The 134,242-nt window shown below is 46.2% G+C and overlaps 2 protein-coding genes across 5 annotated transcripts in view; both read left to right on the forward strand.

The window, feature by feature from the left end:
• Positions 1 to 15,987: 15,987 nt before the first annotated feature.
• On the forward strand, positions 15,988 to 83,744 carry KIAA0513 (KIAA0513 ortholog). 3 transcript variants are annotated; one of them, XM_088448019.1, is made up of 13 exons: positions 15,988 to 16,160; positions 49,251 to 49,797; positions 54,000 to 54,099; positions 54,527 to 54,600; positions 54,689 to 54,759; positions 55,693 to 55,906; positions 56,215 to 56,252; positions 56,358 to 56,433; positions 56,944 to 57,021; positions 59,013 to 59,042; positions 64,140 to 64,220; positions 77,282 to 77,376; positions 80,329 to 83,744. In XM_088448019.1, the coding sequence occupies exons 2-13, from the start codon at positions 49,451 to 49,453 to the stop codon at positions 80,376 to 80,378; spliced, it is 1,254 nt and encodes a 417-aa protein (XP_088304145.1). In that variant the 5' UTR covers positions 15,988 to 16,160; positions 49,251 to 49,450; the 3' UTR covers positions 80,379 to 83,744. The 3 variants fall into 3 exon arrangements, with proteins under 3 accessions (XP_088304145.1, XP_088304147.1, XP_088304146.1); XM_088448020.1 differs by lacking the exon at positions 15,988 to 16,160 and adding an exon at positions 26,774 to 26,801; XM_088448021.1 differs by lacking the exon at positions 59,013 to 59,042.
• Positions 83,745 to 102,525: 18,781 nt separating this feature from the next.
• LOC148505605 (meckelin-like) overlaps positions 102,526 to 134,242 on the forward strand; it is a 38,417-nt gene continuing 6,700 nt past the window's right edge. The window contains exons 1-22 of one of the 2 annotated variants that reach the window (XM_088447985.1): positions 102,526 to 102,758; positions 115,520 to 115,602; positions 116,302 to 116,383; positions 116,569 to 116,644; positions 117,075 to 117,132; positions 117,220 to 117,252; positions 119,843 to 119,905; positions 120,307 to 120,498; positions 120,942 to 121,019; positions 121,283 to 121,348; positions 122,584 to 122,725; positions 123,701 to 123,818; positions 123,914 to 124,010; positions 124,382 to 124,438; positions 125,810 to 125,908; positions 126,436 to 126,534; positions 126,875 to 126,970; positions 127,233 to 127,332; positions 131,978 to 132,096; positions 132,452 to 132,592; positions 132,670 to 132,750; positions 133,736 to 133,852. In XM_088447985.1, coding sequence (XP_088304111.1) covers positions 102,578 to 102,758; positions 115,520 to 115,602; positions 116,302 to 116,383; positions 116,569 to 116,644; positions 117,075 to 117,132; positions 117,220 to 117,252; positions 119,843 to 119,905; positions 120,307 to 120,498; positions 120,942 to 121,019; positions 121,283 to 121,348; positions 122,584 to 122,725; positions 123,701 to 123,818; positions 123,914 to 124,010; positions 124,382 to 124,438; positions 125,810 to 125,908; positions 126,436 to 126,534; positions 126,875 to 126,970; positions 127,233 to 127,332; positions 131,978 to 132,096; positions 132,452 to 132,592; positions 132,670 to 132,750; positions 133,736 to 133,852 — 2,178 coding nt within the window. In that variant the 5' untranslated portion in view covers positions 102,526 to 102,577. The remainder of the gene's footprint in view (positions 102,759 to 115,519; positions 115,603 to 116,301; positions 116,384 to 116,568; positions 116,645 to 117,074; positions 117,133 to 117,219; positions 117,253 to 119,842; positions 119,906 to 120,306; positions 120,499 to 120,941; positions 121,020 to 121,282; positions 121,349 to 122,583; positions 122,726 to 123,700; positions 123,819 to 123,913; positions 124,011 to 124,381; positions 124,439 to 125,809; positions 125,909 to 126,435; positions 126,535 to 126,874; positions 126,971 to 127,232; positions 127,333 to 131,977; positions 132,097 to 132,451; positions 132,593 to 132,669; positions 132,751 to 133,735; positions 133,853 to 134,242) is intronic. The other variant, XM_088447986.1, reaches the window with a different exon arrangement.

Here is a 134,242-nt window from a genome sequence, read left to right on the forward strand (position 1 = left end):
GACAATGGAAGTACTGCAACCATTCACTAGGAGCCAGTGACATCACTGAGAATGCAGCCTATCCATTCACTAGGAGCCAGTGACATCACTGAGAATGCAGCCTATCCAGTCACTAGGAGCCAGTGATATCACTGAGAATGCAGCCTATCCAGTCACTAGGAACCAGTGACATCACTGAGAATGCAGCCTATCCATTCACTAGGAGCCAGTGACATCACTGAGAATGCAGCCTATCCAGTCACTAGGAACCAGTGACATCACTGAGAATGCAGCCTATCCATTCACTAGGAGCCAGTGACATCACTGAGAATGCAGCCTATCCATTCACTAGGAGCCAGTGACATCACTGAGAATGCAGCCTATCCAGTCACTAGGAACCAGTGACATCACTGAGAATGCAGCCTATCCATTCACTAGGAGCCAGTGACATCACTGAGAATGCAGCCTATCCAGTCACTAGGAGCCAGTGATATCACTGAGAATGCAGCCTATCCAGTCACTAGGAACCAGTGACATCACTGAGAATGCAGCCTATCCATTCACTAGGAGCCAGTGACATCACTGAGAATGCAGCCTATCCATTCACTAGGAGCCAGTGACATCACTGAGAGTGCAGCCTATCCATTCACTAGGAGCCAGTGACATCACTGAGAATGCAGCCTATCCAGTCACTAGGAACCAGTGACATCACTGAGAATGCAGCCTATCCATTCACTAGGAGCCAGTGACATCACTGAGAATGCAGCCTATCCAGTCACTAGGAGCCAGTGACATCACTGAGAATGCAGCCTATCCAGTCACTAGGAACCAGTGACATCACTGAGAATGCAGCCTATCCATTCACTAGGAGCCAGTGACATCACTGAGAATGCAGCCTATCCAGTCACTAGGAACCAGTGACATCACTGAGAATGCAGCCTATCCATTCACTAGGAGCCAGTGACATCACTGAGAATGCAGCCTATCCAGTCACTAGGAGCCAGTGACATCACTGAGAATGCAGCCTATCCATTCACTAGGAGCCAGTGACATCACTGAGAGTGCAGCCTATCCATTCACTAGGAGCCAGTGACATCACTGAGAGTGCAGCCTATCCAGTCACTAGGAACCAGTGACATCACTGAGAATGCAGCCTATCCAGTCACTAGGAGCCAGTGACATCACTGAGAATGCAGCCTATCCATTCACTAGGAGCCAGTGACATCACTGAGAGTGCAGCCTATCCAGTCACTAGGAACCAGTGACATCACTGAGAATGCAGCCTATCCAGTCACTAGGAACCAGTGACATCACTGAGAATGCAGCCTATCCATTCACTAGGAGCCAGTGACATCACTGAGAATGCAGCCTATCCATTCACTAGGAGCCAGTGACATCACTGAGAGTGCAGCCTATCCAGTCACTAGGAACCAGTGACATCACTGAGAATGCAGCCTATCCATTCACTAGGAGCCAGTGACATCACTGAGAATGCAGCCTATCCAGTCACTAGGAGCCAGTGATATCACTGAGAATGCAGCCTATCCAGTCACTAGGAACCAGTGACATCACTGAGAATGCAGCCTATCCATTCACTAGGAGCCAGTGACATCACTGAGAATGCAGCCTATCCATTCACTAGGAGCCAGTGACATCACTGAGAGTGCAGCCTATCCATTCACTAGGAGCCAGTGACATCACTGAGAATGCAGCCTATCCAGTCACTAGGAACCAGTGACATCACTGAGAATGCAGCCTATCCATTCACTAGGAGCCAGTGACATCACTGAGAATGCAGCCTATCCATTCACTAGGAGCCAGTGACATCACTGAGAGTGCAGCCTATCCAGTCACTAGGAACCAGTGACATCACTGAGAATGCAGCCTATCCATTCACTAGGAGCCAGTGACATCACTGAGAGTGCAGCCTATCCATTCACTAGGAGCCAGTGACATCACTGAGAATGCAGCCTATCCAGTCACTAGGAACCAGTGACATCACTGAGAATGCAGCCTATCCATTCACTAGGAGCCAGTGACATCACTGAGAATGCAGCCTATCCATTCACTAGGAGCCAGTGACATCACTGAGAGTGCAGCCTATCCAGTCACTAGGAACCAGTGACATCACTGAGAATGCAGCCTATCCATTCACTAGGAGCCAGTGACATCACTGAGAATGCAGCCTATCCAGTCACTAGGAGCCAGTGACATCACTGAGAATGCAGCCTATCCATTCACTAGGAGCCAGTGACATCACTGAGAATGCAGCCTATCCATTCACTAGGAGCCAGTGACATCACTGAGAATGCAGCCTATCCAGTCACTAGGAACCAGTGACATCACTGAGAATGCAGCCTATCCATTCACTAGGAGCCAGTGACATCACTGAGAATGCAGCCTATCCATTCACTAGGAGCCAGTGACATCACTGAGAGTGCAGCCTATCCAGTCACTAGGAACCAGTGACATCACTGAGAATGCAGCCTATCCATTCACTAGGAGCCAGTGACATCACTGAGAATGCAGCCTATCCAGTCACTAGGAGCCAGTGACATCACTGAGAATGCAGCCTATCCAGTCACTAGGAACCAGTGACATCACTGAGAATGCAGCCTATCCATTCACTAGGAGCCAGTGACATCACTGAGAATGCATCCTATCCATTCACTAGGATCCAGTGACATCACTGAGAGTGCAGCCTATCCATTCACTAGGAGCCAGTGACATCACTGAGAATGCAGCCTATCCAGTCACTAGGAGCCAGTGACATCACTGAGAATGCAGCCTATCCAGTCACTAGGAGCCAGTGACATCACTAAGAATGCAGCCTATCCAGTCACTAGGAACCAGTGACATCACTGAGAATGCAGCCTATCCATTCCCTACGAACCAGTGACATCACTGAGAGTTCAGCCTATCCATTCCCTAGGAACCAGTGACATCACTGATAATGCAGCCTATCCATTCACTAGGAGCCAGTGACATCACTGAGAATGCAGCCTATCCAGTCACTAGGAGCCAGTGACATCACTGAGAATGCAGCCTATCCAGTCACTAGGAACCAGTGACATCACTGAGAATGCAGCCTATCCATTCACTAGGAGCCAGTGACATCACTGAGAATGCAGCCTATCCATTCACTAGGAGCCAGTGACATCACTGAGAGTGCAGCCTATCCATTCACTAGGAGCCAGTGACATCACTGAGAATGCAGCCTATCCAGTCACTAGGAGCCAGTGACATCACTGAGAATGCAGCCTATCCAGTCACTAGGAGCCAGTGACATCACTGAGAATGCAGCCTATCCAGTCACTAGGAACCAGTGACATCACTGAGAATGCAGCCTATCCATTCCCTAGGAACCAGTGACATCACTGAGAGTTCAGCCTATCCATTCCCTAGGAACCAGTGACATCACTGATAATGCAGCCTATCCATTCCCTACGAACCAGTGACTTCACTGAGAATGCAGCCTGTCCATTCACTAGGAGCCAGTGACATCACTGAGAATGCAGCCTATCCAGTCACTAGGAGCCAGTGACATCACTGAGAATGCAGCCTATCCAGTCACTAGGAGCCAGTGACATCACTGAGAATGCAGCCTATCCAGTCACTAGGAACCAGTGACATCACTGAGAATGCAGCCTATCCATTCCCTACGAACCAGTGACATCACTGAGAATGCAGCCTATCCATTCCCTAGGAACCAGTGACATCACTGAGAATGCAGCCTATCCAATCCCTACGAACCAGTGACTTCACTGAGAATGCAGCCTGTCCATTCACTAGGAGCCAGTGACATCACTGTGAATGCAGCCTATCCAGTCACTAGGAGCCAGTGACATCACTGAGAATGCAGCCTATCCAGTCACTAGGAGCCAGTGACATCACTGAGAATGCAGCCTATCCAGTCACTAGGAACCAGTGACATCACTGAGAATGCAGCCTATCCATTCCCTACGAACCAGTGACATCACTGAGAATGCAGCCTATCCATTCCCTAGGAACCAGTGACATCACTGATAATGCAGCCTATCCATTCCCTACGAACCAGTGACTTCACTGAGAATGCAGCCTGTCCATTCACTAGGAACCAGTGACGTCCCTGAGAATGTAGCCTGTCCATTCACTAGGAACCAGTGACATCACTGAGAATGCAGCCTATCCATTCCCTAGGAACCAGTGACATCACTGAGAATGCAGCCTATCCAGTCACTAGGAACCAGTGACATCACTGAGAATGCAGCCTATCCATTCCCTACGAACCAGTGACATCACTGAGAATGCAGCCTATCCATTCCCTAGGAACCAGTGACATCACTGATAATGCAGCCTATCCATTCCCTACGAACCAGTGACTTCACTGAGAATGCAGCCTGTCCATTCACTAGGAACCAGTGACGTCCCTGAGAATGCAGCCTGTCCATTCACTAGGAACCAGTGACATCACTGAGAATGCAGCCTATCCAGTCACTAGGAGCCAGTGACATCACTGAGAATGCAGCCTATCCAGTCACTAGGAACCAGTGACATTACTGAGTATGAAGCCTATCCATACACTAGGAACCAGTGACATCACTGAGAATGCAGCCTATCCATACAATAGGGACCAGTGACATCACTGAGAATGCAGCCTATCCATTCCCTAGGAACCAGTGACATCACCGAGAATGCAGCCTATCCAGTCACTAGGAACCAGTGACATCACTGAGAATGCAGCCTATCCATTCCCTACGAACCAGTGACATCACTGAGAATGCAGCCTATCCATTCCCTAGGAACCAGTGACATCACTGAGAATGCAGCCTATCCAGTCACTAGGAACCAGTGACATCACTGAGAATGCAGCCTATCCATTCCCTAGGAACCAGTGACATCACTGAGAATGCAGCCTATCCAGTCACTAGGAACCAGTGACATCACTGAGAATGCAGCCTATCCATTCCCTACGAACCAGTGACATCACTGAGAATGCAGCCTATCCATTCCCTAGGAACCAGTGACATCACTGATAATGCAGCCTATCCATTCCCTACGAACCAGTGACTTCACTGAGAATGCAGCCTGTCCATTCACTAGGAACCAGTGACATCACTGAGAATGCAGCCTATCCATTCCCTAGGAACCAGTGACATCACTGAGAATGCAGCCTATCCATTCACTAGGAACCAGTGACATCACTGAGAATGCAGGCTATCCATTCCCTACGAACCAGTGACATCACTGAGAATGCAGCCTATCCATTCCCTAGGAACCAGTGACATCACTGATAATGCAGCCTATCCATTCCCTACGAACCAGTGACTTCACTGAGAATGCAGCCTGTCCATTCACTAGGAACCAGTGACGTCCCTGAGAATGTAGCCTGTCCATTCACTAGGAACCAGTGACATCACTGAGAATGCAGCCTATCCAGTCACTAGGAGCCAGTGACATCACTGAGAATGCAGCCTATCCAGTCACTAGGAACCAGTGACATTACTGAGAATGAAGCCTATCCATACACTAGGAACCAGTGACATCACTGAGAATGCAGCCTATCCATACAATAGGGACCAGTGACATCACTGAGAATGCAGCCTATCCAGTCACTAGGAACCAGTGACATCACTGAGAATGCAGCCTATCCAGTCACTAGGAACCAGTGACATCACTGAGAATGCAGCCTATCCAGTCACTAGGAACCAGTGACATTACTGAGAATGAAGCCTATCCAGTCACCAGGAGCCAGTGACCAGGGCCGTAGCTAGGGTAGTGTGGCCGGTGCCATCACAGATGGCACCACAGGTCAGCAGGGGGCGCTGATTGGGTCTGTCAAATTTATGTTTATTATCATTCTCACTTGTAGCTTCCTCTTATTTCATCCCCAACATCTCCTGTCTCCCCCGATCTCTTCCCAGGCCCTTCCCCATGAGGCCATTCCCCTTTATTGGGTGCCTTATGTCACTTCAAAAAATGAGCGGGGTGCCAATGCTCTTTCTGGCACAGGGCACCAAAAAGTCTAGCTACGGCTCTGCCAGTGACATTACTGATAATGCAGCCTATCCACTAGGAGCCAGTGACATCACTGAGAATGCTTTGTATCCATACATTAGGAATCCGTGACATTCCTGAGAATGCAGCCTAACGAGTCACTAGGACCCAGTGACATCACTGAATGTTACAGCCTATCCATACACTAGGAGCCAGTGACATCACTGAAACTGCAGCCTATCCATACACTGGGAACCAGTGACATACCTGAGAATGCAGCCTATCCATACAATAGGGACCAGTGACATCACTGAGAATGCAGCCTACCCAGTCACTAGGAACCTGTGACATCACTGAGAATGCAGCCTATTCAGTCACTAGGAACCAGTGACATCACTGAGACTGCAGCCTATCCATACACTAGGACCCATTACAGCCTATCCATATACTAGGAGCCAGTGACATCACTGAAAATGCAGCCTATCCATACACTGGGAACCAGTGACATCACTGAGAATGCAGCCTATCCATACAATGGGGACCAGTGACATCACTGAGAATGCAGCCTAACCAGTCACTAGGAACCAGTGACATCACTGAGAATACAGCCTAACCAGTCACTAGGAACCAGTGACATCACTGAGAATACAGCCTATCCAGTCACTAGGAACCAGTGACATTACTGAGAATGCAGCCTATCCATACACTGGGAGCCAGTGACATCACAGAGAATGCAGCTTATCTAGCCACTAGGAGCCAGTGACATCACAGAGAATGCAGCCTATCCATTCACTAGGAACCCGTGACATCACTGAGAATGCAGCCTATCTATTCACTAGGAGCCAGTGACATCACTGAGAATGCAGCCTATCCATTCCCTACGAACCAGTGACATCACTGAGAATGCAGCCTATCCATTCCCTAGGAACCAGTGACATCACTGATAATGCAGCCTATCCATTCCCTACGAACCAGTGACTTCACTGAGAATGCAGCCTGTCCATTCACTAGGAACCAGTGACGTCCCTGAGAATGTAGCCTGTCCATTCACTAGGAACCAGTGACATCACTGAGAATGCAGCCTATCCAGTCACTAGGAGCCAGTGACATCACTGAGAATGCAGCCTATCCAGTCACTAGGAACCAGTGACATTACTGAGAATGAAGCCTATCCATACACTAGGAACCAGTGACATCACTGAGAATGCAGCCTATCCATACAATAGGGACCAGTGACATCACTGAGAATGCAGCCTATCCAGTCACTAGGAACCAGTGACATCACTGAGAATGCAGCCTATCCAGTCACTAGGAACCAGTGACATCACTGAGAATGCAGCCTATCCAGTCACTAGGAACCAGTGACATCACTGAGAATGAAGCCTATCCAGTCACCAGGAGCCAGTGACCAGGGCCGTAGCTAGGGTAGTGCGGCCGGTGCTGTCGCAGAGGGCACCACAGGTCAGCAGGTGGCGCTGATTGGGTCTGTCAAATTTATGTTTATTATCATTCTCACTTGTAGCTTCCTCTTATTTCATCCCCAGCATCTCCTGGCTCCCCCGATCTCTTCCCAGGCCCTTCCCCATGAGGCCATTCCCCTTTATTGGGTGCCTTATGTCACTTCAAAAAATGAGCGGGGTGCCAATGCTCTTTCTGGCACAGGGCACCAAAAAGTCTAGCTACGGCTCTGCCAGTGACATTACTGATAATGCAGCCTATCCACTAGGAGCCAGTGACATCACTGAGAATGCTTTGTATCCATACATTAGGAATCCGTGACATTCCTGAGAATGCAGCCTAACGAGTCACTAGGACCCAGTGACATCACTGAATGTTACAGCCTATCCATACACTAGGAGCCAGTGACATCACTGAAACTGCAGCCTATCCATACACTGGGAACCAGTGACATACCTGAGAATGCAGCCTATCCATACAATAGGGACCAGTGACATCACTGAGAATGCAGCCTACCCAGTCACTAGGAACCTGTGACATCACTGAGAATGCAGCCTATTCAGTCACTAGGAGCCAGTGACATCACTGAGAATGCAGCCTATCCAGTCACTAGGAACCAGTGACATCACTGAGAATGCAGCCTATCCATACACTAGGACCCATTACAGCCTATCCATATACTAGGAGCCAGTGACATCACTGAAAATGCAGCCTATCCATACACTGGGAACCAGTGACATCACTGAGAATGCAGCCTATCCATACAATGGGGACCAGTGACATCACTGAGAATGCAGCCTAACCAGTCACTAGGAACCAGTGACATCACTGAGAATACAGCCTAACCAGTCACTAGGAACCAGTGACATCACTGAGAATACAGCCTATCCAGTCACTAGGAACCAGTGACATCACTGAGAATACAGCCTATCCAGTCACTAGGAACCAGTGACATTACTGAGAATGCAGCCTATCCATACACTGGGAGCCAGTGACATCACAGAGAATGCAGCTTATCTAGCCACTAGGAGCCAGTGACATCACAGAGAATGCAGCCTATCCATTCACTAGGAACCCGTGACATCACTGAGAATGCAGACTATCTATTCACTAGGAGCCAGTGACACCACAGAGAATGCAGCCTATCCATTCACTAGGAACCCGTGACATCACAGAGAATGCAGCCTATCCATTCACTAGGAACCCTGTGACATCACTGAGAATGCAGCCTATCTATTCACTAGGAGCCCGTGACATCACAGAATGCAGCCTATCCATTCACTAGGAACCCGTGACATCACTGAGAATACAGCCTATCCATACACTGGGACCCAGTGACATTACAGAGAATGCAGCCTTTACTGGGCCTGATTCTCTAAGGATCGCTACTCTGGTTACACGCACGCAGAGCAGGTGCTAATATCAGCAGTGATATGTAAATGTGTGCATTCGCATTCCGGTCACAGCCAGACATAAGGACGCCCACTTCCCCTTACACACATACGTTTACTTTGTCAACATAGCAAAACAATCAGTAACATGGTGTAACATCGGACCCATACGCACAGTTAGGGCAAGTCAGACCTCCCTCCGGAATTGCTTACATCAGCGCACGCTATGAGGCCTCAGGCTGCGTATGGTATTGCAGTGGCTAATTTATAAACGCCCATGCAACGCCGTCCCAACGCACTAACACGCCTGCGTTTCCCCGACCACCCCTCCATCACCACCCACAAACGGCACTTCCCGTCAATCACTCTGCCATGGGTCTGCGTAGCCTCTGATCGCAGTCTCGATCGCAGTGGCTAGTTTGCGCAGGCGCACCGCGATGCATGCACAGAACGTAACAATCGGCCGATTGTGTGCGTATAAGCAACTACGATCCTTGGTGAATCAGGCCCATGGTCACTAGGAGCCAGTGTGTGCGTATAAACAACTACGATCCTTGCTGAATCAGGCCCATGGTCACTAGGAGCCAGTGTGTGCGTATAAACAACTACGATCCTTGGTGAATGAGGCCCACGGTCACTAGGAGCCAGTGTGTGCGTATAGACAACTACGATCCTTGCTGAATCAGGCCCATGGTCACTAGGAGCCAGTGTGTGCGTATAAACAACTAAGATCCTTGCTGAATCAGGCCCATGGTCACTAGGAGCCAGTGTGTGCGTATAAACAACTACAATCCTTGCTGAATCAGGCCCATGGTCACTAGGAGCCAGTGTGTGCGTATAAACAACTACGATCCTTGGTGAATCAGGCCCATGGTCACTAGGAGCCAGTGTGTGCGTATAAACAACTACGATCCTTGCTGAATCAGGCCCATGGTCACTAGGAGCCAGTGTGTGCGTATAAACAACTACGATCCTTGCTGAATCAGGCCCATGGTCACTAGGTGCCAGTGTGTGCGTATAAACAACTACGATCCTTGGTGAATCAGGCCCATGGTCACTAGGAGCCAGTGTGTGCGTATAAGCAACTACGATCCTTGCTGAATCAGGCCCATGGTCACTAGGAGCCAGTGTGTGCGTATAAACAACTACGATCCTTGCTGAATCAGGCCCATGGTCACTAGGAGCCAGTGTGTGCGTATAAACAACTACGATCCTTGGTGAATGAGGCCCACGGTCACTAGGAGCCAGTGTGTGCGTATAGACAACTACGATCCTTGCTGAATCAGGCCCATGGTCACTAGGAGCCAGTGTGTGCGTATAAACAACTAAGATCCTTGCTGAATCAGGCCCATGGTCACTAGGAGCCAGTGTGTGCGTATAAACAACTACGATCCTTGCTGAATCAGGCCCATGGTCACTAGGAGCCAGTGTGTGCGTATAAACAACTACGATCCTTGCTGAATCAGGCCCATGGTCACTAGGTGCCAGTGTGTGCGTATAAACAACTACGATCCTTGGTGAATCAGGCCCATGGTCACTAGGAGCCAGTGTGTGCGTATAAGCAACTACGATCCTTGCTGAATCAGGCCCATGGTCACTAGGAGCCAGTGTGTGCGTATAAACAACTACGATCCTTGCTGAATCAGGCCCATGGTCACTAGGAGCCAGTGTGTGCGTATAAACAACTACGATCCTTGCTGAATCAGGCCCATGGTCACTAGGAGCCAGTGTGTGCGTATAAACAACTACGATCTTTGCTGAATCAGGCCCATGGTCACTAGGAGCCAGTGTGTGCGTATAAACAACTACGATCCTTGCTGAATCAGGCCCATGGTCACTAGGAGCCAGTGTGTGCGTATAAATAACTACGATCCTTGCTGAATCAGGCCCATGGTCACTAGGAGCCAGTGTGTGCGTATAAACAACTACGATCCTTGGTGAATCAGGACCATGGTCACTAGGAGCCAGTGTGTGCGTATAAACAACTACGATCCTTGCTGAATCAGGCCCATGGTCACTAGGAGCCAGTGTGTGCGTATAAGCAACTACGATCCTTGCTGAATCAGGCCCATGGTCACTAGGAGCCAGTGTGTGCGTATAAACAACTACGATCCTTGCTGAATCAGGCCCATGGTCACTAGGAGCCAGTGTGTGCGTATAAACAACTACGATCCTTGCTGAATCAGGCCCATGGTCACTAGGAGCCAGTGTGTGCGTATAAACAACTACGATCCTTGGTGAATCAGGCCCATGGTCACTAGGAGCCAGTGTGTGCGTATAAACAACTACGATCCTTGGTGAATCAGGCCCATGGTCACTAGGAGCCAGTGTGTGCGTATAAACAACTAAGATCCTTGCTGAATCAGGCCCATGGTCACTAGGAGCCAGTGTGTGCGTATAAATAACTACGATCCTTGCTGAATCAGGCCCATGGTCACTAGGAGCCAGTGTGTGCGTATAAACAACTACGATCCTTGGTGAATCAGGCCCATGGTCACTAGGAGCCAGTGTGTGCGTATAAACAACTACGATCCTTGCTGAATCAGGCCCATGGTCACTAGGAGCCAGTGTGTGCGTATAAGCAACTACGATCCTTGCTGAATCAGGCCCATGGTCACTAGGAGCCAGTATGTGCGTATAAACAACTACGATCCTTGCTGAATCAGGCCCATGGTCACTAGGAGCCAGTGTGTGCGTATAAACAACTACGATCCTTGCTGAATCAGGCCCATGGTCACTAGGAGCCAGTGTGTGCGTATAAACAACTACGATCCTTGCTGAATCAGGCCCATGGTCACTAGGAGCCAGTGTGTGCGTATAAACAACTACGATCCTTGGTGAATCAGGCCCATGGTCACTAGGAGCCAGTGTGTGCGTATAAACAACTACGATCCTTGCTGAATCAGGCCCATGGTCACTAGGAGCCAGTAACTGAGGAATGAAGCGGCTCCGTGCAGTGTTATTGTCAGGGATTACTCTGAGAAATGTCCTTTCCTCGCTTGTTTGCGTTGTAATAAAGATAAGGATCCTGCTCTCGTACACAACTAACCTGGGGGGAAATTCTGCAGATATGATAATAGTCATTGTGATAAATGTCCCATTAATAACATTATTTGTGCTTTGTTTTTTGTAAGGATATTTATAGCACGTAGGTAATGAGGCTCAATGCGCTACGCTAGATGAGGAGTAAGAGGTCTGTGATATTCTCGCTCCTTATTAATGCTATGAGGATAAAACACCCAGTGACAATGATTGTTTTCGCTTTTGTACATAAGCGGTGTAGGCGAGACGCCGGTGGTGGGCGTCTCTATGCACAAGACGGCAGCTAAGTCATTACCGCCCTTGGACCACGGTGACGCAATTTGCGGGACCACACCCCCATCACCTCCCACCTAATTGTGTGTTACACAGTCTCTTCCCCTCTATCCAGCAATGTCAGTATGATGTGCGGAGGACATGAAGGCACCAAGGATCGCAGCCGCCGTATCTGCTCAGCTGTCCTATCGCACTCACAGCTGAGCAGGAAGACAGCTTCAGCCCATGATCCCCCCCCATAGGCCGCAACCAGTAACCGGATTTATTCAGCGACTACTTCTATACCAGCAACAGCTCCCTCTGGTGGTGGGGCGCAGGATACCTTTTCCAAGAGCAGATGGGTGATAGCAAATCCAGATAGGAGGCCGGAGGGGATGGGGATCTCCCCTTATAAGCAACATATTTTTTATTTATAGTGTTATATTGAACGGTGTGTATTATACCTAGTAATGTACTGTCAGAATGAAGGCATAATTGAGTGCCGGGATGCGTTCGGCATCCGATGGTCAGGATGCTGATGCTTACATTGTCGGCGCCGGAATACCGACGCCGGTCATAATCTCGGCGCAAGGATCCCGACCGCCGGGATGCCGAAGGTAAGTAGCGGGGTTGGGGGATGGGCTAGGTTTAGGGGTTAGGCACTAGGGGGAGGTTTAGGGTGCGGGGAGGTTAGGTTCAGGCACTAGGGGGGAGGTTAGGGTTAGGTACCAAAGTTGGTATGTTGACCCTGTCGGGATCTTGGCGTCGGGATTCTGACTGAAAGGATCTCGACTGTCGGGATTTCATACCGATCCCCCATGCTGCCTGCCTATTACTGTTAGACTGCAGCTGTCTGTTTTTCTATGTGTTACTTTGTGTTGTCTGTACATTGGGCCCAATTCTGAGACGGACGCTAATGCTAGCCCACCGGCGTCTTGGCAAATCCAATCGACTACGTACAGAGACGCAGCATCGGTTGTAGATCAGTCCATAGTCGTCCTTCTGGGTAACCCTATTAACGCGCAGAATAGCCGCAGAAGCTGAGATGCCGGAGTCATTTTTACTGCGTATGGAATCGCAGTCGCAGGCAGAGACACTCCCTGGAAGCGGTCGCCACACGCCTTCATTTGAGTCGCCACCTCCTTCCCGTTGCCGCCCATAACTGGTCCCTGTCTGCCAATCACTTTGCGAATAAATCCTCTCTGCGAGTGACAATGAATATTAAACTTGACGCGTGCGCAGTGCGACTCAGATGAATGCCCAAATCACCGATAATCGCTTAACATCGGCATCGCGCCTATCTCTGAAACAGGCTTAGCGTACCGGAGGCAAACGCAGGGCTTCTTGAGGGGTGTGTCAAAATCTTTGCGGAGGGCAGTCTGCCCTATCGGTATCACATGGGGCCAATGCAGGCAACTCCGTTGTAAAACCTCGTAGGACCCTGTGACGGGCACAGTTTAAAGTAGGAAGTTTCTGGATGTCACTTTTAATACTGATATTTAAACTAGTTTACAACTGAGAAAGAAGGGTCAGCATTAAATGGGCTCTTGCAGCAGATTTCTGGGGTCAGCTCAGAGTGCAGACTGTGCCCAATGTCTACAATGTGATTAACTAGATCTATTTATTTTATGGAAGATCACAGGATAAATATTGATTGTCACTAGTGTCAGATAAGGGGCTGGTGATAAGCGGCCAGGCTATACCTTGGAGTGTGTACCCAGCATAAGACCAGTGTTCACTGAGTACATCTGGCTCAGGGTCGTATTTATTCTGCAGGACTGAATCTGAGGTCTGGCTGGGTGTACTCTTATAACAGGCACTGACAATTGTAGATCGTACAAGGCCAATCATGGAACTGGTCAGGTAACAGTGGGCCTGATTCAGAGCAGGACGCTATTTGCGCTCGCTCGTTCAGAAAAAGGGGCCGGCTATTTAAATTGAGCGCTCGCTCTTTGCTGTCTGTTGACGCCTCTATGTCTGAGCGAGCGAGCGAACGAAACATGCGCTCGCTATTTTGTAAAGACGCCCCCTGGCCGCTCGCATCCTACGTCATATCCGCTATTTTCTTGATTAATCGAGTACATCGAAAGGCGTCTGAACTGCTCGCAGTGCTTGTGGTAGGATTTTCCTACCGCAATCATGCGAACAGTTCAGGCTAAGAAACAACCAAGTGACGTGGTCGATGACGCTGCTTTGTTAATTATGCACACCCTTAAAACGCCCGTTTTGACCGTTTGGCACGCCTGAGTTCGGATCACCACTCCCCGTTTTCAAGCACCTTCCCCTGTTACCACCCACAAACGCCTCATCCTGTCACTCAAATTAGCAGGCACTCGCTATTTTGCGAGCGCTCGATTTCCGACCGCAATGACTGGTTGGCACATGCGCATTACGACCCAAATGCATGCGCAGATGTGCGTACATCGCTCGGAGCGAACGAGCGGCCGCTTACGAGGGGTTCGGAATCAGGCCCAGTATGCGGGTATAAGTATTTATCTTGTATATGACTGTCACAGATTAAAGCTTTATCTTTAACCAAAGGCATAACTAGGTATTTAAAGGCCCCATAGAAAAGTTTGTAAGGGCCTTTATGTACCACCCATTGGTAAAAATATTTATATAACACATGAAACTTTGACAAGGAAGATGAGCCCCCCTCAGCTCTGAGCCCCATAGCAGCTGTACCACTTGCACCTATGGTTATTACGGCCACGTCTTTAACTATGGTGATTGGCGAGTGCTCACTGTGACCCATCATATAGCCAGTCTGCGTTATCTTTCTTCTGCAGTTCTCCGGGCCACTCGCAAGGTGTTGCATTAGTCGCTGTAATGTTCAGGCTGTAGGGCCTATTTATCAAGCCACTTTCTATTACAGTCATATGGAGACTGCAGTTATCGGTGCTATAACAATAGCCTAACACCGGCGATGTCACAGCTAATTAGTGCTGCAGTCTCTGTTATGCTGAATGGAGAATGCTGTCTGGCTCCTGTTTGCCGAGCTGTGGTAATCGGAGCTTGGCCCGTTAGCCAATGCCATTTTCAGATGTCAGTAGCCGCCTTGTGCCTAGTATGGAGGCATCCTCGCAGGAGAGGGATTTTGTGCTTGAACGGTGGAAACAAATATTTAACTGTGAGAGTCCCATACCAGCGGTGGGAGGCACCTACCAAGGGCATAATACGAGCGACGCCAAACATGGCTGCAGGTTGTGCATATGCCTCAGTTTTACACCAAGATTGCACCTTTATGTTGCAGAAACACCTTAGAGCCATGTGTAAAGATAATAAGCATCCAACGCATTTCATTGACACACAATTATTTGTATTATTATTATTATTGTAAACTCTATTAATGACTGGGAGCAGTGAAAGATGTTTGCACTCTGCGTTTACAAATATAATTGGAGGGTGACATATTGAGCCATGTGCCGCCATATTGGGCCATGTGCCGCCATTTTCCTTTACACTGCTGACCAATAAGAATTGTGCAGAGAAATAAGGGAGTTTTAGAAGGATAACACTGTGACCTGTATTGAAAAACACAAAATAATATAAAAACCCTATATTTAGAGTATATATTCCCCCAGAAGCATTGCACAGGTATTTATCTGTATATTCTGAGTATACAGATAAATACCTTTGCAATGCTTCTGAGGAAGCCAGAATAATTCTGGTTGCTAATTAATCATTATCACGTTTATTGCGTTTTCTTTACATCTTTCCACCAAATGAACAACAGCACAGGCGCATTAAAAACGCAGGAGACAAGAAAACTCCCTCAGCAGCAGCAATGGCAGGAGTGCAATGCCTAAAGACTACATTTCCCGGCAGCCTTTGCGTCAGATAACAAACGCAGACGTGGGTGAAGAAAGATGGCGCCCGTCGGCTTCAGTCTCCGTCTCAGTTCGCGCATGCGCCGCTGCTGTGTAAGCGTGTGAGAGTGGCCAGGGAGGCAGAGCACAGACTGTCAGTGGTGGCAGAGAGCCTGGGCTGCTGGAGTTGGGTGACTGTGTGCAGGGGCTCCTGGCATGGGCAGAGGGGTGTGCCAGAGACAGCCAGGAACAGGTAAGGTGACCCTCTCTCTATGGGGTGGCTCTATTTTCCTTGGGAGTCTCTGTCTTGCATTAGGGGGACCTAACAGGTGTTTCTGCTGTCTGTGCATAGGTAGATGCCAAGCAGGCATGACTGGGCACCAGGGGCTGGCACCTTACTCCTGGTATATGTTTCCATAGGGTGGAGCATTTATGCCTGTGTGCCTACTTGCAGAAACATATGTTTGTGTGTGTGTGTGTGTATATATATATATATATGTGTGTGTATATATATGTGTGTGTGTGTGTGTATAACTATATGTGTATATGTATGTAAGTATATATTATACTGTAACTATGCCTACACTTGTAATTATGTGAAAATGTTAGTTCTCTCACTTTGTTCATCTTTTGCTATGTGTGTAAAATGCTGATAGAGATATATATATATATATATATATATATATATATATATATATATATTTTTTTTTCACACACCTACATACTGTGGGGTTGCAGGCTGCAGCAATTGTCGTCTTACCACACATATAGCTTCTGCATTATCAGGAAGTGTCACATTGCTATACACTAAGTTCCTGCATGCACTGTACATACATAGCGTGTACATCAGTGGATCCTGCACTCATTCACCTGTAGGCTGGCTTCCTGGCTGGTACATTCTGTGCTGCTGACCCTCGCCAGTGCCTGCTAATGCCCCTCGCCAGTGCATGGTAATGCCCCTCGCCAGTGCCTGCTAATGCCCCATAGTTTAACTTTTTGCTGATTTTCCTAGAGGTAAACAGCTCTATTCAGCAATAGGGAAAGTGTAGAGAATATCCAGGGGACTCTGTCACTGCCAGGGGGGCAGCTGTGGCTCCCAGCACTTTCGGGTTATTAGCGGAAGATGCCATATGTCCCACTACAACTTGCACTCTATGACACATGTATGATAGGTGTTATGTAGCAACTTGGAGCTTATTGGATATGACACTGTGTCAAAGTGACCTTTTAGTATTCAGGTGGGTGTGTGTGTGTTCCAGCAGCTGATCGTATTATAAGTAATGTGTATAATAATTAGTAATATGTATCCAGGTTATAAGCTCTAATAACCGCATGGGTGTCATGCTTATTACATATGTGCTCTAACAGTGCCCCGGGACTGGGTTACTTGTATTGTGCGTTGTATAGGTTGGAGATTGTGTGACCCTCAGGCAGTGTAGCCACAATTTTTGATTTAAAGTCTGACTTTTATCTGTGTGTTTGCTGAATTTCAGGCTGGTGTCAGCACATATAGAGCGTACCCACAGTCATCTGTGCGCCCCCTAATTATTATTATTATTCACAGACCTGCAGGACGCAGTGAGGGTTATGCTCTGTATCATTGCAGGTTACTGAGATGTACCATTGCTGGGCTGCAGTTCTTACTTAATGGCTGATCTTTAATGATGGCCTGGACAGTGGCACCTTATTAAGCTGCCTTCGGTCTCGCATGGATTATTTAGCATTTATATAACCTGCCAGAGTTCTATGCGGGGAGTCTTTTGGGTGAGTTTGGAATTTGTCTTTTTTTTTTTAATTTTTTATTATTCTTTTTTGTTTTGTTGTTATTTTCAGTGGTGTCATTTCCGCAGCTTAATGAGCCCTTTTGCGTGTTTACTATACATTTCTCGTTAACCCCTTGCTGAAAGGGTTACATCCATGTGCCCGCTGTGGCGTGAGCTAACTTGACCTATTTGTGCTGCATTACATTTCCTTACAGACCAGATAATGTTATGTTCCCTCTGTCAGGGGGAGATTGCTGGGATTACAACCAATCGCCGAGCAGCCGGGGCGGCGGGGGTTTATGTACTAATGTCCTTTTGAGAATGCAAAACGTTAATCCCCCATTTTAATGTCTTTTAATCCGAATTGTCTGAGTATTTTGTAGCCATTCTCGGAGCAGGGGGAGAGCTTCCCCTGACTGCTTTAGAGGGGAGTGAAGTTTGAATTAAGCAACGCTGGAATGTGACCCAGGATTGTATACTAGAAAATCCAGTTAGAACAACAGGCTTCTAAATGACCCCTTCAGCTCCAAATGAGAAGAGAACACCTGTGTACATATGAAGAGACACATTCTGACAATTCTGGACAACATATCTGAATTATACCCATAACACATGACTGTTTTTTTATTTTATGCGTGTGCAGTTATTTAATTATGGCAAATCCACCACTGTAATAAATTCGCATATAGAACAGCGGGCGACCGGTTTAGTGCAGAGGATAAAAGGTTTTCCTGATATCTGTTTATCTGTCTGATTCAAGGGAGTTCCGTGCGCTATCTGCTGACTTATCCATTTTGTATGTAGAGAGGGGTGGACTGATTTCAGCCGTTTTGAAAAAAATTAAATAAAAATAAAATTTAGTTCAAATTTTTGAATGTAAAAACCAAAAACACTTTAAATCTATCTTTGATTACGGACAGTGATATTGGTGTAATTAGATGCACTCGTGACACGTGAAGACCCGCAGCCACAGTCTCTGCAAAGCAATACATTGGCACCGTTATATATGCAGGGCGGGTACCATGACTGTACCTGTATTAAGGCTCATTTTACATGAATGGGCAGCGTGAACACAATGGAAATAAAATGCTTGTCTGTTGCAGCACATGCGTTTTACCTATGGCGAGGTCACATCACAGATGGTAAAACGCGCATATTAGGTGGCTGCAGGGTTTGTGCATTTAAACCTAAAGAAATAGTAAGCGTTACAGGTATGATGTCACAGATCAGGGGCTAGCTTTGCATTGGCAATTGCTACAGTAGCGTGTATAACCGGGATATGGGCTGAAAAGCAGGATGTATTGTAAGTATTTGGTGTACAGTACACGGAGTTACTCCAGATAACAATAGCCTGCAAGGCCACATTATCCCTCTGGCTGAATTACATTGGCTGTTGTTCAACTCATGACTGTACATTTTACATGAAGATAAATCTACGGCTTAGACAGGTCTCTGCCTACTTGTCCGGAAGACTCGCTGGAGCAGGTCTGAAGCCTGCACTTGGGGAAAGGACGGATAGTTAACTATTTAACGCTCCAGCAAAAACTCACTGGGAAAATGGCGGCGGCCCGTATTATGAATTCCTATTAATCTTTATACCCGAATGTCACTATTTAGCGTTGCGTACGCACAAGAAATAATTGCTTTCCAGACTTTGATTGTGGTTCCAAAGCATAAAAAGATATTATTCACATAAAAGCAGATAGTTACACGCCTTGATCTATAACACAATTAGCGCAAAGGTTATACAAAATGCAAGGTACAGTCGATACATACGCATGCGCTCTGGATCCAGATTTCCCGGCATCAACTATGAAACCTCCGCCAACAGAAAGAAAGATGACTAACTACCAGATCTAGAGTGCTTGCATATGTACCCTTGCAGAGATAGGCAATCCATAACTTGCAAACGCATGTTGCGATTTCCTTGCCGATGGAACCGGAAGTCTGCAAATAAACAGTGGTTTAGAATAGCACCAAACATGGTCTGCTTATCATGTACTAAACTTTAGATACCAAATCTATGTATTTCACAATAGACTTGATAACGTATCAAACCTCTAATATTAACCTTAATGCTTAGGGAACCTTTTGGTATGTGTAAGGATATTGCGTATAGTCGCTAATATGCGTGGTGCGTTTTATGTGCAGTGTGTTTTAATAAACAGCGCAACTGTGCGCTGTGCGTCTTGTATATTATATGTATGCTTTAATGTGCGTATGGGGTATGGTAGGACCTTTAACAATATGCGGTAGCAATGCAGTCGCACAATGCTAATAATAGCATATTAGCATTTCACACAATGGTTTCATGCTGACGACGCAAGATGGCGTCGTCAGGGGCAACATAAAATGGCGTCGCCCGATATTAACTTGAGATCTGGTCTCAGCCAATCATCCGGCTTCGACAGTATAGACCCTTCTTCAGGTGCGCCCAATGACCCATGTAGTAGGGCATGTGTGACCATGCCAGCCGAGTAACCTGTATTCCCCTGTGCATGATTGAGGAAATCCGCAAAACATGGCCTGTTGGGGGGCATGCCATGAGGGAGTTTGAGAGTCAATTAAACCCAACTCTTTATCCAAGAAGTTCTATGATTGATCCCCAAATTATCGAGAATAATGGCAATTATTATATACATATAAAAACATCTCATGGGGTAATCCCACCTTGGCTCAATCCTCCTCACTTACCCCCCCCCCCTGGCTATTGCACCCACCCGGAGCTGCCCCTGTTACCTACATGTCCCGAGGGCCTCGGTTGCAGCACTGCAGACGGGTAGCCATCCCACACCAGGTGCTTTTATGATGTCTCTGTACTGATTGGGGGTCCCAGGGTCATAATCCCTACCAATGTACTAGTCTGTAGGGAGCAAAACGCCACCCAAAAGGTGGGAAATTCAAGCAATCAATGACCTTAACTATTCGTATTAATAGCCTGGAATGGAGTATAATGTATTTTGATGTATATAAGTCACTACATTGAGGGCGCTGTGCATGGTTAAACAGCTAGCAAGGCTGATAATCTATAGATAAGTTACTGAACCGCAGGCGTTAATGATTGTAACTTTTTTTTTTTATTTGTCGATTTCATCTCCGATGTTTGTTGCTGAAATAATTGTCCTGATAGTCAGGTTGGTGTCATAATTATGTGGATTTTCTCCGTCCGTCTCACTAAGCTATAGGCAGCCGCATATCCCCGATTAGCTGATAGTGTTGCGTTTAGGTCAGACAGGCAGTAATTGGTCCCCTCAGGGATTAGAGTGGGGGGATGTCGCCAAGTAGTAGCTGACACAGTGTAGTGATACAGGCCTCATTGATATTCCCTAAGTTACTTACGAGTTTGTTCTGCTATGATATTTACCATTACCGCTCGCCGCGGCTTCTGATTTATTCTTTACTTGAATTTATCAATGATGTGCTCGCCGGCGAGCGGTAGTGAAAATCAACCCATCAGCGCTTGTTTCGATTTTTTAGCTGCGCTGACGAATGAAGCGGTCTTTTTTTTTTTTCCCCGAGTTTGGCGCATGCGCCGTGTATCTTGCTGGACACCGAGGATTACGATATTACAGCCTCAAACAACGGGTTTCTTTCTGCCTTGAGGCTGTTGCCAGGATACAGCGGCACAGGTGACCTCCCCGAGGCAGGGACCCCTACAACCACCCTGTAATTATACAGGGGGCGCAGGCTGCGGAGTGCTATGTGCGGCACCGGCCGCACACTGGGTCCGAGCGGAGATAATGGCACATGGCGGCCATGGGCTGCCGGTGCCGCGGGACTGAGCCGCAATGGGTATAGACCCGTATGCCAGGGCTGCCGGATCGGGACCGCAGCGCTTGTGAGCGCTGTTTTACACATGCTGGACCCTGGAGAATTGAAAATAAGACGATGAGCGTTAAGTTACAAATACCGCTGGTTGTAAAGTAACAACTCTGTAATTTCTAATATACATATGAAAACTAAATAGCGCTGCATTACAACAGCGCTATCAATAATGATAAATAGGGCTGGACAGCGCCTCAGAGGGTACAGCCCCTCCTGCAGAGGAGTGAAATGGGTGGGGCTTAGTGGCTGGAGAGTGCCTCAGAGGGTACAGCCCCTCCTGCAGTGAAGTGAAATGGGTGGGGCTTAGTGGCTGGACAGCGCCTCAGAGGGTACAGCCCCTCCTGCAGTGGAGTGAAATGGGTGGGGCTTAGTGGCTGGAGAGCACCTCAGAGGGTACAGCCCCTCCTGCAGTGGAGTGAAATGGGTGGGGGCTTAGTGGCTGGACAGCGCCTCAGAGGGTATAGCCCCTCCTGCAGTGGAGTGAAATGGGTGGGGCTTAGTGGCTGGAGAGCACCTCAGAGGGTATAGCCCCTCCTGCAGTGGAGTGAAATGGGTGGGGCTTAGTGGCTGGAGAGCGCCTCAGAGGGTGTGGGGGCGGGCCAGACAGAGCGGATCTCAGTCCAATTACAAAATTCCCCCCCCTAGGTTATTCTACCCAAACCCCCCCCGATATATTCTAATCTACCTAATTACCCCACCCCCATTGTATTCTACCCAATTACCCCGCTCTGTTCTGTTGTACCTGATTACCATCCCTCCCCCAATATTATTTCACCCATTTACTCCCACTATTCTAATCTACTTGATTACCACCCTCTGATATATTTACCCAATTTACCTCCCCTCTCTTCATTTCTACCAGATTACCACACCTATATTCTGTTCTGCCTTATTACTCCCCCTCTATTCTCTTCTACCCAATTACTCCCCCATCGCCTGGGCCGACATCAGGGAGGGGCAGCCGAGCCTGTAGTCCCGGGCCCGGAGAGAGCAGGGGCCCGGGTGGCAGCGGAGAAACAACGCAGCCAACGGCACTTAAAATATGACACCGGTCATGAGCCCATCACAGCTCACGGACTGGCAGCCAATCAGGAGTGGCCGCTCCTGATTGGCTGCCTGTCCGCGAGCTGTGATTGGCTTGCGGCTGGTGCCATATTTGAAGTACCGCCGGCACTGCTTTTAGCTGACTGCCAGTGCATATCTCTGCCCCCGCTCTCTCCGGACCAGACGAAGAAACCAGGTAGCCTGGTCCCTGGCCTGTTCCCTCCACCAAGTCCAGCCTTCCCTGCCCTGTGACTCCCCCCTACACCAGTCTTCCCTGCACTGACCCAGAAACTGTGGAGTAGGAGCCCAGTTTTTTAAAGTGAGGGGTCCCAGGGACCCACATTTGTTTTCACTTAGTGCGATCACTGGCGGGGATAGCAAAGGTTTGACCGCAGGGAATGAGGAGACCCCTTTCACACAGGATTTCTTTAAAATTCCAGCTTTTATCCGGCATTTGAGTGTCTGGACTTTCTGCCGGTTCTAGCCTGACCTCCCTTTCACACAGAAAACAGAAAAAGGGTCAACCCGGGTCAAAATTGCTGGGTCTCTGACCCTGGTAAAAAGCAGGGCCGGAGACCGGGAATTATGACCCGGGTTGACGCTATCACACAGAAAAATGACCCGTGTTGACCAGCAAATTACCAGTTAAAAATGCTTTACCCGGTAATTTTGTTTTCTGTGTGAAAGGGGTATTAGTGGTGCAGGGTTGGACTGGCCCACAGGGGTACAGGGGAAATCCCCGGTGGACCCCATTACCTGAGCTCCCACCCCCTCCTCTAGGGGGCCAGGTTCCAGACTGTGCTCTTGAATTATACATTGTTACTTTATTATAGGGACGGTTACCTGATTGAGCAGGCCACTGATAAACATGGATGCTTGGTGCACTTCTATAGAAACTACACCAAGATTCACCTAATGGTTTGCCAAGCATCTGTGGTGGCTAGCCACACCCCTTCTGGTGGCTGACCACACCCCTTCTGGTGGCTGACCACACCCCTTAAGCATGAGCCCATACCACTGCATCCCCCCCAGTGGGCCCTTCTTGCCCCAGTCCGACATTGTAGTGATAGGTTATGCTGAGATAGATCTCACAGTGCTAATTTCAGCCATGGAATATAATCACAGCCTCCTATGTGGATCATTTGTTGTTCTTGTTATTTTTCTGTATACTTTTATCAGAATATAGATCCAAGCTAACAGCTAACACCCCCACCCCTCCCCACCACCCTTCCCCGCTATATATATATATATATATATATATATATATATTCGGGTAAAATTAAGTTTTGAGCACATCAACATTTTTCTCATTAAATATATGTTTAATGGGGCTATTATAATAAAAGTTTCACCAAATGTCAGCAACAACCCATGCAATCCACCCATGCAAGGTAATCAAACCATAGATGTCCATAAATTAAGTTATGTGTAATAGGGAAAAGTATTGAACACATGAAGAAAGGGAGGTATAAAAAGGCATGGAAAGCCAAGACACCAGCTTAAATCTATCAGTAATTAGAAAGCAATCCTGCCCCTTGTCAGTGCAAATTAATATAAGCTGGTTCAGTCCCAAATGATGACCTATAAAAAGCAGTCTCATTACCAAGGTGTCCCATAAGAAACATCCCATCTCATGATGGGTAAAAGCAAAGAGCTCTCTAAAGACCTTCACAACCTTATAGTTGTAAAACCTACTGATGGCATTGGTTACAGAAAGATTTCTAAACTTCTGAATGTTCCAGTGAGCACTGTTGGGGCCATAATCCGGAAGTGGAAAGAACATCATTTCACCATAAACCGGCCACGACCAGGTGCTTCTCACAAGATTTCTGACAGAGGAGTGAAAAGAATTATCAGAAAAGTTGTCCAAGAGCCAAGGACCACTTGTGGAGAGCTTCAGAAAGACCTGGAATTAGCAGGTACAATTGTTTAAAAGATAACAATAAGTAATGCACTCAACCGGCATGGTCTGTATGCACGCTCACCACGCAAGATTCCATTGCTGAAGAAAAAGCATGTTGAAGATCGTTTGAAGTTTGCTGCACAACATTTGGACAAGCCTGTGAAATACTGGGAGAATATAGGCCCTCATTCAGAGGCGCTCGCAAGAAGCGAGCGCTCGTTCTGAATGAGGGCGGCCGCTTGTATTTTTAAGTGCGGCCTCCTGGTCGCTAGCTAAGCTGTGGGATACCACCCGCAGCTTTAGTGACCGACCAGGTTGAAGGTCGCGATAGTTAAGACCATCGCGACCATCGGGGCTTGCGACGAGACCCTAAGGTTGGGTCTCGGCAACCGCAAGCCCGAGGGAGCTTCCTGCTGTGATCGTGCAGGAAGCTCCCCACTGACATCACTGCTGATGTCAGTGCGGCCGCCCACAAAACGGCACGCGTTCCTTAAGGAACGCCTCAGTTTGTGAAACCACCCCCCCCCCGCCACACCTACAAAACTGGCCGCGTTGTCGATCAACATCGACAGCCGGCCCTTTTCTAGTGAGCTCTGGAGCAAGAGAGTTTCTCTCTCGCTCCGGGGCTTGCGCACGCGCAGTGCGGCCGCTGCGCGTGCGCAGGACCTAAACATCGACCCGGTTGCGAGCGCTCAGCGCTTGCGACCGGGTCTGAATGAGGACCATAGTCTGGTCAGATGAGACCAAAATGTAACTCTTTGGATGCCATAATACACACCATATTTGAAGGAGAAATGGCACTGCACATCACCTCAAAAAACCATACCAACAGTGAAGTTTGGAGGTGGGGACATTGATGTGGGGCTGTTTTTCAGCATACGGTACTGGCATACTTCATATGATTGAAGGAAGGATGAATAGAAAAATGTACAGAGACATTCTTGATAAAAATCTGCTGCCATCTCCCAGGATACTGAAGATAAAACGAGGGCGCACATTACAGACAATGATCCCAGACACACAGACAAGGACACTCTCAATTGGTTTCAGAGAAAGAAAATAAAGCTGCTAGAATGGCCCAGCCAATCACCTGACTTGTATCCAATTGAAAATCTTTGGAAAGAACTAAAGATCAGAAGGTCTGGTTCAGACCCGTTAGCTATGACGCGAACGCTCGCAGCTGTCCGATAGTCGCTATCTGCGTATGCATAACATTGCGCGCGCGCAAACCAATGCGAGAGATCTGCATAGACTGCCCAGCAGAGTAAGTGACAGGAGGGGCCGTTTGTGGGTAGTGATAGGGGTTGACCACTGGAAACGGGAGAGTGGAGGTGCGAACGCAGGCGTGCCTGAGTGTCTCTACGCCGTTTCAGAGGCGTGCATAATTAAAAGGCAGGGTCATAATACACGTCACCTGGTGGGATTTCACTCTGAAGTGATGGCAGTTCTTGCGGCAGGTTACAGGCAACCTTAAGCGCTGCGTTCACTGATGATGGTACCCGATGTGCCGATGTTTGCATACACTTCCTGGCGATGACGTGCGCTAGTGGGCGTCTTAAGACAGGCTGGTGGGCGTCTACATGCACAAAGCGATCGCACGCCAAGACATAGTGGGCGTGCTTATGCCTTGCGATTGCCTGCCATGCCGTCACTTAGCCGAATTTGCATACGCTGGGAGCGAGCGGGTCTGAATGAGCTCCCGAGTTCATAGAAGAGGCCACGGAAACTTCAAGATTTGAAGACTGTTTGCGTGGAAGAATGGGCCAAACTCACACCTGAGCAATGCGTGCGTCTAGTTTCTCCATACAGGAGGCGTCTTGTAGCTGTCATTACCAACAAAGGCTTTTGTACGAAGTATTAAATAAATGACAGTAAGCGCGTTCATTACCTTTTCCCTGTGTCATTTCACATTATTACACGTAACTTAATTTACGGACATCTATGGCTTGAGTGGATTGCATGGGATGTTGCTGACATTTCATCCTTACCATGTAAACATGGACGGCTGATTCATATTCCGTCACCACATCTCAAGTCTTTATTCATTAATGCACCCCGAGGTGAGGTGGCCGACTCCTCTATACAATTACATTAAAGAACACTTTATATTTAGATTTCTTTTATGCCATTTTAGCTGCAATCTCCCAGCAAATAGTGCTGTTCTTTTATGATTATTATTATCCTCCCTCTGTCTTGTCACACTGATTACCAGCCTAATCTTCCCATCAGATGGCTCTCGTCGCACCCCCTCCTCGCCCCGCAGCCTTGGCTCTGTGCGAGGTGACTCATCTATTCATCCTGTGCTATATTGTTTGCAGGTTTCCAGCATCCTAGCACCAGACAGCTCCGTCTTCAACAGGTAACAATGGCGCATTAGGGACACGGATAACGCCGGGATTAAGATGAGGTTGTCAGATGGTGGCACGTTTTACGTTTTGCTCAGTTGGTAGAGTCTGGGAACCGGGCAGGTGCCTGGGGCAGACCTGTTTATGGGGGCAGCTTAGAAATGGTTCCATATTAATTCTGTAGACCTATGGATACCAGTATGATAAATGACTAAGATGACCATTCTGGATGCGTGTGTGTATTCTTGTATTATGACCGTACTGCCGGCCTCAATGCCACCGATTTCTTGGCTCTTGGGTTAACGCTGGGTACACCACACTGGACGTTATAACAATCAAACGTACAATATATTGCGAGCGTGTCGGCGGGTCTGTATCACACCTATAAGTCTGTGAACTATGCCATTCACAGACTTATCGCGTGGGCTCTGCAGTGCATTTGGACACGGAGAGTGTGGTATTTAGTGGGCGTTACTAGATGGTAACAGGGTGGCAAGGCAGACATGGGTGTATTGCTGGTAGCGTCTGCGTCGACAGATGCACCACTGCTCACGCAGTACGCCACACTCAGACGAAGAGACTGCCCCTGCCATAGGGCTGGTGCAAGTTTCGGTGGTTGGCCTAAAGACGCACCGAGACATGCGCTGCGGCAAAAGAGGCAGCCGTCTGCGTGCGACTCAGAATGAGCCCCACAGTGGGCACTGACCTGTTGAGATGGAACCGCCAGGTGCGTGCGTTACCTGGGCATCGGCAAATGAGATTACGGCTCTGGCTGAGAAACCCGGTCCTGAGGATACAGTGACTGGCAATGAATGAAAGGAACTTTCACTCTACTGCCCAGAGTCTGTAAGTGCGGCGCTGGCCACGCACCGCTCAGTGCGCTGCCAGACGGAGCAGAGGGGGCTCGTGTCGTGTAGACTGAACACAGGGGCCCCCTCCTCTCTAGAAACGCCCCTGAGTATACCATAGTAACATCTGACAAAAAGGTCTAAAAACACTGAAGCAGCAAACTTTGTGAAAACCAACACTTGTAGTAAAAACAGTGTAGTGTGTTTTATTCCTGAGGAGGCCAATGTAGTGTGTTTTATTCCTGAGGAGGCCAATGTAGTGTGTTTTATTCCTGTGGAGGCCAATGTAGTGTGTTTTATTCCTGAGGAGGCCAATGTAGTGTGTTTTATTCCTGAGGAGGCCAATGTAGTGTGTTTTATTCCTGTGGAGGCCAATGTAGTGTGTTTTATTCCTGTGGAGGCCAATGTAGTGTGTTTTATTCCTGTGGAGGCCAATGTAGTGTGTTTTATTCCTGAGGAGGCCAATGTAGTGTGTTTTATTCCTGTGGAGGCCAATGTAGTGTGTTTTATTCCTGTGGAGGCCAATGTAGTGTGTTTTATTCCTGTGGAGGCCAATGTAGTGTGTTTTATTCCTGTGGAGGCCAATGTAGTGTGTTTTATTCCTGTGGAGGCCAATGTAGTGTGTTTTATTCCTGAGGAGGCCAATGTAGTGTGTTTTATTCCTGTGGAGGCCAATGTAGTGTGTTTTATTCCTGTGGAGGCCAATGTAGTGTGTTTTATTCCTGAGGAGGCCAATGTAGTGTGTTTTATTCCTGAGGAGGCCAATGTAGTGTGTTTTATTCCTGAGGAGGCCAATGTAGTGTGTTTTATTCCTGAGGAGGCCAATGTAGTGTGTTTTATTCCTGAGGAGGCCAATGTAGTGTGTTTTATTCCTGAGGAGGCCAATGTAGTGTGTTTTATTCCTGAGGAGGCCAATGTAGTGTGTTTTATTCCTGAGGAGGCCAATGTAGTGTGTTTTATTCCTGTGGAGGCCAATGTAGTGTGTTTTATTCCTGAGGAGGCCAATGTAGTGTGTTTTATTCCTGAGGAGGCCAATGTAGTGTGTTTTATTCCTGTGGAGGCCAATGGTAGTGTGTTTTATTCCTGAGGAGGCCAATGTAGTGTGTTTTATTCCTGAGGAGGCCAATGTAGTGTGTTTTATTCCTGAGGAGGCCAATGTAGTGTGTTTTATTCCTGTGGAGGCCAATGTAGTGTGTTTTATTCCTGAGGAGGCCAATGTAGTGTGTTTTATTCCTGTGGAGGCCAATGTAGTGTGTTTTATTCCTGTGGAGGCCAATGTAGTGTGTTTTATTCCTGTGGAGGCCAATGTAGTGTGTTTTATTCCTGTGGAGGCCAATGTAGTGTGTTTTATGGAGGCCAATGTAGTGTGTTTTATGGAGGCCAGTGTAGTGTGTTTTATTCCCGTGGAGGCCAGTGTAGTGTGTTTTATTCCCGTGGAGGCCAGTGTAGTGTGTTTTATTCCCGTGGAGGCCAGTGTAGTGTGTTTTATTCTCGTGGAGGCCAGTGTAGGGTGTTTTATTCCCGTGGAGGCCAGTGTAGGGTGTTTTATTCCCGCGGAGGCCAGTGTAGGGTGTTTTATTCCCGTGGAGGCCAATGTAGTGCGTTTTATTCAAGTGGAGGCCAATGTAGTGTGTATATTTTTTTCTTAGAGCCATTGTTTGTTTTTTCATAGGTGGTGTACGACGCATAGTGTGCCTTGGCAATTTAAAAATCTTGTGTAGTCTGCCTCGAGTTGAAAACCACTGTGTTAGAGGGTGAAAGTGATAATTACAGTATACATTTTCAGGAAAAGGCTGTGAGCTGCTCAACCGGAAAAACAGAGCGGACAGGGAAATGTTTGGTGAATGTTTTCTGCAGAAGTTTCCCGTACAGTAGCTTATTCCTGTTGTGCAGATGTAGAGGTTTGTCCGGAATTGGTAACTGGCTGCAAATAAGTGATCTCATGGGGCTCCATAAGAGGGGTCAGCCTATGACCATACACTCCATAGGGCGGGGTCAGCCTGTGACCATACACTCCATAGGTGGGCTCAGCCTGTGACCATACACTCCATAGGTGGGCTCAGCCTGTGACCATACACTCCTTAGGTGGGCTCAGCCTGTGACCATACACTCCATAGGTGGGCTCTATAGGTGGGCTCAGCCTGTGACCATACACTCTATAGGTGGGCTCAGCCTGTGACCATACACTCTATAGGTGGGCTCAGCCTGTGACCATACACTCTATAGGTGGGCTCAGCCTGTGACCATACACTCCATAGGTGGGCTCAGCCTGTGACCATACACTCCATAGGTGGGCTCAGCCTGTGACCATACACTCCATAGGTGGGCTCAGCCTGTGACCATACACTCCATAGGTGGGCTCAGCCTGTGACCATACACTCCATAGGTGGGCTCAGCCTGTGACCATACACTCCATAGGTGGGCTCAGCCTGTGACCATACACTCCATAGGTGGGCTCAGCCTGTGACCATACACTCCATAGGTGGGCTCAGCCTGTGACCATACACTCCATAGGTGGGCTCAGCCTGTGACCATACACTCCATAGGTGGGCTCAGCCTGTGACCATACACTCCATAGGTGGGCTCAGCCTGTGACCATACACTCCATAGGTGGAGTCAGGAATGGGATCTTCTCGCCATTTGCACTTGAAGTTCTAGTTCCGTGGATTTTAAAACTAGTTAATTAATTGTTGTCAACCATATTTGAAAGATTGCCAATTAGCAATCTCACCAATTTGAGTGGGTTTAATGGTCATAATGGCCCCACAAGGCGAGAAAGAAATCTTCAAAATCCAGAATCGCTCTATGGGGCCAATTAAGTTTTCTCAAAACTATTTTTTTAACTATCCAGTTCTCTTTGTGTTCTATATTATCTATATTCCATTTTGTGGCCTGAATTATTGGCTGAATGTGCTCGCACTTTAGCTGGGTAACAAATTTAGTAACACTAAGAAAGTTTTATAAAAAAAAAACAACTAGTTTTATTATTTTATTTTATTTTTTTTAAGTTTTTATTGATTAAAAAATGTAAATGTGGGCGCATTGGCTTGTTGCAAATGACTGATGCCATTATTGCTGATTGGGGTAAGTACGGCTGGTTGCCATATACAGATGACATTAGTAGGAGACACCACCCACAAATGTACAGAATAAATTGTGTTATTTCAGTCGCCATTGGTATCGCGTTTGCGGGGCAAAACAAAATCAGAAGTGTAATCTGCATGTGTGCTTCTGCGTCTGATATGTGTCTCACATGTAGTATAGCTATGGCAGATATACGCCATAAATGCATTTGCATGGGCTTGTAATTGCTTCCAAATTCATACAGCATAGAGATTTTCTTATTCATTTCAATGTGTTTGTCTATCTCTTACATGTAGATCTTTTATACCAATGTCTAGATAGACCCCACACGGTAGACAGTCAAAACAGGGACAAAAGGTCGACACACTTCTTTTTGCCTAACCCTAATCTTCACCCTAATCCACACTCTCACTCCCGGTCCCTAACCCTAACCGTCCCTCCTAGTGCCTAACCCTAACCATCGGGGTAAGTGCCTAACCGTCCCTCCTAGTGCCTAACCCAACCATCGGGGTAAGTGCCTAACCGTCCCTCCTAGTGCCTAACCCTAACCATCGGGGTAAGAGCCTAACCGTCCCTCCTAGTGCCTAACCATCGGGGTAAGTGCCTAACCCTAACCATCGGGGTAAGAGCCTAACCGTCCCTCCTAGTGCCTAACCCTAACCATCGGGGTAAGTGCCTACCGTCCCTCCTAGTGCCTAACCCAACCATCGGGGTAAGTGCCTAACCATCCCTCCTAGTGCCTAACCCTAACCATCGGGGTAAGTGCCTAACCGTCCCTCCTAGTGCCTAACCCTAACCATCGGGGTAAGAGCCTAACCGTCCCTCCTAGTGCCTAACCATCGGGGTAAGTGCCTAACCCTAACCATCGGGGTAAGAGCCTAACCGTCCCTCCTAGTGCCTAACCCTAACCATCGGGGTAAGTGCCTACCGTCCCTCCTAGTGCCTAACCCTAACCATCGGGGTAAGAGCCTAACCGTCCCTCCTAGTGCCTAACCCAACCATCGGGGTAAGTGCCTAACCGTCCCTCCTAGTGCCTAACCCTAACCATCGGGGTAAGTGCCTACCGTCCCTCCTAGTGCCTAACCCTAACCATCAGGGTAAGAGCCTAACCGTCCCTCCTAGTGCCTAGCCCTAACCATCGGAGTAAGAGCCTAACCGTCCCTCCTAGTGCCTAACCCTAACCATCGGGGTAAGAGCCTAACCCTCCCTCCAAGTGCCTAACCCTAACCATCGGGGTAAGAGCCTAACCCTCCCTCCAAGTGCCTAACCCTAACCATCGGGGTAAGAGCCTAACCCTCCCTCTTAGTGCCTAACCCTAACCATCCCTCCTAAGGCCTAAACCTAACCCTCTGGTAAGTGTCTAGCCCTAAACCTAACCCCCCCAAAAAAACAATTAAGTGTTGACCAGCCTACTGACTGACAATGTCTAGATAAACACCATATAATAAACAACCTTTTTAATGTAGACTGGATCCCATTTTCAATAACCCATTAATGTCAGAGGGATTTCCAGTGCTCCACTAGAACTGACCTAGAAATCAATAAACAGCGCTAGACAGAAAGGTTCCCACTGAAACAGGAAACCTTAAGTGGAAACCAGTACCAGGCTGGTAACAGTGAGTGTGGGAATTGGCACATCAGCGGGCTAGAGTGTCCATGGGGGGAGCAGACAAGCCGCCAGGAGGCTGCACTACCCCATATCGCATACACCGCTCCCCATACCCTCGCTCACCCCTCCATTATAACATAAAATCCTCTATCTTATTCCTCACCCATTGTAACCCAATTCCATCAATGTGCCCTCAGAAAACGTAGCTTGCGTGCACACCGCCCATGTGCCACCCCGTTAACACCCATTCATCCGCAAGTGATGTACCTGAAACGCGTAGGGTTCTGATTTGCCCGTGGATGTGTAAAGTTATGCTCGCAGTGCGAAAACTCGCAAGTTCCATCTGCAAAATAATTTTGCGCGCAAAAGGGAGATGTGCGCTCAGTGGTCCAGAATAAGGTGACGCTGACATGACGCACGTCCAGCGACTCTGCGCTCACTGCAGAAATGGTCAGTTATTTGCATGTAATGATCAGTGGCAGCTGCCTGCGAGGTGTAAATGTACCTGCGATGTTTGTGTGGTGAGAGAGTCCTCCTACAGTACGTCAGATGGCCAATCCAACCAGATCCAACCCTGGTTTGTACATACAAGGCTTTCTACACATTCTGTGACCATGCCGACTACAAGCAAATTGTTCTGCCAACATTTGTTTTTATTTGAGGTGCTCTAGTTGTATAGCTTTGCATAGGGGCCCTGTCACATGAGTGGCCCACGTGACCAGTAGCGCTATACAGACTGGTGGCAGCAGTGCCTTCACCCAACACTCACACCTATGTCACGGTGTGCCCTGGGCACAGACTGCTATGTAGCCTATCCTATTCATGTGACCGCGGACACAAAGCCCCTCTCCCCCACCCCTTACCGGCCGCACACATGGTGCCACACCTATCTCACCAATGTCACTGTGTGTCCTGTGCACAGACTGTTATGTAACCTATCCTATTCATGTGACCGTGGGCTCTAAACACCTCTCCCCCCACCCCTTACCAGCCGCACACATGGTCACTATCTCACCAATGTCACTGTGTGCCCTGTGCACAGACTGCTATGTAGCCTATCCTATTCATGTGACCGCAGGCCCAAAGCACCTCTCCCCCCACCTCTTACCAGCCACACACATGGTGCCACACCTATCCCTAACATGTATGAGATTCCTAATTCAGGGGTTGTGCAGTGCCACCCGAGGTCCTGAGTATAATGGTATATAGTATATAATACAGTGTAATAGTCAGTGTTTGCATTGTGATATAAAGGCAGGGAAGTATTCGGGACATCTGCGCTGAACGTGCGTCTGTTCACGCTCGCATAGTGTGACTCTTCATGCGTGTTGGCAGGCACGGGCACTGTGTACGCTCCCGCCCCCGTATGTTGTGCATATGGGCATCTGTTCCGTGCCACACAAAAGCTCCCCGATAGCTGCTGCTCTATTTCATGTTATTATCTGGTTACTTCCGTCCTGAGCTACATGTTACACCGTGACTCATTCTCCTAATCTTACAGGAGACAGATGCCGGCTGGGAGCGCCAGCGACGTCTGTGCAGGATCAGGGGCCGCATCCCTCATACTGGGATAGAGCTGCCATGATCCCTTTATCTGCAGGGACAGTCCCAGTCCCTGTTTTATGGCAACTGGATGCAATTCTCAGTATCTCTTCTTATTATATATGTACAAACACCTGCACAGTACCATCTATCCTGTTCTGTACACGGAAAGTAATTCTCAGTATCTGTTCTCATGACCTGTGTATAAATACCCTGCGCTACCCTTGTCCTGTATACCGGATGCAATTCTCAGTATCTGTTCTCATGACCTGTGTATAAATAACCTGCGCTACCCTTGTCCTGTATACTGGATGTAATTCTCAGTATCTGTACTTATTATGTGTGTATGAACAGCGGCACAGTACCACCACCTTTGTCTTATACACTGGATGCAATTCTCAGTAGCTGTTCTCATGACCTGTGTATAAATACCTGCGCTATCCTTGTCCTGTATACCGGATGCAATTCTCAGTATCTGTACTTATTATGTGTGTATGAACAGCGGCACAGTACCACCACCTTTGTCTTATATACCGGATGCAATTCTCAGTAGCTGTTCTCATGACCTGTGTATAAATAACCTGTGCTACCCTTGTCCTGTATACTGGATGTAATTCTCAGTATCTGTACTTATTATGTGTGTACGAACAGCGGCACAGTACCACCACCTTTGTCTTATATACCGGATGCAATTCTCAGTATCTGTTCTCATGACCTGTGTATAAATAACCTGCGCTACCCTTGTCCTGTATACTGGATGTAATTCTCAGTATCTGTACTTATGTGTGTATGAACAGCGGCACAGTACCACTACCTTTGTCTTATACACTGGATGCAATTCTCAGTATCTGTTCTTATTCTCTGTATTTTAACTGCTGCCCAGGACCATTACCCTTGCCCTCTATGCTGGATTTCATTCTCATTACCTGTTCTTATGTGTACCAGCAGTTGCACTGTGCCATTTCCATTGTTCTGCATACTTGAGGGAATTCTCAGTATCTGTTCTTGGTATCTGTGTACAAACACCTGCATAGCAGCACTGCCCTTGCCCTCTTTTTGCGTCATGCGTCCTTTAGGTTGGCCGCCCACTGGTGTTAGTAAAACCGTGTACGTACAGCGCACACGTCTTGGTCACACTGTAGTGACTCCCACCTTGCAGCTGTGCAGTGGGGGGAGTATGCTGTCATATGGGTGAGGGGTTCCTTTCTTGTACCATGCTTTTACTAGATACTGGAAATATAATTTCTTATGCCAGTGAGTAACCGGGCAAAGGCTGGAGGAGAAGCCGTAGGAATCGGTAGGACTCTTCCCGGCACCTAAAAGTACTCCTCAGGCAGATGTCAGAAAGTAGTATTGTTGCATTAATTGTTACGTTGCCATAGTGTCAGGATCAGCGCACGGTCCTTTGTCTCTTTCCACATGGTGAAAACCTGCTAGGACACAGGCTTAATGATTTACGCGTCCACCGCTGAGGCCCAAATTGCCCACCTGCCCTTGGAGCAGGCCGTGGCTTGTTACCTGTTGCAGGACTAAAGGTTCCAGCGTTCCCTGGTGGCGAGCGCGGATTATACCCCGGCACAATACAGCAGGACAGAATGTAGCTGCTCTGAGCGCTTTGAAACTGGAAGAATGGATTTTTGCCAACAGAATAGTTTTGATCTCGCCTGTGAGATGAAGCGACATAGAAATCGCCTTTCTGGAGTTGTCGTTTGTGCTCTCACGCAGCGACTCGGAGGAGCCTCTGAGGGCGCAGAGAGGGACGGTAATTAGGCGGCTGGTTATACCCCAATTAAACACAGCTGGTCAGTTTCAGGAGCTGAAAGGTGGCGATAGCGCTTTGCAGCCGTACATTACACTAATGCTATTTTCAGCCTTACCTCACCGCTTAGGAACGATTGTTCTGTCCTCCCGCAAGGCGGGAAGCGGCTGTCTGTGATGGTAAATAAATCACTTACGTACAGACAGACACAGTATACACAGCATGTTAGCGGGAGAATTTATATCCTATACTGAGGTATGTTTTATATTTCCTGCTACATAACGTGAACACGCACACATATACAGTACACATGTGTCATACCTGCTGTCCTTTGTCATGTTTCACTGAAAATAATCTGAAATCGCTTCCTAAGACCGTTGGGAAACTGCGGAATCCGATAAAAAATGAATCTTCGGCTGTCTAGGGGCCTTAACCTCGTTTTTCTCGCCAGTATGAGAATATATAGTAAACCGGGGAATGGTCTGGCCAAATTACAGTGTCCTAATGTCCTCTGTAATAATAATAAGCGTAATGCCTGCAACAATAAATTCTGCTCTACAGTAGGCCCGGTGGGGGGTGCTAAGAAAATGAAGTCGATGCCCAGTGGAGATGAGGTTTGCTTAAAGCATTCTGTAATGGAGAATTAACGTTCCCTCAAGCAATGAGAGCGTTTTATTTGGTCAGTCGTGGCGAGGTGAGAAAGGCTTGTGCCGGGATTCCCAGACGGTCGGGCTGCAGACTGACGCTAGAGGGACTCAGACGCCAGCGTTATATGGCCGCCAGTGGGATCATTGAGTTTGGATTGCAGTTCTGATTGATACGTCTGTGTAGAAAGATTGCTATTCCTTAACTTTGTGTAGTCGGCCTTCTAAATAAAATAAAAATAAACCTGGGGTAATGTTTGGAAATGTGTTTTGGAGAGGAAGCTGGGGTTGGTCTGTGCAGGCCGTCGGTTTTGTGGGAAAGATCATTGAAAATCACCCGGCATTTGCAAAGCGTATTGTGACAGAGAATTCACACTTACCCCCATCATCACGCCCCTTATCACCCCCTCCATGGTGCTTTTATTCACACTGGTTTCTGTATGTGACCGACAAGAGAAAATGGGGTCTAAGGGCCTGATTCAGAGCCGGTCGCTATTTGCGGTCGTTCGTTCCAAAAAAAGGGGTGGCTATTCAAATGAACCGTTCGCTCTTTGCGGTCTGTTCACGCCTCTATGTCTGAACGAGCGAACAAGACTTGCGGTCGTTTTTTGGAAAACTACTCCCCCTGGCCGCTCGCATCCTACGTCATGTCCGCTATTTATTAGATTAATCGAGTACATCGACCAGCGTATGAACTGCTCGCTATTCTTGTGGTTGGTTTTTCCTACCACAAATTTGCGAGCAGTTCTGACTATAAAATAACCCAGTGACGTGGTCAGTGACGCTGCTGTATTAATTATGCACACCCATAAAACGCCCGTTTTGACCTTTAAGCACGCCTGCGTTCTGATCTCCACTCCCCGTTTTCAAGCACCTTCCCCTGTTACCACCCACATACGCCTCCTCCTGTCACTCATATTAGCAGGCATTCGCTATTTAGCGAACAAACGATTTTCGGCCGCAATGACTGGTTCGCGCATGCGTATTACGATCCGTACGCATGCGCAGTTGGGCAAACATCGCTCGGGACGAACGAGCGGCCGCTTACGAGCGGCTCTGAATCAGGCCCTAAGTGAAGACCTGTTACAAAGGTAATGGTGCCCATATACAAGATGGCTACCGGAAGATCACCTTCTGGTAATGCTCCAGGGTTATTGGCACAATGCATAATAAAGGCAGCCAGGGATAATCCAGCCCTGAAAAGTAGATTTATTTTTCACCTTCTATCATTTATTTTTCAGTATAATGTGCTTTGGAGGGAGAAATTTAAATCTCAATGGAAAGGGTGTTTTTTTTTGTGGGGGTAAGAGTTGGGGGCATCGGAAGGGGTGGTCATACCCCTTGATGCCACTACCCTCTTCTTTGCGGTGGCGCACGCATGTTGCCCTGGTTCCCCATTGATATGTTAGAGGTACGCCTTGGTGGGGAACTACAATCATTTGGATCAGCACTGTAGGTTTTGTACAGCTAGGCCTACAAGGTACCTAGGAGATGGTACTCACTAGATAGAGAAGCACCGCTGTCTTAATAATCAATGGGTTAGTTCTCTGACAGTAGAAGAACTATTTTAAAAAATACTGTTTTTAAAGTTATGTGATTTATTATTATTTTAGTCTAAAGCGGGCCATACACAGTGCGATATGCACCGTGCGACGCAACGGGGGATCGGACATCCGACATATCGGGCAGTCCCCACTCACGGTGCGATCGGTTGTCCGAACGCCCGATATGCTGGCTCCCCCACCCGCATAGTGCTGCATGGGATTGCACATCGCATCCCCAGATCGCTTTAACCTACATAAGATCTAGAGGTGCGATGTATGACCCCACGAGTGTGCGCTCTGTCGGATATCATGCCCTTACGCGGTACGATAGAGCAGCCAGATCGTACCAATCCATGGGATCGGCCGCCTTATCGCACCTTGTATGGGCACCTTTATTCTCCGATATATATTTATGAATGTTTCAGCCCCTTTTCTAGGCTATCACCGTCCTGCGCATCAGTCAGCATAGAAATAAGGCTCATTATTGATGCATATGATTTCTCCAGCATTTAGAGACAATCAAAGTGAAAATGAATCTTATTGAGGAAGGGGAAGTGCGTTCCCCGGCCGGCGCCCTGCGCACTCACAGCACGGGGTGTTCTGGCATCAGAGCTGAGCGAAGGCTGCGTATCCCGATCTCTGTATCACGCCTGAGGGACTTGCTGACCTGTTTAGTCTATACAGATGGTCACCCCCTGTGCCAGTTACGTCTGAGGAAGCTGAGGGGGCATAGAGCAGCCAGATACATGAGGAGAATGCTGTGCAGTGAGGGGGTTTCTGCATCACTTTAGGCCACACCTGTACATTGTAACCTGAATTACTGAGTAATAAGAATACAACGGCCTGACACCTCATTCCTGTGTGTTAGTGGGAGATTCCAAATCCCCATCAGCATTATTGTGACTAAAATGCACTTATTGCCTTTACACAGACCGTAAGCGGCTTTTTGTGTGCCGAGACCGTATTCAGCCCATTGAGAGGCTAGGAGCCAGTGACATCACTGAAGCATGTGGCTCACGCCTGTGATGTCATCAATTCCTAGTGGGTGGATTGACTGCTTTCCGCAGTAAGAAAGGCAGCTCCTGCTATCTGTAGGTGACAGGAGTACTTTAATTCCATGTTATTGCTTTTGACGTGACAAAATGGCAGCACCCCCTTACCTGGCAGTACCGGCATTTCACAGCGCTCAGGCGCGATTCACGGTTTCTTCTTTTTAGTTTGCTCTCTATGGGCGGAATTCAACTGTTTTCGCGGCCCCCATCTCCTGCCTAAAGTGACAGGAGTTCGCGGGCCGCTATGCAATTGTTCCAGATTTTCGTGCTGATCGCGCCCAACGTGGTCGGGTTTAGCTGCGTAAAGCAGCTAAACCCGACCAAAGTGCTGGGCACGATCGCGAAAAGTGACTTTTGGGCGCCCAAACATGTCACTTTTCGCACATTTCAGCTCTCGCCCCCCTGGGGCTGAGAGCTGAAATGTAGCGCTGGCAGCTGATCGTGCCCGACAGGAGCAAGAATTGAATAGCTCCGTCGGGCGCGATGAGGGCAGGAAACAATTTAATTCCGCCCTATTTGCTCATTACCCACTTAGTTGTTTTGTGATCTGTACATTCCATTTAAAATGTGGCTCAGCGGTTAAGATCACTGACAGAAAGACCAGGACAAGACCTTTGGTTTTCTAGTGTCACAAAAACTGAAGAATAGACTGTCAGCTCTACTGACAAGACCACTGAAAAATTCAGACGCAAGATGTTACTTGCAGAAAGAAAGGCTGATGGGTGCATTTCAAATTAAACTTTACATCTCAGCCCCGTCTGGTATAGTGGTGCTGTGTTTTATTTTCCGGTACTGGCTCCAGATTTTTCAGCTTGGTTCCACTGTGTAATTGCATGTATCACGTCCTCCGGCTCAGCTTACATCAGCGAATAGCCGAGAGAGCCAAAGGGGGGAATTATACAGATAATAGGGCGCGGGAACTGTTCAGGCTGTTGCTTCTCTCCACGCTCTGTCACAAAAACTCAACGCGTTTCATATCCGAGCAATCCATCTGTCCCTGTGATCTTATGGCTATGCAGCATCCAAGTACAGGGACTGTAGTATGTAACGTTGTGAAGCTTTCCTGTCATTATACGTTTCTATCGGGGCATATCTGCCAAGGTGAGTGCCTCCCGTCATGGGGCGAGGATGTAGGGGGGCTGCAGGATTCAGATTTGCATACAGCAGCGTTGCTAAAATATGCCCCCTGTGTCGGCCGACCCACCTGTGAGTTTACCCGTCCACGGCACCCGCATAATAAGAGTACACTCAGGGTAACACGTGCTGAGATTTCAGAATTTTTTTCACGCATGCGCAGCTGTAAGTAATTGCTCAACTACTTGAACATCGTCAATGTGTACGGATTGCGTTCCCTGTGTTTTGACGGGTGGTGGTGAGTTACATCACTTTAGCGCTCAATGAGACTGTAATCGGCGTAGAGGCGGGCACTCAGTCAGTCACTGATAGGGGCTTGGATACCAGAGAGGAGGAGCACTGGAAGCAAGGATTGTGCTAGGGATGAACATGAGGACGAAGGGCCCTGCCTGTGAGGGCTTACATGGTAAGAGGAGGGGTGAACTGAGGAGAATAGAGGTCAGGGGAGGAGAGAAAAACGTAGATTTAGAAGGAGGGGCGGTAAACTCTGATGAACAGGTGGGTTTTGAGTGCACATTTGAAGCTGCTGAGATTGTTAGAAAGTCTAAAGCTGGGTACACACAGATATATCGCCCGCTCCATTGGACGGGTGTGTACAGCGCGGATATGTCTGTGAACGATGTCATTCACAGACATATCTCTGCAGCATCTGCTGGTGTGTACGGGCGACCCCCCCCCCCCCCCCCGATCGCCCGTACACATGCTGTGGGGACCTGATGGAGATTGCCAGCTCAACTGGGCGGGTAGATTTATTAGCCCACCCAGTTGAGCTGTCAAGCCCGACACATCGGGCAGACGACTGGTAAGTGTGTACAGGTCGGCGGGTTGGCCTTACGGCTGACCCATCGACCTAGTGTGTGACCCAGCTTAAATTGGCGGCGGTGTGAGTTCCAGCGGAGGGTTAGGAGAGGGAGAAATCGTGGAGTGAGAGGAGGTAACCAGGGTGGAGTAGATGACACGTTTTAATAGGCGGATCTTTGAATCCCATAGGCCTGGCGCTAGTTTCCATCTTGATAATGGTGTGCGCATTATCACAACATATCTATGTGTTAGATGTAAATGTCTCTGGTGATTAGGACAACGCAGAATTCTTCAGTGCGTGGAAATATTTTACATGTATGCAAAAGTCTCATTTACACGTAACCCAGACATCTTTGTGGGCCGTGACATAAACCATAAATCTTCATCTTTAAGAGGCTGGTAGTTCCGGCACAATAAGGTTCAAACTCCAGTGATTAAATCGCTATTCTGGCACGGAGAGGGCAAATGAATGACTAGATTTATCGGAGCAATATGAAAAACCATATATTAGAGGCTGTGATTCTGAGGACAGAGAAATCGCCTGTCATTACCAGTGATCAACCATGGTAGGAATGATGGAGACTTAGGGCCTGATTCAGAGTCAGACGCTATTTGCGCTCGCTCGTTCAGAAAAAGGGGCCGGCTATTTAAATTGAGCGCTCGCTCTTTGCGGTCTGTTGACGCCTCTATGTCTGAGCGAGCGAACGAAACATGTGCTCGCTATTTTGGCCGCTCGCATCCTACGTCATCTCCGCTATCTATTTGATTAATCAAGTACATCGAATGGCGTCTGAACTGCTCGCAGTGCTTGTGATAGGATTTTCCTACCGCAATCATGCGAACAGTTCAGGCTAAGAGACAACCAAGTGACGTGGTCGATGACGCTGCTTTGTTAATTATGCACACCCTTAAAACACCCATTTTGACCGTTTGGCACGCCTGCGTTCGGATCTACACTCCCCGTTTTCAAGCACCTTTCCCTGTTACCACCCGCAAACGCCTCATCCTGTCACTCAAAGTAGCAGGCATTCGCTATTTTGCGAGTGCTCGATTTCCGATCGCACTGGCTGGTTGGCGCATGCGCATTACGACCCATGCGCAGATGTGCGAACATCGCTCGGAGCGAACGAGCGCCCGCTTACGAGGGGTTCTGAATCAGGCCCTTAGCTCAGATAGCGCTCTAATAGGTGGATTGGCCAAAGGGCGAGAACCCTATATGTTTATTATCGCTTTGCGACATGCAGGAAATGGTAACCACAAGCGGCAAGATTTGCCTTTGCAATTATTTACAAAATATAGCAGAGGTCCATTGAACAGAACTCTTGTTCAGTGTGGAAAGTGTTTTCATTATATATATATATATATATATATATATATATATATATATATATAATCTCCTTTCTCGGGGGCCAGGTCACGGAATTTAATTGCACTGGATGTTCCCCAATAAATTGCTCAATTACCCTGCTGTTATTATTCTCACTCTCTTTATTTAATGTGGCCATTAAATGTCCCCTCCACTTTCCCCTTCATAGGACATATACTTTCACCCCATAATTATAGCAAGCTATGCACCAAATTACATATACTGTACCACCAGGTTTGATTGAATTCACCTAATAAAAATGGGTGGTATGTTGCATTAGATTACTAGTATTCAGATGCCCAAATATTACCCACCATCCACTTATTCAGCTACACCCTCCCTGTGGAATTCCCTCTTTTATTAGGCGGAACATTTTCATTTAGGATCACCTTGTCCCACGTGTTGGGAATGATCTGTAGTACTCAAAGAACAGATCTTTTTTTTTTTCTGTAATATGCCAATAATAACAAAGACAAATGTATCCCCTCACATAAAAAAAAAAAAATCAAATAAAAAATGAATAATTAATGTAACAAGCAGCACAGTGCTCGCTGACAATCCATACCACCATCTCTTGGTCTCTCAGTCTTTTTGTTCTAAACCAATTCTTCTCTTTTGAAGCAAAGTCATCCGTAGGAGTAAAATCCTCTTACACAAAGCAATCTTCCAATGTGAAATTATTTATCTGCATTGTGCCGCTCACTACTATGCGTGGGAGGATCAGTCGTGTTCAGCCTCTATCTTTTTGTTTTTAAAGTGCACATCAATGGTGGAGACAGACATTCGTATTCCTGAATGCATCCTATCCGCTCACTAGTAAATAGTGACATCACTGAGAATGCAGCCTATCCATTCACATGGAACCAGTGACATCACTGAGAATGCAGCCTATCCATTCACATGGAACCAGTGACCTCACTGAGAATGCAGCCTATCCATTCACATGGAACCAGTGACATCACTGAGAATGCAGCCTATCCATTCACATGGCACCAGTGACATCACTGAGAATGCAGCCTATTCAGTCACTAGGAGCCAGTGACATCACTGAGAATGCAGCCTATCCACTCACTAGGAAATAGTGACATCACTGAGCGTGCAGCCTATCCAATTACGAGGAGCCAGTGACAGCACTGAGAATGCAGCCTATCCATTCACTAGGAGCCAGTGACATAACTGAGAATTCAGCCTATCCAGTCATTAGGAGCCAGTGACATCACTGAGAGTGCAGCCTATCCAGTCACTAGGTGCCAATGACATCACTGAGAGTTTAGCCTATCCAGTCACTAGGTGCCAGTGGCTTCACTGAGAATCCACTCATTAGGAACTGGTGACATCATTGTGTGGACGTGTGCGGTATGTGGCATTTCTCTAGGAGGTTTATGTAATAGTCTGCGAGACGTCTGCTCTGGTGAGATTCCGGCGAGTCTGCTTGTATTTTTAAAGCAGCAATAATTTAAAAGGCAACCAAGCTTGTTTTGCCTTTAAATGATTGTCGCTTTGAAAATATGTACAGACTCGCCGAAATCTTGCCAGAGCCTCGGGGGCTATTACATAAACCCCCAGGAGTCAATTTCCAAAGATCCTACCACTGAGCGGCTGCAGAGGCACCTGTGTGGTTTGAAATGTTTTTACCAGTTTTGTACAGAAATGTTCAAATTTGGCAGAATTTCTCAAATTTGAAATATCTTTTATAATTTAAAAATAATATATACATAGTGTTGAAAAAATATAAATATATAAGTAAATTAATTATGAAACTATTGACAAACGCATGCAGAAAACGTAAATATGAGACCCTTGCCTATTGTACTACGAACATGTTCTTGTCTGAATCTGGGGAAATTTGAATCAACCTTTGAATCGATTTGAACATGTTTTGGGCGTCTCTAGTCGCTGTGTAAACCGTTCCAATCTGCCTGAAATATAACACCAATTGCATTTACCTTAAGATTATGCCTTGGGTCCAATCTATAGGGGCATATCCAGTTAGGCGCGGGGTTTACCCATGTTGCTAATTGACAGCCTGGATATTTACAATTGGGTCCTCGATCCCCGTGCGTAACGCTGATTTTTCCGCGCAGCCTCAGGAGCTGTGAGAAAATCGCCATTACATGCAGTCTCTGGGGTTCCAGCATCTTATTCAGAATCTATGGTTTACCGTGTGTTACCCCTGGGTTTAACCCCGCGCCTAATTGAATCTGCCCCTATGAATTCATCCATCCATCTAGTTATCGTGACTCACAAATATGTCCTGACGCACTGCTAAGGATAATTGTGTATTTGTGTAATGAGATTTTTGTTGCAGTGCAGTTGGTGAAAGTTCTGCGTGCATAGAACATACTTTGGTACATAGTGCAGAACATCTGGCTTATGCTCCTATTTGGCCGTACTGTGCAGACATTACATGGATGTTGTGTATGTATAGCATGCAGGTGCACAACTCTCCCATTACAAATATAGGATGAAGACTTCAGACCGAGCTGGTGTAAACACTAAGGGGTAGATGTACTAAAGCCTTGGAGGGAGATAAAGTGCCAACCAATCAGCTCATAACTCACTTTACAGGCTGTGTTTGAAAAATGACAGTTAGGAGTTGATTGGCTGGTACTTTATCTCTCTCCAAGCTTAGTACATCTGGCCCGAAGTCCTTTTGCAGAATGGAAATGGCCTCTTTTAACAGCAAGGAACACTCCTCGCAACCCAGTTATCTCATTACCTCAAAACCATACATGCCTGATCCCCGGAAGTGGCGGGAGGCTCACGATTTTTCGGGTAAAACCCCGGTACACCTGGTAGAGTAGGCACTTCTCCCGCAATCCTCCTCGTGAAGTGGGCAGATTGGGGAGAATTTCCACGGTGATCGGGGGGTCTCTGAGTAGGTGGCGTGGGTTTAATGATGCGATTGCACAAGAATTGCGTCATTTGGCCCTGCCCTTATTTAAATATGCGCTAATCACAGGGTTAGTTGTACTTACCTAAATCACCTGTCGGGATCTTCACTCCTGCCGGTCTTCCATGCGGCCGACGGTCATTCATACTGATTCCACTTCTCCGGCACTATAGATGTATAATTGATGCGCGTTATAGGTCCAAAGCTGGATTAGTACTGTGCGCCAGACACTGTGGGCTTCTTAAATTACTTCCATTCAGCGGACGCCATCATCTTCCTTTACTATAATCCCCTTATCGCCACTTAAAGCCCTTCTGTCAGTCTTATTCATGTATGATAATCCGCCGCCCAGCACAGTGACCGGAGGGGGGGGGGGGAGACTGACATGACATTCGGGTGTGACAAGATATCTTGCTGTGACAGGTTTGAGACTATGGTACACATTAGACGATGTGTGTCCCCAGCGACGTCAGCTGTGGCAGCACGATAATTTGGGCAGTCCGTATACACTGCACGATATGGTGTACGACTTCTCGTTCCTCCACCACATTCAGAAGCATGGTGTCGGCCACCGAATCTTCAGATTGGCCTGCACGGGAGCGCGCAATAGTGCGTACACACTGGGGCCATGTGGACGATTTGTCGTTCTGATTCGCCTCTAAACGACAGATCATCTAATTTATCGTCGACTGTGTACCCAGCTTAATAAATAACATTGGATAGGGAGGCAGTGAGAGCTGTCCCTGCTTATAGCCTGTACAGAGCTATAGCCTAAAGCTGTGCACTCCCATTCTCCTGTACTAGATACGATCCAGCAAGCATTGTTTTATTAGGTTACTACGGCCGGTTACTGTTTTATTAGGTTACAAGTCGCCCGGAATTACACCGGCTTTGCATACGGCTCTATGGACTTGGTTCTGTCATCATTATCAGCGCAGACTTGCCGCAGCCCTATACATGTTACATAAGATCCACCTGAAAACACAGATCTCTGCGAACGCACAAGGCTGCATAGGCCACGGTTCCGTCTACACGCCCTCTCTAAACTTTGCCTGGGTGGAAACGGCCCCGTTGTCACCCAGTTACACTCTGCATCAGCCACAGAGTGTCTATAGAATACGCCCCAGGAGACTCTCTCTTATGCTTCAGTTTACCTCAAGTGAGGATTCAAAATGGCCGCTTCCTCCCCTGTTAATGTAAGCAAGAACGAATTAGGCCCACATGTTGCACTGAATCTCTCTAGAACGTGTAGAGTGTGGGCAGAGTACTGTGTTGTGTGCGTTGGCTCGTTGAATCCCATCTGGCAGAACAGGGGTCAGCGCACGCCCCTATTTGGAGGCGTCCTATACAGTGACATGTCTCGCTGGGAGATGGATATTGATGTACTGGAGCCAGTGTTAGCCTAATGAAGCAAGTCAGCTGCGTTCCCCTCCGCAGCATTCCCCCGTCCTATCCACTAACCAATTTCTTCAGACATCTCTCTGTGCTGATCGGAGGCTGTCAGACGTGGCACGAGGGAGGGGGCGCAGACTCCTGCGTGCGCTCTCTGCTTCCGGGGCTCGTTTGCACAATAGACAGTAATTGGGAAAGGCAGATTTGAGCATGTGAAGCGCAAAGACTCATCCTGAGCCTGACAACGGGATTGAACAACTCTGGAGATACAGGGGCTGTTTGGAGTGGGAGGGGGGCGGGAGAGATATACACACCGTAGCGTTTGCTCATTTTCTTCAACTAGCTCGCCTATAATTTATAACCAGCATCACGCTGCAGCCAGACTTTTCATTTACTAGTATATATATATATATGTATATATATATATGTATATATATATATATATATGTATATATATGTATATATATGTATGTGTGTGTGTCCGGGAGCATTTTAAAAATTTAATTTAACATTTTTAGGTCCCCCCATCCCTTAGTTTTGTATCTTTCATTTTTATAGCGCCAATCTTATTGCGCACTGCTGTACAAAAAAAATAATCAAACCAGTCCTTGACCCAAAGGAGCTTTCAATCTGAATTCCCTACCGCGCACACACACAGGTCCATTTTGTCAGAAGCCGGTAAGCCTATCAGTATGTTTTTTTGAGCATGGGTAGAAACTGCAGCGTCCAGCAGAAACCCAGATGAGCACGAGGAGAACATACAAACTCCACACAGATTGGGCCATGGCCAGAACCGAACCCATGACCCCAGTGGATCGTCAAAGCCCTGAAAATAGACTGCAGCAGAGCAAATTGACTGTTCCCATAAGTAGTGAAACCATTGGAGAGAGGGGATAAAGACAGTGGATCGGTTCCTTGCGGGTGGTGGTTAGGTTCAGGACGGATAATGGCAGCACCCTGCGTCTCTGCCAGCGTGTGCTAGTAATGAGACCAGCCCTGTACTCTGCAGCTCATCAGTTCTGCTAACGGGGAGCCAGGCAGACGGCGAGGGCTCTGATGTGCGCACAGTAACAGCGATTTAATCTGTCTGCGTGGGCGGAGGTTCTGGGAAGGATTCCGGTGTTTTGTATTGCTGTGTCTTCACATTAAGCAAATGAGTTCAGGAGGAATACAATGCCAATGAATACACAACATTACAAAGAGCGCGACACAAAGTGCCTTATGCTCCACTTATGGCAGAGGAAGCCACGGAGAAACCTATCCACTCAGTAGGAACTAGTGACATCACTCAGACCTCAATGATATCACTAGTTTCTAATGAATGAATAAACTGCATTACTGTGCATGCTGGATAAACCCACGAAATGGCTGTCACAATGGGCCTGATTCAGAGCCGGACGCTATTTGCGCTCGCTCGTCCAGAAGAAGGGGCTAGCTATTTAAATTAGCCGTTCGCTCTTTGCGGTCTGTTCACGCCTCTATGTCTGAACGAGCGAACAAAACATGCGAACGTAATTTTGAAAAAAACTCCCCCTGGCCGCTCGCATCATACGTCATGTCCGCTATTTATTAGATTAATCGAGTACATCGGACGGCGTATGAACTGCTCGCTATTCTTGTGGTTGGTTTTTCCTACCACAATCATGCGAGCAGTTCTGACTATAAAACAACCAAGTGACGTGGTCGATGACGCTGCTTTAGTAATTATGCACACCCTTAAAACGCCCGTTTTGATCGTTTGGCACGCCTGCGTTCGGATCTCCACTCCCCGTTTTAATGCACCTTCCCCTGTTACCACCCACATACGCCTCCTCCTGTCACTCAAAATAGCAGGCATTCGCTATTTAGCGAACACACGATTTTCGGCCGCACTGACTGGTTCGCGCATGCGTATTAAAATCCGTACGCATGCGCAGTTGTGCGAACATCGGTCGGAACGAACGAGCGGCCGCTTACGAGCGGCTCTGAATCAGGCCCAATGTGCTACAGTCAGAGTGTGGCCAGACATATGTGGGTTCCATTGCAATTTTTTTTTAATTGACCTCATGTACATGAAGCAGACAACTGCTCACCTCCGCCATCTTACTGAAGCTCCCCCCGCCATCTTACTGAAGCTCCCTTCGTCGATTGATCTTGGTAGTTGTCAGCTCCACCTTCTTTGTTTACTGTATTGCGATTGGCTGCCCCAGATGACAGTCATGAAGGCAGCCAGTCACTAAATACCAATGAAGGGGAGGTGCTAGGCACTGCACAGTGGTCGTCAGGGGACATCTTGGCTATAAAGTTGTAGAAATCTCCAGCAGGGTGAATACTGGCCTGTAATATAGGGATCTATTTACTAAGCAGTGTTAGGAGACAGAGTGAAAAGTGGTGATAAGGTGCCAGCCAATCAGCTAGCAAATGTCATTTTTCAAACACAGCCTGTGAGATGGCAGCTGATTGGCTGGCACCTTATCACTTTCTTATCACTTTTCACTCTGTCTCCTAACACTGCTTAGTAAATAGACCCCATAGTCCTAAAACCTTATGTGATAAATTGTGGGATTGCTGGTGTGCAACGATTTCTGCATCAGTTGTCTTCCAACATTGCAAACTCATATTATATTCCTGTTTATTATACAAGGTAGAGTTATGGTGCTAAAGAATAGAGCAAATGAGCCATTATATATAGTGTAAGTGAAATGGATATACAACTAACTGTTTTATGTGACTATTGTATCCTCTGTATTATATTCCTATATATTACGCCTCAGGTGCCTGTAATTACTTACACTTTACACCTCTCTGTCTTCCAGTTTCCGCAGTTGCTTGAGATGTGTCTGCAGTCGGCACTAAGAAGGGACCGTCTGTAATCGTGATTGTCAGCTCTCCGCGGAGATTGTCCCGGAACTCCCTTTTCCCTCTAGTATATATCGTGCAGCGAGCAACCTGGACGCAGTCCTTCCTCTTGTCACCCAGTGCTGCACAGATAGGGGAGTCGCTGGGTGGATCCACTATGGAGATTCCCGATGTACCAGTGGGGAACCTGATAGATCTGGATACTGAACCTCTGGTGGTGGTACCCGAATGTCCCACCCAGCAAGACACTGACGGGCTCCTGCTGCTGGAAGGACCCCCCCCGGAGAATGGGCAGAGGGAGGAGGAGATTGAGAGCGATGCCACAGAATCCGCAGACAGTGAGAATGAGACGGCGTCGCCCAACCGCCACCGCTGGAACCTGTCGCAGAGGTCGTCCTCTGAGTCCTTCTCCTCCAATCAGAGCACAGAGTCTGCCCGGGACGAGCAAATGTCAGAACAGAAAGAGTTTATCAGACAATACGTTGAGAAGATCTTCACTGGGGGGTAAGCAGATGAAATCGGCCGAGGAGGGGGGGGAGAGGGGGTGTTTGGGTGCAGGAGAGTAGACACATTATAAGTTGGGCCCATCTCTGTCAATTAATATTTTCTGTTGAATTGGTTCATTCTTTAAATTTTCTACTATTCTGGCAGCTCCTCTGTAGAGCCAGGGACGAGGAGAGAGATTCAGCAGACCAGCTAAAAGCCTAAAAAGGTGGCTCTTCATCATCACCATCATAATTATTTATCTATAAGGCACTTAGCGCCATATGAAATAAATATATATATATATAAAACAGATAATACCAGAGACAGGAATATAATAACGCACAATAGATGTTTGTAAGCGGACAATCACAGCTAGCACGGATACAGGTATGCACCATGCGTGTGAGTAGCATGACAACAGGGTCATACAAGACAGACAGACATGAGACGTGTGGTGGAGAGGAATTGATGTAAGACTCCTTGGGGTCTATGTACTAAGCCTTGGATAGAGATAAAGTACCAACCTATCAGCTCCTAACTGTCACTTTACAGGCTGTGTTTGAAATATTAGTTAGGAGCTGATTGGTTGGTACTTAACCTCCATTCACTTTTTCTCTGCCCAAGGCTTAGTACATAGACCCCCTTGTCTGTGTTTTTGTGGTGGGGATACAGGTCAGCAAGTGTTTTAAATGAAATAATGGTATAGATCGCTGTGACCTAGGGACGTGCGTTCCTGCTTAGTGCAGTAATGTGCCCGGATGATTAAACGGTCGGATCCTAAACAGCAGCAGAGTGATTCCCCAGAGGGGGGGCGCATCACATTATAAAGCAGGATCCTACGTTCTCCTGAGCCGGCATTCTTCCTGCCTCCAGGGACGTAATATGCGCATCCCTGCCAGCGTGGGGGTAACTACTCTGGGTGCCCAATCTGCCAGCCAATTCACCCGTTCACTGCCAGGGAGTGGCAGCAAATTGTGTGGCAGCTTTCTAATTCTCTATAGCAGACAGTCCGGGCTCTGCAATATTTATTACGTATACAAGTCCCCCTACACTACTTACCTCACTGAGCACTCTCATATGACAGGATTTATATGTGCAGTAACTATTATAAATATTCTTTTCATCTAAAAATGACATCTTTCTAGTTTTCCCAACAGGTCATGTTTTCAGGATTTCTGTCTGATAATAACTGCCCAGGCAAAAGACATGAACTCACCTGTGCACTATTAAAGAAATCCAGAAAACATGACATGTTAGTGGTAGTTGAGGACTGGAGAACCCCTGATTTAGGACCTCATTCTGCCGTCTGCTGATAATAGCGGGATGCGTCCGCTTTTGCGCTCTTCTCCTATGTGGTGTTTTTTTTCACCAACTTACATGGAACAGTCACCATTAAGCTCGGACGGAGCTAGTGCCAGTTTGGCGGTAAATGCAATGATCCGGTTGGTGCTATGATGCACAGTATTTGCATCGTCACCACTGTTTGGTAATAAGCCCCTTAGTTTACTTAATATATGTTAATGAACTGAGCTGGGGTAATAATTGTGCCTGTCGCCCTCATAAGGGAGAGGTAGAAATAATATTTTTATCCATGGTGAGATAATACGTCTTCCCTGGCTACAGAGGCTCCGTTGTCTGCGCTGTTTAACATATTAAAACACAGTTGAGCTCATAAAATGAGCAGCAGCAGCACCTGTAGAAGATATGGATATTTATTACATGGGTGAATGCTTTTATTTGATGGGATTGTTAATTGTGTGTAATAAACCAGCGTTCACTTGACATTTCCCCGAGCAGGGAAGCCGGTGCGATGTCCTTTAATATAACACAGCCTTGTAATTGTTACACATGAATCTATGTATATTTTTATCTGCAGCGGTGGGAATAGCAGACCGGCGCTGTACCGGGTCGTCATTGGGCGCACGGGGCATTTCGTGTTTTTATAACTCAGAACTGTATCTGCTCATCCACAACTAATAACTTCAAACGAAGCAGAAGAAGCTCCAGGGGGGGAAGAGAGATCCTCAGCCAGACACATAATCCTCCGTATTGCAGGCGTAGAGGCCAGAAACCGCCATAGACACAAATAGGAGGACATTCTGTAACATCCTGAATTATTGATCAACCAGGGGGGTCCGGGAATTGTGACAGCGATGCACACGCTGTGTATCTGCCTGTAATGCTGTCTGTGGTGTCCCTGCCAGGTCATTCATTATGCAGCCTACCTAGGCTCCTGCCTAGGGCCCTGTGGCCACTGGGGGCATTCGGATGGCTCTGTCCCATCTTTATGTGGGTGTCTGATTTGCAAAGGGAGAGGAAAAGGAGGACTATGGATATAAGCCGGCTAGATTGGGCTTCACCTGACATTTCTTTGTTTTCCAACAGGATCAGACAAATCTTATAGAGACCGCATTCTATCTGGATAAATACAGAAGCTTTGGGTGTATTTCATTCTGCACAGCCCCTTGTTCTGGCACTAATTTGTCTTTATAACTAAAGGTGCCCACACACTGAATGACTCACTAACGATGCAATGTCGTTAATGATTTCCCTTGAGCTCGACGGCAGCTCCCTGGCAGTCCTGGACAAACGATATCGCGCGTAAAGTGTTCATTTTGATCTACTAACGACCTATTGTGCGTCTTTAACGATTTCCAGTGCATCGTTAAAGAGATTGCTAGATCTTAGCCTGCAGTAGGTAAGATCTGAAAGTACGATTTAACGACCCACGGGACCGCGCATCGGATCGTTATCACTCAGTGGACACTCACGATTTGCACATATTTTGCCCGATTTGACGTCCAGAGGCCTCGAAATCGGCAAATCATGCAAAATATCTGACGGTGTGTGGGCATCCTTAAGAGTAGGTTTGGCCAAAGTAAAATGAAACCAGAGTTCTAGACCCGAGTGGAAGAGGAAATGCGCCCCCTAGTGGTCAGTTACAATGGCAGTGGGAGAGTTATAGACCCCAGTGGAGGAGGAATGCGCCCCCTAGTGGTCAGTTACAATGGCAGTGAGATACAATGTAACTTTATTACTAATATATTTCTTTAAAAACAAAACATTTTCTAGACAAAACAATGGGCCTGAATCAGAGATGTGCGCTATAGCATGCAGGCTGTGCTGAAATATACACAAAAGCCGCAGGATGCCTTTTAAGTAGAAAGATGCACACTGGGTATGCAGTCCGGAAATGCCGACCGCCGGCTTCCCGACTGTGCAATCCCGACGGGACTAATGATAGGATTCGAAATCCCAATGCCTATCATTATCCCTACGCCGGGAGCCCGACGTCCGGCATACCGAACAGGGGGGGGTTGGGGGGGGGTTAGCTTAGGGGCTCCCGGGAGGGACTAAGGATTAGGCACCCCCCCGGGAGAGTTAAGGTTAGGCTACGGGAAGGGGGGTTAGGGTTAGGCACCCCCAGGGGGAGGTTAGGGTTAGGCACTAGGGGGGGAGGTTAGGGTTAGGCACCCCTAAGGGAGGGTTAGGGTTTTGGGGGGGGGAGAGGGTTTACTTACCTGTCGGGATCTTCACTGCTGCCGGTTTTCTGGCGTCGGGATTTGAACCGCCGGACATAGGTCCGGTGGTCATTCATACCGATCCTGCACACGGCCGGCTTCGGTGATCTGCTGTTGCGTCCAAAGCCATCGGATTAACTGCCCGATCATCTGACATCTGAGTAACCCCCGGATGGCTGAGCCAGGGAAGCGCCACTGGCTTTGGCACAACTCCCAGAAAACGGGGCTGACATCCCCTGTTTTCTGGAAGCCTGGCCATCGCTGCCCCCCAAACACCAGCAGCACGTCAATTATAATGCGGCTTTTGGGGCACTGCGACATGACAGAGACGCATGCGCGCTGCGTGAGACTTGTACATGTGCAGATCTGCACGCATCGCAGATGTATTACCTGAATTACGCCCATTATTATTATTACATATGTATTACCTGAACAAACCAAGGCTGGCCTCACAAGCAGGAAAATACTAATTATAAAGGTGAATTCCACAGCGAAGCCCTTTTTATTTATAAATGAAAATAATTGTTGGAACCCGGGACTGCGCAGAATGAAATACGCCCATTGGTAATATCTGTAAATATGCATCAGCCTAATTCTGCCCCTATGGATATAGATGTCACTTGCTAGAGTTTATACGTATATTAGAACCACCTGTGTATTAATGTACGAACTTAATGGTTTGTGTGGTTCCTTATACAGGGAGGAAATGGACCAGGAGGCAAAGGCCAGGTTTGGTGAGCTCTGCAGTATGGAGAACGGGAAAGGACGGGAATGGTTTGCGCGGTTTGTCAGCGCTCAGGTAAGTGCGCATATCTGAAGTCTCAGTGCAAGTCTGCGCCCTGCGCTGTGGGGCTCGGCCTAGGAAATGCGAAACACGTTTCTTATCTTCCAAACAATGTTTAGTCACATAAGAGACGCTGTAGTATTGTTGTTGCACCTTTTTATATTCGTGTTCCTTTATCGTGGTTGTCCCCTAATGTGTTTGGCTTATTATGCAAATTAGAGTAAGACGACATTATATGCAAATTAGGGGAAGGATTCCGGTGTAAAGACAGACGGCCTCTGACACTGTTGCTGTGTGGATAAGTTATTATGTAGAAGTGTTTCTAGAACTGTGTGTATTTGGTATATTAGAGAGAACAGTATAATATAGTATCTATAAGGATAAATAGCTACGTGATTGGGTGGGCACTGAATTCTCTAACCTATTTTATTTTCCTCCACAGCGCTGCAACTCCAAATGTGTCTCTGAGCAGACGTTCTATCGGCTGGTGCAGTCCTTCGCCGTGGTGCTGTTTGAGTACGTCCCCTCATCCTGCGCTGGTTATGGGCAATGTCTGTGGAAAACTCCAGCGCCCTTCACTTAATCTCCGTTCTGCTTTCTTTAGGTGTTACCAGATGGATGATTTTGGCCCTGCCAAGAACCTGATGACCATGTGCTTCACCTATTATTACATCGGTGAGAGGCCAGGGGGTGTTGCTGTGATATTCCTCATGTACTAAAACCACGGCTGCGTCTCTTTGTAACCTGGGGAAGGCTGGCAACATGCCCGCTCCTGACCCCACCTGTACTCGCCCTGCCAGTCAGCCCGCTCAGGGCGAATGATCTTCACGCCTGTTCCCAGACCATTATAAATGTCACAGGCTGGTAACAGGCGAGCCACGCCACGGTCTCGCAAAGCCAACGCTGTATTCATCTCCATAACTTTCTCACCTTATGATAATCTTTCTATTAATGCAGAAAGTTTCCACTTTCTTTATAACATCTGAAACCCAAAGCACAATCCGTTCCAGCGTTTATTGGGAAAGCTGACGGTAAGCGAGTTATCGGCATCGGCTTGTGTATGGACACGTACAGCTGCGCATCGGTCTGTTGGCGATATAGGGCCCGTATTGCTAGCCATGTGATTCACTCCCACCCACCATTAAATCCCAGTGCTCTATAGTGGGGGAGTGGCCTTCTGTAGAAAGGGGTGGGGCAAGCACCAAAGGGGGCGAGGTTACTGCATATAATGTTACTGACGCCGGCTCTCCATACTGGGGCTGATGCTGGCTTGAACCCAAGTTGGTTTTGCGGGCGAGTCTTGCGTGTTTCTGTTTGTGCATGCTCCGGAGCCGAACGTGTACCTTTATGGGTGATCCTGGGCCATATGCAGCGCAGTTGGTAATAGGGCGTTTGCCTATCGGCTAAGTTTAATGGGGCCGTAGCAAGTGCGCTCCGATAATGGCGACGGCTATGAACCAAGCGCACGGATCAGGGCAGAGTTGCCGTATACGGATTCAGTTCCATACGTTCTATGCCAGTGCAATTATCACCGGCCTCGTCTCTGCATCGCCCCCGCAGTGTATAAATAGTGCCCTGGTGCCCGCCCTCATGTAACTCTCCTTCCAGGAAAGCCGCACGTCTCCCCCACTGACTCCCGGGAGAAGCCGGTGAGCACCGGCAGCATTGACGCCTACCTGAAATCTGCCAACACCTGGCTGTCGGAGAAGAAGGACAACGTGGAGCGGCTGCTAAGGACCTCCTCGGTCACCACAGAGAACATGAAGGGATTCTTTGGGGGGCTGGAGAGCAAGCTGAAGGGGCCCCTATCAAAGAGAAATGAGTGAGTAGCTAAAGCGTTTCACATTTAAAATGTATTACATAAAACCCACAGCCCTCCAGCTGCTGAGGAACTGCAAGTCCCAGCATGCCCTGTCAGCCTCTAGCCTCACTAATTGCCTGTGGTTGGCTGGGGCTGGAGGCCTTCCTCTAACTTACATTAATATGCATGTTCCCAACTTCTCATTGCTGCACCCATCTGTGGCGCTATATATATATATATATATATATATATATATATATATGTATATGTATGTTCCCTCTCCACAGTCTTCCATCAGCAGCTAATAACATTCCTCCTATTCTCCACAGGCAAAGCGACGACGCGTCAAGAGAGCCGTCAAATGACAGTAAGTGGGTCTCATTGTCCCTATTTTTATACCTTCTGTCAGGATCGTCTTTATATATTACAGTTTATGCTGATTTATTCCTTCCCGTCTCCTATCCTTGTGCAGTCCCCCTGCAGAGCCCGGACGAGAAGAAGGGAGAGAAGAGCTATCTGTACACACACCTAAAGCAGCAGCCTATATGGTGAGAGGGAGGGGGAACCCCTAAGGCGCACACGACGGGGCTATTTACTAACGGAGGGGGCAAACGTGCCCAGGAGATCAACTCCTGACCCCTGATGTGCAGTTACCTTTTATCAGTCTGGTATAAAATAAACTAATAATCAATAAAAAATCAAGTGACTGGTTTCTATAGGTGACTGCACTGAGAATGTCTGACCCAATGTACATGGCCGACTGTATAAGTTCCTGCAAATACAGGTTTTATTTATTTTGGTGATTTGTAAGTATTTTCCCACCAAATGTATCATAAATTACCAAATTATAAGATGCTGATATGTGGGTTTGTCATTCAGTTGTACAAACAAAGGCTGTAATATATTATATTATTATTATTACAAAGTAATTCAGCGCAGGTTATTGCAATCTAAAACTAATTGTGCTGGAACAGTTGGCAGCAGTAGATTAATGTTTAGTTAAGTGTGTAACGCAATCCCGCCTCGCTGTCGTACACTTACCCTCCGTCCCTTTGCAGGCACACGCTGCGGTTCTGGAATGCCGCGTTTTTCGATGCCGTACACTGCGAGAGGAGGAAGAGGTCGCCCACAACCAGGTGAGAACACCCTGTAAAATGTGGAGGCACAGGACTAAAACTGGCAAGAGACTCATGTAAGCTCAGAGGTGCTTAAATGTAATAAATCCCACATCACCTTATAGAAAGATACATATTTAATAACAGTCAGTCTTACAGCTGGTTTCAGAGGAAATTACCTGCACTGCAACTGTGAATTTATTTGCTAAACCAGCACCCGATGAGCTGCAGTACATACTCGGGTCCAGCAGGTGGTGCTGAAACCTATAGAAAGAGTAATTTGGTCGCTGTCTACATGGTATATACACACGGTAGATGTCCCTGGTCCCTTGTGCGATATTTACTAAAAACGAGCAAAGCATATTATAGATCGATTTGTTAATAAGTAAAAAAGTTATCTTACTAAACGTGGAATAGATTTAGATCTGCGGTAGATGGGAAAACCGTAGAAGCCCCATTAGAATTTTCTGTCGTCTCATCACCAGCCCGACCTTTCCCGCAGCCAGAACATTTATAATGAGACTTTAATGACGGCAATAAAATCGGCTTCTGTAAAGTTGTTGACATTCTTTTTCTAATTAGCCTTTTGCCATCCTTAGAGAACACGTCTGTTCCAGTGCATCTTAGCAGGTGTCTAACTGCCGGCTTAATTGTTACAGAGAAGTGTCACGGAGGCGTTAGCCGGGCAGATGAATAGTCCCTGGACCTCACACCTCCGCACTATGGTGACGGCAGCCATTATTAATCGCCGGCATTTAGCCTATCAATAGAAACAAGTCTCTGGTGAATCGATAGGCTGAGTTTTGGTTGTGAGCCCACAAACTGGCTGCATCCAGGATATCTCAGATATAGATAGATAGATATATATATAATCTTTATCTATGTTTTCGGACCCCTGCCCTAAAGCGAAAATCTCTGAAAAGCGGAATTGTAAACGCAGCCATAGACATACATTGCTCACTAACTGATATCATTTATAACTTGGCTCCAAAAGTAATGTAGATATATATAATTGGCGACGGTCATGTTAGCGGAACGCCACTGTATAAGACAATACGATATATGGAAAGGTGTCGGGAGATTATTTATAATGAGGGGACCGTACTCCTCCTCTGTAAGGCTCTTATGCATTCTGCCTGATAACAGAGGATAATACCACGCACTCAGCTATATAGTAATAGAGCAGACAAATTCCCCTGCTGGATTCCAGGGCCAGCAGCTCCCCACACACATCTTGGCAATGATCCTTCTTCTGATGTCTTTAGTCCTGAAATTTTCCTGAATATTAGCGTAGATATCGGTCTTGGTTGCGGCAGGTCTGTCTGCACCTGGTATGTTGGGATATTGGAGATTTGCTGCTGCCTAATGGTGCTTTTCTGGAGTTCCGGTCCTTGGCTCGAGTTGCTTTGCGGGTGGCGTGTTGCGTCCGAGGTTGGGGCTCCTGTTGGAGGGTGTGCTGGGGTTCTCCCAACCGCCCTACATCCAACAGGACCCCCACCCTGACTGCGCCACACTACCACAAAGCATAGCTACCTCTGTCACTGTTAGCTCTTTCACGTAAAGCAATGCACATATTTTATATTTTGAGGTTATTTAAATAAAGTGACCGACCGCGATGGTCTCGAGTGGAGGGGTACTAGGTCTTTAACATGGGGAAAGGATGTATCTGTAGCGCTTCCAGCCTACGTATATTACCTCTTGGAAGCTGATCCCTTTCTGAAACAAATAAAGTAGTCTGACTTTTCTATGTACCCTTTAAACAGACTCTACCCCTTTGTGATATGAGTCATTATGAACATGTTCCAGGGTTACAGTTTATAACAGTGACTAAAGGTAACACGCGCACACCCCTAGGTATGAAGCTCACCCATACTGGTTTTTATACTTCATCCACTAGTGATGTCAGAGCTTACATCCTCTCCTGCCAGTGATGTCATTCTTTATTTCTGCTCACCAATGGCATGACCTCTAACCTTTAACCTTTGCTGACCCTGTTTCTGCTGCCGGTCCAGAGGGAATGCTGGGGAGGAAGAGGAGGAGAGGTTGGTTGTCCTATGTTTATCAGCCGTGCTACCCTCAGTGATCTGTGCAACACGTGTTTCCATATTACACTGGCTTGGTTTAAAATACACTCAGTACTTGCACATTGGAAGCTGCCATCTTATGGGCTGAACAAAGCTTTATAAGAATCCAGCCTATCCATTCACTGGGAACTAGTGACCTCACACAGGCAAAAAGTGTTTCCGTTATGTCACTGGATTGGCTGCATTCTCAGTGATGTCACTGGCTCCTGGTGAATGGATAGACTGCATTCTTAGTGATGTCACTGGTTCCTTGTGAATGGATAGGCTGCATTCTCAGTGATGTCACTGGTTCTTAGTGACTGGATAGGCTGCATTCTCAGTGATGTCACTGGTTCTTAGTGACTGGATAGGCTGCATTCTCAGTGATGTCACTGGTTCCTAGTGACTGGATAGGCTGCATTCTCAGTGATGTTAGGCTGCATTCTCTGTGATGTCCCTGGTTCCTAGTGAATGGATAGGCTGCATTCTCAGTGATGTCACTGGTTCCTAGTGTATGGATAGGCTGCATTCTCAGTGATGTCACTGGTTCCTAGTGAATGGATAGGCTGCATTCTCAGTGATGTCACTGGTTCCTAGAGAACGGATAGGCTGCATTCTCAGTGATGTCACTGGCTCCTCTATAGGCTGCATTCTCAGTGATGTCACTGACTCCTAGTGAATGGATAGGTAACATTCTCAATGATGTCACTGGCTCCTCTATAGGCTGCATTCTCAGTGATGTCACTGACTCCTAGTGAATGGATAGGTTACATTCTAACTGATATCACTGGTTCCTAGTGAATGGATAGGCTGCATTCTCAGTGATGTCACTGGTTCCTAGTGACTGGATAGGCTGCATTCTCAGTGATGTCACTGGCTCCTAGTGACTGGATAGGCTGCATTCTCACTGATATCACTGGTTCCTAGTGAATGGATAGGCTGCATTCTCAGTGATGTCACTGGTTCCTAGTGACTGGATAGGCTGCATTCTCAGTGATGTCACTGGTTCCTAGTGACTGGATAGGCTGCATTCTCAGTGATGTTAGGCTGCATTCTCTGTGATGTCCCTGGTTCCTAGTGAATGGATAGGCTGCATTCTCAGTGATGTCACTGGTTCCTAGTGTATGGATAGGCTGCATTCTCAGTGATGTCACTGGTTCCTAGTGAATGGATAGGCTGCATTCTCAGTGATGTCACTGGTTCCTAGAGAACGGATAGGCTGCATTCTCAGTGATGTCACTGGCTCCTCTATAGGCTGCATTCTCAGTGATGTCACTGACTCCTAGTGAATGGATAGGTAACATTCTCAATGATGTCACTGGCTCCTCTATAGGCTGCATTCTCAGTGATGTCACTGACTCCTAGTGAATGGATAGGTTACATTCTAACTGATATCACTGGTTCCTAGTGAATGGATAGGCTGCATTCTCAGTGATGTCACTGGCTCCTAGTGACTGGATAGGCTGCATTCTCACTGATATCACTGGTTCCTAGTGAATGGATAGGCTGCATTCTCAGTGATGTCACTGGTTCCTAGTGACTGGATAGGCTGCATTCTCAGTGATGTCACTGGCTCCTAGTGTATGGATAAGCTGCATTCTCAGTGATGTCACTGGTTCCTAGTGACTGGATAGGCTGCATTCTCAGTGATGTCACTGGTTCCTAGTGACTGGATAGGCTGCATTCTCAGTGATGTCACTGGCTCCTAGTGACTGGATAGGCTGCATTCTCACTAATATCACTGGTTTCTAGTGAATGGATAGGCTGCATTCTCAGTGATGTCACTGGTTCCTAGTGAATGGATAGGCTGCATTCTCAGTGATGTCACTGGTTCCTAGTGTATGGATAAGCTGCATTCTCAGTGATGTCACTGGTTCCTAGTGACTGGACAGGCTGCATTCTCAGTGATGTTACTGGTTCCTAGTGACTGGACAGGCTGCATTCTCAGTGATGTTACTGGTTCCTAGTGACTGGATAGGCTGCATTCTCAGTGATGTCACTGGTTCCTAGTGTATGGATAAGCTGCATTCTCAGTGATGTCACTGGTTCCTAGTGACTGGACAGGCTGCATTCTCAGTGATGTTACTGGTTCCTAGTGACTGGATAGGCTGCATTCTCAGTGATGTCACTGGCTCCTAGTGAATGGATAGGCTGCATTCTCAGTGATGTCACTGGTTCCTAGTGACTGGATAGGCTGCATTCTCAGTGATGTCACTGGTTCCTAGTGTATGGATAAGCTGCATTCTCAGTGATGTCACTGGTTCCTAGTGAATGGATAGGCTGCACTTTTATGCATATTGATTCAGCCCAAAAAATGTCTGCCTCCATTAAGTGACATAGGGGTCTGTTCACTAAGCAGTGTTAGGAGACAGAGTGAAAAGTGATAAGGTACCAGCCAATCAGCTCCTAACTGCCATCTCCCAGGTTGTGTTTGAAAAATGACAGTTGGGAGCTGATTGGCTGGTACCTTATCACTTTTCCCTCTGTCTCCTAACACTGCTTAGTAAATAGACCCCATAGACAGTTATTGCACTTTAATGTTTATTAAAAAGTAGGGTTTATGGGTCTACTCAGTATTACTTTATTTTATTTTTGTTACTAGTTTGATTTGTATCATTCCTAATTTATCTAAAATGTTGATGGCTATGATATTCGCAATATTGCATTAAACTGGTGGGAGAAACCTGACCCAGGAGTCCTATTAATAGCCTCATTTATCAACGAGTTTATAACTAAAACTAGTGATAAATATCACTGTGTATGATAAATGGTGCTCCAGCCAATCAGCTCCCAACTGTCATTTTTCTAACAGTTGACAGTTGGGAGCTGATTGGCTGGAGCACCATTTATCATAAAAAGTGATATTTATCACTAGTTTTAGTTATAAACTCGTTGATAAATGAGGCCCTAAATGTTATACTTATTATTTTATGTGTCACTAATCTGCTGGAAGCGTACAGAGCTTCATTACTGCATGCAGGATTCATTATCATATATTGCATGGCGTCAGACAGGAGATCCCTGCCCTTACATGTAGTGCGCTATAACTGATCTCTGTCACTAACATCATACCTCCCAACATGACCCTCTCCAGGAGGGACACAATGCTCTGGTCCTGGACTTCCCTGGTGATTTATGATTGGTGGTGGCTCCAGGGGCGGGGCTACAGCACAGTCCAAAATTCAAATAGGGGAGTCACACCAACTGCCAGTGAGTCCCAGCCAGTGATGTTTGGCAGTGTGTGAGATGACAGTTGGTGTGACTCCCCTATTTGAATTTTGAACTGTGCTGCAGCCCCGCCTCTTACCAGGGAAGTCCAGGACCAGAGCACTGTGTCCCTCCTGGAGAGGGTCATGTTGGGAGGTATGCTAACAGTGGGACTGATTCAGCGGCGGCCGGAATGAAAACATTGGGTGCAAGCGCCCGTTGTTTTAATTCTGCACTTGTGTCCCGACAGTTACCGCCAGGGGACGCAAGTCAGAATTGCATGGAGATCCAGTATCCTATGGTGTGGCCGATGTTTGATCGATGGTGCCACTGTTTGCACGCTTATGTCTCAGTAGGAAGCCACCGCTGCTGCGACTCCGCCCGAATCCTACTATTTCCTTTAGACAGCAATCTGTCACTTTCCAATGCTTAGTGTTCCTGTCAGCCATTCACGCTGGAGGCGGCCATCTTATGTGTGTGTGCTGGAGGCGGCCATCTTATGTGTGTGCTGGAGCCATGTCCCTGACAGCGCTGCCTCTCCCTCATTTAGTCACTGACATGTTGCATCTCATTAGAGATCCCTAATCCGGCCATATGTCGTTTTACAGCCCAGGATTTCTTTTATTTCTGATCGATTCTAAAAATGTGCAAACACTCATTTGAACGCTAATGACACCTCGAACGCAAAATCGAACGCAGGCCGCTAATTTCAAACCACAAACGTGATCCTGCCCATTAAACTGGTGACATCTTCTGGGGTTGTGAACCGGTTTGGAATATTCAAGCATCTCAGATCGTCCTCTCGCGGCAGCGCCTCCATGATATCCGTAGATCCCCGTGAATTGATTGGCTCATTATGAATATTTGTTCAGCACACAATATGGCCGCCTCTATGTATGTAGGCGACAGGTACACTTTATATTAAAGGATAGACAACATTCGCCCATATTTTTATGTCCTCGCTATACATTTTTTACAGTAAAAAGGGGAACAGAGACCAAGTATAGGGTGCTTAATACCTGAATCACAGCCCAGCTTGTTGGTGTTGGTACATGCCATGCTATAATAGTACCAGTATATTTACTAGCGGTTGTCATTGCATAAAACAGAAATCCAGCGCAATATAATGTAATGAGGTCAGAACAAGCCTCCGCTAAGGTCCAGTACAAATATAGAACTTATTGTACTACACATAGTTATTGAAGACATCATTGAAAAAACTTTAGCTTGAGGAAACTTGTGGTGACTGCGGAAGGGTTAACAGAAGCCACCTGGTGACCCAGAAAGCAGAATTGTCTGCCCTGAGAGGATAAATGCAGGTTTCCAAGCGGTCGGTCGGCCCCTCTCCCATTAATTCGTCCCCCCCCACACAAACCCACATAGCTGGTGACAGCCCCTATAGAGCGTGACACAGCTGCATGCCAGCCCGTCTGCAGCAAAACACAGCCCTACAGCAATGGTAATGACTACAGCTCGCTAATTACACCTCCGAACAAAGCGCACGGAAATTATCTCCATTTTCTCTCACAGGGTTTTTAGCAGATAATATAATGGGGTGTCAGCAGAAGCTCATGTTGTCAGATGGCGCTCTTTGTCTGGGCGGCTCTGTATTACACCCCAATATATCAACTTTATCCTCATCCTCCATCTAGTACTGATCTGTCCGACGTTTTACGCGTCAGTTACATTGTGTCCGTCATTCTGTTGCTGTTAGTGACCTACGTGTCTCATTGTACTACAATCCCCAACAAGCTTGCCTCATCCTGGTAGGAGTTTTAGTTTATAGAACAGTCGGAGCCAGACGTTATGCGCCCTTGTCGTAAAGGGACCTGCTTGTTTGATAAATATAATGTTTTTGCACCTCGGCAGAGACCGCTGGTATCACATGACCCAGGAGGAGCGCGATGACAGCCTGCAGTTTAATGAGAACATTACGTTTGGCCAGCTTGGGTATGTTCTATTGTTATTACTATGCGCAATGACTCAGCGGGAACGTAGGTGTGTCGCAACTAACGCGGTTTTTGTTTCATTTTTCTGCAAATGTTTAGTAAAGTACATGGGCGGCATTTGTTCTGCTCAAGGGAAATATATTTACAGAAAATCCGCAAGCAGCCATTTCTGAGCGCCAATCGTTAGGAGGGCGTGCAGTCATATTGGCACCATCAACAATGTCAAAACTGTAATGTCAAATGGTTCTGTCTGTGTGCTTCGTTCACAATCTCAACCGGCATGTCAACGTTGAAGGATGTCGATATGTTCAAATTGTTGACATTCCGCTTCCCTACATCATGGACATACCAGCCTTAGGGTTAGATAGTATGGATGACATTACGCTTCCCTACATCATGGACATACCAGCCTTAGGGTTAGATAGTATGGATGACATTACGCTTCCCTACATCATGGACATACCAGCCTTAGGGTTAGATAGTATGGATGACATTACGCTTCCCTACATCATGGACATACCACCCTTAGGGTTAGATAGTATGGATGACATTCCGCTTTCCTACATCATGGACATACCAGCCTTAGGGTTAGATAGTACGGTTGATATTACGCTTCCCTACATCATGGACATACCAGCCTTAGGGTTAGATAGTATGGTTGATATTACGCTTCCCTACATCATGGACATACCAGCCTTAGGATTAGATAGTATGGATGACATTACGCTTCCCTACATCATGGACATACCAGCCTTAGGGTTAGATAGTATGGATGACATTACGCTTCCCTACATCATGGACATACCAGCCTTAGGGTTAGATAGTATGGATGACATTCCGCTTCCCTACATCATGGACATATCAGCCTTAGGGTTAGATAGTATGTATGACATTGCTCTTCCCTACATCATGGACATACCAGCCTTAGGGTTAGATAGTATGGATGACATTGCTCTTCCCTACATCATGGACATACCAGCCTTAGGGTTAGATAGTATGGATGACATTCCGCTTCCCTACATCATGGACATACCAGCCTTAGGGTTAGATAGTATGGATGACATTCCGCTTCCCTACATCATGGACATACCAGCCTTAGGGTTAGATAGTATGGATGACATTACGCTTCTCTACATCATGGACATAGCAGCCATAGGGTTGATAGTATGGATGACATTATGCTTTCCAACATCATGGACATACCAGCCTTAGGGTTAGATAGTATGGATGATATTACGCTTTCCAACATCATGGACATACCAGCCTTAGGGTTATATAGTATGGATGACATTCCGCTTCCCTACATCATGGACATACTAGCCTTAGGGTTAGATAGTATGGATGACATTACGCTTCCCTACATCATGGACATACCAGTCTTAGGGTTACATAGTATGGATGACATTCCGCTTCCCTACATCATGGACATACCAGCCTTAGGGTTATATAGTATGGATGACATTCCGCTTTCCTACATCATGGACATACCAGCCTTAGGGTTAGATAGTATGGATGACTTTACGCTTCCCTACATCATGGACATACCAGTCTTAGGGTTACATAGTATGGATGACATTCCGTTTTCCTACATCATGGACATACCAGCCTTAGGGTTAGATAGTATGGATGACATTCCGCTTTCCTACATCATGGACATACCAGCCTTAGGGTTAGATAGTATGGTTGACATTTCGCTTCCCTACATCATGGACATACCAGCCTTAGGGTTAGATAGTATGGATGACATTCCGCTTCCCTACATCATGGACATAGCAGCCATAGGGTTAGATAGTATGGATGACATTACGCTTTCCTACATCATGGACATACCAGCCATAGGGTTAGATAGTATGGATGACATTACGCTTCCCTACATCATGGACATACCAGCCTTAAGGTGCGTACACACTAGACGATATGCTCCCTGAGCGATACCGTGTAGTGTGTCCCCGGCAGGGTGTGCCCAATGTCGTTCATAACATTGAGCACACCTGCTGAACAATATCATTAACGATATCGTTCAGCGCCGGGCTCTCTCCCCCATTCCCCAACATGCAGCAAACTGACGACATCGTCAGGTTGGCCTACATGTTAATCCGATGAACGATAATGACAAACGACCCGCGGGAACGCGCGTCGTCGTTATCGTTCATCGTTTTTGTGTTAAAAATTTACGATAAAGTGGACGACTGAACGATAACGATATCGTTCAGTTGTCCACTTTAATCGCCCAGTGTGTACGCCCCATTAGAGTTAGATAGTATGGTTGACATTCTCACTGAAAGGTGTCGACATGCAAAATGTTGACATGTCAGTATTGACATAGTTAATGTCGACTTTTAGACCCTGTCAAGATAAATGATGACGACATTTGGATTGTGTCAACATGGCGAATGGCGGTATTGAGATTATGGAACTGCTATTCCGCAGCCATTAGGTGTACTGCTGATTTACTCCATGATAAGCAATGGTAACATACGAGTCATGTCTCTGACATAAGTACATCAGCATTGAATATCTTATTCCTGGCTGGTCACTTGGAGTCATTAGGGGTCCGTCTTTGCATTAGTACAGTACATAAAATAAACACAGTATATATTCTGAAATAGAAGTAAAGTCTGTCCCATCCCTTTACTCAGTTACCATTTAACGGTTTCTTGCATTTCTGGTAACAGATATAAGGAAAGTACTTTAAATACATATTTTATTTTCTGTCTGTGTGTCTCACGCTTCTGTCTGTGTGTGTGTCTCACTCTTCTGTCTGTGTGTGTGTCTCACGCTTCTGTCTGTGTGTGTGTCTCACTCTTCTGTCTGTGTGTGTCTCTCACTCTTCTGTCTGTGTGTCTCTCACTCTTCTGTCTGTGTGTCTCTCACTCTTCTGTCTGTGTGTGTCTCTCACTCTTCTGTCTGTGTGTGTCTCTCACTCTTCTGTCTGTGTGTGTCTCTCACTCTTCTGTCTGTGTGTGTCTCTCACTCTTCTGTCTGTGTGTGTGTCTCACTCTTCTGTCTGTGTGTGTGTCTCACTCTTCTGTCTGTGTGTGTGTCTCACTCTTCTGTCTGTGTGTGTGTCTCACTCTTCTGTGTGTGTGTCTCACGCTTCTGTCTTTGTGTCTCTCACGCTTCTGTCTGTGCGTCTCTCACTCTTCTGTCTGTGTGTCTCTCACTCTTCTGTCTGTGTGTGTGTCTCACGTTTCTGTCTGTGTGTCTCTTACTCTACTGTCTGTGTGTGTCTCTCGCTTCTGTCTGTGTGTGTCTCTCGCTTCTTTCTGTGTGTGTCTCACTCTTCTGTGTGTGTGTCTCACTCTTCTGTCTGTGTGTGTGTCTCACGTTTCTGTCTGTGTGTCTCTTACTCTACTGTCTGTGTGTGTCTCTCGCTTCTGTCTGTGTGTGTCTCTCGCTTCTTTCTGTGTGTGTCTCACTCTTCTGTCTGTGTGTGTGTCTCACTCTTCTGTCTGTGTGTGTGTCTCACTCTTCTGTCTGTGTGTGTGTCTCACTCTTCTGTCTGTGTGTCTCTCACTCTTCTGTCTGTGTGTGTGTGTCTCACTCTTCTGTCTGTGTGTGTCTCACTCTTCTGTCTGTGTGTGTCTCACTCTTCTGTCTGTGTGTGTGTCTCTCACTCTTCTGTCTGTGTGTCTCTCACTCTTCTGTCTGTGTCTCTCACTCTTCTGTCTGTGTGTCTCTCACTCTTCTGTCTGTGTGTCTCTCACTCTTCTGTCTGTGTGTCTCTCACTCTTCTGTCTGTGTGTCTCTCACTCGTCTGTCTGTGTGTGTGTCTCACTCGTCTGTCTGTGTGTGTGTCTCACTCGTCTGTCTGTGTGTGTGTCTCACTCGTCTGTCTGTGTGTGTGTCTCACGCTTCTGTCTGTGTGTGTGTCTCACTCTTCTGTCTGTGTGTGTCTCACTCTTCTGTCTGTGTGTGTGTGTCTCACTCTTCTGTCTGTGTGTGTCTCACTCTTCTGTCTGTGTGTGTCTCACTCTTCTGTCTGTGTGTGTGTCTCACTCTACTGTCTGTGTCTCTCTCACTCTTCTGTCTGTGTGTGTCTCACTCTTCTGTCTGTGTGTGTCTCACTCTTCTGTCTGTGTGTGTCTCACTCTTCTGTCTGTGTGTGTGTCTCACGTTTCTGTCTGTGTGTCTCTTACTCTACTGTCTGTGTGTGTCTCTCGCTTCTGTCTGTGTGTGTCTCTCGCTTCTTTCTGTGTGTGTCTCACTCTTCTGTGTGTGTGTCTCACTCTTCTGTCTGTGTGTGTGTCTCACGTTTCTGTCTGTGTGTCTCTTACTCTACTGTCTGTGTGTGTCTCTCGCTTCTGTCTGTGTGTGTCTCTCGCTTCTTTCTGTGTGTGTCTCACTCTTCTGTGTGTGTGTCTCACTCTTCTGTCTGTGTGTGTGTCTCACTCTTCTGTCTGTGTGTGTGTCTCACTCTTCTGTCTGTGTGTCTCTCACTCTTCTGTCTGTGTGTGTGTGTCTCACTCTTCTGTCTGTGTGTGTCTCACTCTTCTGTCTGTGTGTGTCTCACTCTTCTGTCTGTGTGTGTGTCTCTCACTCTTCTGTCTGTGTGTCTCTCACTCTTCTGTCTGTGTCTCTCACTCTTCTGTCTGTGTGTCTCTCACTCTTCTGTCTGTGTGTCTCTCACTCTTCTGTCTGTGTGTCTCTCACTCTTCTGTCTGTGTGTCTCTCACTCGTCTGTCTGTGTGTGTGTCTCACTCGTCTGTCTGTGTGTGTGTCTCACTCGTCTGTCTGTGTGTGTGTCTCACTCGTCTGTCTGTGTGTGTGTCTCACGCTTCTGTCTGTGTGTGTGTCTCACTCTTCTGTCTGTGTGTGTCTCACTCTTCTGTCTGTGTGTGTGTGTCTCACTCTTCTGTCTGTGTGTGTCTCACTCTTCTGTCTGTGTGTGTCTCACTCTTCTGTCTGTGTGTGTGTCTCACTCTACTGTCTGTGTCTCTCTCACTCTTCTGTCTGTGTGTGTCTCACTCTTCTGTCTGTGTGTGTCTCACTCTTCTGTCTGTGTGTGTCTCACTCTTCTGTCTGTGTGTGTGTCTCACTCTACTGTCTGTGTGTCTCTCACTCTACTGTCTGTCTGTGTGTCTCTCACTCTACTGTCTGTCTGTGTGTCTCTCACTCGTCTGTCTGTGTGTCTCTCACACTTCTGTTTGTCTGTCTGTGTGTGTCTCACGTTTCTGTCTGTCTGTGCCTCACTCTTCTGTCTGTGTGTCTCTCACTCGTCTGTCTGTGTGTCTCTCACTCGTCTGTCTGTGTGTCTCTCACTCGTCTGTCTGTGTGTGTCTCACGCTTCTGTCTGTGTGTGTCTCACGCTTCTGTCTGTGTGTGTCTCACGCTTCTGTCTGTGTGTGTCTCACTCTTCTGTCTGTGTGTGTGTGTCTCACTCTTCTGTCTGTGTGTGTGTGTCTCACTCTTCTGTCTGTGTGTGTGTGTCTCACTCTTCTGTCTGTGTGTGTGTGTCTCACTCTTCTGTCTGTGTGTGTGTGTCTCACTCTTCTGTCTGTGTGTGTCTCACTCTTCTGTCTGTGTGTGTGTCTCACTCTACTGTCTGTGTCTCTCTCACTCTTCTGTCTGTGTGTGTCTCACTCTTCTGTCTGTGTGTGTCTCACTCTTCTGTCTGTGTGTGTCTCACTCTTCTGTCTGTGTGTGTGTCTCACTCTACTGTCTGTGTGTCTCTCACTCTACTGTCTGTCTGTGTGTCTCTCACTCTACTGTCTGTCTGTGTGTCTCTCACTCGTCTGTCTGTGTGTCTCTCACACTTCTGTTTGTCTGTCTGTGTGTGTCTCACGTTTCTGTCTGTCTGTGCCTCACTCTTCTGTCTGTGTGTCTCTCACGCTTCTGTCTGTGTGTCTCTCACGCTTCTGTCTGTGTGTGTCTCACGCTTCTGTCTGTGTGTGTCTCACGCTTCTGTCTGTGTGTGTCTCACGCTTCTGTCTGTGTGTGTCTCACGCTTCTGTCTGTGTGTGTCTCACGCTTCTGTCTGTGTATGTCTCACTCGTCTGTCTGTGTGTGTCTCACTCGTCTGTCTGTGTGTGTCTCACTCTTCTGTCTGTGTGTGTCTCACTCTTCTGTCTGTCTGTGTGTGTCTCACTCTTCTGTCTGTCTGTGTCTCACTCTTCTGTCTGTGTGTGTGTCTCACGCTTCTGTCTGTGTGTGTGTGTCTCACGCTTCTGTCTGTGTGTGTGTGTCTCACTCTTCTGTCTGTGTGTCTCTCACTCTTCTGTCTGTGTGTGTCTCACGCTTCTGTCTGTGTCTCACGCTTCTGTCTGTGTGTGTCTGTCACTCGTCTGTCTGTGTGTGTGTCTCACTCTTCTGTCTGTGTGTGTGTCTCACTCTTCTGTCTGTGTGTGTGTCTCACGCTTCTGTCTGTGTGTCTCTCACTCTTCTGTCTGTGTGTCTCTCGTCTGTCTGTCTGTGTGTCTCTCACTCTTCTGTCTGTGTGTGTGTCTCACTCTTCTGTCTGTGTGTGTGTCTCATTCTTCTGTCTGTGTGTGTGTGTCTCATTCTTCTGTCTGTGTGTGTGTGTCTCACTCTTCTGTCTGTGTGTGTGTCTCACTCTTCTGTCTGTGTGTGTCTCACGCTTCTGTCTGTGTCTCACGCTTCTGTCTGTGTGTGTCTGTCACTCGTCTGTCTGTGTGTGTGTCTCACTCTTCTGTCTGTGTGTGTGTCTCACTCTTCTGTCTGTGTGTGTGTCTCACGCTTCTGTCTGTGTGTCTCTCACTCTTCTGTCTGTGTGTCTCTCGTCTGTCTGTCTGTGTGTCTCTCACTCGTCTGTGTGTGTCTCACTCTTCTGTCTGTGTGTCTCTCACTCTTCTGTCTGTGTGTCTCTCACTCGTCTGTCTGTGTGTCTCTCACTCGTCTGTCTGTGTGTGTCTCACTCGTCTGTCTGTGTGTGTCTCACTCGTCTGTCTGTGTGTGTCTCACTCGTCTGTCTGTGTGTGTCTCACTCGTCTGTCTGTGTGTGTCTCACGCTTCTGTCTGTGTGTGTCTCACGCTTCTGTCTGTGTGTGTCTCACTCGTCTGTCTGTGTGTGTCTCACTCGTCTGTCTGTGTGTGTCTCACTCGTCTGTCTGTGTGTGTCTCACTCGTCTGTCTGTGTGTGTCTCACTCTTCTGTCTGTCTGTGTGTGTCTCACTCTTCTGTCTGTGTGTGTCTCACTCTTCTGTCTGTGTGTGTGTCTCACGCTTCTGTCTGTGTGTGTGTGTCTCACGCTTCTGTCTGTGTGTGTGTGTGTCTCACGCTTCTGTCTGTGTGTCTCTCACTCTTCTGTCTGTGTGTGTCTCACGCTTCTGTCTGTGTCTCACGCTTCTGTCTGTGTGTGTCTCACGCTTCTGTTTGTCTGTGTGTGTCTCACGTTTCTGTTTGTCTGTCTGTGTGTGTCTCATGTTTCTGTCTATCTGTGCCTCACTCTTCTGTCCGTCTGTCTGTGTCTCTCACTTATCTGTCTGTCTATCACTCTTCTGTCTGTGTGTCTCTCGTCTGTCTGTCTGTGTGTCTCTCACTCGTCTGTGTGTGTCTCACTCTTCTGTCTGTGTGTCTCACTCTTCTGTCTGATTGTCTCTCACTCGTCTGTCTGTGTGTCTCTCACTCGTCTGTCTGTGTGTCTCTCACTCGTCTGTCTGTGTGTCTCTCACTCGTCTGTCTGTGTGTGTCTCACTCGTCTGTCTGTGTGTCTCTCACTCTTCTGTCTGTGTGTCTCTCACTCGTCTGTCTGTGTGTGTCTCACTCGTCTGTCTGTGTGTGTCTCACTCGTCTGTCTGTGTGTGTCTCACTCGTCTGTCTGTGTGTCTCTCACTCGTCTGTCTGTGTGTCTCTCACTCGTCTGTCTGTGTGTCTCTCACTCTTCTGTCTGTGTGTCTCTCACTCTTCTGTCTGTGTGTCTCTCACTCTTCTGTCTGTGTGTCTCTCACTCTTCTGTCTGTGTGTCTCTCACTCTTCTGTCTGTGTGTCTCTCACTCTTCTGTCTGTGTGTCTCTCACTCTTCTGTCTGTGTGTCTCTCACTCTTCTGTCTGTGTGTCTCTCACTCGTCTGTCTGTGTGTCTCTCACTCTTCTGTCTGTGTGTCTCTCACTCTTCTGTCTGTGTGTCTCTCACTCTTCTGTCTGTGTGTCTCTCACTCTTCTGTCTGTGTGTCTCTCACTCTTCTGTCTGTGTGTCTCTCACTCTTCTGTCTGTGTGTCTCTCACTCTTCTGTCTGTGTGTCTCTCACTCTTCTGTCTGTCTGTGTGTCTCTCACTCTTCTGTCTGTGTGTCTCTCACTCTTCTGTCTGTCTGTCTGTCTCTCACTCTTCTGTCTGTGTGTGTGTCTCACTCTTCTGTCTGTGTGTCTGTCACTCTTCTGTCTGTCTGTGTCTGTCACTCTTCTGTCTGTCTGTGTGTCTGTCTCTCTCTCACTCTTCTGTCTGTGTGTCTGTCTCTCTCTCACTCTTCTGTCTGTGTGTCTGTCTCTCTCTCACTCTTCTGTCTGTGTGTGTGTCACTCTTCTGTCTGTGTTTCTGTCACTCTTCTGTCTGTCTCTCACTCTTGTCTGTCTGTCTTTCACTCTTCTGTCTGTCTGCCTCTCGCTCGTCTGTCTGTGTGTCTCTCTCTTCTGTATGTCTGTGTCTCTCTCACTTGTCTGTCTGTCTCTCACTCGTCTGTCTCTCACTCGTCTGTCTGTGTGTCTCTCACTCGTCTGTCTGTGTGTGTGTGTGTGTCTCTCACTCTTCTGTCTGTGTGTCTCTCACTCTTCTGTCTGTGTGTCTGTCACTCTTCTGTCTGTGTGTGTGTCACTCTTCTGTCTGTCTCTCACTCTTGTCTGTCTGTCTTTCACTCTTCTGTCTGTCTGCCTCTCGCTCGTCTGTCTGTGTGTCTCTCACTCTTCTGTATGTCTGTGTCTCTCTCACTTGTCTGTCTGTCTCTCACTCGTCTGTCTCTCACTCGTCTGTCTCTCACTCGTGTGTCTCTCACTCGTCTGTCTGTGTGTCTCTCACTCGTCTGTCTGTGTGTCTCTCACTCGTCTGTCTGTGTGTCTCTCACTCGTCTGTCTGTGTGTCTCTCACTCGTCTGTCTGTCTGTGTCTGTCACTCTTCTGTCTGTCTGTGTCTGTCACTCTTCTGTCTGTCTGTGTCTGTCACTCTTCTGTCTGTGTGTCTCTCACTCGTCTGTCTGTGTGTCTCTCACTCGTCTGTCTGTGTGTCTCTCACACTTCTGTTTGTCTGTCTGTGTGTGTCTCACGTTTCTGTCTGTCTGTGCCTCACTCTTCTGTCTGTGTGTCTCTCACTCGTCTGTCTGTGTGTCTCTCACTCGTCTGTCTGTGTGTCTCTCACTCGTCTGTCTGTGTGTCTCTCACTCGTCTGTCTGTGTGTCTCTCACTCGTCTGTCTGTGTGTCTCTCACTCGTCTGTCTGTGTGTGTCTCACGCTTCTGTCTGTGTGTGTCTCACGCTTCTGTCTGTGTGTGTCTCACGCTTCTGTCTGTGTGTGTCTCACGCTTCTGTCTGTGTGTGTCTCACTCGTCTGTCTGTGTGTGTCTCACTCGTCTGTCTGTGTGTGTCTCACTCGTCTGTCTGTGTGTGTCTCACTCGTCTGTCTGTGTGTGTCTCACTCTTCTGTCTGTGTGTCTCTCACTCTGTCTGTCTGTGTGTCTCTCACTCGTCTGTCTGTGTGTCTCTCACTCGTCTGTCTGTGTGTCTCTCACACTTCTGTTTGTCTGTGTGTGTCTCACGTTTCTGTCTGTCTGTGCCTCACTCTTCTGTCTGTGTGTCTCTCACTCGTCTGTCTGTGTGTCTCTCACTCGTCTGTCTGTGTGTCTCTCACTCGTCTGTCTGTGTGTCTCTCACTCGTCTGTCTGTGTGTCTCTCACTCGTCTGTCTGTGTGTGTCTCACGCTTCTGTCTGTGTGTGTCTCACGCTTCTGTCTGTGTGTGTCTCACGCTTCTGTCTGTGTGTGTCTCACGCTTCTGTCTGTGTGTGTCTCACGCTTCTGTCTGTGTGTGTCTCACGCTTCTGTCTGTGTGTGTCTCACTCGTCTGTCTGTGTGTGTCTCACTCGTCTGTCTGTGTGTGTCTCACTCTTCTGTCTGTCTGTGTGTGTCTCACTCTTCTGTCTGTCTGTGTGTGTCTCACTCTTCTGTCTGTGTGTGTCTCACTCTTCTGTCTGTGTGTGTGTCTCACGCTTCTGTCTGTGTGTGTGTGTGTCTCACGCTTCTGTCTGTGTGTGTGTGTCTCACTCTTCTGTCTGTGTGTCTCTCACTCTTCTGTCTGTGTCTCACGCTTCTGTCTGTGTGTGTCTGTCACTCGTCTGTGTGTGTGTCTCACTCTTCTGTCTGTGTGTGTGTCTCACTCTTCTGTCTGTGTGTGTGTCTCACGCTTCTGTCTGTGTGTCTCTCACTCTTCTGTCTGTGTGTCTCTCGTCTGTCTGTCTGTGTGTCTCTCACTCTTCTGTCTGTGTGTGTGTCTCACTCTTCTGTCTGTGTGTGTGTCTCATTCTTCTGTCTGTGTGTGTGTGTCTCATTCTTCTGTCTGTGTGTGTGTGTCTCACTCTTCTGTCTGTGTGTGTGTCTCACTCTTCTGTCTGTGTGTGTCTCACGCTTCTGTCTGTGTGTGTCTCACGCTTCTGTCTGTGTGTGTCTCACGCTTCTGTTTGTCTGTGTGTGTCTCACGTTTCTGTTTGTCTGTCTGTGTGTGTCTCATGTTTCTGTCTATCTGTGCCTCACTCTTCTGTCCGTCTGTCTGTGTCTCTCACTTATCTGTCTGTCTATCACTCTTCTGTCTGTGTGTCTCTCGTCTGTCTGTCTGTGTGTCTCTCACTCGTCTGTGTGTGTCTCACTCTTCTGTCTGTGTGTCTCACTCTTCTGTCTGATTGTCTCTCACTCGTCTGTCTGTGTGTCTCTCACTCGTCTGTCTGTGTGTGTCTCACTCGTCTGTCTGTGTGTCTCTCACTCTTCTGTCTGTGTGTCTCTCACTCGTCTGTGTGTCTCTCACTCGTCTGTCTGTGTGTCTCTCACTCTTCTGTCTGTGTGTCTCTCACTCTTCTGTCTGTGTGTCTCTCACTCTTCTGTCTGTGTGTCTCTCACTCTTCTGTCTGTGTGTCTCTCACTCTTCTGTCTGTGTGTCTCTCACTCTTCTGTCTGTGTGTCTCTCACTCGTCTGTCTGTGTGTGTGTCTCACTCTTCTGCCTGTGTGTGTGTCACTCTTCTGTCTGTCTGTGTGTCTGTCTCTCTCTCACTCTTCTGTCTGTGTGTCTGTCTCTCTCTCACTCTTCTGTCTGTGTGTGTGTCACTCTTCTGTCTGTGTTTCTGTCACTCTTCTGTCTGTCTCTCACTCTTGTCTGTCTGTCTTTCACTCTTCTGTCTGTCTGCCTCTCGCTCGTCTGTCTGTGTGTCTCTCTCTTCTGTATGTCTGTGTCTCTCTCACTTGTCTGTCTGTCTCTCACTCGTCTGTCTCTCACTCGTCTGTCTGTGTGTCTCTCACTCGTCTGTGTGTCTCTCACTCGTCTGTCTGTGTGTCTCTCACTCGTCTGTCTGTGTGTGTGTGTCTCTCACTTGTCTGTCTGTGTGTCTCACTCGTCTGTCTGTGTGTGTGTGTCTCTCACTCTTCTGTCTGTGTGTCTCTCACTCTTCTGTCTGTGTGTCTCTCACTCTTCTGTCTGTGTGTCTGTCACTCTTCTGTCTGTGTGTGTGTCACTCTTCTGTCTCTCTCACTCTTGTCTGTCTGTCTTTCACTCTTCTGTCTGTCTGCCTCTCGCTTGTCTGTCTGTGTGTCTCTCACTCTTCTGTATGTCTGTGTCTCTCTCACTTGTCTGTCTGTCTCTCACTCGTCTGTCTCTCACTCGTCTGTCTCTCACTCGTCTGTCTCTCACTCGTCTGTCTGTGTGTCTCTCACTCGTCTGTCTGTGTGTCTCTCACTCGTCTGTCTGTGTGTCTCTCACTCGTCTGTCTGTCTGTGTCTGTCACTCTTCTGTCTGTCTGTGTCTGTCACTCTTCTGTCTGTCTGTGTCTGTCACTCTTCTGTCTGTCTGTGTCTGTCACTCTTCTGTCTGTCTGTGTCTGTCACTCTTCTGTCTGTCTGTGTCTCTCACTCTTCTGTCTGTGTGTCTGTCACTCTTCTGTCTGTGTGTGTGTCACTCTTCTGTCTGTCTCTCACTCTTGTCTGTCTGTCTTTCACTCTTCTGTCTGTCTGCCTCTCGCTCGTCTGTCTGTGTGTCTCTCACTCTTCTGTATGTCTGTGTCTCTCTCACTTGTCTGTCTGTCTCTCACTCGTCTGTCTCTCACTCGTCTGTCTCTCACTCGTCTGTCTGTGTGTCTCTCACTCGTCTGTCTGTGTGTCTCTCACTCGTCTGTCTGTGTGTCTCTCACTCGTCTGTCTGTGTGTCTCTCACTCGTCTGTCTGTGTGTCTCTCACTCGTCTGTCTGTGTGTCTCTCACTCGTCTGTCTGTCTGTGTCTGTCACTCTTCTGTCTGTCTGTGTCTGTCACTCTTCTGTCTGTCTGTGTCTGTCACTCTTCTGTCTGTCTGTGTGTCTGTCTCTCTCTCACTCTTCTGTCTGTGTGTCTGTCTCTCTCTCACTCTTCTGTCTGTGTGTCTGTCACTCTTCTGTCTGTGTTTCTGTCACTCTTCTGTCTGTCTTTCGCTCTTCTGTCTGTCTGCCTCTCGCTCGTCTGTCTGTGTGTCTCTCTCTTCTGTATGTCTGTGTCTCTCTCACTCGTCTGTCTCTCACTCGTCTGTCTGTGTGTCTCTCACTCGTCTGTCTGTGTGTCTCTCACTCGTCTGTCTGTGTGTGTGTGTGTCTCTCACTTGTCTGTCTGGGTGTCTCTCACTCGTCTGTCTGTGTGTGTGTGTCTCTCACTTGTCTGTCTGTGTGTCTCTCACTCGTCTGTCTGTGTGTGTGTGTCTCTCACTCTTCTGTCTGTGTGTCTGTCACTCTTCTGTATGTCTGTGTGTCTCTCTCTCTTCTGTATGTCTGTGTGTCTCTCACTCGTCTGTCTGTGTATCTCACTCGTCTGTCTGTGTGTCTCTCACTCTTCTGTATGTCTGTGTCTCTCACTCTTGGATCTGTCTCTCTCTTACAATACGGTCTCTTTGTTTAGGACGTTTACACACAACATGTTGGCGTTTGGGCTGAGTAAGAAATTGTGCAACGACTTCCTGAAGAAGCAGGCCGTGATCGGGAGCCTGGACGATGGTGAGGTGGTCAACGATGTTATTATTATTATTACTATTATTATTATTATTATTACTATTATTATTACTATTATTATTATTACTATTATTATTATTATATTTATTATTTTTTTATTATTTTCTTTTTTTGTGAATTAACCAAATTATTTAAACCTGGGTGTTTTGACATTTATTATGTTCATCGCGTAATGTAGTCTACAGATTGCACATAGCTGGTACCGCAGTGAGTTTCTGCTCCTTACTGTCTGTTTCCTTTAGTGCCTCTCCCCAAATATACAGGCGTCACAAGTGATTCCTTACCTTTATTATTATATCATACAATTACCAACACTATATTATTACTTCCTGGTGACTAATATACAATACAGGACACCCTCCATTCCTGGTGGCTAATATTCAATAAAGGACATCCTCCATTCCTGGTGACTAATATACAATACAGGACACCCTCCATTCCTGGTGACTAATATACAATACAGGACACCCTCCATTCCTGGTGGCTAATATACAATACAGAACACCCTCCATTCCTGGTGGCTAATATACAATACAGAACACCCTCCATTCCTGGTGACTAATATACAATACAGGACACCCTCCATTCCTGGTGGCTAATATACAATACAGAACACCCTCCATTCCTGGTGGCTAATATACAGTACAGAACACCCTCCATTCCTGGTGACTAATATACAATACAGGACACCCTCCATTCCTGGTGGCTAATATACAATACAGAACACCCTCCATTCCTGGTGGCTAATATACAATACAGAACACCCTCCATTCCTGGTGACTAATATACAATACAGGACACCCTCCATTCCTGGTGACTAATATACAATACAGGACACCCTCCATTCCTGGTGGCTAATATACTATACAGAACACCCTCCATTCCTGGTGGCTAATATACTATACAGTTCATCCTCCATTCCTGGTAGCTAAAATATAGTGCAGGACTCGCCCCATTCCTGGTGGCTAATATATACAGGACACCCTCCATTCCTGGTAGCTAATAAAATACAATACAGGAAACCCTTCATTCCTGGTAGCTAATATATAGTTCAGGACTCACTCCATACCTGGTGGCTAATATATACAGAAGACCCTCCATTCCTGGTCGCTAATATACAGGACACCCTCCATTTCTGGTGGCTAATTTACAATACAGGACACCCTCCATTTCTGATTGCTAATATACACTACAGGATACCCTCCATTCCTGGTGGCTAATATACAATACAGGATACCCTCCATTCCTGGTGGCTAATATACAATACAGGATACCCTCCATTCCTGGTGGCTAATATACAATACAGGACACCATCCATTCCTGATGGCTAATATACAATACAGGGCACCCTCCATTTCTGGTGGCTAACATAAAGTGCAGGACACCCGCCATCCTGGTGGCTATCCTACAATACCGGATTCACCCCATTTCTGGTCAGTAATATATTGTAGACAACTCACCCTATTTATAAGTGACTAATATACAGTACAGGACTCGCCCCATTCCTGGGTGGCCAATATACAATACAGAACACTCACTCCCCTATTACTGGCAAGTGTACAGTACAGGACTCTTCCATTCCTGGTGGCTAATATACCATACAGGACTCCCCTCATTCGTGGTGGCTAATATACCATACAGGACTCACCTCATTCCTGGTGGCTAATTTACCATACAGGACTCCCCTCATTCCTGGTGGCTAATATACCATACAGGACTCCCCTCATTCCTGGTGGCTAATATACCATACAGGACTCCCCTCATTCCTGGTGGCTAATATACCATACAGGCTGATATACCATACAGGACTCACCTCATTACTGGCGGCTAATATACCATACAGGACTCCCCTCATTCCTGGTGGCTAATATACCATACAGGACTCCCCTCATTCCTGGTGGCTGATATACCATACAGGACTCACCTCATTCCTGGTGGCTAATATACCATACAGGACTCCCCTCATTCCTGGTGGCTAATATACCATACAGGACTCCCCTCATTCCTGGTGGCTAATATAACATACAGGACTCCCCTCATTCCTGGTGGCTAAGTTACAGTATAGAACACTCACTCCCCCATTACTGGCTAGTGTACAGTACAGGACTCCCCTATTAATGGTGGTTAGTATACAAGAACGTAGCATATTAAGATTCTTCTGACTGCCAGAGGCGAATGTTGGGAACTTAGGGCCTAATTCACTATGGATATTGCAACTGCGATTACACAGACTGACTGCGATAGTATGCTAATCCTCTGCGATAGCAATGCCATCGCAGCACTACATAAGGACGCCCACTTTACCTTACACACATCCGTAATGTTTAGCAAGACTGCGAAACCATCGGTAACATGGAGTACCATCGCAGCCTCACTCACACTGGCACGAGCTCTGATCTTACTCAGGAATTGATCACCTCGTCGCATTGAGTACTCAGGCTGCGTATGGCATCGCAGTGCCTAATTTATGCACACCCCTGCAACGGCGTTCAAACGCACTGGCACGCCTGCGTTTCACCCACCACCCACTCATCACCACCCCCCCAAATGGCATTTCCTGTCAATCACTTTGTGATGGGTCTGTGTGATCACTGCGATCGCAATCCCGATGTGATGCTTGCGCAGAACACAATGGCCGTTTGCGTGCGTAATCGCAGTTGCGATCTTTGCTGAATTAGACCCATAAGCAGAACTCAGTGCTGCCAGATACTTAGAGAAATCTCCCTCCACCTATAAACTCTGAATAACTGGCTTAAAGTTTCGGAGGGGAATCTGGCTATACCGAATGTGAAAAGGGGAAACTGACCAATAAAAGGAAGCGATTCATTCTGACACAGAGTTGTCTGTACTTATATTATTGGTCGTTTAGATGTACTGGGATCAGAGTTTGCTCATTCTAATGTCCTCATTACTGTTTTTGCACATGGTACCTTTCAGATAAGTTTAAGCAGCTGACAGAGCACATTGAGCAAATGGCCTTGGAATAGAGGTCGGGAAGGTGAGCGCAGTGGCTGCGCGATGTCCCAGCATTGGATGAAGAGCGCTGCCGGATTGGCGAATCTGCATGATGGTCCTGTCGCTGCCCCTTACGACATCCCTGACCTGCGGGGGCCAATCCATGGCAATTCAGGGGGGAAAAACTGCAGAGTATATATATTTTGTAAAGGAGTCTTTTGTCTACTTATGGGGATGAGAGTATGTAACACGAGTCTTGTCTGTGTGCCTAATGGGAGAGGCGAAAAACCAAACCACAGTGTTGGTGTGACAGATAATTCCCATTTCTTTATTTTATTTTTTTTATAAGCAGGAAATGGGGTTTCCGTGTTTAACCCCTTCCCCTCCAGCGCAGCACGCCGTTACCGTTACCCTGTCTGGCTGGGAAAAGCAGATGTTGTGTTTATTTCCTATTGTAATAGGAACGTGCAGTGTGGTCACTTCTCTTGTGTGTAGATATTTTCTGACCATACCGGGCACAGTAAATATATTTCCAAAAGATATATATATATATAAATAACGTATACTTTTGCCATGTGTTTGAATGTGTTAGAAATGTATATTTATTATAGATGCTCAGTATTTGAGTTATAAAGCTGTTAGAGAATATAAAATAAATGTGTATATATATTTTTTAAAGAGATTGAATAGAGGGAAAACCGGATCTTTAAAATAAGCCACCGTTTTCCTGGGGAGATTTACTCCAGACCAGACATTATATATTTATAATACAACAGTGACAGTGTATATGTGTGAACCCCTTTATATAGTGTATGTATAAGCAGCTTGTGATTATTCCAGTATTCATTAGGAACATCCGCTCCTGTAGTTTATATAGATATTTTAAGTCACCTCGGAGTGTATTAAGCAGCCAGCTCCTTGTGAATGGGTAGCATCCTTACAATATATCATGAATAGGAAATGATCCTATATAATACATAGTGTTGTTTATGTTACTGGGTGGCTCCGTGAATACAGGTTACACCCAATTGAATTCTCCTATAGTTTCCCCAGATACATTTTACCCTGCACTACCCCCATGGCAAATAGATCTGTGCTGAGCAAGACATTGTTGTTAAACTTGTACCATTTACAAATGTATAGTCCGTTTTTTACAGTGATATATTTCAGCTAAGGCAGTGAGGGAAGCATTTAACCTGCGCACATGAGACTTCCTGCCTGTAGAAGAACATTGCACAAAGACATTTTTGTTAAACTTGTACCATTTACAAATGTATAGTCCGTCTTACAGCAATGTGATATATTTCAGCTAAGGCAGTGAGGGAAGCATTTAACCTGCGCACATGAGACTTCCTGCCTGTAGAGGAACATTGCACAAAGACATTTTTACCCATAGGTTTGTAAATGTTCCAGTATCACCTCAAATTTTAAGTGTAGTCACCTAATAGTGCTAAAAGTGCGTCTTTTATTATATAAGTACCGAGCGAGCGCAGTATCTGGAGCTCCACCTGTGTTCAAGGTGACACCCAATCTCACTCCCACTGCCTGTTACATTGACCATGAAAGAAAATGCAAGGGCCCCTTTTACTACACACAATGGAGGCAACAGTTTTGTGATCTGAACCAGTGATCACAATAAGGCAGCCGCTCACTAGGAATCAGTGATGTCGGTGAGGCAGGAGGCACCGTGCCTCATGGTAGTTACGATGACCTGGTGACTTCACCAGTTGCATACCGGTTGATGCCACAAATAAGCTGCCTCTTTTGTAATGGTTAGTTACTGCTGTGTTCCCGTGCAATGTATATGTATGTTTGTATTCATTGTGTTAATTCTGTATTTGATAATGATGTACGGGGCCAAGTTTTATCCTGCGTGAAATGTGAAATGTAAGTATTATTGAGTAATTCACTTTGTGCATTGTTTTGTATGTGTTACTTTGTATCTGTTACATTGCCAGTCTGTGTTATAGCAGTGATCTGTGAGTATGGTGATGTGCGGCCATTTGTGTTTTATTACTGGTTACTGTGGTTACATGAGTCTGTGTGTGTGATAAATAGATGTCTGGTTTGTTTCTCTAGTTGTATGGAGAGCTCTGTCAAGCTTGCCACTTTACTGAGCAAGGCAAAGCAATAATTCTGGATTATTTAGGCTACTACATTGAGATAGTCACATGGAAGTAAGTTTAGGGATTTTCCTTTTTTTTTTTTTTTTTACTTTTTGAAGGCCGCTTTTTTTTAAGCTAATGTCAACTCATTAAAAACTGAGGTTCAATCCACAGGATTGCACCTCGATTGTGTGTAGGCGACCATCGCAATTCAAACTACAAGCATGATTTTGGCTATTAGCGTGCAGTACCTACCCACAGCCTGCAGAGGGAGGGGGCTTAAACCACTCCGATGTCTGTGCCTGTAACAAACAGCACAACCTGCAGGTAATCAGCGGTACTGCACACCACAAAATCTTTTTCATTTTTGTATTAAATTTACCTGTGTGTACTTTGGGTAGGACGTACAACAGAAAGCCTGGATTCATTGCCTTTCCTAGTAATAAGAGGGTGAGACCATTACGGTTCCTGTGTCCTTATGCGAAGTGTGACCTTGTGGCTGATTGTATGTAGGTATAATTGCAGTGTGTTAGTACATTACTATATGCAGCCTCCTTTTTTCCTGAGATTGGAAGTTGGAATCAGGGCATTCAGTGGTTGCACGCATGGTGGTTTGGGCCAAATTTGGCCACCGTCCAATCGGCTGCCTCGACAACTATTCTTTGCCCGGATTACCCTACATCCGTCCCCTGTCAGTCTGGGGGAAGTGTCTGTTACAGTGCAAGTCTGTTTCATTATCTTCCGGACTGATAGATGGGGGTGGTTGTAGTTATTATACACTTATATTGGAAATGATTGACAACTAACCCCTGACCACTCCTTACCTAAGTTCTAGCCGTCTCCTGGTCCCTGGGGCCCTCCTGTCTGCACTGTTGGGGTTTGCGGTAATATTGAAGTATTGCAGGTCTTGGGGCCCACAATATGCCTTGTGGGAGCCCCGGTATGATCCCAACAGGACAGAAATGGTTGTCCCAGATGAGGGACCCCTGTAATTTAGGTAAGTAGAAACAAGTGCAGTAGGGTTCTCTTGTCAAATTTCTCAATATAAAGGTGATAAGAGATATATGTTATATGGAGTTTTGCATAAACTGGAGTCACCAGAAGCCATATAGGATTATTGTGGAAGTGAAGCCGTCCCGCTCATCCACCGCAACCTCCTGAGACTGTCGGAGGAGAAGGGAGATTTGTTGTCTGCGGGTACATTGTGGGGGGGGGATGAGAGGATTGTATCACTGTATTAGCTGTGGCTTGAGTAATAAAATCATGTTGAGTAATAAATTCTTGTTCAAACTCCATTGTGGTGTATAATTATTGGCCTTTATAAACTTTCCATCTGAAACTACCTGAATCTTTCTGTTCTTGCAGCAGAATTGAAGCAGCAAATGCACAATACATAAATCCCTAGAAGACTTTGCACATAGGACGTTTGGCTTTGCAGGCTGGAGATAACCAAACAGAATATTTTTACGTTAATCTCACTGCAATTGGGACGGAAGATAGACATTGCTATAAAAGGAATTTATTCTACACCTGCTGACGCTTGCAGGTTACTCTGTGTATATGAGCTGTACATAAGCCCTGACCATACGCAGGGAAGGACACCTGTATCACAAAGTGTAATCACTCCCATATGGTGCTCTAAGATGTGTCCAGCTGCCCTTTACTAGCATGTGTTGAAGGTTTATGTCCATAGTAATAAGTGTGTATACCAGTGGTGTCAAACTCGGGCCCTTCAGAGGAAGTGGAACTACACATCCCAGCATGCACTGCCAGAATTTTCATATTAGAGCATGCTAAAACGGTGGCAGGGCATGCTGGGATATGTAGTCCCACAGCAGCTGGAGGGCCCGAGTTTGACACCACTGGTGTATACTAACACTCCACGATGATGTAGAGGTTCAGCGTGATAGTTCTAGTAACCCGTGTGAAAGTCACAGTACCCTATGTGTACGCAATATAACAATGTAACAAAAGAGAAACTAGTGTTTTGACACTTGCTAATGAATGGAAAAGTCACCAGCTACAAAGTGCAGACTCTCAGCGCTGGGGTTGTGCGGACAGACCATGAGATGGGGGTGGGATGTATCCTAGCTCAATGCTAAATAGTTGTTACAGTACAGCCAGAATGGTTGGGTTACATGTGACAGTACAGTAAGCTGGATTTTGCGCCTCTTGTATCGGAACATGGTTTGTCCATGTGCAGGTGGAAGAATGTATCAATGAGTCCAAGACAGTCAGTGACAGACTAATGGCCATGCCGTCCAATCGCTCAGCACTTCATGCTATTGAGAGGGGACGAGGGGGCTCTTGTGTTTTGCGCTATTAGGCTGGCTGATAAATAGAGCGAGAGCTTCCTCCGGAACCAGGAAAGACGGAGGTTCAGATTTAGTCAGTAAAATGACTTTCTCCAATTGGTAATTCATGTTTCGTGTCTCCTCAATGCAACTGTACCCAACACCGGTAAGTACACAGACGCCAGTCACCAATTGCTGCTTTATTACCAGTGTCTGATAATGCTGCTGCCTGACAGTAACCACACAAGCTTTCCTCACACCGATGTGATTGTAAGCTCCCAGGGGCAGGGTCGTCTCTACCTTCTGTTGTATGTCATTGTTTCTGATTCAGAGGCAGCTGTTGTGCAAAGACGTAGTAATGCCTGTAGGGGGCGTCCGAAGGCCAAAGACTTCTGCTGGCGTCTTAGATCCGGTGCCCACAGCCGAAGATGCAGTATTGGATCAATTTTGCAGCATCCATCATCTTCGCCTAAGCTTACTCAGGATGACCACCTCCTGCCCGCTTACAAGGCCAGTAAATCGGCATTAGGAGAGGCAGACACTGGCCTCCGCTCACCCAGAGAATACGACCAACATGCCCCTTTTTCTGCAAACGGCAGCGCCTCCCCCTCCCCGCCTGTTCTGCGCGGAATGGGCCATGCGCATGTGCAGTCCCGCACGCCATCTGAGATGTACGCAAACCATCGGGTTTGCGTACATGGCCAAATCAGGCCCATTGTTGATAATCTCAGCAATTTATAATGAAAGGATAATAAAAAATACATAGACCGTGTGGGGCAATTCAACGCAATGTCCGCAAAGTGCCAGAGAAATGGTCGCAACACCTTCAACTCTCGGTCAACAACCTTGTACTTTTTACCTTGCACTCCATAGAGGTGCACAGGAAAATGTACCATGCTTGGCTATCATAATTCTCTGGGAAATGAATTGTCCGCTGTAATTGCACAGCCCTCACTCTGACATCTCTATCCTGCTACAGACTGTGTGACTGCGCTGTGCTCTCTGTGACATCACCATCTAATCACACACTAACCTGCTACATAGACTGTGTGACTGCATGTGCTCACTCTGTGACATCACCATCCAATCACACACTAACCTGCTACATAGACTGTGTGACTGCGCTGTGCTCACTCTGTGACACCACCATCCCATCACACACTAACCTGCTACATAGGCTGTGTGACTGCACTATGCTAACTCTGTGACATCATCCAATCACTCACTAACCTGCTGCATAGACTGTGTGACTGCGCTGTGCTTACTCTGTGACATCACCATCCAATCACACACTAACCTGCTGCATAGACTGTGTGACATCACCATCCAATCACACACTAACCTGCTGCATAGACTGTGTGACATCACCATCCCATCACACACTAACCGGCTACATGGACTGTGTGACTGCACTGTGCTCGTTCTGTGAAATCATCTAATCACACACTAACCTGCTACATGGACTGTGTGACTGCACTGTGCTCACTCTGTGACATCACCATCCAATCACACACTAACCTGCTACATGGACTGTGTGACTGCACTGTGCTCACTCTGTGACATCACCATCCAATCACACAATAACCTGCTACATAGGCTGTGTGACTGCACTGTGCTCACTCTGTGACATCACCATCCAATCACACACTAACCTGCTACATAGACACTGTGACTGCACTGTGCTCACTCTGTGACATCACCATCCAATCACACACTAACCTGCTGCATAGACTGTGTGACTGCACTGTGCTCACTCTGCGACATCACCATCCCATCACACACTAACCTGCTACATAGGCTGTGTGACTGCACTGTGCTCACTCTGTGACATCACCATCCCATCACACACTAACCTGCTACATAGACTGTGTGACTGCGCTGTGCTCACTCTGTGATATCACCATCCCATCACACACTAACCTGCTACATAGGCTGTGTGACTGCACTATGCTAATCCAATCACCATCCAATCACACACTAACCTGCTACATAGACTGTGTGACTGCGCTGTGCTCACTGTGTGACATCATCCACTCACTAACCTGCTGCATAGACTGTGTGACTGCGCTGTGCTTACTCTGTGACATCACCATCCAATCACACACTAACCTGCTGCATAGACTGTGTGACATCACCATCCCATCACACACTAACCTGCTACATAGACTGTGTGACTGCACTACGCTCACTCTGCGACATCACCATCCAATCACACACTAACCTGCTGCATAGACTGTGTGACTGCACTGCTCTCACTCTGTGACATCACCATCCAATCACACACTAACCTGCTGCATGGACTGTGTGACTGCACTGCTCTCACTCTGTGACATCACCATCCAATCACACACTAACCTGCTACATAGACTGTGTGACTGCACTGTGCTCACTCTGTGACATCGCCATCCAATCACACACTAACCTGCTACATAGACTGTGTGACTGCACTGTGCTCACTCTGTGACATCGCCATCCCATCACACACTAACCTGCTACATAGACTGTGTGACTGCACTGTGCTCACTCTGTGACATCGCCATCCAATCACACACTAACCTGCTACATAGACTGTGTGACTGCACTGTGCTCACTCTGTGACATCGCCATCCCATCACACACTAACCTGCTACATAGACTGTGTGACTGCACAGTGCTCACTCTGTGACTTCACCATCCAATCACACACTAACCTGCTACATAGACTGTGTGACTGCACTGTGCTCACTCTGTGACATCGCCATCCCATCACACACTAACCTGCTACATAGACTGTGTGACTGCACAGTGCTCACTCTGTGACTTCACCATCCCATCACACACTAACCTGCTACATAAACTGTGTGACTGCACAGTGCTCACTCTGTGACTTCACCATCCCATCACACACTAACCTGCTACATAGACTGTGTGACTGCGCTGTGCTTACTCTGTGACATCACCATCCAATCACACACTAACCTGCTGCATAGACTGTGTGACATCACCATCCCATCACACACTAACCTGCTACATAGACTGTGTGACTGCACTACGCTCACTCTGCGACATCACCATCCAATCACACACTAACCTGCTGCATAGACTGTGTGACTGCACTGCTCTCACTCTGTGACATCACCATCCAATCACACACTAACCTGCTGCATGGACTGTGTGACTGCACTGCTCTCACTCTGTGACATCACCATCCAATCACACACTAACCTGCTGCATAGACTGTGTGACTGCACTGTGCTCACTCTGTGACATCACCATCCAATCACACACTAACCTGCTGCATAGACTGTGTGACTGCACTGCTCTCACTCTGTGACATCACCATCCAATCACACACTAACCTGCTGCATGGACTGTGTGACTGCACTGCTCTCACTCTGTGACATCACCATCCAATCACACACTAACCTGCTACATAGACTGTGTGACTGCACTGCGCTCACTCTGTGACATCGCCATCCAATCACACACTAACCTGCTACATAGACTGTGTGACTGCACTGTGCTCACTCTGTGACATCGCCATCCCATCACACACTAACCTGCTACATAGACTGTGTGACTGCCCTCTGCTCACTCTGTGATATCACCATCCCATCACACACTAACCTGCTACATAGACTGTGTGACTGCACAGTGCTCACTCTGTGACATCACCATCCCATCACACACTAACCTGCTACATAGACTGTGTGACTGCACAGTGCTCACTCTGTGACATCACCATCCCATCACACACTAACCTGCTACATAGACTGTGTGACTGCACAGTGCTCACTCTGTGACATCACCATCCCATCACACACTAACCTGCTACATAGACTGTGTGACTGCACAGTGCTCACTCTGTGACTTCACCATCCAATCACACACTAACCTGCTACATAGACTGTGTGACTGCACAGTGCTCACTCTGTGACTTCACCATCCAATCACACACTAACCTCTAGGTCACCTGCTGTAAATATCATTTGAAACTTTAGTATTAAAGGCTTTAGTTATTTTGTTTTACACTAACATTATAAAGACATGGTACTAATGGCCATTGCATATGTTACACAGGGTAAATGGTCCCTGTACTGTGATCTTTGCCCTCAGGTCACTAATGTCACATACAGCCGAGGTCTATGATTAGTGCTCTGTGCTCCACTGTAATGTTGGATATAGAGATCAGAGACATACTTACCTACTTCTGAAAAAGCATTTCAGGGAAATTGTGATAGTAACATCTATGTACTGCTACATCTGAGAGGCGTGTCATACATGTGATGGACGTGTACTGCTACATCTGAGAGGCGTATTGTACATGTGATGGGCGTGTACTGCTACATCTGAGAGGCGTGTCATACATGTGATGGACGTGTACTGCTACATCTGAGAGGCGTGTCATACATGTGATGGGCGTGTACTGCTACATCTGAGAGGCGTGTCATACATGTGATGGACGTGTACTGCTACATCTGAGAGGCGTGTCATACATGTGATGGGCGTGTACTGCTACATCTGAGAGGCGTGTCATACATGTGATGGGCGTGTACTGCTACATCTGAGAGGCGTGTCATACATGTGATGGACGTGTACTGCTACATCTGAGAGGCGTGTCATACATGTGATGGGCGTGTACTGCTACATCTGAGAGGCGTGTCATACATGTGATGGACGTGTACTGCTACATCTGAGAGGCGTGTCATACATGTGATGGGCGTGTACTGCTACATCTGAGAGGCGTGTCATACATGTGATGGACGTGTACTGCTACATCTGAGAGGCGTGTCATACATGTGATGGACGTGTACTGCTACATCTGAGAGGCGTGTCATAACATTTACTTGGATCCAAATGTAAATGAGCCCCAAAGCAGTTAGTAAGATCTACATGTTGATGAAAACACACTGATACATTACAGAGAATGCATGTAGCCATAGGGATCATTGTGCCTTATACCCAATGCAAGGACATGATACTAATTATCTCATTTGAATGTACTGTACATATCTTTGTTTTTTTTTTCTTTTATATAACAGCTTCATAATGGGGGTAAGGTGCAATCAGGGAGATAGCTACTATTTCAGGGAGTCTCCCCGATAATCAGGGAGTGTTGGTATGTTAGAGGGTAATTAGCAGCGCCTGTCCCTCACGGTATTTATACATTGTGGCCCTTTATCCGCCTGTGTGGCTATTCGCTCACCTTTTGCTCTGTCACTAATTGGGAATTTATTTAGCACTATCTGGGTGCTCTCAATCCTTAGCTCTCGTGTTGTCATTAATGACAGTCAGTGCGGGCGCATTAATGATTCATCGGAAAGCACTAATTATATAGCTTTCCCCTAGGAGACCGTGTTCTGCCGTAACTTCCCAGGTCACCTGCTGACATTAATGGATGCACAACGCTGTACTCGCAGACTGGTTTGTATATACTGTATATGTAATAATAACCCTCTTATTTCCCTATAGATTGTAAGCTTGCGAGCAGGGCCCTCTTACCCTTATGTATGTCATGTATGTATGTCTTTTACAACCCAGTATAATGTTAATCTTGATTCAAATTGTAAAGCGCAACGGAATTTGCTGCGCTATAGAAGAAACTGTTAATAAATAAATAAATGTGAGAAGACATCAGAACGGTGGAGGATTGTACATCAGATATTAAAGTACATTTCACATAATTGCTCTTTTTCTAAAAGTTTACTTTACTGCTGCATTCTAAAAAGTACAAAAGTTGTTACTAACCTATCTACTTGTGAGATGAGGATTTCAGCATTATAGCTGTCTATTCAGTTTGCATGGTAATCTTGGTTTACACCTTATTGCACTACAAAGCAGTGTCAGGATCTTATCGGATTTGCAGCTGTTGTATCCCTGGTGGACACAAGCGCTCCAATGGGTTAGTGTAGTCACACGCACTTCCATCGCATAGCCACAAGTCCTGCAATAGCGTAGCCATACGCCCCGCGATAGTGTAGTCACACGCCCTGCAAAAGCGTAGTCACACGCCCTGCGATAGCGTAGTCACATCCTGCGAAGCGTAGCCACATGCCCTGCGATAGCGTAGCCACACGCCCTGCAATAGCGTAGCCACACGCCCTGCGATAGTAGTCACTCCCTGCGATAGCGTAGTCGCACGCCCTGCAAAAGCGTAGTCACACGCCCTGCGATAGCGTAGTCACATTCTGCGTAGCGTAGCCACACGCCCTGCGATAGCGTAGTCACACGCCCTGCGATAGCGTAGTCACACGCCCTGCGATAGCGTAGCCACTCCCTGCAATAGCGTAGCCACTCCCTGCGATAGCGTAGTCACACTCCCTGCGATAGCGTAGTCACTCCCTGCGATAGCGTAGCCACACGCCCTGCGATAGTGTAGCCACACGCCCTGCGAAGCGTAGCTACACACCCTGCGATAGCGTAGTCACTCCCTGCGATAGCGTAGCCACACGCCCTGCGATACCGTAGTCACACACCCTGCGATAGTGTAGTCACTCCCTGCGATAGCGTAGTCACACACCCTGCGATAGCGTAGTCACACCCTGCGATAGCGTAGTCACTCCCTGCGATAGCGTAGTCACACGCCCTGCGATAGCGTAGTCACTCCCTGCAATAGCGTAGTCACACGCCCTGCAATAGCGTAGTCACTTCCTGCAATAGCGTAGTCACACACCCTGCGATAGCGTAGTCACACACCCTGCGATAGCGTAGTCACTTCCTGCGATAGCGTTGTCACTCCCTGCGATAGCATAGTCACACGCCCTGCGATAGCGTAGTCACTCCCTGCGATAGCGTAGTCACTCCCTGCGATAGCGTAGCCACACGCCCTGCGATACCGTAGTCACACGCCCTGCGATAGCGTAGTCACACACCCTGCGATAGCGTAGTCACACACCCTGCGATAGCGTAGTCACTCCCTGCGATAGCGTAGTCACACGCCCTGCGATAGCGTAGTCACTCCCTGCAATAGCGTAGTCACACGCCCTGCGATAGCGTAGTCACTCCCTGCAATAGCGTAGTCACACACCCTGCAATAGCGTAGTCACACGCCCTGCGAAGCGTAGCCACACGCCCTGCGATAGTGTAGTCACACACCCTGCGATAGTGTACTCACACACCCTGCGATAGCGTAGTCACACGTCCTGCAATAGCGTAGTCACACGTCCTGCAATAGCGTAGTCACACGTCCTGCAATAGCGTAGTCACACGCCCTCCGATAGTGTAGTCACTCCCTGCGATAGCGTAGCCACGCGCCCTGCGATAGCGTTGTCACACCCTGCGATAGCGTAGCCACTCCCTGCGATAGCGTAGTCACACGCCCTGCGATAGCGTAGTCACACGCCCTGCGATAGCGTAGTCACTCCCTGCAATAGCGTAGTCACACGCCCTGCAATAGCGTAGTCACTTCCTGCGATAGCGTAGTCACACACCCTGCAATAGCGTAGTCACACGTCCTGCAATAGCGTAGTCACACGTCCTGCAATAGCGTAGTCACACGTCCTGCAATAGCGTAGTCACACGCCCTGCAATAGCGTAGTCACACGCCCTCCGATAGTATAGTCACTCCCTGCGATAGCGTAGCCACGCGCCCTGCGATAGCGTTGTCACTCCCTGCGATAGCGTAGTCACACGTCCTGCAATAGCGTAGTCACACGCCCAGCGATAGCGTAGTCACTCCCTGCGATAGCGTAGCCACACGCCCTGCGATAGCGTAGCCACACGTCCTGCGATAGCGTAGTCACACGCCCAGCGATAGCGTAGTCACACGCCCAGCGATAGCGTAGTCACTCCCTGCGATAGCGTAGCCACACGTCCTGCGATAGCGTAGTCACACGCCCTGCGATAGCGTAGTCACACGCCCTGCGATAGCGTAGTCACACGTCCTGCGATAGCGTAGTCACACGCCCAGCGATAGCGTAGCCACACGTCCTGCGATAGCGTAGTCACACGCCCTGCGATAGCGTAGTCACACGCCCTGCGATAGCGTAGCCACACGCCCTGCGATAGCGTAGCCACACGCCCTGCGATAGCGTAGTCACACTCCCTGCGATAGCGTAGTCACACGCCCTGCGATAGCGTAGTCACACGCCCTGCGATAGCGTAGTTACTCCCTGCGATAGCGTAGCCACACGCCCTGCGATAGCGTAGTCACACGCCCTGCGATAGCGTAGCCACACTCCCTGCGATAGCGTTGTCACTCCCTGCAATAGCGTAATCACACGCCCTGCGATAGCGTAGTCACACGCCCTGCAATAGCGTAGCCACACGCCCTGCGATAGCGTAGTCACACGCCCTGCGATAGCGTAGTCACACTCCCTGCGATAGCGTAGTCACACGCCCTGCGATAGCGTAGTTACTCCCTGCGATAGCGTAGTCACACGCCCTGCGATAGCGTAGTTACTCCCTGCGATAGCGTAGTCACACGTCCTGCAATAGCGTAGCCACACGCCCTGCGATAGCGTAGCCACACTCCCTGCGATAGCGTTGTCACTCCCTGCAATAGCGTAGTCACACGCCCTGCGATAGCGTAGTCACACGCCCTGCGATAGCGTAGCCACACGCCCTGCGATAGCGTAGCCACACGCCCTGCGATAGCGTAGCCACACGCCCTGCGATAGCGTAGTCAAACGCCCTGCGATAGCGTAGTGTCACTAACTGCGATAGCGTAGTTACTCCCTGCGATAGCGTAGTCACACGTCCTGCGATAGCGTAGTCACACACCCTGCAATAGCGTAGTCACACGTCCTGCAATAGCGTAGTCACACACCCTGCAATAGCGTAGCCACTCCCTGCAATAGCGTAGTCACACGTCCTGCGATAGCGTAGTCACACGTCTTGCGATAGCGTAGTTACACGCCCTGCAATAGCGTAGTCTCCACAGACTGATGCACTGATATTGCCTGGCTCACGTTTTATTATCTTTTAGTTATGTATCGCCACCAAGTGCCTGTAGCGTTGTACAGGGACAATTACAGTATAATATATAGCGGTTCAGGCAGACTGTACAGAAGGAGAAATAAATAAAGATAATGATACAGATCAGTGGCAGCAGTTACCAGTATCACCCAGTGCCCGGGGAGGGGAGATCAGAGACACTGAGTGGGAAAGGCCTGGAGACGAGATGCAGTCGCTATGTCCACATTCAAAATGCCAACATCACAATGACCGTTATGTTGCCGTCATTATTGAAATGTCGACATGTAACATGTCGGCAGCTGCAGAATGTAGACATGTTGACATGTGCAGTGTTGATATTCTGCAAGGAGTGGAAGATTAGGGTTAGTCACTATGGGGATGTATAGGCTATGGTTACGGTTAGGCACTGGGGAGGGTCAGGCTATAAGAGGGGGGTTAGGCTATGGGAGGGGGGGGGAGGATTAGGGTTAGTCACTATGGGGAGGGCTAGGCTATGGTTACGGTTAGGCACTGGGGAGGGTCAGGCTATAAGAGGGGGGTTAGGCTATGGGGGGGGGAGGATTAGGGTTAGTCACTATGGGGAGGGCTAGGCTATGGTTACAGTTAGGCACTGTGGAGGCTCAGGCTATAAGAGGGGGGTTAGGCACTATGTGGAGGGTTAGAGTTTGTCACTATGGGCAGAGACGTCACTGGGTCTGGTGACACCCAGTGCACACTCTGACTGTCTGTGTGTCCCTGTGCGCCGAAGGTCTGGCCGCGCCCGAAAAGGGTGTGTGTGGCCTCATTGGGGATCCCGATGGCGTCACTCCGGGGACAGCCCAGCATCGCCAGAGATGCTGGTCTGTCGGCTCCTCTTCTATGATGGGAACCAGGTGCTGCAGGAGAATGTCACACTGCAGCACCCGGCTCCAAGGGTGACACCCAGGTCAGGCCGCACCCTTCTCATGATGCCACTATGGTTATGGTTAGGTACTGGGGAGGGTAAGAGTTAGTCACTATGGGGAGGGTTAGGCACTGGGGAGGGTTAGGCACTGGGGAAGGTTAGAGTTAGTCACTATGGGGAGGGTTAGGCACTGGGGAAGGTTAGAGTTAGTCACTATGGGGAGGGTTAGGCACTGGGGAGAGTTACAGTTAGTCACTATGGGGAGGGTTAGGCACTGGGGAAGGTTAGAGTTAGTCACTATGGGGAGGGTTAGGCACTGGGGAAGGTTAGAGTTAGTCACTATGGGGAGGGTTAGGCACTGGGGAGGGTAAGAGTTAGTCACTATGGGGAGGGTTAGGCACTGGGGAGGGTTAGCGTTAGTCACTATGGGGAGGGTTAGGCACTGGGGAGGGTTAGTCACTATGGGGAGGGTTAGGCACTGAGGAGGGTTAGTGTTAGTCACTATGGGGAGGGTTAGACACTGGGGAGGGTAAGAGTTAGTCACTATGGGGAGGGTTAGGCACTGGGGAGGGTTAGGCACTGGGGAGGGTTAGCGTTAGTCACTATGGGGAGGGTTAGGCACTGGGGAGGGTAAGGGTTAGTCACTATGGGGAGGGTTAGGCACTGGGGAGGGTTAGGGTTAGTCACTATGGGGAAGGTTAGGCACTGGGGAGGGTTAGGCACTGGGGAAGGTTAGAGTTAGTCACTATGGGGAGGGTTAGGCACTGGGGAGGGTAAGAGTTAGTCACTATGGGGAGGGTTAGGCACTGGGGAGGGTTAGAGTTAGTCACTATGGGGAAGGTTAGGCACTGGGGAGGGTTAGCGTTAGTCCCTATGGGGAGGGTTAGGCACTGGGGAGGGTAAGGGTTAGTCACTATGGGGAGAGTTAGGCACTGGGGAGGGTTAGGGTTAGTCACTATGGGGAGGGTTAGGCACTGGGGAGGGTTAGTTAGTCACTATGGGGAGGGTTAGGCACTGGGGAGGGTTAGGGTTAGTCACTATGGGGAGGATTAGGCACTGGGGAGGGTTAGGGTTAGTCACTATGGGGAGGGTTAGGCACTGGGGAGGGTAAATCACTATGGGGAGGGTTAGGCACTGGGGAGGGTTAGTCACTATGGGGAGGGTTAGGCACTGGGGAGGGTTAGAGTTAGTCACTATGGAGAGGGTTAGGCACTGGGGAGGGTTAGAGTTAGTCACTATGGGGAGGGTTAGGCACTGGGGAGGGTTAGGCACTGGGGAGGGTGTTAGTCACTATGGGGAGGGTTAGGCACTGGGGAGGGTAAGAGTTAGTCACTATGGGGAGGGGTAGGCAGAGAGGGTAGGTTAGAGTTAGGCTCTATGGGAGGGTTATTCTATGGGAGGGGAGGGTTAGGCACTAGAAAAAGGGTTAGGGTTATTAGGGTTAGGCTGTGGGAGGGGGTTAGCATTACTCACCTCTGTAACCTCTGGATGAAAGTTTGAAGTCTCCATCACCTGCCCGCCGGACCAAGGAGACGCCTGCTGGAGTTCCACCACCAGGTAAGTGACCGCTGCACTGAGACACACTGTTTTGTTGCCATTCTAATCATGTCGACATTTAATCTGTTTTGACATGATGATTGTTGACATGCCAAGCATGTTGCCAATCCGACTATGTCGACGTGATATACAAAATATACCCAACCCCTGGAGACAATGATTGTGCTAGGTGAGAACCAATAGGGTGGAGGGCCCTGCCTGTGAGAGCTTACAGTCTACGCCCGATAATTATTATGTCCCTTATTCAGCCCCACAAGCAGAATATTTAATCTATTTCCATTCCTCAGTAATATATTGTACACCTGAATGTAGCGGAACATTGGCGACCACAGATCATTTGCAGCTTTCTGCGCTCCTGTCCTCTATCTGACACCAGTGCGCATATTCACTAAAGGTCGATTTTGATTGATTTAAATTCAATGAAAATCCATCAGCATCGATGTTGTGTTTATGGGGCTAAATCACTCATTTACTAATGGACGATTTTTTATTTTATATTAGTAAATGTTCAATTTTGCCTCAAAAACACAACATAGCTGATCGATTTGTATCGATTTTTAAATTGCTTAAAATCGACCCTTGGTAGATACACCCCCAGCTCCGGTAATCAGCACTGCACAAATACGCCATCATTTCCCACAGGTGAGCGCTGAGGCAACAAAGTGTCACTTAGTACATGGCTGGCAAAGCGAGGGTCGTCTACATGGCGTGTCTCACTGGGCATAGCCTCACAGCGTGGGCATGAACAGCCGCCCATTTATCACACTGACACTGATTCGGATTGGAAGACGTGGCGAGTGCTGTGAGATTACTTTCCTCTCCTTACACTTTGCATTAAAACACTAGAACCTGAACAATCCTACAATCTATAATAAGTGTGCACTGCTGACAGGCATTTACTTACTCATTGAAGGCGGTAAGGGTTTGTGATGGATGTTCACAGAAATATGGCAGTTTGCACACATTATATATATATATATATATATATATATATATATAATGTATTGAAGTGAAATGCCGGTATGATACACAAATCGCCAAGCAGTAGTAGTATTCAGTGAAATAGCATCCTCTCAGTAATACAGCCTGACGGGGAGCAGCGCCATAATCCTCAGCGTTCTAGCACCACCTGGCAGTCGGCTGTGTAATACTAAGGGCTCTATTTATGGCCCATTGAGTCACTGTGTATGTATCATACAGTTATGTAATGTAATTACCGTCACAGCAGTTGCTTTGCTCACTATCCAGCAACATTGCAACAAATGTTATTAGGAGGGTTGCTTAGCCTGAAATACAGATTGCTGTATATACAGTGTTAAATTCAGGATGCCATATTGTGCACTAAAGGAACCATCTTGTGATATTTATAATGATAAGTATGAATATATTCAAATATTAGAATTGCTTAGAACTGTATAATCATAGCCTTGCGCAGCTTCATGGACAAGTGTAATAATTATTCAAATGCTGGAACATTTTAGAAACATAAGTAAAGTTTTACCCTTGTAAGTGTAACAACTTGTATTAGACATAAAGCATGTATCTATATTTATGTAAGAATAGTGTAACATGATTGGCTTAGCCAATGAGCTACAGCTGAGCACTGTAACGTGATTGGTTAAGCAGTAAGCCAGGGCTGATAACGCCCCAAGAGAAAGTGAAACGAGAATTGTTATAAAAACCCGTTTGGAGAAATACACTCTGAGAATTCTTTATATGCACAACTGGCTGCACGTGTGCGGATTTCTCTACAGTGGCCACTGTAATGGAGTATACACACGGGCAGATGTACGATTGAACGATTTTTGACTGCATTAAAATGAATGGAATCGTCCAAATCTGACTGCAAACACATCAGATGTCAGATATCGTTATCTGACCATCGGGAACGCGCATCGTTCATCGTTGACATGTCAGATTTTCCTTCCGATATGAACGATTTTTTAAATCGTTATCGTTCAGATCTGAAGAAAAATCTGACCGTGTGTATCCACCATAAGATAATAGAACTTGAAGATGACTATCTGAGCTCTATTTGGAAGCTCGGTAAAGGTTCCAGATTCCACAATAGCTAACGCTATTAATACTGTATTGCTGATAAGAATGTGTAAATATTCCCATACACTCGGGCGTATTTATAATCGGTGCACACGGGCCAACTCCTCTGTAAAGACGCCCCTGTCATTGGATTTGACGCCCTCTGTAAAGACGCCCCTGTCAAAGACGCCCCTGACATTGGATTTGCTTTATGCGGTTAAGTTTTTTTTCTGGTATCATATAATTCATATTGAGAGTCTTCCTGCAATGTTCTTCTATTTGTTAAAGAAGTAAGGCATGAAAAACAAAATATATTTAATTAAATAATAATAAAACAATCATCCTAATTAAATTTGCGGCTTATGGAATGGGTGTGTAATACCGGATGTCGGGACGCCTCCTGTCAGAATACCGACAGCATCATCCCAATGGTTAGTATCCCGACAGGGGTCCGGTAAGTATACTTACCCTCCCTTCTGGTAGCCTAACCTTAACCCTCCCCCCAGTGGTGCCTGGCCCCAACCCTCACACCTAGAAGTGCCTCCACCCACAAAACCTAACGCTAACCCCGCTAACTGCCCTAACCCTAATTCCTCCCTCCCGCAGCTAAGAGGACGGGCGCCCCGGACTTACCTCGTTCAGGCATCCGTTCGGCTGCTTTCCGGCATCAGTATTACGATGGGAGATAGACTTTGAAATTCCATCTTAACTCCCTTGTTGGGATATCAGCGTCGGCATTTAGACTGTCTACGTGCCGCTGACACATAAAATAGAACATCTGAAAATGTCTGTTGAAAATGAAGAAACACACTCTTGCTGCTATTTGACCATTATACCCGAATTTCCTAGGCAAAAACTGTAACCATGGAAACCCAAGATGGCTGCCTCATTGGTTATGGATAGGATGAATGATGTGTGGACCTGATGATAACGGTATTTTTTGTCTTGTTCATTGTTACCTCTATCTTATACTGTGTATATATCGTTTTCCCTCACTGTAGTGATTGTAATGTGCCCAAGATGGCTGCCTCACCGTCACTGTATTACATGCGGTTACCCTCAAATGAAAAGCACCCTAAGTCCGATTGGAAAAAAAAGCGATATATAAATAAAACTACTATTATTACTACTATAATTTCCATGGGGCATGATACACATGTACACTGCCTTATTGTACTGGTCGTCCCCTTTCCACATCTCCAAGATAAAGGTCTGCAAGTCATAGACAAACACAAAGGTACTCTGAGGATTCGGCTGCTGTATGTTTCCAACACGCCGAGGAGCCAGCCGCTGTATGTTCCTGTTACACCGAGGAGCCGGCTGCTGTATGTTCCTGTTACGCCGAGGAGCCGGCTGCTATATGTTCCTGTTACTCCGAGGAGCCGGCTGCTGTATGTTCCTGTTACACAGAGGAGCCGGCCACTGCATCTTCCTGTTACACCGAGGAGCGGGCAGCTGCATGTTCCTGTTACACCGAGGAGCCGGCCGCTGCATGTTCCTGTTACACCGAGGAGCCGGCCGCTGCATGTTCCTGTTACACCGAGGAGCCGGCCGCTGCATGTTCCTGTTACACCGAAGAGCCGGCCGCTGCATGTTCCTGTTACACCGAAGAGCCGGCCGCTGCATGTTCCTGTTACACCGAAGAGCCGGGCGCTGCATGTTCCTGTTACACCGAGGAGCCGGCCGCTGCATGTTCCTGTTACACCGAGGAGCCGGCCGCTGCATGTTCCTGTTACACCGAGGAGCCGGCCGCTGCATGTTCCTGTTACACCGAGGAGCCGGCCGCTGCATGTTCCTTTTACACCGAGGAGCCGGCCGCTGCATGTTCCTGTTACACCGAGGAGCCGGCCGCTGCATGTTCCTGTTACACCGAGGAGCCGGCCGCTGTATGTTCCTTTTACACCGAGGAGCCGGCCGCTGTATGTTCCTTTTAGGGCAGGGGAGCTGAACACAGAGGAAGACACATCTGTGCACACCAGACAGGAGACTTGCCCACTTTTCCGAGGGTCCGGGACCACCACCCTATTTTCGGGAGCCTCCTGACTATCCCGGGAGAGTATGACACACAGTAACGCCTATTAATACCGTTTCAGTCGCTATTTAGCGCTGCAAGTCGCTTAAGAAAGAATTGCTTTCCAGTCTGGTTCCAAAGCAAAAAAAGTTATTTATGTAGAAAGGAGTAACACGACATAAGAGTTAAAGCGATAAATTAGTACAGCCGATACATACGCGTGCCCACTGGTCCCAGTATACAGTCATCAGTCCAGAAGTCTGCGGTCGCAAAGAAGATCTGTGTACACTGTGGTCAGGACACAGCCTATATACCTTACAGGTTTCAGAGTTAACAAAGGGACAAATTGACAGGTTCTCATTGGTTCTTGCTCCTGGTCAATCTGGTAATTGGTCAGTTCATATGGTGTCATCAGGGGTATGGCTCAGTCCTCCAACAGTCACATTGTGTAGCTTCCCGCCGAAGAACTGGTTAATACTGGCTACAACACTGCATACTAGTAATAACATTCTATGCAATAACTCCCTATCATCCCTAACTAGCGGATGCATGATGCGACTTCTTTGCCAATAGAAACGGATGTCTGCAAATAGGGATTTAGTATGATACCAGACATGACATGTCCACTGTATTCTGAACCTTAGATCTCATTTAAGTACATATCACATCATAATTATTGGCTAACAATACCTTTAATAACTCTGGTTATTAACTATAATGTGTGGGAACCATTTTATATGTATACGTTTGCATATGTGCGTCTGTGTGTGGAATTCGCATATGTGCATCAGTGTATGTGAATACATGTGTGCATTTGTTTGTGCGCATTGGATTTCACCGATGCAAAGTAGCGTCCTAGTAACACGTCATCAGACCATAGACGACTATATCGTCAGATAATTGTAAAAGCGACCATACCCAATTATTTGACGAGCCACTTATATTATGCCACACAGTAACGCCCCGTACACGTTATGCCCTTGCCCCCAGCTACTCACCTCCCCCTGTGTGCCATTAGCAGGTGAGGATTCGGTGCTGGGCCACCAGTACGTCGGGATGCAGTTGCAGCCATGGAGAGACATTGGCCCTGGTCAAGAGCTGATTGGAGCGCACGGACCGGCAGCCGCAGCTGATTGGCTGCAGATCTGTCAGCTCCGATTGGCTCACGACCAATGCCAGATTCGAATTACGGCGGCACTGTCTGTCCAGGGCTGCAGCTGTCAACTGTATTTCTGCTGATATTATGTTTCCATTGCTGGGAGACCAGTATAATGGAGACTCTGATGTCTGCTTATGACGTTGTCCTCTGTCATGTATCATGCTTTTGCTGCATTATGTTACACATGGAGACTTGAAGTCATGCAGTGGCCGTGATCCCTATCCGACACGTCATGCAGTGTGTGCTCCCTACTAGTCACATGAGACATGCAGTAGGTGTGATCCCTATTAGTCCCATGACACATAAAATAGGTGTGATCCCTATTAGTCCCATGACACATGAAATAGGTGTGATCCCTATCAGTCCCTACCGCCAACATGGCCCATTCCATTAGGTACAAAATGCTCTGCTCCTGGACTTCCCACCTAATGTATGACTGCAGACACCTGTGCTGAACTAGATAATTGATGAGACAGGTTTTTCCCCCAGGTGGCTGCAATCATACATTAAGATGGAAGCCCAGGAGCAGAGCGTACAGTAACTAATGGAACGGGTCATGTTGGAGGGTCTGTCAGTCACATGCAGTGAACGTGTGATCCCTATCAATCACAGGCAGTACGTGTGTGATCCATTTCTGTCAGGTCAGGCAGTGTATGCTCCCTACTAGTCACATGAGACATGCAATAGGTGTGATCCCTCTCAGCCACATACTGTGTGTGTGTGTGTGATCCCTCTCAGTCACATGACACAGGCAGTGTGTGCTCCCCATTGGCCTCACATGACACACAGTGGGTGTGCTCCCTACCAGTCACATGACATGCAGTGGGTGTGCTCCCTACCAGTCACATGGCATGCAGTGGGTGTGCTCCCTACCAGTCACATGGCATGCACTGGGTGTGCTCCCTACCAGTCACATGGCATGCAGTGGAGGTGCTCCCTACCAGTCACATGGCATGCAGTGGAGGTGCTCCCTACCAGTCACATGGCATGCAGTGGAGGTGCTCCCTTCCAGTCACATGGCACGCAGTGGGCGTGCTCCCTATCAGTCATGTGACATGCAGTGGGCGTGCTCCCTACAAGTCACGTGACATGCAGTGGGCGTGCTCCATACCAGTCACGTGACATTCAGTGGGCGTGCTCCCTACCAGTCACATGGCATGCAGTGGGCGTGTTCCCTACAGTCACATGACATGCAGAGTGTCAGTTGGCTCAGGTGACCAGTACGCCCAGTTCCTGTGTATACTGGTTGCCATAGTCACCACCGGTGCTCAGTACATCTGTCCCCCCAGCATGTGGCCCCCGGGACCGCTCTGCCGCCTCCTCCTGCTGCTGCCGGGTCTCCCGTCCTGCTGCCGGGCTGCGGCCACCTCCATCCCCTTCGTCCTCCCCGAGAGCTGCACCGGCAGCCAGTACTACGATGTGGCCACCTACTCCTGCCAGGGCTGCAGCTCCGGGCTAAGGGCCGCTGACAGTAAGTGACTGCATGCTGGGAGTTGTAGTTCCCGGCAGTCAGAGGTGATTCTGCCCCCGGGTATTATGGCAGCATACAGACTGTGCCAGTGATATATGTTATTATACGTAACTCTCTGCTCTAAGGGAAATATGTAATAGATTCAATTGATATAAGCTGCATACACACACGACGATTTTTTTTTTTAATAAGATCAGTATGTACAGTGATACTGACTATAATAAGGGATCCTATGTAATAATAACAGCAGTATGTACAGTGATACTGACTATAATAAGGGATCCTATGTAATAATAACAGCAGTATGTACAGTGATACTGACTATAATAAGTGATCCCATGTAATAATAATAGAAGTATGTACAGTGCTACTGACTATAATAAGTGATCCCATGTAATAATAGCAGTATGTAAAGTGGTAGTGACTATAATAAGGGATCCTATGTAATAACAGCAGTATGTACAGTGATACTGACTATAATAAGGGATCCTATGTAATAATAACAGCAGTATGTACAGTGCTACTGACTATAATAAGTGATCCCATGTAATAATAATAGAAGTATGTACAGTGCTACTGACTATAATAAGTGATCCCATGTAATAACAGCAGTATGTACAGTGATACTGACTATAATAAGGGATCCTATGTAATAACAGCAGTATGTACAGTGATACTGACTATAATAAGGGATCCTATGTAATAATAACAGCAGTATGTACAGTGATACTGACTATAATAAGGGATCCTATGTAATAACAGCAGTATGTACAGTGATACTGACTATAATAAGGGATCCTATGTAATAATAACAGCAGTATGTACAGTGATACTGACTATAATAAGGGATCCTATGTAATAATAACAGCAGTATGTACAGTGATACTGACTATAATAAGGGATCCTATGTAATAATAACAGCAGTATGTACAGTGCTACTGACTATAATAAGTGATCCCATGTAATAATAATAGAAGTATGTACAGTGCTACTGACTATAATAAGTGATCCCATGTAATAATAGCAGTATGTAAAGTGGTAGTGACTATAATAAGGGATCCTATGTAATAATAGCAGTATGTACAGTGCTACTGAATATAATAAGGGATCCTACGTAATAATAACAGCAGTATGTACAGTGCTACTGACTATAAGGGATCCTATGTAATAACAGCAGTATGTACAATGATACTGACTATAATAAGGGATCCTATGTAATAATAACAGCAGTATGTACAGTGCTACAGACTATAATAAGGGATCCTATGTAATAATAGCAGTATGTACAGTGGTACTGACTATAACAAGGTATCCTATGTAATAATAACAGCAGTGTGTACAGTGATGCTGACTGTAATAAGGGATCCTGTGTAATAGCAGTATGTACAGTGGTACTGACTATAATAAGGGATCCTATGTAATAATAGCAGCAGTATGTACAGTGCTACTGACTATAATAAGTGATCCCATGTAATAATAACAGCAGTATGTACAGTGATACTGACTATAATAAGGGATCCTATGTAATAATAGCAGTATGTAAAGTGGTAGTGACTATAATAAGGGATCCTATGTAATAATAACAGTATGTACAGTGCTACAGACTATAATAAGGGATCCTATGTAATAATAACAGTATGTACAGTGCTACTGACTATAATAAGGGATCCTATGTAATAATAACAGCAGTATGTACAGTGATACGGACTGTAATAAGGGATCCTATGTAATAACAGCAGTATGTACAGTGGTACTGACTGTAATAAGGGATCCCATGTAATAATAACAGCAGTATGTACAGTGATACTGACTATAATAAGGGAACCTATGTAATAATAACAGAAGTATGTACAGTGCTACTGACTATAATAAGTGATCCCATGTAATAATAATAGAAGTATGTACAGTGCTACTGACTATAATAAGTGATCCCATGTAATAATAGCAGTATGTAAAGTGGTAGTGACTATAATAAGGGATCCTATGTAATAATAGCAGTATGTACAGTGCTACTGAATATAATAAGGGATCCTACGTAATAATAACAGCAGTATGTACAGTGCTACTGACTATAAGGGATCCTATGTAATAACAGCAGTATGTACAATGATACTGACTATAATAAGGGATCCTATGTAATAATAACAGCAGTATGTACAGTGCTACAGACTATAATAAGGGATCCTATGTAATAATAGCAGTATGTACAGTGGTACTGACTATAACAAGGTATCCTATGTAATAATAACAGCAGTGTGTACAGTGATGCTGACTGTAATAAGGGATCCTGTGTAATAGCAGTATGTACAGTGGTACTGACTATAATAAGGGATCCTATGTAATAATAGCAGCAGTATGTACAGTGCTACTGACTATAATAAGTGATCCCATGTAATAATAACAGCAGTATGTACAGTGATACTGACTATAATAAGGGATCCTATGTAATAATAGCAGTATGTAAAGTGGTAGTGACTATAATAAGGGATCCTATGTAATAATAACAGTATGTACAGTGCTACAGACTATAATAAGGGATCCTATGTAATAATAACAGTATGTACAGTGCTACTGACTATAATAAGGGATCCTATGTAATAATAACAGCAGTATGTACAGTGATACGGACTGTAATAAGGGATCCTATGTAATAACAGCAGTATGTACAGTGGTACTGACTGTAATAAGGGATCCCATGTAATAATAACAGCAGTATGTACAGTGATACTGACTATAATAAGGGAACCTATGTAATAATAACAGAAGTATGTACAGTGCTACTGACTATAATAAGTGATCCCATGTAATAATAATAGAAGTATGTACAGTGCTACTGACTATAATAAGTGATCCCATGTAATAATAGCAGTATGTAAAGTGGTAGTGACTATAATAAGGGATCCTATGTAATAATAGCAGTATGTACAGTGCTACTGAATATAATAAGGGATCCTACGTAATAATAACAGCAGTATGTACAGTGCTACTGACTATAAGGGATCCTATGTAATAACAGCAGTATGTACAATGATACTGACTATAATAAGGGATCCTATGTAATAATAACAGCAGTATGTACAGTGCTACAGACTATAATAAGGGATCCTATGTAATAATAGCAGTATGTACAGTGGTACTGACTATAACAAGGTATCCTATGTAATAATAACAGCAGTGTGTACAGTGATGCTGACTGTAATAAGGGATCCTGTGTAATAGCAGTATGTACAGTGGTACTGACTATAATAAGGGATCCTATGTAATAATAGCAGCAGTATGTACAGTGCTACTGACTATAATAAGTGATCCCATGTAATAATAACAGCAGTATGTACAGTGATACTGACTATAATAAGGGATCCTATGTAATAATAGCAGTATGTAAAGTGGTAGTGACTATAATAAGGGATCCTATGTAATAATAACAGTATGTACAGTGCTACAGACTATAATAAGGGATCCTATGTAATAATAACAGTATGTACAGTGCTACTGACTATAATAAGGGATCCTATGTAATAATAACAGCAGTATGTACAGTGATACGGACTGTAATAAGGGATCCTATGTAATAACAGCAGTATGTACAGTGGTACTGACTGTAATAAGGGATCCCATGTAATAATAACAGCAGTATGTACAGTGATACTGACTATAATAAGGGAACCTATGTAATAATAACAGAAGTATGTACAGTGCTACTGACTATAATAAGTGATCCCATGTAATAATAATAGAAGTATGTACAGTGCTACTGACTATAATAAGTGATCCCATGTAATAATAGCAGTATGTAAAGTGGTAGTGACTATAATAAGGGATCCTATGTAATAATAGCAGTATGTACAGTGCTACTGAATATAATAAGGGATCCTACGTAATAATAACAGCAGTATGTACAGTGCTACTGACTATAAGGGATCCTATGTAATAACAGCAGTATGTACAATGATACTGACTATAATAAGGGATCCTATGTAATAATAACAGCAGTATGTACAGTGCTACAGACTATAATAAGGGATCCTATGTAATAATAGCAGTATGTACAGTGGTACTGACTATAACAAGGTATCCTATGTAATAATAACAGCAGTGTGTACAGTGATGCTGACTGTAATAAGGGATCCTGTGTAATAGCAGTATGTACAGTGGTACTGACTATAATAAGGGATCCTATGTAATAATAGCAGCAGTATGTACAGTGCTACTGACTATAATAAGTGATCCCATGTAATAATAACAGCAGTATGTACAGTGATACTGACTATAATAAGGGATCCTATGTAATAATAGCAGTATGTAAAGTGGTAGTGACTATAATAAGGGATCCTATGTAATAATAACAGTATGTACAGTGCTACAGACTATAATAAGGGATCCTATGTAATAATAACAGTATGTACAGTGCTACAGACTATAATAAGGGATCCTATGTAATAATAACAGCAGTATGTACAGTGGTACTGACTATAAGGGATCCTATGTAATAACAGCAGTATGTACAATGATACTGACTATAATAAGGGATCCTATGTAATAATAACAGCAGTATGTACAGTGCTACAGACTATAATAAGGGATCCTATGTAATAATAGCAGTATGTACAGTGGTACTGACTATAATAAGGTATCCTATGTAATAATAACAGCAGTGTGTACAGTGATACTGAGTGTAATAAGGGATCCTGTGTAATAACAGCAGTATGTACAGTGGTACTGACTATAATAAGGGATCCTATGTAATAATGACAGCAGTATGTACAGTGATACTGACTATAATAAAGGATCTATGCAATAATAACAGCAGTATGTACGGTGATACGGACTATAATAAGGGATCCTATGTAATAAAAACAGCAGTATGTACGGTGGTACTGACTATAATAAGGGATCCTATGTAATAATAACAGCAGTATGTAGAGTGATAATCACTATAATAAGGGATCCTATGTAATAACAGCAGTATGTACAGTGGTATTGACTATAATAAGGGATCCTATGTAATAATAACAGTATGTACAGTGCTACAGACTATAATAAGGGATCCTATGTAATAATAACAGTATGTACAGTGCTACAGACTATAATAAGGGATCCTATGTAATAATAGCAATATGTACAGTGCTACTGACTATAAGGGATCCTATGTAATAATAACAGCAGTATGTACAGTGATACGGACTATAATAAGGGATCCTATGTAATAATAACAGCAGTATTTACAGTTATACGGACTATAATAAGGGATCCTATGTAATAACAGCAGTATGTACAGTGCTACTGACTATAATAAGGGATCCTATGTAATAATAAGATCAGTATGTACAGTGATACTGACTATAATAAGGGATCCTGTGTAATAATAACAGAGCAGTATGTACAGTGATACTCACTATAATAAGGGATCCTATGTAATAATAACAGCAGTATGTACAGTGACACTGACTATAATAAGGGATCCTATGCAATAATAACAGCAGTATGTACAGTGATACGGACTATAATAAGGGATCCTATGTAATAACAGCAATATGTACAGTGCTACTGACTATAATAAGGGATCCCATATAATAATAATAGCAGTATGTACAGTGATACGGACTACAATAAGAGATCCTATGTAATAACAGCAGTATGTACAATGCTACTGACTATAATAAGGGATCCCATGTAATAATAACAGCAATATGTACAGTGATACTGACTATAATAAGGGATCCCATGTAATAATAACAGCAGAATGTACAGTGATACTGACTATAATAAGGGATCCTATGTAATAATAAGATCAGTATGTACAGTGATACTGACTATAATAAGGGATCCTGTGTAATAATAACAGAGCAGTATGTACAGTGATACTCACTATAATAAGGGATCCTATGTAATAATAACAGCAGTATGTACAGTGACACTGACTATAATAAGGGATCCTATGTAATAATAGCAGTATGTAAAGTGGTAGTGACTATAATAAGGGATCCTATGTAATAATAACAGTATGTACAGTGCTACAGACTATAATAAGGGATCCTATGTAATAATAACAGTATGTACAGTGCTACAGACTATAATAAGGGATCCTATGTAATAATAACAGCAGTATGTACAGTGGTACTGACTATAAGGGATCCTATGTAATAACAGCAGTATGTACAATGATACTGACTATAATAAGGGATCCTATGTAATAATAACAGCAGTATGTACAGTGCTACAGACTATAATAAGGGATCCTATGTAATAATAGCAGTATGTACAGTGGTACTGACTATAATAAGGTATCCTATGTAATAATAACAGCAGTGTGTACAGTGATACTGAGTGTAATAAGGGATCCTGTGTAATAACAGCAGTATGTACAGTGGTACTGACTATAATAAGGGATCCTATGTAATAATAACAGCAGTATGTACAGTGATACTGACTATAATAAAGGATCTATGCAATAATAACAGCAGTATGTACAGTGATACGGACTATAATAAGGGATCCTATGTAATAATAACAGCAGTATGTACGGTGGTACTGACTATAATAAGGGATCCTATGTAATAATAACAGCAGTATGTAGAGTGATAATCACTATAATAAGGGATCCTATGTAATAACAGCAGTATGTACAGTGGTACTGACTATAATAAGGGATCCTATGTAATAATAACAGTATGTACAGTGCTACAGACTATAATAAGGGATCCTATGTAATAATAGCAATATGTACAGTGCTACTGACTATAAGGGATCCTATGTAATAATAACAGCAGTATGTACAGTGATACGGACTATAATAAGGGATCCTATGTAATAATAACAGCAGTATTTACAGTTATACGGACTATAATAAGGGATCCTATGTAATAAGATCAGTATGTACAGTGATACTGACTATAATAAGGGATCCTTTGTAATAATAACAGAGCAGTATGTACAGTGATACTCACTATAATAAGGGATCCTATGTAATAATAACAGCAGTATGTACAGTGACACTGACTATAATAAGGGATCCTATGCAATAATAACAGCAGTATGTACAGTGATACGGACTATAATAAGGGATCCTATGTAATAACAGCAATATGTACAGTGCTACTGACTATAATAAGGGATCCCATATAATAATAATAGCAGTATGTACAGTGATACGGACTACAATAAGAGATCCTATGTAATAACAGCAGTATGTACAATGCTACTGACTATAATAAGGGATCCCATGTAATAATAACAGCAATATGTACAGTGATACTGACTATAATAAGGGATCCCATGTAATAATAACAGCAGAATGTACAGTGATACTGACTATAATAAGGGATCCTATGTAATAATAAGATCAGTATGTACAGTGATACTGACTATAATAAGGGATCCTGTGTAATAATAACAGAGCAGTATGTACAGTGATACTCACTATAATAAGGGATCCTATGTAATAATAACAGCAGTATGTACAGTGACACTGACTATAATAAGGGATCCTATGTAATAATAGCAGTATGTAAAGTGGTAGTGACTATAATAAGGGATCCTATGTAATAATAACAGTATGTACAGTGCTACAGACTATAATAAGGGATCCTATGTAATAATAACAGTATGTACAGTGCTACAGACTATAATAAGGGATCCTATGTAATAATAACAGCAGTATGTACAGTGGTACTGACTATAAGGGATCCTATGTAATAACAGCAGTATGTACAATGATACTGACTATAATAAGGGATCCTATGTAATAATAACAGCAGTATGTACAGTGCTACAGACTATAATAAGGGATCCTATGTAATAATAGCAGTATGTACAGTGGTACTGACTATAATAAGGTATCCTATGTAATAATAACAGCAGTGTGTACAGTGATACTGAGTGTAATAAGGGATCCTGTGTAATAACAGCAGTATGTACAGTGGTACTGACTATAATAAGGGATCCTGTGTAATAATAACAGAGCAGTATGTACAGTGATACTGACTATAATAAGGGATCCTATGTAATAATAAGATCAGTATGTACAGTGATACTGACTATAATAAGGGATCCTGTGTAATAATAACAGAGCAGTATGTACAGTGATACTCACTATAATAAGGGATCCTATGTAATAATAACAGCAGTATGTACAGTGACACTGACTATAATAAGGGATTCCATGTAATAATAACAGCAGTATGTACAGTGATACGGACTATAATAAGGAATCCTATGTAATAATCACAGCAGTATGTACAATGCTACTGACTATAGTAAGGGATCCTATGTAATAATAACAGCAGTATGTACAGTCCTACTGATTATAATAAGGGATCCTATTTAATAATAACAGCAGTATGTAGAGCAGGGGTTCCCAACCACGGTCCTCAAGGCACACTTACAGTCCAAGTTTTAAGGATAGCCACACTTGAGCACTGGTGACTTAATTAGTACCTTAGTTATTTTGATTTAACCACCTATGTTCAAGCATGGATATCACTAAAACCAGGACTATTGGTGTACCTTGAGGACCGAGGTTGGGAATCACTGATGTAGAGTGATACTAAGGGTTCCTATGTAATAATAACAGTAGTATGTACAGTGATATGGACTATAATAAGGGATCCTATGTAATAAGAACAGCAGTATGTACAGTGCTACTGACTATAATAAGGGAACCTATGTAATAATAACAGAGCAGTATGTACAGTGATACTCACTATAATAAGGGATCCTATGTAATAATAACAGCAGTATGTACGGTGATACTGACTATAATAAGGGGATCCTATGCAATAATAAGAGCAGTATGTACAGTGATACGGATTATAATAAGGGATCCTATGTAATAACAGCAGTATGTACAGTGCTACTGACTGTAATAAGGTATCCTATGCAATAATTACAGCAGTATGTACAGTGATACTGACTATAATAAGGGATCCTATGTAATAATAACAGCAGAATGTACAGTGATACTGACTATAATAAGGGATCCTATGTAATAACAGCGGTATGTACAGTGATACTGACCATGATAAAGGATCATATGTAGTAATAATAATAATAATAGCAGTATGTACAGTGATACTGACTATAATAAGGGATCCTATGTAATAATAACAGCAGTATGTACAGTGATACGGACTATAATAAGGGATCCTATGTAATAACAGCGGTATGTACAGTGATACTGACCATGATAAAGGATCATATGTAGTAATAATAATAATAATAGCAGTATGTACAGTGATATTGACTATAATAGGGGATCATATGTAATCAGTTAACTAGGGTAGTGCGACCTGTGCACAGGGCACCGCAGGGCAGGGGGCGCTGTTTGGGGCCTGTCAATTTTTATTTTTATTATCACTCTGACTTGTAAGTAACTTCCTCTTCTTTTATCCCCAGCATCGCCTGGCCTCCCCTATCTCTTCCCCATGGCCCTTTTTCAGATCTTATATCCCTATTTAAAAAAATGGGGGGGCGCCGATGCTTTCTCTGGCACAGGGCACCAAAAAGTGTAGTTACGGCTCTGTGTGTAATAATAGCAGTATGTACAGCGATACTGACTATAATAAGGGATTATTTGTAATAAAAACAGCAGTATATACAGTGATATTGACTATAATAAGGGATCATATGTAATAGCAGTATGTACAGTGATACTGACTATAATAAGGGATCATATGTAATAATATCAGTATGTACAGCGATACTGACTATAATAAGGAATCGTATGTAATTACAGAGCAGTATGTACAGTGGTTCTGACTATAATAAGGGACCCTATCTAATAACAGCAGTATATACGGTGGTACTGACTATAATAAGGGATCATATCTAATAACAGCAGTATATACAGTGATACAGACTATAGTAAGGGATCATATGTAATAACAGAGCAGTATGTACAGTGATACGGACTATAGTAAGGGATCATATGTAATTACAGAGCAGTATGTACAGAGATATGGACTATAATGTGGGGTCATATGTAATAGCTGTATGTACAGTGATACTGACTATAATAAGGGGTCATATGTAATAACAGAGCAGTATGCACATTGATACGGACTATAATAAGGGATCATATGTAATTACAGAGCAGTATGTACAGTGGTTCTGACTATAATAAGGGATCCTATCTAATAACAGCAGTATATACGGTGGTACTGACTATAATAAGGGATCATATCTAATAACAGCAGTATATACAGTTATACAGACTATAGTAAGGGATCATATGTAATAACAGAGCAGTATGTACAGTGATACGGACTATAATAAGGGATCATATGTAATAACAGAGCTGTATGTACAGTGATACAGACTATAGTGAGGGATCATATGTAATAACAGAGCAGTATGTACAGTGATACGGACTATAATAAGGGATCCTATGTAATAACAGCGGTATGTACAGTGATACTGACCATGATAAAGGATCATATGTAGTAATAATAATAATAATAGCAGTATGTACAGTGATACTGACTATAATAGGGGATCATATGTAATCAGTTAACTAGGGTAGTGCGACCTGTGCACAGGGCACCGCAGGGCAGGGGGCGCTGTTTGGGGCCTGTCAATTTTTATTTTTATTATCACTCTGACTTGTAAGTAACTTCCTCTTCTTTTATCCCCAGCATCGCCTGGCCTCCCCTATCTCTTCCCCATGGCCCTTTTTCAGATCTTATATCCCTATTTAAAAAAATGGGGGGGCGCCGATGCTTTCTCTGGCACAGGGCACCAAAAAGTGTAGTTACGGCTCTGTGTGTAATAATAGCAGTATGTACAGCGATACTGACTATAATAAGGGATTATTTGTAATAGAAACAGCAGTATATACAGTGATATTGACTATAATAAGGGATCATATGTAATAGCAGTATGTACAGTGATACTGACTATAATAAGGGATCATATGTAATAATATCAGTATGTACAGCGATACTGACTATAATAAGGAATCATATGTAATTACAGAGCAGTATGTACAGTGGTTCTGACTATAATAAGGGATCCTATCTAATAACAGCAGTATATACGGTGGTACTGACTATAATAAGGGATCATATCTAATAACAGCAGTATATACAGTGATACAGACTATAGTAAGGGATCATATGTAATAACAGAGCAGTATGTACAGTGGTATGGACTATAATAAGGGATCATATGTAATAACATAGCTTTATGTACAGTGATACTGTCTATAAGGGTTTAATTTGGAAGATCGACAACACCGAATGGTCGACAGGGACAAAAGGTTGACAGGTAGAAAAGGTTGACTTGCAAAAGGTTGACTTGAATCTAGGTCGACAGGTACAAAAGGTCGCCATGTGAATGGTAGACGCACAAAAACCGGTTTGTTTGTGTGTTAGGGTTAGGCTCTAGGAGGGATGGTTAGGGTTATGCAGTTACCAGTGGGTTATGGTTGGGCTCTAGGAGGGAGGGTTATGGTTACGCACTTACCAGAGGGTTATGGTTAGGCTGTAGGAGGGATGGTTATGGTTACGCACTTACCAGAGGGTTATGGTTAGGCTCTAGGAGGGAGGGTTAGGCACTTACCATAGGGTTAATGTTAGGCTCATGGAGGAATGGTTAGGGTTAGGCACTTACCAGAGTTTTAGGGTTAGGCTCTAGGAGGAATGGTTAGGGTTAGGCACTTACCAGAGGTCTAGGGTTGGGATCTAGGAGGAATGGTTAAGGTTAGGCACTTACCAGAGGGTTAGAGTTAGGCTCTAGGAGGGATGGTTAGGGTTAGGCACTTACCAGAGGGTTAGGGTTAGGCTCTAGGAGGGAGGGTTAGGCACTTACCAGATGGTTACGGTTAGGCTCTAGGAGGAATGGTTAGGGTTAGGCACTTACCAGAGGGTTAAGCTCTAGGAGGGATAGTTAGGGTTAGACACTTAGCAGAGGGTTAGGCACTAGGAGGGAAGTTTAGGCTCTAGGAGGGATAGTTAGTGTTAGGCACTTAGCGGAGGGTTAGGGTTTGGCTCTAGGAGGGATGGTTAGGGTTAGACACTTAGCGGAGGGTTAGGGCTAGGCTCTAGGAGGGAGGGTTAGGGTTAGACACTTAGCAGAGGGTTTGGCACTTACCAGAGGGTTAAGCTCTAGGAGGGATGTTTAGTGTTAGGCACTTATCGGAGGGTTAGGGTTTGGCTCTAGGAGGGATGGTTAGGGTTAGGCACTAGGAGGGAGGTTTAGGCTCTAGGAGGGATGGTTAGGGTTTGGCTCTAGGAGGGATGGTTAGGGTTAGACACTTAGCGGAGGGTTAGGGCTAGGCTCTAGGAGGGAGGGTTAGGCTCTAGGAGGGATGGTTAGGGTTAGACACTTAGCAGAGGGTTAGGCACTAGGAGGGAGGTTTAGGCTCTAGGAGGGAGGGTTAGGGTTACACTCTAGGAGGGATGGTTAGGGATAGACACTTAGCAGAGGGTTAGGCACTAGGAGGGAGGGTTAGACTCTAGGAGGGATGATTAGGGTTACACACTTAGCAGAGGGTTAGGCACTAGGAGGGAGGGTTAGACTCTAGGAGGGATGATTAGGGTTACACACTTAGCAGAGGGTTAGGCTCTAGGAGGGATGATTAGGGTTAGACACTTAGCAGAGGGTTAGGCACTAGGAGGGAGGGTTAGGCTCTAGGAGGGATGATTAGGGTTACACACTTAGCGGAGGGTTAGGGTTAGGCTCTAGGAGGAATGGTTAAGGTTAGGCATGGTTAGGAATGTGGTATCGCTTTATGTTGCTTATAATTGTCTTTATTTTGGTTCCAGAACTGAGATGTACGTGTTCTCGTGACTCTGTTATATTAAATAACCAGGGATCCCCACAAGTAAACTGCGTTAGCTGCGCCACTGTAAGTATAGCGTGTACGTGTAATATGTAGCCAGCTTCTGTCCCCTCCGAGTGCTGCACATCATCCCCTACACCAGAGGTTCCCAATCTAGGACCTCAAGGATTTAAGGATATCCATTCTTGATGATGAATTCATTAAAAAATATTTTTTTTTTGTTTAGTATTTTTGTTCAATAACACAGTTAGAAAATTAATTCCCATTATATTTTATCTCTAATGTTATATTCAAAACTATCTCAGCCCCATACTGAGAAAGGCAGCTTTGTGTGTAATCTGATAAACCAGAAACCGTCAGCACCCTGTTCCCTGACCCCCGCACTGTAAGCCCCTCGCCACTTTCTGCTTGGCCACAAAGTTGGGTGGTTGTCGAGGCCCCTCCCCTATGAACTTCCCGTTCAGGTGAAAGAAATTTTCATGGAGTAAGTGAAGAGCGGAGCTGGGATGGGAAAACTGGAACAAGCAGGGCCCAGGCGGAAACGAGCCATGACTTTACCCTTTATTTGTTGTTTGATTAATTCCTTAGTGATTGTTTCTCCCTGCTGAGAGCATGGCGGACCCTCAGTGTGTCTGGTCATTCTGGAACTCCTGTATAACTGGTGTTTCCTACCTGTGTGTCTACATTAATGCCTCTAACGTAAAGAGCTTGATATGCTGTAAGTCAGTTATATGGATCTTACATGTTTTCTTCCTTTGCCCGCAGAATACAACAGCGTCTCTGGACCAAAGGACCTGTCTAACCTGTTCCGACGGCAAATGTGGTTGTGCTAGCGGTGCAGTTGCAGGTAAGATGCCCAGGCAGAGCATTATGGGAAATTCCAGGTGACATCACTCAGACACGAGCCCCCATCGGACAGGATCGGGGGATTGTGTATCAGGAAGGCGGCATCTGTATAAATTACTTTATTTCATATCTGGTCAGAAGAAACTTTTTAGATTTTTTTTTTAAATTTGATTTGTTTTCTTTTAGAGGAAAACTTTATAACCAAAACGCGCCAATGCGTAACGTGTTCTGGAGGCACAACGCCGAATGTTGCTGGAGACCAGTAAGTACTGTGCCAAAGTCAGTCACTTAAGGGAACTTGCCCTTATGATGCAGGGAATCCTTAGGAGATAAACGCGTAGGATTACAATGTAATTCTATCCATTCCCATTACCATAGTGTTTTTATTGTTTTTTGGTTGCCCAGGTAAATTCCTCTCCCTTTTGTGTGGACCGAGAGTTAAACATTTCCAGCATCACCTTCTATTTTACCCAAATTCCTTCCCTGCACAGCTGGGGTGGAGTATGATATATGGCGGGATCTGGGGGATCGCTCAAGGACACCTATATGCGCCATTCAGTCATTGGCTGAACAGCGTTACATTCATGCACATAAACCAGCTGATTCCAGTCTGGCTTTCTGGGGTCACTTGGACATCTGGGACCCAGGATAGGCCTCTCGGGGTTCTGCATGATGCTTTCTGTATCTTTCAGGTGTGTGCTGTGTCAGCCAACCTATGGCAGTAACTGCACCTGTCCTGCAGCCAATGAGGTAACGGAATTGGGTAACGTCACCAGTTGTGTCGTCTGTACACAGTCTGCGTCTTCTCCAGGGTAACTCTGCATTATGTTCCCACAGGCTGGAGGTCTCTGTCTGATGAGTCCTAAAGAGGTAACGTCTATCACAGATTTACCACTGTTATTACAGATGGTGATGATATTGTAAAGTTCTGCACTTGCACACGGCTTGTAGCTGCCCAAAAATCCTTATTATATCAGTCGTAATAACAAGGTCATCAGTGCCATGAGCCTGTGGCCCTGTAATCAGAATGTGTAGTATACATGAATTCGCATATGGATATATGAGATACGGCATATTATCTACTGTTTGCCGTAAGTTGCTCTGGGCGGGGTGTAGAGATTTTATACATAGATGAATTCCGACCGCTGGCATCCCGAAGGTAATCATCGGGCATTAGGGGGAGGGTTAGGTTTAGGGTGCGGGGAGGGGATGGTGGGGTTTAGGCACCGGGGAGGGAGTGTTAGGTTTAGGGTGCTGGAGGGGGGAGGTTAGGGTTAGGCACTAAGGGAGGAGGTTAGGGTTAGGCACTAAGGGAGGAGGTTAGGTTTAGGCACTAAGGGAGGAGGTCAGGTTTAGGCACTAAGGGAGGAGGTTAGGTTTAGGCTGCTGGAAGGGGGAAGTTAGGTTTAGGTACTGGGGGGGGATGTTAGGGTAAGGCACTAAGGGAGGAGGTTAGGTTTAGGCACTAGGGGACGAGGTTAGGTTTAGGCACCGGGGAGGGAGTGTTAGATTTAGGGTGCTGGGAGGGGGAGGTTAGGGTTAGGCACTAAGGGAGGAGGTCAGGGTTAGGCACTAAGGGAGGAGGTGAGGTTTAGGGTGCTGGAAGGGGGAAGTTAGGTTTAGGTACTGGGGGGGGGATGTTAGGGTAAGGCACTAGGGGAGGAGGTTAGGTTTAGGCACTAGGGGAGGTTAGGTTTAGGGTGCAGGGATGGGGAGGTTAGGTTTAGGGGGGGGGGTTGGGTTTAGGCACTAGGGGGAGGGTTAGGGTTAAACACCGGGGAAGGAGTGTTAGGTTTAGGGTGCTGGGAGGGGGAGGTTAGGGTTAGGCACTAAGGGAGGAGGTGAGGTTTAGGGTGCTGGAAGGGAGAGGTTAGGATTAGGTACTGGGGGGGGATGTTAGGGTAAGGCACTAGGGGAGGTTAGGTTTAGGGTGCGGGGATGGGAAGGTTAGGTTTAGGCACTAGGGGGGGGGTTAGGCATCGGGGAGGTTAGGTTTAGGGGGGGGGGGGGGGGTTAGGGTTAGGCTCCGAGGAGGGAGTGTTAGGTTTAGGGTGTGGGGTGGGGGAGGGTAGGTTTAGGTACTGGGGGGGATGTTAGGGTAAGGCACTAGGGGAGGTTAGGTTTAGGGGGGGGTTAGGGTTAGGCACCGAGGAGGGAGTGTTAGGTTTAGGGTGTGGGGAGGGGGAGGGTAGGTTTAGGTACTGGGGGGGATGTTAGGGTAAGGCACTAGGGGAGGTTAGGTTTAGGGGGAGGTTAGGGTTAGGCACCGAGGAGGGAGTGTTAGGTTTAGGGTGTGGGGAGGGGGAGGGTAGGTTTAGGTACTGGGGGGGATGTTAGGGTAAGGCACTAGGGGAGGTTAGGTTTAGGGGGAGGTTAGGGTTAGGCACCGAGGAGGGAGTGTTAGGTTTAGGGTGCGGGGAGGGTAGGTTTAGGCACTAGGGGGGGTTAGGGTTAGACACTAGGGGAGGGAGTGTTAGGTTTAGGGTGTGGAGAGGTTAGATTTAGGCACTAGGGGAGAGAGTGTTAGGTTTAGGCACTAGGGGGGGTTAAGGTTAGACACTAGGGAGGGGGAGGTCAGGTTTAGGCACTAGGGGAAGGGGGGGTTAGGTATAAGTCTCCTGGAAAGATCGTAGTGTGCGGGATGTAGCGATGGGTACAGCGGCGATTTTTACTCACTTGAATGATTATCGCTGATCTGCGCATGCGCCAAGTTGTGAGGATTGTTCGTAAAGTGATTGAGGGGCTGGCGGTGCTTGTACACTGACCGCTGGGGCTGGCGGTGCTTGTACACATTGCTAGAGTACACTGACCACTGGGGCTGGCGGTGTTTGTACACATTGCTAGAGTACACTGACCGCTGGGGCTGGCGGTGCTTGTACACATTGCTAGAGTACACTGACCACTGGGGCTGGCGGTGCTTGTACACATTGTGCGACTATGAGGGGCTGGTGGTGCTTGTACACATTGTGCGACTACGAGGGGCTGGCGGTGCTTGTACACATTGTGCGACTACGAGGGGCTGGCGGTGCTTGTACACATTGTGCGACTACGAGGGGCTGGCGGTGCTTGTACACATTGTGCGACTATGAGGGGCTGCGGCTGTTCCTCCCGCCACGTGCTGTTATGCTGAATCTGCGACTTTGTACATAGGCTGCACCAATTCCCTTGTGACAAAAGTCACAACATAGCGTTTCTGGTACACTGTGACGGTTTTGTATGCAGCAAAGACGGAATATTTAGTGGAAAAGTACGCTACGCTACCCGAGGCGGAGCACCTGTCACTCAGAGCATCTTTCAACTTAAATATGCCAGGTGTGTGATTTACACATCTGTGTGTGTATATTTGTATGTATATATATATATATATATATATATGTATATTTAATATATACATTATACTTGGAAATCGGTCTCCTTCCCCCTCTGTGTCACTGTAACCTGTAATGTGTATGTCCCGCAGGACGTGCCGCCTCTGCCATCCTGGGAGTCCCTGTACCTGTTCTCCAGCTTTGGCGCCTGTTCGGTGAGTCTCCGGGGACAGGATAATCTGTATATGACGGGAATATTTTTGCATCAATGACGGGACTCTATTATAAATTGGGAATTTGGTTATCAGAGATTATCGATGTGTGATAGGGAGCATGTATATACTGTATGACTTCTGTATATATACTGTATAGCTTCTATATATACTGTATATATTGTATAGCTTCTATGTATACTGGATGTAATGTATGACATCCATAACCGCGGCCGGGTCTATCGCCATCCTTACAGCCGCACGCCTGCAGAAGCCAATGCTTTTCTAATCGGTTTGTGTCAGGGAATGGAAATTGCAGCTATTACAGATGCCCATAAGTGTTATATATGGACCACGGGTACTTACCAGCTCACCAGTAACCTATGTTCCCTTTATGTGCCCAGGATTACAGCAACGCCACTGCCTGCCAGGGCCTCACTAACATGGTCATCATGAACGCCTTCTCCAGCACCAGCAAGGCCTTTGATCTCTATGTCAGAGTCAGTAATAAATTCCTCCCGCAGCTGATTTATAGCACCTCCAGTCAGCTGGGGTCCACAGCCCCATCCGGCCTGTCCTACGAAAGGAACGCTCAGGTATGTTACTTACTTCTATCGGGCTGAGTGCGGCCCATTCCCTAGACCTGTCCTGTCACAAGATGTATGGCTAGCCACACCAGCCCTCAGCCTATAGACCTCCATAGGAGAGGGGCCACATTTACCTGTGCACGTAGGCTTAGATTAAAAACTGCAACAATAGGTTAAGGTGATGTGGGCCACTAAGTGTACAGGTCCCGAGATAGCGGCCTAGGCTGTGTCATGGATGATCCTGTGCGTTTAGCATTGTCAGGACATCTGCAGTTTGGGGTTATAGTCCTTGTACATCTCTCCTTTGCAAGATTCAGATTTAACCCCCTCCCCACCGTGTTTAGGGGAATGGGGGGGTAATGCCGTAGAACTGTTGTAGTATTTTGCAAGATTCGGATATGTCCCCTGTGTCTGCCCCGTCACCTATGTGTGTTCTCCCTGATTCCCCACAGATCCAGTTCAGACTTGTGAAATACGATGTTCGCGGGAACTTCTTGGGTTGGGAAACTGTGAAAGGTGGAACCTTACAGGTGAGCCAGAAACAGGACTGTATGGCGGATAGGCGCTCGGTGCCGTAGTGCTGGGTTCTACCGATACAGAGAGACGCACTGAGCCAGGTCCTTTATTACAACAATATCCCCCGTTTTCTCAGACCGAACTCATTTGTTGTGTAAATGATTTATCTAGTGATCTTGTGTGTATTGAATAGGACGTACAGTGGCTCTGGTCAGACACATATAATAATAATAAGAGTAATTCCTGGTCCCTCTGGTGCCCGTTCTGTTTCCTGCAGATGTGTCCGGATTCGCAGAGTGTGTTGGACGCTGCATTTACGTTTGGAACATACTACAACCAGTCGGTAAGTAACGGTACACCGTGAAGGTGGATTCGCCATTATCCTGCGCATCCGAGTCTTCCTCATCGTACATTTTTTAGATCTCCCAGTTTTAACCCTGAATGCTCCACGATAGTAACTTTATTATGAGCAATGAATGTGTTTATTTTGCACAGTAAATCTGGAAACGGGTCCATGCGCTAGCCATGTGATATCCGTCCTGCCCACCTATTATCAGGATTATTATTATTATATTTAAGGTGCCACCTAGTGTCCGCAGCGCCGTTACAGTCTGACTTGGCGTGCCACAATGTGAGCTGGCAGCAAAGGAGAGCAATAAAACAATAGCCTGGTGAGGACGAGGGCCCGGGGCGAGGTTTTAGAAACTCGCTGACCCTTGTTGGGCAGGTAGAGATGAGTTGCAGGGAGAGAGGTAGATCTGCACTCAATAAGCCCGTACCCAATATAAGGGCGAGGATACAGTATCTGGATGTGTAGACAAAAGACATGAAGCATTGGTGGCATGAGTAGTGCTACGGATGACCGTAGGGACGGAGGGCCCTTCCAGGGAGGGGTGAATAGTTGGAGGGTTTGGAAACTCGCTGACCCTTGTTGGACAGGTAGAGATGATTCTCAGGGAGGGAGGCAGATCTGCACTCAATAAGCCTGTACCCAATATAAGGGTGAGGATACAGTATCTGGATGTGTAGACAAAAGACATGGAGCACTGGTAGAATGAATATTGCTACGGATGACTGTAGGGACGGAGGGCCCTTCCAGGGAGGGGTGAATAGTTGGAGGGTGAACTGGGGAGAAGAGCAGATCAAGGGCCAAGAAGTAAGTGAGTATTAGGAAGAGGATGGAGAGGGAGAAGCCTTGGAGGCAGGTGTGAGAAGAGGCCACCAGGGTGGAGGTGACTATAATTACCTTCCGGCCAGCGTTACAGACATCACAGTGAGAATGGCGGGCTGGCAGGTGCACACGGGGGCCCCCTCCTCTAATAAAAAGCCCCCCCCCCAAAACTGTCCCGATTCGTGGAACTGGAAAGGTGCAGGGACTTTAACTGAAGTGGGTGGAGCTTCACCAAAACTGGGCATGTTTAGCTTGAATGTGGGTGGGTTTATGCAGGATGGGGGTGGAGTTTATGGATCAGGGTTGCTGTTGGTTACCCCTCACTTCACAGTGGAATAATTTTCATTGTGTTCAGTGGTCTGATCAGGGGGCCGGTAACATTTCTGCCCATTTCCCGTTGGTTGCAGTGTGCGCTGCGGGTGTCTGACCTGTACCAGGCGGTGCCGGAGACGGTTTTCTATGAATTATTCCTGCTGTATAACATTACCAATGGCTCCAGTTTGCTGTGGCCAGTCCCAGTGTGGAACGCCAAGATCCGAGGCAGTCCAGGTACGGATCATGCTCTTTCCTATAGATACAGACCGTCATTTATTTCTGCCGAAATGCGGAATAGTCCTGGCGCAGATAGTGTGCTGCTGTCCGTATTCTGTGTGTGGCTCATAAAAGGGGAAACGCATAATAAGAAATATATATGTGTTAAATGAATCAAAACATGCAACACTACACACATAAAAAGTAGGGATGTGCAGGCTCGGATAGGTTCGAATTTGCATGCCGAGTTCGGATTTTTCCCTCCTAAAAACGGGACTCAGAAAGAGGCAAAATGTCATCTTGCCTTTTGTCCAGGAATGATGACGTTTGTCCATGCAAGATGACGTTTTGCCTCTTTCTGAGTCCCGTTTTTTGGAGGGAAAAATCCGAACTCGGTGTGCAAATTCGAACCTATCTGAGCCTGCACATCCCTAATAAAAAGGGGTTTTCAATTGATACAATGTTGCACTATTACAAAGTCCTGTGCAAAGAATATGAGATTAAATTAGCAGCTTTGAAGTTTCTTTAGGGGTAATAGATATAAAGTCAAATAGAAACATTCTGGTCTCTGTACAGAGTGAAGACATTGAAAACCTCAGCGCTTCTATTAGGGTCCAGACGGGTCAATCACTGGTGGTTGTTAGCGGATGACCGAGTCTTCCTTTAAGGTGTGCGTCTCTGCGCTACCCCTCTGCACCACGCACAGTCCCGCCCGCAGTCTTGGCGGCTGATAGAACCTCACTTCCAGGATACGGGCATTTGGGCTTCACTCCTGGCAGTTGCTATTCCAACGCGTTTTCCCCCGTTCTGCGGGCTTCATCAGGGCTGTCATTATGTATATACTGTATAATATGGATTGCACACAATCTACTATTACAATATAATATATTAGATATTAGGCCTCAGTAACCTCCCCCTTCTTTATGATTATGACATAATTCAATGACTGCATAGTCCGGTGGGTGTAGGGTAACATGTCACACGATCTTCCAGGTGTTCTCGGATCCAGCGCTTTGAGACGGTTCTTTCTGATTGACGGCATTTCCGGGAGAGAATCAAACTTTTCCAAAGAGCCAACTTTTGTCACCATAGCAACGAGCCTCACCCTAAGGTGATGACATGGCCGATGTGCCATCATGGCCGATGTGCCGTAAGTTCCTGGTTTCCTTTATACACTGGCACTAATCCCTTTACCCTTCCATACAGCGTGTTCCTGCCGCTCAGCCCCCCGAGCACCCAGCCGCCGTTCCAGCTGACCGTGAATTACGAGAGGCAAACAGAGATCCAACAAAGAACCGTGCAGGTGAGCAGATTTATACACCGCAGGGTCAAGTCCCAGAATGCTTTGCTGCCCATCAGCGGTAAGTGACGGTGGTTCCTCCCTACGATGATATATTGATGATTGGTATCTGACTAGTATGTACGGCTCCTAGAACCATCGGTGATTTTCCTCCCTATGATGATATAATGATGATTGGTATCTGACTAGTATGTACGGCTCCTAGAACCATCGGTGATTTTCCTCCCTACGATGATATATTGATGATTGGTATCTAACTAGTATGTACGGCTCCTGGAACCATCGGTGATTTTCGGCAAAGAGTTTGTTTCTCTCTTGTATTATGTGATCCCCGTCTAACAGGTCCTTCTTATGTTTTATTCATCTGTTACTAGGTGTCATTCGCTGTCACATATACACAGAGCCAGGGGACGTATAAAAGAGACACTGATGTAAGTAACTACTCGCCTCCGTCACAAAATAATTCCCACAGTAGTCTGAAAGTACAGTATCCAAATTCTCCTTTTTATATGGCCTACACCAGTGTTTCCTGTATATACTATTTTGTTGTGGAACACAGGTTATAAATAGTAGACCCCAGCGGGATCCGGATACAGCAGACAGCTAGGGGCTTAGGGCCCGATTCAGACCCGCTCGCTAGGAAGCATTCGCACGCAGCCAGCCGATTTTTGTAATCTGCGTATGCGTCGCAGTGCGCAAACCTTCGTTCGGTATGCCGGGCGTCAGGCTTCCGGCGTAGGGGTAATGATAGGGGTCGGGATTTCGACGCCTATCATTAGACCCCTGCCGGGATTTGACAGTCGGGATGCCGGCGGTCGGCATTTCGACTGTCGACTTCCTGACTGCATCCCAGTATAAAACAGGTATATGTCAGAGTCACCTGAGCTAAGTAGTACACAGCCACGTTTTACTGTGGCGCTCAAACACAGAGGCAAGATGGCGCAGTGCATGCGTAGAAAACCAAACGGTAGTCCTCTTGGTAAAGGCAAAGGCTTCAGTTATGGAGCATTCTTGGAGGTAGCGCAGTAGCACATTCCATATTTCAACATTTTCCTCCCTCGGTCCTCAAGGCACACTAATAGGCCCCGTACATCTGCCTGCCGTTTCGCCGATTCCCCAACGTGACAGAAAACGCGAGTCGGTGGCCATCGATATTTGCCCATCTGTCGGGGAATCTATGAAATTCTTCATTTTACAAATCCCTGATTTGCTGATTACGATCATATTCTGGTCGGGATCGGCAAATCAGGGAAATCCAACAGATACCCTGACCCTGGCGTCTGGGGAGCGGGGAAATGCCCCAATCCATTGCCTTAACAGTTCTTGTTTTCAGGATGGCCATACTTGAGCACAGGTGACTTAATTAGTACTTCAGTTATTTTGATTTAGTCATCTGTGCTCAATCAAGGATATCCTTAAAACCTGTCCGGCTTCTGTGCTAGGTTAAAAACGTCTTTTATTAAACTGTTAGTGGCGATGATAAAGCCCTTCTTACTATTCATCTCAATGGTGAGATCATAGGGGAGTGGTCCGGACTAGACCCATTGGAGTATGGAGAATACCGGCCCGCAGCTGGAGAGAGTATCCCCTGTTTGGACGGTTGGAAGCATCGCAGGACCCATAGATAAGACCATACTGGGCTTCTAGTTTTTATGTAGAATTATCTTGTAATTGCAGGAACCTGGGCTGGACGAAAGGCTGCAATAAAAGTATTTTTTCAACAGCAAATGTTTCAGCCCAGATTCCGGCAACTGGAAAATAATTGGGGGGAATTCACATCCCGTGTCCTTCTCATCCTACAGATCGCCCTGGGCGTCTTGGGGGCTCTGGCTGCCCTTCTTGCCTTCTTGGAGACCAGCAGTTGGCTGCGGAGATCTGGGCAGCAGAACATTGGCATAATAGTAAGTTTGGTAGTTGGCGCCCGTGGGTTCGTGGCTGGAGATGCAGGGCAGTCATTAGGTATTACCCGCAGGCAGAACAGGCTTTCTTTACCAATTATAGCAACTTCACCTATTGCTATCGCTCTGTAATCTTTCACCATTCATGGCCTCATAGTTCTCTTATTCCTCAGTCATCCCCTTTACTCCTCATATCCACAATGTGCTGTTAGATTAGATATTATACAGTATATTCTACAGAGCATCTTATATTTATCATAGGAAGAGTGTAAAAACTGGGGTTAGTTTGGAACCTTACGTCTTGTACGCTGACACTAAGGGGTCTATGTACTAAGCCGTGGAGAGAGATAAGGAAGTACCAACCAATCAGCTCCTAACTGTCATGTTACAGGCAGTGTTTGAAAAATGACAGGAGCTGATTGGTTGGTTCTTTATCTCTCTCCAAGGCTTAGTGAATAGACCCCTAATTATACAGGCTGACTTGCGAATGTTTCCTGTAGTGACGGAACCCTGTCTGTTTCTTTCTGCAGGTGATCATTAAGTTCCTGGCATTCCTTAGCGGAACGCTCGCCAACGCTTTCTTCCTTATCGTATATGGGACGGCGATCTACTGGCTGATTGCATTTAAGGTGGTTATTAATGTGTAATAATAATGGGCGTCACTAGTAAGTTTTTGTTATTTACATGTGCCCAAAAAAACATTTTACAGACCCAATTCCGTGTCCGATACCAGCAGCCGTCACCTTATTTAATACCGTATACGCCACGGCACTACAGGAACAGATCCTGCCGACACAGTGATGTAACACTCGGCTGTCTATTGCTGAGATACAAGCGTAATAACAAATGTCCACACTTATGTATCATTATTAGTATTTATTTTACGTCTCTATTCTGCTGACATGTTATGGTGGCTTGTTCTCGTGTACACGTAGCGCTAAACGTTCTCTTTGTCATTTTGTTTCTCAGGGTCAAACGTCAACAGTAATCGTCACCTTACCTCCGGCTGGTGGGCAAATTGAGAATGATTTCATTATCTACATGTCTGTGGCATTTGCACTGAAGGTGAAGTATTTGTGGATGGGGGGGAAAGCGTGAAAGGGAGAGCAGGGGGTGAGATGGGGGTTGATACTGGGAGAGTGGGGGGTGACACTGGGCACTGGGAGAGTGGGGGGTGACACTGGGAGAGTGGGGGGTGACACTGGGCACTGGGAGAGTGGGGGGTGACACTGGGAGAGCGGGTGGTGAGATGGGGGGTGACGCGGGGAGGGTGGGGGGGATACAGGGTGAGTGATCTGTGCAAACTATTAATCTCCTTTATCCTCAGGCTTTAGAACTGCTCCACCTGCTGGTCACACAACTGACCTGCAACATTTTCCTGGTTGACTGGGAGAAATCGAAGGACAAACCTTCATCTAATACACAAGGTGACTTCTGGGATAGGATGCATAGAATTAATGAGATTGTTATATGGGCTAATACTCCTCTTACAGTCTTGAGAGATAAAATATGCAGTTAGCCTCTGTACAGTACCAGGATTAGTGCAGTTCATATATTTTTCTTAGGCTATAAACTATCACGAACAGGGCCCTCTATCGCCTCACACTATTCCTATATTATCACCTTACACTATTCCTATATTATCACCTTACACTATTCCTATATTATCACCTTACACTATTCCTATATTATCACCTTACACTATTCCTATATCATGGCCTGACACTATTCCTATATTATCTCATCACACTATTCCTATATTATCGCATCACACTATTCCTATATTATCACCTGACACTATTCCTATATTATCTCATCACACTATTCCTATATTATCGCATCACACTATTCCTATATTATCACCTTACACTATTCCTATATTATCGCATCACACTATTCCTATATTATCGCCTCACACTATTCCTATATTATCGCCTCACACTATTCCTATATTATCGCCTCACACTATTCCTATATTATCACCTTACACTATTCCTATATTATCACCTTACACTATTCCTATATTATCACCTTACACTATTCCTATATTATCACCTTACACTATTCCTATATTATCGCCTGACACTATTCCTATATCATCACCTCACACTATTCCTATATCATTACCTCACACTATTCCTATATTATCACCTTACACTATTCCTATATCATCACCTCACACTATTCCTATATTATCACCTTACACTATTCCTATATCATGGCCTGACACTATTCCTATATTATCTCATCACACTATTCCTATATTATCTCATCACACTATTCCTATATTATCGCATCACACTATTCCTATATTATCACCTGACACTATTCCTATATTATCTCATCACACTATTCCTATATTATCGCATCACACTATTCCTATATTATCACCTTACACTATTCCTATATTATCGCCTTACACTATTCCTATACTATCGCATCACACTATTCCTATATTATCACCTGACACTATTCCTATATTATCTCATCACACTATTCCTATATTATCACCTTACACTATTCCTATGTTATCGCCTTACACTATTCCTATACTATCGCATCACACTATTCCTATATTATCGCATCACACTATTCCTATATTATCGCCTCACACTATTCCTATATTATCGCCTCACACTATTCCTATATTATCTCATCACACTATTCCTATATCATCGCCTCACACTATTCCTATATTATCGCCTTACACTATTCCTATATTATCACCTCACACTATTCCTATATTATCACCTTACACTATTCCTATATCATGGCCTGACACTATTCCTATATTATCTCATCACACTATTCCTATATTATCTCATCACACTATTCCTATATTATCGCATCACACTATTCCTATATTATCACCTGACACTATTCCTATATTATCTCATCACACTATTCCTATATTATCGCATCACACTATTCCTATATTATCACCTTACACTATTCCTATATTATCGCCTTACACTATTCCTATACTATCGCATCACACTATTCCTATATTATCACCTGACACTATTCCTATATTATCTCATCACACTATTCCTATATTATCACCTTACACTATTCCTATATTATCACCTTACACTATTCCTATATCATCACCTGACACTATTCCTATATCATCGCCTCGCACTATTCCTATATCATCGCCTCGCACTATTTCTATATCATCGCCTCGCACTATTCCTATATCATCGCCTCGCACTATTCCTATATCATCGCCTCGCACTATTCCTATATCATCGCCTCGCACTATTCCTATATCATCGCCTGACACTATTCCTATATCATCGCCTTGCACTATTCCTATATTATTGCCTCACACTATTCCTGTTTCCTGTGCGCCCCAATTTACAGAGTTATAGTCATGGACTAGTCTGATGCCCCCTGTCTATTCTTCCCAGGCATGGGGACACGGATTGTTATAACTGGGTGTCATTTTGTTGTATTATTATTTCATGCTTTGTATTTATTGGCCCAGTAATGCCGGTTTGATCCCTTTGTTTACTTTCCTGGTCCGACGCTGCAGATGCTTTGTGGACTCCTATAAATAATATATAATAAAAATATATCATAGGGAAACATTGATATAACAGCAAGAGTGGGAATCCCTGTCCTTATCTTCACATTGGGACTTATCATTATTAATATGTCATGTACCAGAGGATTTCATCTGAGGACTCTCAGCATTAGTGAAGATTTGGGGGGGGGGTCACTCGGTCAGAACGCCTCAGTGCAGGATTTCACAAACTCTGTCTTTAAGGCACGCTTAACAGTCCAGGTTTTAAGCAGTAGTGCACACGGGGGGTTTCTGAGTATCCAGAAACCCCCCCTGACAGACTCGAGAGCAGGCATCGTGCTCTTAAGCCCTGTCCCCCTCACGGAAAAATGCTGCGAGGCGCGGTCAATCGAGGGAAGGCGGAGTCAATATGACGCGATTCCATTAGAATCGCGTCATTTCGCTCCGCCCACTCCCTATTGGCCTGCAAATTCGTGGCAGTTTCACGCTAGGGGGAGGGGCCTAATGACATGGTGCCAGCCTGCCAGGTCTGCAAGGTAAGGGTGTGTGTAATGTATATGTATATGTATGTGTGTAATGTATGCGTGACATATCTGTGTGTGTGTGTGTGTGTGTGTGTGTGTATGTATATACAGTCAGGTGCATAAATATTGGGACATTGACAGAATTTTCATATTTTGGCCTCTATTCACCACCACAATGGCGTTGAAATGAAACAAACAAGATGTGCTTTACCTGCAGACTTTCAGATTTAATTTGAGGGTAATTACATCCAAATCAGGTGAACGGTGTAGGAATTACACCGGTTTCTATATGTGCCTCCCACTTTTTAAGGGGCCAAAAGTAATGGGACAAACTAAACAATCCTAAATCTAACTTTCACTTTTTAATACTTTGTTGCAAATTCTTTGCAGGCAATTACAGCCTGAAGTCTGGAACGCATAGACATCACCAGACGCTGGGTTTCATCCCTGGTGATGCTCTGCCAGGCCTCTACTGCAAATGTCTTCAGTTCCTGCTTGTTCTTAGGGCATTTTCCCTTCAGTTTTCTCTTCATCAAGTGAAATGCATGCTCAATCGGATTCAGGTCAGGGGATTGACTTGGCCATTGCATAACATTCCACTTTTTAGCCTTAAAAAACTATTTGGTTGCTTTTGCAGTATGCTTCGGGTCATTGTACATCTGCACTGTGAAGCGCCGTCCAATGAGTTCTGAAGCATTTGACTGAATATGAGCATATAATATTGCCCGAAACACTTCAGAATTCATTCTGCTGCTTTTGTCAGCAGTCACATCATCAATAAATATAAGGGAACCAGTTCCATTGGCAGCCATACTTGCCCATGCCATGACACTACTACCACCATGCTTCACTGATAAGGTGGAATGTTTGGGATCATGAGCAGTTCCTTTCCTTCTCCATACTCTTCTCTTCCCATCACTCTGGTACAAGTTGATCTTTGTCTCATCTGTCCATAGGATGTTGTTCTAGAACAGTAATGGCTTTTTTAGATGTTGTTTGGCAAACTCTAATCTGGTCTTCCTGTTTTTGTGGCTCACCAATGGTTTACATCTTGTGGTGAACCCTCTATATTCACTCTTGTGAAGTCTTCTCTTGATTGTTGACTTGGACACATATACACCTACCTCCTGGAGAGTGTTCTTGATTTGGCCAACTGTTGTGAAGGGGTTTTTCTTCACCAGGGAAATAATTATTTTGTCATCCACCACAGTTGTTTTCCGTGGTCTTCCGGTGTTGCTGAGCTCTCCGGTGCGTTCTTTCTTTTTAAGAATGTTCCAAACAGTTGATTTGGCCACACCTAATGTTTTTGCCATCTCTCTGATGGGTTTGTTTTGATTTTTCAGCCTAATGATGGCTTGCTTCACTGATAGTGACAGCTCTTTGGATCTCATATTGAGAGTTGACAGCAACTGATTCCAAATGCAAATGTCACACCTAGAATCAACTCCGGACCTTTTACCTGCTTAATTGATAATGAAATAACGAGGGAATAGCCCACACCTGTCCATGAAATAGCTTTTGAGTTGATAGTCCCATTACTTTTGGCCCCTTAAACAGTGGGAGGCACATATAGAAACCATTGTAATTCCTACACCGTTCACCTGATTTGGATGTAATTACCCTCAAATTAAATCTGAAAGTCTGCAGGTAAAGCACATCTTGTTTGTTTCATTTCAAAGCCATTGTGGTGGTGAATAGAGGCCAAAATATGAAAATTCTGTCAATGTCCCAATATTTATGCACCTGACTGTATATCTACAGTATATATATGTGTGTGTGTGTGTGTGTGTGTGTGTGTGTGTGTGTAAACCCCCCTATAAAAATCCTACGATTGCCCCAATAAGGATATAATTAAACTGACTGAGGTACTAATTAAGTTACCTGTGCGTAAATATGGATATCATTAAAAACCTGGACTGTTAAGGTGCCATGAGGGCTGAGTTTGGGCACCACTGCCTGGGTGTATGGAGGGAGAGAGAGAGTACAGGCTCTAACTCATCACCGCTCTCTGTATTGCAGGAAAGACCAATGTCAGCATCTGGAGAACTATCCTGATCGCCAATGAGTGGAACGAGATCCAGACACATCGGAAGCTCAGCCCCCTCTTCCAGCTCTTCATGCTGCTGCTACTATTGGAGGTAAAGATAATAAAATGTTATTTCCTTGCAGGTTATATTTTACCTTTATCATTGTGGTGACCAGACAAGAGATCTTATTATTCTCCAATGTCCTGCGGGCGTGGGCGGAGCTTACAGGTATCCCGACACCTCTCCTCCAATCAGAGATCATATTATTCTCCAATATCCTGCGGGTGTGGGCGGAGCTGACAGGTATCCCCGACACCTCTCCTCCAATCAGAGATCACGATACTGTGACTGACGTCGGAGGGTGATGTACAGTAGAAGGACACGATGCAGACTGTTCTGTGCAGGGTTACAGGTAAATAATTTGCATACAAAATACATCGTTCTTACCTGGTTCTGTTGTCCGCAGGTTGTAGGTCTCAAAAACATCGCGACTAAGGATTTAACTCAGAATTTAAGTCCAGCAGCTGGAAGTTTCCAGGCCCCGGACAGCATTATTCTGAGATTCGGCATTTCTGCCTCCATGTGGCTGGCTGTTGGCATAGTTCAGGTTGGTGAGAACGGCATTATGGGTATTACCCACAATGCTCCCTGTCTCTGTATCACATGTGGTCTGTTGCACTGCAGGTTATATTCTTCATCTTCATCTATGAACGCTTTATCGAAGACAAAATTCGCCAGTTTGCCGACCTGTGTTCTCTGAGTAACGTGAGTCCTTGTTTAATCGCTCTGCAATCTCACCAGCCAAATCAGTACAACATTAGCCCCTCCCATGATGCACCCAAACCACGCCCTGATCCAACCAAATCCCTGCGTCATCGAAAGGCTCCTCCCACTTTCTAAGTGCCAGTTAAAGTTACACAGTATATGACAATGGGATATTATTAGCCAACCAACAATTTTATTCTGCAATAAATCTGTCCAATCAGCGCTTCTTCATCCAGGTCCGCATGCAATGGGATCTGGTGTGATCCAGGTAGGATCTCCCTATAGAAGTAATACTCAAAAGGGGGTTCATCTGAAAGAAATATCTGTACCGACAGCCAGTACCCATAAAGTATCAGCCCTTTAGCAGTAATGGAAGAGGACTTAGGGTAAATCGGCGAGATGAATTGGCCGGAAGCTTTATCTGCCCCCCCGTCATGCAGGTTACATTATGGTGAGGAATACCTTTAATCATTGCAGCACTGTAGGACGTGTTTGTCCCCACTGCATTAGCAATGCCATGACTTACGCACAGGCTGCAAATGCCCAAGAGGGCACATCCTCTACCATATGCTAGGGTCCTGCTGTAGGGTCCCCTCACTCTGGGCACAGTGCTAGATATTATACTGGGGATCCCTACCGCTTGCTGTGTGTGCCAGGGGTTGTAGGTGATCACACAATCCCATCTTCTAATAGACCGTTCATACAGGGAGCGCAATTTTTAACTCTGTCCTTCATGTCACCCAATCTCTGCCGCACCCCCTGACAGTACAGGGTGTAAGGTATTGATCTGTAACATGTTGCCTATATAAAGTGGCTACAGCTGTGATAAGTGACAAAACCAAGGGGTCATTAGGATTTATTTTTGTATCATAGAAGACAGAGACGCACCTAACATATAAGTTTGGTTTCAATGACTGATGTGTAAAAAAACAACAACTTTATTTCCCCTAAAAGCTCTGAATTTTTATATGAGATCTCTCCGCAGGTCTCTGTCTTCATCCTGACCCACAAGTGTTATGGGTATTACATCCATGGCCGGTCAGTACATGGGCAGGCAGACGTCAGTATGGACACTATGCTGGACAATCTCCGCAAAGAAGAGGTAAGTACTTGTTCTATGTATGGGCATAAATGCTCTGCCAGGATTATTAATGAGCTTCATTGGTCGTCATACCCGGCCGCTGTGGTAGAAAACAGCGTTATGAGGATGATGCCGTTCTGGGTGCCCCCCCCCCCCCTTCATGCCTGGATGGTGACTATATGGCCACAGCTGTTCATTTTCATGTATTGGTCAGAGTATGAATACGGATGTCTGATTGGTTGCTCTGGGTTACAGCACCTGATTTGCAGCTAACTGTGCAGCAGTCTCCATAAACGTCAGGCGCTATTTCCCATGTGACACGTCCGCTTGTGTTAGAGCCGCTGATATCTCTGTATCCAGTATGGAGGCGATGGATAAATATCAGAAATGATCGGTTACTCTCTCTCTCTG

This window comes from Taudactylus pleione, unplaced genomic scaffold (genome assembly GCF_031769625.1).
Source record: "Taudactylus pleione unplaced genomic scaffold, aTauple2 ptg000447l, whole genome shotgun sequence".
NCBI classification, from domain to species: domain Eukaryota; kingdom Metazoa; phylum Chordata; class Amphibia; order Anura; family Myobatrachidae; genus Taudactylus; species Taudactylus pleione.

What these genes read in the sequence shown, in the direction of transcription:
- KIAA0513 (XM_088448019.1), top strand. Translation starts at nt 49,451, where the DNA reads ATGGAGATTCCCGATGTACCAGTGGGGAACCTGATAGATCTGGATACT. An exon ending in TTCGCCGTGGTGCTGTTTGA is followed by an intron (nt 54,601 to 54,688) that starts GTACGTCCCCTC and finishes TGCTTTCTTTAG; the next exon opens with GTGTTACCAGATGGATGATT. An exon ending in AAGAGAGCCGTCAAATGACA is followed by an intron (nt 56,253 to 56,357) that starts GTAAGTGGGTCT and finishes ATCCTTGTGCAG; the next exon opens with TCCCCCTGCAGAGCCCGGAC.